We start from the raw sequence: 112926 nt of genomic DNA on the forward strand, positions 1-112926 counted from the left end.
ATCCAGACCGATGCCCCCGCAGTCTTTGGGGGCCCCTCCCCCTCCTCCTCTTCTCCCGCCTTCCTCACGTCCGCGAAGTGGTGCTAACCCTAGAGGGAGGGGAAGAGGTCAACAAAATAACCATTCAGTTGATTCCCATTCCCGATAGAAATTCAAGAAATTCAGAAGGAAAAGAGGGACTAGAGGGGGGTTTAGGGTCCAAGGCCAAGAGAAAAAGGACCTAGGGGGCGTGGGTATTTTCAACTTGAGCTCCACCACACTGTCCAAGGCAGAACAAACGGTGCTGGACAAGGGGCTCAAGTTTGTTCCTCCCAGACCCCTTAACAGGTTTACTACCTTCATTGATATTCTCAAATATACACGAAAACTCAGTGTCCAGAGACACTTTTTGGCCCAACCTTCCTTACCTCCCCCGATTAAGAACACCATCCCCACAACCACAGCTACTGTATCTGAACAGAATACCATCTTACACTCAGGATTATGCAATCCTTCTTTGTTTAATCCCCCTGGTTCTCTGGCGCCCTCGGTGCAGGTGTTTAAAAACCTTGTACTGGAGGACCTTGAGAAATTGTCTCACGCTAAGAAAAGGGTTTATATAAAACCGGATGTTAAAAAGGGACTTAAAATGTTATGTGAAAGGAAAAATCTTATAATCCGCCCCGCTGACAAAGGGGGCGGGATTGTAGTTTTAGACAAAACAGATTATTTGAAAGAAATGGGCAGAATATTGAGTGACACCGACACTTACAGTGTCATTCCCACTGACCCTACCACGGTCTACAAAAAGGATCTGTTACATCTTGTCAATGAGGGATTTTCTTTGGGGGTTATCAATAAAAAAGAAAAGAGTTTTTTGGTTCCCCAGGCTCCCTGCATCCCAGCTATTTACTATCTCCCCAAGGTTCATAAAGACCCAGTCAATCCCCCTGGCCGATCTATAGTCAGTGGGATTGACTCGGTCACAGCCCGAATTGGGAAATACGTGGATCACTACCTACAGCCTTTGGTTTGTTTCACTCCCTCTTATTTAAAAGACACCAGGGATACTATTAAGCTTTTGGAATCAGTTCCATTTCGAGAAGGGATGTTCCTTGCCACAGCTGATGTGGCAGCACTTTATACGTGCATACCCCATGACTTAGGCTTTGACGCTGTTGAGATTTTTTTATCTAGGGATGCTCAACTTCCCCTTTTGCAGCGTAATTTCATCATGCAACTTTTGAGGTTTGCCACTCGGCATAATTATTTCTGGTTCCAGTACCAGTTTTATTTGCAGAAGAGGGGCGTGGCTATGGGCGCTAAATTTGCGCCCAGCCTCGCCAACCTCTTCATGGCACAATGGGAGGAGGATGTCGTCTATGTTGACCGAAGGCCAGAGTTGGTTCTCTGGGCCAGGTACATAGACGACATCCTCCTCCTATGGGATGGAGACCGTAACTCCCTGGATGACTTCATGACCACCCTTATTTCAAACGATAGGGGAATCTCCTTGAGCTATGAGGCTAGTACCTCTAGCGTTCACTTTTTAGATCTGGAGATTTTGGCCATGGAGGACCATTTGGAATTTAAAACCTATTTCAAACCCACCGACCGGAATGGTTACATTCCGGTCGATAGTTGCCATCAAGATCAATGGCTTAAGGCAATTCCACGTGGCCAATTTTTAAGGTTGCGTTGCAACTGTAGTAGAACTTCAGATTTTCTGGCTCAGTCTCAGCTACACAAGAGTAGATTTCTTGAAAAGGGCTACAAATCAGACCTCTTAGACAGGGAGATTAATGCAATTTTGTCCGTTGAGAGAACTGCCACACTGACGGAGCGTACCAAGAATACTTCGGATTCGAAATTCAAGTGGGCTTTCACCACCACCCATTCCTTGCAGTCTAAACAAGTTAGAAATATTTTTAGGAAGCACTGGAAAGTGATAATGATAGATTGTTGGGTCCAGTTCTCCCTGAACAAGCTGCAGTGGTTTTTAGGGGTGCACGATCCATTCAGGGGCAGGTGGCCCCGAATGTGATCGACCCACCCAAAAAGGTATCTTTTTTTCAAGATTGCAAGGGTTTTTATCCGTGTCGTAGGTGCAACGTGTGTCACCACAACATTGGAGGGCGACAAAAGATGTTAACATTTACATCTACCATGACATCCCGTGTATATCATGAAACAGTTTCCCACGTGTTCTTCCCAATATATTGTTTATTTAATAACATGTCCTTGCCATAAACAGTATGTTGGTCGCACTATCAGGACCTTTTCTATTCGTGTTAATGAACACGTGGCTGGAATCAAAGGTGGAAAGAGCAAACACACGGTACCACGACACTAATTACAACATCATAACAAAGATCCTTCTGGTACACTTTTCTAAGTCATAGATAGATTCATCCCTCATTGGAGGGGAGAATCGCGACTTTGAGGCGTATTACGCCTCGAAACTTACTGGATCTACGAGCTGAGGTCCTACTTCCCGTTTGGCTTGAACGTGGAGTGGGACCTCAACTCTTTTATTAATCTATCCTAGTGGCTGTCAGTCATTAATTCATGATGCGTTGCTGTTTAGAGTCTTTTGGAGCATGTCCTCCGGGCTTATGTTGGGCTCACTCTAACTGTTTTAGTTACCCTCCCATCATTGATCCATATTTGCTTTCATATAACACATTTCACATATTTAATTTTCACCATGGAATTCACCATGGAACATTTCTTTTCATATTTGTTATAATTTGGTTTTATTTATTTACTTGCTAGACTTCCTAGGTGGTTATGTTCCATATTTGTATGTATTTCTTTTATTATGTTTGTATAGAAATATGTGATTTACTCTTATTGTTCACTATCATTTTGACATGATGTGCATTAGTTGTTTTTTCAGTGCTGACATTTAGCCGTTTGTTTTGGGTGATGACACGCATTACACTGCTGGGTCCTCCCCTTCCGCGGTCACGTGACAACATCTTATCCGATCACATGATCGGGACATGTTGGGCTGAGATCCGGCGGTGTTGCGCTGTCACCTCCCATTTAGTGTACGCAATGGTGCATCGAGATTCGGACGGGGTTAGCGTGACGTCTTCTCCTGACCACGTGACCAGGAAGTGACGCTTGGCGGGCTTTTCCCGCCAGGCGGCTTTCTTTTGTTTGACACATGTGACTGTTGGACTCCTGGGCGCGGTTAAGACTGGGAGACCGCGCCATTGGAGCACACACCCGCACGTCCCTTTTCTCTTGATTCGGATTGGTTTGTGTGTTACCATGATTCATTTCCGGTTCACCTGACACCACGGTTCCAACGTGATTGGTCCAGGAGTCTTATCCTTCAAGATACATTATTTATAAATATCAGCAGCATGGAGGGGGTAGCTCATGCCCCTGTTAAAGACCCCTGGGTCAAAACGCGTCGGGCGATCTTCCCCTCCTTACACTGCCCTTGTTTGTTTTTATAGTGATCACTTTTATTTGTATGGCTTTTTAGAAATAAAAATCCCTGTTTTATCTGCACTATGCGGAAGTTTTGATTTCTCTTTGCATAACATCCTGACTAGAGAGACCGCATTCTTCTGGCCATTTTCATTATGAGGCCCGGGAAAAGCCTGGTTTGACGATCCTTCCGGATGATTGTTTGATGCCCATTGGTCGATGTACATCGGGTCGGCTCCAGTCTTCTGGATATTCCATCACCGCTTCAGTGAAGTTGAGGGGTACCGCAGAAGTTCCAGTCTTCCGGATATCTCTTCATTGCCTCAGTGGGGCTCAATGTTTTATTGACTCCATGTCATAAGACACGGGAGTCCACTCCATCCGGTAGGAGTACCCATGCTTCTTTATTCATTGATGTTTCATTCACATTGCACATCACTGATTTAGTTGTTTCACCTACGGATTCATATCACCCACACCAGTCTGTGCAGGACTTTCCCAACACCTAGTTTGGATTGATTTCTCTTTACAGTGTGGACTCATTACACCTTTTTGCATACTAGTTGTTTGAATTTATGAACTCATGTTTCATCACTAGGTGTAATATTCATGTTTTAGTTATATTGTTACTTCACCTTTTGAGTGCTGCATTTCCCCTTTTTTTATTTGTATTTCATAGTGATTGTTTAGTAAAACATCTTATATCCCTGTGTTGTGGCCTGCAAATGCCTTATGGTAAATATGGTTCTTTGAAATCATGGAGGTTTTCAAGCTGTTAGGCTGGGTTCACACTTATGTGAATTGGATGTGGGTTTCCCTGCATCCTGTTTGCATAACAGGGGAGTGTGCCTGGCTCGCAATGGAGCCGATTCACACACCTCTGGGGTGGGAGCAGTCTGCATTTGGAAAGGTTCCTGTGCGTCTTTGGTTACAATTCAGGCAAAAATTCGGATCTGATGAGCACCTGAATTGGTGAACAGGGATGCACCGGACCCCCTGCTGTAAGCTGCGGCCGCAGCATGTGTGAATCCAGCCTTACTCTTGTATGACCGCTTAAAGGGGTTGTAAAGGTTTGTGTTTTTTCACCTTTAATGCATCCTATGCATTAAGGTGAAAAAACACCTGTCAGTGACCGGCCCCCCAGCCCCCCCATGTTACTTACCTGACCCCTCGAACTTGACCCACGGGGATGCGCTGTCTCTCTGCCCGGGGTTCTCAGCTGTTGATTGGATAGATTTATAGCAACGCAGCCATTGCCTCACGCTGCTGTCAATCAAATCCAATGACTCGAGCGCCGGGTTGTGGATCCGAGTCCTGCATTCGGCCTCTATGGACGCTGAATGCTGGACCCGGGAGCGCAAGATGGAGAGCGCTTCTCCCAGGGGGTTATCTGATGTGGGGAGGAGCCGCGAGAGCTGCCGAGGAGAGAAGACCAGGTTTGGGGCCACTCTGTGCAAAACGAGCTGCACAGTGGAGGTAAGTATATGTTTGTTATTTAAAAAAAAAAACCCTTATGCCGCGTACACACGAGCAGACTTTACGGCAGACTTTGTCCGGCGGACTTTCCGAATGAACGGACTTGCCTACACACGATCAACCAAAGTCCGACGGATTTGTACGTGATGACGTATGACCAGACTAAAACAAGGAAGTTCAAAGGCTAGTAGCCAGTAGCCAATAGCTGCCCTAGCGTCGTTTTTTTGTCCGTCGGACTAGCATACAGACGAGCGGACTTTTCGACTGGACTCGAGTCCATCGGAAAGATTTGAAACATGTTTCATTTCTAGGCCCGTCGAACTTTTGGGGAAAAAAAGTCCGCTGGAGCCCACACACGATCGAATTGTCCGACGGACTCTGGTCCGCCGGACCAAGTATGCCGTAAAGTCCTGTCGTGTGTACGCAGCATTAGTGTCACTTTAAAGAAGAATTCCAGATATGGATATTTGTACGTAGTTGCATTGGTCCAGCCTGGATCAATACAACTATGCATATACCATATGTGTGGGATCCCTCTAGAACAGGGATATGCAATTAGCGGACCTCCAGCTGTTGCAAAACTACAAGTCCCACCATGCCTCTGCCTCTGGGTGTCATGCTTGTGGCTGTCAGAGTCTTGTTATGCCTCATGGGACTTGTAATTCTGCAACAGCTGGAGGTCCGCTAATTGCATATCCCTGCTCTAGAAGCTGGGAAGCTGGGAATAGCCATTGCTACTACAGTGATCACTATCAGCTTCCACATCCAGCACCGAATGGATGCTCTGCTGCATGGTGAATGCAGAGGGTTGCCTGCTTGGCATGGGTGCTATTTAGAGAATGCTTTGCATTTTCTCAGTGAATGCAAAGTGTTCTCTAATTGCACAAGATGGAGAGGAGGGGTCGTTATGTCACGCTCTCTATCTTCTCCAATGCCTGAGAAAATTCAAGCATTCTCTGAATGGCACACGTGCAGAGCAGGTTCTCAGCACAGGACCCAGAAGCTAGTGAAAATCTCAATATTAGCGGGGTCTACTGCAGTGATTACCAGAGGGATTATACAGGTACGTTTTATTCATAGTTACATTGTTCCAAGCTGGAATATTGCAACTATGTAAAAATATCCATACCTGGAATTCTTCTTTAACAGACTCTGGTTATTTTATTATACTAAACTCTATATTTTCTGGTTAACATGTTACCCACCATAAAGGATCAGGTCCACCAAAAAGTTACATTTTATTTTTAGGTGGAGCATGGTTTACAAGTCGGCGCCCAGGTATTTATATACTGTATCTTAAATGCTACAAATGTGAGGTCCCCTGACATATGTCCTAACTGCTCCTGTTCACCAAGGAGTTTTAAATCCTGTTCCTCCTGTTGCAGTCCTTTTTTTTTTTTTTTTTTAAAGTGAATAAAAACATCCATAAGGAATAAGGCCCCATTCACATCTGAGTGACACGGAGCAATTTTTTTTTTTTTTTTTTTACATTTTGAATGGGCCTCCCTCCACTCAAAAAACGTGCGAAAGAGGCTCATGTACCAGATTTTGGCACTGAGCCAGGTAAATTTGGCATTTTTTGCCACAATTGTTTTGCTTATTGTCACAAGATAATTGCGACATTTAGGGTGCCATTAAGAAATAATAGCACGGTAACTGCATCCAATGTTTTGCTGTGATTCTGGAATCACAGGCAGAATCACGAGATACTGCCCACAATTCCAAAACACTCGGGTGCCAACGGGGCCTAAGTGAAATAACCTCATGATTGCCAGAGCACATTTGCAGGCCTACTCACCTTTTTACAGAGATATCATCAGCAGAATCCCTGAAAGACATAAGAAATACACAGGTAAATTAATAATCATCCACCAAATCCCAAAATATCACAAAACATATCTAATGTTTCTTTCAGAAATTGTGTATACTCGGTATTCACCCAAGGCATTTTTTTTTTTTTTAGTTAGGCATACATTAAACTTGTGTCCCCAAATTGTACATTACAGGACACAGGATCTTAGTCTTAGACCATGGCTTATGCATCTGCCTTTAAGCGATTGGACTGGAAAAGCTGTAAGCACAGCTCTATATAACCCCTCTCACTCCCAACAAGGCTGAGCTTTTTGGTACTTGCTTAGAACTGATATATTCTCTCTGCTCTGAGAGAAGCAAATCACTTTCCTTTTCCCTTTTGTTATTTTTCTTAAGATTCTTCTAGCAAGGTTTTCAGATGCTATATAGCTATTGCAGTTTTAGCTTTCCAGATTAGCAGACTCCTCAGCTGAGCCTTGGAGTAAATTATCTGGATCCTCTCAAGAAAAAGATGCAGGGGCTGGCCCAGGATTGTTACTTTGGGCACTGGATCCTGTGTAGGGTGCTCGTACTGCAATATGTTGAGTTAGCCACAAGGTGCTGTCCAGGGCTGTGGTTTATCTGCCAGTGGAACCCTGTCCCTAATGACCCCTTAAGGGGTATGCCCAGTGGGAGGGCAAAGATCTGGATGGGTCTTGCTCCCTAACACCCATCCTTTGCTGACTGGAAAGGCCACAAGTTCTATGATAAGTCCGGGCTTTAGCCCTGTCTGAGAGCCTAGTGTGCTGCAGCTCCAGCCCCTCTGGGTTACAAACAGAGAAACTGAATGAGTCCCAGCAGCACAAATAGTAGGTATAGTAGTATAGGTCACCAGTCTAGGTTCCCTAAAATGCAACAGCCTACCAAAACATTCCCTGTGCACTCACTCTTAGTGCCTGTGTTGTATAGTGACTGGCCTCATCTCTTCAAAGCATTTTGCTCAGCAATATCCTATAGAAGAGGGGTTCATAATAAATGGACTGTCCTTGTTGTGGACCCAGCTATTAACTGCCTTAACACAACCTTAACGGTCCCTGTTGAGGATCCTGGGGACAAAGGGTCAGATGCCCATTGAAGCGAAGCACCTTTTTTGGGACTCCTTGAACACCCATATCAAAGAAGTCATGGGGCTGGGAGAAGTAAACGTAAAAGCTCCTGCAGGTAAGCCTTTGGCTTCTGGGTCCAAGTTCAAGCCTGGAGCACAGTTCTGCTGAAAGGCCTGGATCTCCAAAACTCACCAAGCCCAGAAATAAGCCCTCCTCTCATTGAGTGGACACCCCTATTTGTCAGAGTGGGGAGCACATCTGTCGTCTTCTCAGCCATTGGATCCCAGTACATCTCAGATGCTTGGGTCCAAAATATCAACTCAAGGGGTTACAAACTGGAGTTTTGGTGTCTGCCTCCAGCTTGCTTCATGATGTCAATTTTGCCAACTTCATCTCAAAGGTGGGCATATCTCCACACTGCTTTCCCGCAGCTCCTTTTTCAAGGGATCATAGCCCTTCCTTCAAGTTCAAAAAGAATACATAGAACCTGCTTGTTCAGTCCTTGCTTCCCTTCAACTGAGACACTTCTGGTCTCTGTGGACATCAAGGATGCTTACTTACAGATCTCCATTTTCCCACCACATCATTGATAACTGTGTTTTGCTGTAAGCACCCAACCTTACCAACTTGTTGCCCTTCACTTTGACCTGTCTATGGCACCTCAAGTCTTCGCCAAGGCGCTATCACTGTTCCTAGCTCTGCTTCACTCTCAGGGTATCCTCGTTGTGGGATATCTGGACAATCTCCTGCAAAAGGAACAGTCAGTAGAGATTCTGTCAATTCATACAGTATCTCTTGGGCAGTGTAGATCCTGCAGGGATTCAGATGTATCCTAAATCTTCAGAGATACGTGCCAGATCTGATTCATCATTTGGAGTATCAGGGCCTAAGCTTGGATACAATTCTGACTAGGGTCTTCCTTTTCTAAGACATGCACCTGCCACTTCACTCCCATGTTCGGACCCAACAGCCCAGAAGCCACCCAACCCACTCTCTTTTTTTTGAGGGTTCTGGGACTAATGGTAGCCTCATCTGAGGCAGTACTTTTTGCTCAGTTTCACTCCGGGCCATTGCAACTCAATATACTGGCAGCGTGGGACAAGCAGACTCAATCCCTTGATTGCCTTATATACCTGACTATCAAAACCAGGCTTGCCCTGGCATGGTGGATTTCCAATCCTGGCACTGGAATCAAGAAATCCTTTCTACTTATGACCTGGAAGGGCTTGAAAGGTGCAGGGGACTTGGTCGGCTTTCTGAGTAATATCCTAAAACTTACAGCAATTTGGTTGCCTCTTCAATGCTGGACCTCTGGGCTGCAAGGTCACCCGACCAGGATTGAGTAACACAATGCCATACAGTAAAGGGAAGCAGAGCACATTATAGCTTGGGCAGAACTCCAGGATCTTGCGGTGATCGCTGTGCACATTCCAGGCATCAAAAATTGGCAGCCATCTAGACAGGCCATGCATTATGCAATTTTCTTTCCTTCAGCTAAGGGTTGAAGTAAAGAAAATTTCTTGATTCCCCCATCAACACTTATTGTGTTGATGGGGGAATCGGGCAATTTTCTTTCCTTTAACTCGTAACTGAAGGAAAGAAAATTGTATAATGTATGGCCTTCCTATTCCTGCCTCTTGCCACTTTGTCTGCCGCTGTAATTTTCTCTGCTGCTTCTGAGTTTGCTCCCCTCCTATTTGCTCATTGGGTAGGCCACTGATGTTATACCTGCTGCATAACGCACAGTAGTTACATCGTCCCAGCTCCAGGTTCCATTTGCAGCCTCTTAGGCCTCGTTCATATAGGCACTGATGCCTAGGTGAGCAAACTTTTATTTTGGACAGAATAAGGTCTTGTTTTGATTAGTGATTGGGGCACTAAAAATGCTGCATTTTTAGTGCCCCCACCCCCTTCCCACCTCTTAAGCTGCAATGGTTCACATGCTGCGGTCATGATGCTTCACTTCGTGTCTGCGGCAAAAATTATCCAACGTGTTGCGAGCAGCAAGCAGAAAGCCCACCAAATGTGACCCAGTCAAGCAAATGGAGTTAAAACAGGCAGTGAGGAGGCGTCACATTGCCGCCTCATTGCCTGTCAATCACTTCTGAAAAGTGATCTGAACACAGATATTTTTCAGAGAAGCGTCGGTTTTAGCCTAAGAGAGGTTTTTGCCATCTGTGTCCCATTGCAGAGATTTCCCATTAATTCCTGTCCTATAGCCAAAACAGGAAGTGAGTGGAATTTTCTCCAAACTGTGGGAATCCCTGATTGTCACCAGAACTAGTGTCCCCATTTGAAGATACCCCCTCTATTCCTGTATTTTTTCCTTCACTTTCACTTTCAGTGATAATGGTAAATTGGACAAATATAGGAAGTGAATCTCTCTTTAATGGTTGCCATATAGTTTTATTATCCAATTGATTTGCAATTTGATCAAAATGATTGAGTCAGAAACTGACTGAGGAGAAATAACTTTTCTTTCAATTGATTTAGACTTGGTTTAGATCAGATCGCTCAAACTGAGTCATTTGGCCAGGGTGGAAATATATTGATCAGTTTGCGTCAATCGGCAGCACTGACACTGTTCATGAATATGGCCATATTTCAGTAGATTAGATTATGAAATGACATGGTGGAAAGGGAGATGGAATACAGTCACAAGTTTGAAATGCATCTTAACTACCAACTGAAATCCACTTCCTCGTGTGTGGCATATCAATCAAATGGGTTGTCAACTATATATGGATTGATTCTTATAGGTAGAGATTGATCAGTAAAGAAATTGATCTTTTATTGAAATTTATATGGCCATCATTTGATCTACCAAAACGGCAGTGTGAGAACTAGTGAGGAGCTCAGGTGTGTTCAGACACAAGTGAAATCCCGTCAGAGAGCTGTCACTCCCTGCCCCTCAGCTGCACAAATATCAGGAGAATGGCCGTGGGGTTGGTTGTGTGCAGTGACAGCTTCCTGGTAGAATAGCTCAGACAGGTTCGGACTCGTATCTAAATATGCCTGGACTTATCTCTGGTGAGAACCTACCAAAACTATCCAATCAAGCTACCCTTGCACTACATACCTGTTGGTGAATTTAAGGTTTGGTTCACACCTATTGTATGTGTTTTTTGGTGCTTTTTTTTGCAGAAAAGCACTACAGCTCATTTAACTTGTTTTCTTATGGGACACGTTCACATCTATGCTTTTTTCAGCCACTGCGTTTTTGAAAAGGGTCAGTGATTTTTTTTTTTAAACGAAAGCGGTGCTTTTTTGCTTTTTTGGTTCAATAGACTTTAATGGAGAAACTGCAGAAAAGCATGTAGTGCGTTTTTACCACAAATTTGCGGTTTTTAATCTGCCCAACAACAAATTGGCCAAGAAAAAAAAAGCATAATGCAAATCACGGCAAAATCGCACTACATGCTTTTCTGCAGCTTCAGTGACTGAAAAAAGTATAGATGTTAACGTGTCCCATAGAAAAGCAAAAAGCACCAAAAAACGCATAGGTTTGAACCAGGCCTAAAACCCCGTACACACAGGCCGAATGCCGGGTGACATTGGCCGGTTTTTATTGAACATTAGGCTTGTGTGTATGGCAGCTGGATGGACAGAAGCCGGCCTTTGTTGGACGAGGATGCTGGAAAACCAGCAGCTGACCACCTCCCGATCAGAGCTCTCAGCCAATGGCCGATCGCAGTGTTCTGACGGGGGTTTGGGGCAACCCCTTGTCAGAACACAACAGCTCAGCAGGGGAGATCGCTGTACTAACATTGGATTGTTAGTACAGCGGCTCCGACTGGAGCTGACAGGTTTTTTTTTCAACCCACTGGGTTGAAGGGACAAAAAAATCATAATGTGTACTGGGCTAGAAGAATGTTCAATCAGATTAACAGGGGCCCAGACAGGTGTTCTAATTCCTCGCCACTCGATCCAAATCTATAAAAATTGTTTTGCCTTTAGTTATTCTATTAACTTTAACACCAGGAAGTCACAGCCTGCTCCCATGGCATGATCATGTGCAGTCCTTCGTATCTGATTTTTTTTTGTACGAAAACGGTACACATTAAATGAGTATCATTCGTTCTGTTCGCGTACAAGAAAAATTTTGGAGTTTGTACCTTTGGAAATTTTCATTTGAAAAGTCTGAATCGGATGTTAAAAGTTGTGCAATTGAGATCTAGTACCTGTGGAGGCCATTGGAGTACAGTGACCTAATTGTAATGTTCAGGAAAACAGTTTTAGATGATTTGATCTTTGTGACAAGGTGCATTATCCTGCTGGAAGGAGCCATCAGAAGATGGGTCCACTCCACTGTAGTCATAAAGGGATGAACATGGTCAGCAACAATACTCAGGTAGGCTGTGGGGTTTAAACGATGCCCAATTGGTACTAAGAGGCCTAAAGCGTGCCAAGAAAATATCCCCCACACCATTACACCACCATCACCAGCCTGAACCGTTGATACAAGGCAGGATGGATCCATGCTTTCATGTTGTTTACGCCAAATTCTGACCCTACCATCTGAATGTTGCAGCTGAAATCGAGACTCATCAGACCAGGCAATATTTTTCCAATCTTCTATTGTCCAATTTTGGTGAGCCTGTCCGAATTGTAGCCTCAGTTTCCTGTTCTTAGCTGACAGGAGTGTTATGCGTTCAGAGATGGTATTCTGCATACCTTGGTTGTAACGAGTGGTGATTTGAGTTACTGTTGCCTTTCTATCATCTTGAACCAGTCTGTCCATTCTCCTCTGACCTCAACAAGGCATTTTCCTCCACACAACTGCCGCTCACTGGATATTTTCTGTTTATCGGACCATTCTCTGTAAATCCTAGAGATGGTTGTGCGTGAAAATCCCAGTAGATCAGCAGTTTTTGAAATACTCAGACCAGCCCGTCTGGCACCAACAACCATGCCACGTTCAAAGTCACTTAAAGAGGAAGTAAACTTCCATCTTTGAACTTTACCTATAGGTAAGCCTTTAATAAGCAGGTATCAGCAAGGTGGCCGCACACGGACACTGGTGTCCGTGAGCGGTCCTTGCAGGGTTCACGGCCGCCGGTCAGATTGACATGGCACTGCTCCCCGTTTTTAACATTGGCATCTATAGAAAATCTTGTTCAGCTTGACATGGCACTGCTCCCGGTTTTTAACATTGACATTCCTGGGGAAATCTTGTCAGCTTGACATGGCTCTGCTCCCGAACCATAAGTGACAGGGACACCAAATTTGGGGAGCACCGAGAGGGGACCCAGGACCACAACATAACTGATTTTGGGGTTGGCCATCTTGCCTAGGTAACCTACCATGTCGTAGTCCTGTGTCCCCTTAACGTGCTTCCCACGTTTGGTGTCCCTGTCACTTAAGGTTCGGGAGCAGTGCCATGTCAATTTGACCAAGATTTCCCATAGAGCTAGTATATTTACATGCTCTGGTCCCATTGTGTACTTAAAAGTGGGGTATGCCTCTATATATTCTTTGCAGGGGGAGAGCCATGAGTGTGGTGCAGGAAAACCTGGGGAATATACAGGTGAAAAGGGAAGAGTAAGAAGGCAATAGGGCACAGATATGCAATTAGCGGACCTCCAGCTATTGCAAAACTACAAGCACCATAATGCCTCTACCTCTAGGTGTCATGCTTGTGGCTGTCAGAGTCTTGCTATGCCTCACGGGACTTGTAGTTCTGCAACAGTTGGAGTTTCGCTAATTGCATATCCCTGTTATGGGGGATCTATTCTATGGGGGACCTTGTGCTGTTCTTTTCAGGGAGAGCCTGGAATACCTGGTGGTGCAGGAAAACCAGATATCATGGGGAATATAGGTGAAATAGTAAGACTAAAGGGGGATCTATGGGGCCCTGGCCTGCTCTAAAGGGGGATCTATGGGGCCCTGGCCTGCTCTAAAGGGGGGTCTATGGGGCCCTGGCCTGCTCTAAAGGGGGATCTATGGGGACCCTGCTAGTAGACAGAGTGTTTTTTGATGGTTTGCATTTGAAATGTACCGTGGGTACCTTCACTAAGGTCTGTACTTTGGAAAATGTCTGCTGTAGCCTTGGTCTGTGCCCATCCCTGATAATAAGACTTACCTATAGGTACTGTAAATATCTCCTATACATGCAGCCAGTGACATCACTGATGCATGCGATCTGAAGTAACGGTCACCCATGCCGTTCCTTGAGAGCCCTGTGCCGTGACCGGTGGCTCCCGCGCACATTCGCGGGAGTGACGTTACTGCGGCTCCGAACAGTCACAGAGCTGGAGTCTGTTAACCTGGAACCAAGACGGGTGAAGATGGAAGTTATCTCCAACGATAACATTGAATCGCTGGAAGGCTTCGTTTTCAGTTAAGTTTCACATAATGTGCTAGTATGCGATGCATACTAGCACATTATGCCTTTGCCTTGCAGGTAAGAAAGGAAAAAAAAAAAAAATCCAGCGGTTTACAACCACTTTAAATCCCCTTTCTTCTGCATTCTGATACTAGGTTTGAACTTCAGCAAGTTGTCTTTACCACATCTAGAAACCTAAATGCAATGAGTTGCTGCTATGTGATTGGCTGATTAGCAATTTGTGTTACCAAGAAATTGAACGGGTGTACTTAATAAAGTGGCCGATGAGTGTACTCTATATGCGTAAGCATATGTTCTTAGACGCTGATGTTTGGATCTTGTGTTACAGATCTGAAAGCAGCTCATGTTTGCGCACCTGCGTGAATGCCTCCATTGAAAACAATGCAGTGTTTTTAGATCCGTAATTAAAAAACACTTGTATATGCGTTTTTTACGGCCGTGTGAATGAAGCCTAGGCCTGGGTTCACACTTGTGTGATATGGGTATCAACTGGAGTTTGCTTGGCTTTAAGTAACCTGAGAGTGTTTTAAAATATCATTTCACGGAAGTGAAGACAGTTTACTCCATAAATATGCTTTGAAATATTGACTCAACGTGCGTTTATCTATTGTCGGTTATCTAGAAAAGCCAGAATGATGGAGGAAAGGTAAGCCTTCTGGGCAAGTCACACCCTACAGGTGATACTCGAAAAATTTGAATATCGTGCAAAAGTTCATTTATTTCACTAATGCAACTTAAAAAGTGAAACTAATATATGAGATAGACTCATTACATGCAAAGCAAGATAGTTCAAGCCGTGATTTGTCATAATTGTGATGATTATGGCTTACAGCTCATGTAATCCACAATCTCAGAAAATTAGAATATTACATGCAATCAATAAAACAAAGGATTGTACATAGAACAATATCGGACCTCTGAAAAGTATAAGCATGCATATGTACTCAGTTTGGGTCCCTTTTGTAGCAATTACTGCCTCAATGCGGCATGGTATAAAAGCTATCAGCCTGGCACTGCTGAGGTGTTATGGAAGACCGGGATGCTTCAATGGCAGCCTTCAGCTCTTCTGCATTGCTCGGTCTCGTGTCTCTCATCTTTCTCTTGCCAATGCCCCATAGATTCTCTATGGGGTTTAGGTCAGGCGAGTTTGCTGGCCAATCAAGTACAGTAATCCCACGGTCATTGAACCAGGTTTTGGTACTTTTGGCAGTGTGGGCAGGTGCCAAGTCCTGCTGGAAAATTAAGTCAGCATCCCCATAGAGCTCGTCTGCGGAAGGAAGCATGAAGTGCTCCAAAATCTCCTGGTAGACGGCTGTGTTGACACTGGACTTAATGAAGCACAGTGGACCAACAACAGCAGATGCCATGGCTCCCCAAATCAACTGTGGAAACTTCACACTGGTCTTCAAGCATCTTGCAGTGTGTGCCTCTCCATTCTTCCTCCGTACTCTGGGTCCTTGGTTTCCAAATGAGATGCAAAATTTGCTCTCATCAGAAAAGAGGACCACTTAGCAACAGACCAGGTCTGTTTTTCTTTAGCCCAGGTAAGATGCTTCTGCTGTTTGTTGTTCAGGAGTGGCTTGACAAGAGGAATACGACATTTGAAGACCATGTTCAGGATGCTCTTGATGCACTGACTCCAGCCTCAGTCCATTCCTTGTGAAAGTCCCCACCACTTTTGAATGGCCTTTTCCTAACAATCCTCTCCAGGCTGCGGTCATCCCTACTGCTTGTGCACCTTTTTCTTCCACACTTTTCCCTTCCACATAACTTTCTATTAATGTGCTTTGACACAGCACTTTGGGAACATCTAACTTCTTTTGCAATTACCTTTTTGAGGCTTTCCCTCCTTATGAAGGGTGTCAATGATGGTTTTCTGCACAACTGTCAGGTCAGCAGTCTTTCCCATGATTGTGATTCCTACTAAACCAGACTGAGAGACCATTTAAAAGCTCAGGAACCCTTTTTGCAGGTGTTATGGCTTAATAAGCTGATCGAACAACAAAACAAAAATTTAAATAACCATATAATAAATTGCAAAATTCAAAGCATTGTGTGTACTACTCTTACTCTTTTATATGTACGTTTTGTAAAGGGCAAACAACGCAAACTGCACCGGTTTAAGAGGAAAATGAACAGGATGACAACCTTGTAAGGGAAGGAAGAAATTAGGTCTTACATTCTTACACCGTGAGGTGACCAGTACAATAATTTCTCAGTGACCGTGAGGTGACCAGTACAATCATTCATCAGTGACCATGAGGTGACCAGTACAATCATTTCTCAGTGACCGTAAGGTGACCAATACAATCATTCATCAGTGACCATGAGGTGACCAGTACAATCATTTCTCAGTGACCGTGAGGTGACCAGTACAATCATTTCTCAGTGACCGTGACGTGACCAGTACAATCATTCATCAGTGACCATGAGGTGACCAGTACAATCATTTCTCAGTGACCGTGAGGTGACCAGTACAATCATTCATCAGTGACCGTGAGGTGACCAGTACAATCATTCATCAGTGACCATGAGGTGACCAGTACAATCATTTCTCAGTGACCGTGACGTGACCAGTACAATCATTCATCAGTGACCATGAGGTGACCAGTACAATCATTTCTCAGTGACCGTGCCATGACCAGTACAATCATTTCTCAGTGACCATGAGGTGACCAGTACAATCATTCATCAGTGACCGTGACGTGACCAGTACAATCATTTCTCAGTCACCGTGAGGTGACCAGTACAATCATTTCTCAGTGACCGTGAGGTGACCAGTACAATCATTCATCAGTGACCATGAGGTGACCAGTACAATCATTCATCAGTGACCATGAGGTGACCAGTACAATCATTTCTCAGTGACCGTGACCAGTACAATCATTTCTCAGTGACCGTGACCAGTACAATCATTTCTCAGTGACCATGAGGTGACCAGTACAATCATTTCTCAGTGACCGTGACGTGACCAGTACAATCATTTCTCAGTGACCATGAGGTGATCAGTACAATCATTTCTCAGTGACCGTGACGTGATCAGTACAATCATTTCTCAGTGACCATGAGGTGACCAGTACAATCATTCATCAGTGACCATGAGGTGACCAGTACAATCATTTCTCAGTGACCGTGACCAGTACAATCATTTCTCAGTGACCGTGACCAGTACAATCATTTCTCAGTGACCATGAGGTGACCAGTACAATTATTTCTTAGTGACCGTGACGTGACCAGTACAATCATTTCTCAGTGACCATGAGGTGACCAGTACAATCATTTCTCAGTGACCATGAGGTGACCAGTACAATCATTCATCAGTGACCATGAGGTGACCAGTACAATAATTTCTCAGTGACCGTGACCAGTACAATCATTTCTCAGTGACCGTGACGTGACCAGTACAATCATTTCTCAGTGACCATGAGGTGACCAGTACAATCATTCATCAGTGACCATGAGGTGACCAGTACAATCATTTCTCAGTGACCATGAGGTGACCAGTACAATCATTTCTCAGTGACCATGAGGTGACCAGTACAATCATTCATCAGTGACCATGAGGTGACCAGTACAATCATTTCTCAGTGACCGTGACCAGTACAATCATTTCTCAGTGACCGTGACGTGACCAGTACAATCATTTCTCAGTGACCATGAGGTGATCAGTACAATCATTTCTCAGTGACCGTGACGTGACCAGTACAATCATTTCTCAGTGACCATGAGGTGACCAGTACAATCATTCATCAGTGACCGTGACGTGACCAGTACAATCATTCATCAGTGACCATGAGGTGACCAGTACAATCATTTCTCAGGGACCGTGACCAGTACAATCATTTCTCAGTGACCATGAGGTGACCAGTACAATCATTTCTCAGTGACCGTGACGTGACCAGTACAATCATTTCTCAGTGACCATGAGGTGATCAGTACAATCATTTCTCAGTGACCGTGACGTGACCAGTACAATCATTTCTCAGTGACCATGAGGTGACCAGTACAATCATTCATCAGTGACCGTGACGTGGCCAGTACAATTATTTCTCAGTGAGGTGACCAGTACAATCATTTCTCAGTGACCATGAGGTGACCAGTACAGTCTGCAGAACATTAATACAGCAGTTACTTGACTCCAGTGCAGGACATTTACCCCCCTCCCCCCACCATGCTGCATATTAGAGAACAAACAGTTTATATTCCTCCGGCCGTATGGCATCACTGAATGCATCAGATTAATTTAGCTGTGTGTGGATGGGTAGTGTACTGTTTGCTGCTTACTTACCTGTGAAACCTGAATGATCTCTCTGAATCTGTCTCTGGCGCTCTGCAATACAGTAGGTTACTCCTCCTCAGCGGCGCTGCCTGGCTCGGCTCTTCTTGGTTGCAGGCTCTGCAGTAGTTCTCGACGCTTCTCCCTCCTCCGGCCGAGTGACGTCACGCCGCTGGGATGGGGATGGCGTCGGGCCGGTGTTCTATCTTCTGTGGAGCAGCAGGACAGTCACAGGAGCTTGCCGATGCCACTCGGCAGCGGGCCCCGGCTGAGGGCCCCACTCGGCAGCATGCCGGGGGCCCCATAGCGACTGCGTGTGTCGCTATGGCGGTAGTTCCGCCACTGCCCATAATACTCATAATTATGACAAATCATGGCTTGAACTATCTTGCTTTGCATGTAATGAGTCTTTCTCATGTATTAGTTTCACCTTTTATGTTGCATTAGTGAAATAAATAAACTTTTGCATGATATTCTATTCTAGCGAAGTCAGTGTCCTTCTAGTGGTCATAGAGACCCTTATTTGTATATGGACATTCCTGTGTGACTGGAAGATGTCAGCTCAGGACAGCGGTGTCCAGTGAAAGTTAACTAGGGTGAGTACATTGAAGACAGCAGAGCCAGACTAGAAGGAATGGGAGGGGAGAGCTGTGCAGGGAGGAGAGTGTTTACAGGAAGTAACCAGAGAGACAAAGATATTTTCAAACTAAAACATAGGAAGCATTGTACAGAGAAAGCGCACTGAGGCAGAGCTGTGACAAGAGAGTGCAGCCACCTTCCTTCCATAACAAGGGTCTCCTCACTGAGTGCTATGGCAAGCCAGTCTACAGGTGGGTGACATCTACTGCTGCCATCTTAGTCTTTGTCTGCAAGCCTCAGGCTTCAGTCATGCTATGGCTACTAGGCTAAACGCTGGGGAACGCATCTGAGAAGGCTACTTTCCTGTGTTTCATTTATTTAAATATGGGTGAAAATATCTGGGAAGTATAAAGAAACTTTATAGATCACATATCACCTTCCCCAGGATTCATTCAGGTGGGCGATTTAAAGTTGTAGTAAACTCCGCTTTTGGACTTGTACCTACAGGTAAGCCTATAATAAGACTTGCCTGTAGGTACAGTAAATCCTAAACTTGCGGTGTTTAGGAGATATTCACAGTGGTTTCAGCCGGTGATGTAACCGGCGCATTTGCTCTGAAGGGACGGCATACCCGTGCCATCCCTTCAGAGCTCTGTGGCGTAAACTGTGACTCCTGTGTGCATGCATGGGAGGGATGGCATTGCAGCTCAGCCATTCAAGGGACCGCAGCCAGCGAACCCAGAAGGAAGACCGGATGAAGATGGAAGCTCTCTCAGTAGTGATAGCGCACCGCTGGAGGGCTTCATTCCAAGGTAAGTATTTCATAATGTTTTATATGCGATGTATACTAGCAAAATATTGCCTTGCAGGGGATTTTTTTTGTTTTTCTTTGAAAGGCCGTGGTTTACTACCGGTTTATGCCTATTCACCGTACAGAGCCGCTGACAGATGCCTGTGCATCCACCTCGGAGCTGCATGCTGGCAGTCCATAGAAGTAAATGTCCATGCACCCTCTTCTGTGGGCTGCCAGCATGCAGCTCTGACGTGGATGCACAGGCATCTACCGGGGGCTATGCACAGAGGATGGGCACCTGTCCAAATGACCCCTTAATGAACATGCATTTATACATTTTTTATATATATATATATATAATTCAGAGTGTCCAGTCAGTATTCTAGAATTCTACTTTCTTTAAACGCAGCTAAACTGACCGCACCTAAACGCAGGAATGCTCAGTGTGAATTGTACTATTTAAAGCAGTATTAAATCTAAAAGCAAACATTTATTATGCCTATGTGTCTTGCAGTGGGTTTTCAGTTTTTGCAGAAATGCACAACAGTCCATTTTAACATGATTTCCTATGGGACGTGTTCATGTCTGTACGTTTTTTAACTGGTGTGTTATTTGGAAAGGGTCAAGGACTTTTTTTTTTTTTTTTGCTTGCAGCAGGTTTTGTTTTTGGTTCCATTGACTGCAAGGAAATGCATTAAAAACACAGTACTAGCTTTTTTTTTTAATGCGTTTTTGCTGGTTTCTGCTGCATGACAGACAGCTCCCAAAAATGAAAAATGCATCCAAAACATGGAAAAATGCATCAACCACAACCTGCATAGGTGTGAACCTAGCCTAAAGGGGAAAAAAAAAAAAAAGCTTGCTGCAACAGCTTGTATAACTGCAGGGTGAGCTGGAGTTTAGCTTTAGTTTGTTTGACCCCTTTCACATTGGGAGGGGGCCACCCATGCGTTGACGTTAAAGCGCCGCTCGCTAGCGACTGAAGAAGGGGTTAAAACCGCCTGTGTTATAGTGCTTCCGAAGCGCTAACTGTTCATTGCAATGGGCAGGGGCGTTTTATATACAGCACTCCCAAACTGCCCCAAAGATGCTACTTTGAGGACTTTTTCTAACGCGCACTGCCCCAGTATGAAAGCACTCAGGCTTTCACATTTAGGAGGCATGGGAGGCGGTTTACAGGCGCTATTTCTAGTGCTAAAACGCCTGAAAACTGCCTCAGTGTGAAAGGGTGCTTAATGTATCTAAATCTGCTAGTCCATCTAATACTCCTCTCCAGACATTGCTACTATCCAAATGTTCCCCCATGTGCTCCTTTGTCCAGAGTGGGGGCACTCTAATACAGGAGGTGTGTTACTGGTCAGATCCCCAGGTGAAAACAGAGCGAGAAAAGTAAAAAAAAAAAAAAAAAAAAACAATGGAGCCACCACATCTAATGATTGGTAAGCTGCAATATATTGCATCACATGCATTTACTGTAGCTACATTTAGAAGTGTCATACAAACACTTGTATATCATTAACTGTGTAAATGAGGTATAAACATTATGCCTCCCAGATCAAGTTCTCATGTGTACACGCCTTTACCTGTGTACACTCATGATGACGTGTGTTTAGAAATATTCAGATTAACCAATCTGCCCCTGGACACACAAAATTCATTATAAACGCAGCTACACCTAACACATGTTTAATTATTACATGCATTTATATACATTTAGAAATGTCCTGTAAAAGGATATAAATGCAGGTTTGTCACTGCCAGTGTGAATGAGACCTCAGCTAAGCACTGTAATTCAAGTAATGTCAAGTCCCTTGTTATTTTCCATTGTTCTCTCTAGGACTAGAGGGACTGATATAGTGATGTGAGTAGATACAATAATTTTACTACCGCTGTAGCAGCTATATATACTTCGTAGCGAATTGTGTTTTTTTTTTTTTTTTTTTTTTTTTTTTTTGCTAGTCTCAGTAAATTTCACTTCAGACAGGAAAGTTTCAGTGATGTAAGGCTTATGCTGGCCATACACTATACGAAAAATCGGCCGAACACATTTTCGAAAAACGAACGTTCGACCATGACCGCAAACGATCGTGCCATCATGTAATGACCGATAAATTGTTCAGTGGACATGAATAAATAATTTTTTGTTCGTTTTTTTACATATACCTAGTGCAGACAGTTCGGACGGGAAACACATTAACCTTGCAATTTATCGTACGTTCGGCAGAAATTTTCCAAACTTCCCGTTCGTTTTTTTTCCACAAAAACGTCACAAACGATTATCGATTTGTGCCCATTAACTTGCCGAAAAACGAACGAAGTGTCTATACGAATGATTTTTCGGCCGATTTTTCGTATAGTGTATGGCCAGCATAAGTTTACACTTGCAGTGGACCTTGCCACCCCTCCAAATGCGATTTGATTCGCAGTGGATCTGTTTTCAGAGGCGTTTGACAAGCGGGGAGGAAGTCCTATGTCACCTCCTCCCTACCTGATTTAACCTCTTTGTCCCAACTGTGTGCAATGCACATGGTTGAAGCATGCTTTCATTTAATGCAATAGGTTCGCTACAAGAGGTATCATTTGCTTCCCAGCCACAGCTGTGTGTACAACCCTCTCTGGTTGCCTGTGCAGCATAAAGCGGAATGAAAACCTCCTTTTTTAAAGGAGTGAGCAGGCAGGCTCTTTATTGCAGAAGAGACGTGCAATGTATTTTCTGCAATAAAATAACTCTACCTCCTCGCAGTCGTCTTTAGAGCAGCTCAGTTTACATTCCAGCACAGATCCTGGAGGACTGAACTCCTGCACATGCGTAGGAGTGACATCATTCCATGGTGTACAGCCAATGAACACAGCCATAGCCCAGCATGATGTTGACGTCAGTGAGGGACATTGGACCACTGAAAGGTATTAGGGATTTCAGTTCCATTTTAAGTCGGTTGGTAAAAAATGTGTCTCAGCCACTTTGTTTTACCGCCCTCTTGAGCTGCACGATTCTGGCCAAAATGAGAATCATTATTTTTCTGCTTTGAATAAAAAGATCATGATTCTCGCGGCGTAAAATCTTTCACATTATACAAAAAAAAAATTGGGCTAACTTTACTGGTCCGTTTTCTTTTAAATTCATTAAAGTGTAATTTTTTTCCCAAAAAGTTGCATTTGAACGACTGCTGCGCAAATACAGTGTGACATAAAATATTGCAACAACCACCGTTTTATTCTCTAGGTTCTCTACTAAATATATAATGTTTTGGGGGTTCTAAGTAATTTTCTAGCAAAAAAAAAAAGATTTTAACTTGAAACCAACGAATGTCAGAAAAAGGTTTAAGTGGTTAAACTTCCCTCATTTACACACCAAAGTGTATTCCTTTGATCTAAAGGACAAATCGTTACAATATTTATACAGTACTTTTTTTTTTTTTTTTCCTTTCTTTTGATGGCTGTCGGCTTCAGAAGAGCAGAGAGAATTCTCTGCATAGAAAGAATCGGGAAATACTTTGTCAAGATCGCAACGGGGAAAAAATTGCGATAACGATTAATCATGCAGCTCTACCGTCCTCTAACCGCAAGTGTACGCGAGCCTTAATAATTAATCTTAGTTACATTCTGGGAAAGAATAGTATGAGTTTTGTGAATGGGCGAGAGAGGACGAAGTGGCTGGCAAATGACACCAATGCTTCACACTTGCAGCTGCTGATCTCAAAGGAGAAATACATCCAACGCTCGGATTGGCTGTACTTTTCCTATGGATCGCAGTTCGTTCTGCACTCCTGTGACCCATTTTCAACAGACAGCGTGCTGAAGACTGCTGACATCACAGAGTCGGTCCAGACTAGGAAAAGATTGCAACCATGTGGTTGGGATCCGCCCCAAATGTCTGGAAAGGCACCCGGCTCAGCCTCTCAGTGAGCCGCTGAGAGCCTGAGCCGGCCGCTCACACCCCCTCCACAGCTCAGCGCTCAAGTGAGCGGAGGGGAGGGCAAAGCAATGAGCTAATGACTGACAGTCAGGGAGCTGTGAAAACCGTCAGTTAGTCAGCGGTGTTTGATCACTTGGTTCAAAGTGTTGGAGACAGCGGGGGACAGATGCAGCCTCAGCTTGAGGTAAGTATGATTAAACAAAATTCCCACACATCTCTTTTAACCCTGCAGCACTGGAAAATCATTACTGTGCAGGGAAGATTTCCACACTAAGTAGCAGCCAGCATGACATAGGACACACTTTGTTATAGGTGAGTTATGTCCCTGGTGCTGCACAGCCAAAAAAGATGTAACTCCACCTAAAGAGGTTGTAAGTTACAACTTGTAACAGCTAAAGTTTTTTTTACCCTAAGGGCTCTTTCACATGGGGCGGATCAGTGATGATCTGCCCCATGAACATCCGCTTGCTCAGCGGGGATCGCTCCACCGATCCCCGCTGAGCAGGAAGATGACAGGTTTGTCTCTGCACACTGTGCAGTGACGGACCTGTCAGAGCGCCGCTCTCCCCTATGGGGTATCGGGTGACGACGGACCATAGAGTCCGTCGTCACCCGATCAGATCCGAAAACGGATGGAAAAGTAGGTTTTTCCTCCGTTACACTTTTTCAGATCGGAGCGGGTCAGATGTCAGCGGACATGTCAGCGGACATGTCACCGCTTACATCCGGCGCTCCATAGACCTCCATGGAGTGTCCGTTCAGGTCCGCCTAAAAACTGACAGGCGGACCTGAATGGGCAGTCCGTGTGAAAGAGGCCTAATGCATTTTCTGCATTAAAGTGATACTAAAGTCTCGTTTAAAAAATAAATAAATAACAAACATGTTATGTTATACTTTCCTGCTCTGTACAGTGGTTTTGCACAGAGCTGTCCGGGTCTTCCTCTTCTCCGGTCCCTCTTCGATGCTCCTGGCCAGTCCCTCCTGTTGAGTGCCCCCCCCCACGGCAAGCAGCTTGCTATGGGACACAGACACAGAGGTGAGGCCCGGCCCTGCCCCCTCTCTCCTCATTGGTTCACTGACCTTGATTGACAGCAGCGAAGTGCCATTGACTCCCGCTGCTGTGTCAGCCAGTGAGGAGGGGAGTCCCAGACATAGTTGAATCGAGATGGGCTCAGGTAAGTATTAGGGGGGCTGCTGCACACAGAAGGTTTTTTATCACATTAAGCTAAAAAAAAAAACCTTCTGCCTTTTTTTTTTTTTTTTTTTAACAATAGATTTTTATTGAAGGGATTTTCTTAACAATACAGATTGACATTGTCACGATAATAATTGTGACTAACTTCTTTGCAATAGTTCTTAAGAATATTCTTATACAAATACAGTAATTGATAGTCTGTACCAGCCTACCCCTATTGGGTTCAAACTGTAGGCATGGATAGGCCATCAACTGCGTTAATTAGTTGAATACAGAAACTTGTAAGGAAAACAAAAAAAAACAAAACAAAACACATATACATACACATATATACTTAAATTAACTGAACAAAACTTGTTGCATAGGTTAATAAAGTGGGTCCAGGATGATATACTACATCTGAGGTGTGTTTATATATGACTTCAGTGTACTTCCAACTTGTCATAAGATTATATATTAAATTGTTTTAAGTAATTGGATGCTTTGGGATGGGATATCCAAGTACTCCATTTCTTCCTAAATGTAATGGCGGAATAGTTTTTTTATAAGCCAGCATTAATTCGTATTGGGCATGTGTGTTAATTCTGGCTATAACTGTCGATAAATTGGGTGCATTACTGGATTTCCAGAGGCTGGATATAGTGAGTAAAAACCTTCTGCCTTTACAAGGGCTCTTAGAATATCTTGAATGCTAGAATGCAGATGTTTAGGAAATTGACACATAGTGATAAATATAAAAAAAATATATTTTTTTTTTTTTATTTTTTATTAAATATTTTTGCACACTTACAATATAAGAAACGACATGGTAATATTGAAACTCAAGTTTGAGCAGTTTAATTACGCAATGAACAGAGTTAAAAAAAAGAATGTTACCTGACATTTTTTTCTACATGCCTTCACACATTGAGGAAGACTACTCTTGTATGGACGTGCCCTAACCAGCAGGTCTGTGTCCCTGCCCCCTCCCACTTGAGCCTTATTTTCAAATGGAACCTGAAAATACAAATATTTTTTGCACTATGAAATATACAGTTTCGAGACCCAGGAGTGCTTCTGAATCACTTTTTAAAATTGTTTGATGAAACGCCCCTGGACAGTTGCCTTAAATATAGAATTGGGGGTGGCTACCCTTGGGGCTGTCGGGTCTACCATTTTATATAGCTTTAATGTATATACCCAAGAACAACAATATATATTATTGTAGCTTACTGGTCCTTACTGCATTAAGCCCCATACACACTATTAGATTTTCTGCAGATTTTTGTCTTCAAAATTACCAAAACCATGTAGTGCAAGGGTCTGCCTGATTGCATACAAATTTAAACTCTTAAGGTTTGACCTCATATTATATGGTTTTGGTAAATCTGAAGACAAAAATCTGCAGAAAATCTAATAGTGTGTATGGGGCCTAAGTCTTCTTTTTCACACTATTTTTCCCTTTATTTTTAACCTGGTAATCCTGCCATTAACACACGTCCTGTCCTAGTCTGACAGCCTTTCAGAGCAGCATTGTCACCCTAGGACAGGGAGTGTTTTAGAACTACATAATACCTCCCTCTCTTCTTCATAACAGGGGGAGGTGTTTTGTAGTCCACATAGATAGCAGGGAACAATGTTAACTGACCATTTCAAAGGCTGAGTACAAGAAGTTATCAGCTGGGTGAACAGTTGTTTTTTTTTTTTTTTTTGCACATGTTGAACATACAATAAAATGCTTTCAGTCATACAGTATGTTTAACAGATCAAAAGGGAGCAAATATGAAAAATGTATTGTTAGCGGATACACTTTAAGATACACAGTTGACATATTCATTGTTAGTCATTGTATCTGTATGTTGCTATTAGAAAAAAGAAAGTGATACAAATCTTGGATTAACTCATCATTGAAAATGAAAGCATTTTTAAAAAAACCTGTTGAGTTTCCTAGTTGTGTCATAATAGAAGCTTTTATTTTCAGTTCCACAATTTTCACACCACCAATGCCAGCCACCCTGTTCCCAGACAATCAACATCTACACATTCCATTATATTCTATATTAAAGTAGTAGTAAAATCATGGTTGAAAACAACAAAAATGGGCACCTTGTAGGTTTAAGTCATAATATAATATACTAGTATGCAACGCATACTAGTACAATATGACAGACTTACCTACAAACGGAGCCCTCCAGCGCGCCCAGCGCTCCCTGGCACTTCCATCTTCACCTGATCTTCCTTCTGGGTTCGCAGTCTTTGACTGTTTGAATGGCCATGCAGTGTTGATGTCACTCCCATGCATGCGCCTGGGAGTGACATCACTGCGGCATTCAGACCGGGCCATAAATCTGGCTGAGCTGCGCATGTGCAGCTCAGATCACATTACCCACTGACAGGCAGGAGGGAGATTTATGATAGAAGAGATCTCTAGCCTGTCAGCGTATTTTGTATTACTTCAGTTTGCTACCACTTTAACCAGTTCCTGCCCAAGCAATAGCCAAAGACGGCAACGCTATGGTGGGCGGTGCGCTCTGTGATCACTGAGTCTTTCGAACCTGGCTGATCACAGATCGGGGTAAGGGGCCAATCACAGTGGCCCTTTACCATGTGTTCACTGTCAGCCAATGACAGCTGATCACAGGATGTGAACAAAAGCCAGTTATTGGCTTTTCTCTCCTCACGCTGACAGCATTTAGGAGAGATGAAGAAAGCCAATAACTGGCTTCTGTAAAAGGGACATCAGTCCCAACATTGCCCACTAGTGCTACCAATCAGTGTCACCTATTAGTATCAATGCATCTATCAGTGACGCCTATCAGTACCACCTCTCAGAGCCCAACAAACTATAAAAACATTATTTTTTTTTTTTCAAAATGTTCTGTTTTTTAATTGTTTAGCAAAAAATAAAAAACCCAGCAGTGATTAAATACCACCAAAAGAAAGCTCTATTTGAGTGAAAATTATAAAAAATGTCATATGGGTAAAGTGTTGCATGACCGCGCAATTGTTATTCAAAGTGTGACAACGCTGAAAGCTGAAAATTGGCCTGGGCAGTAAGGGGGTAAAAGTGCCCAGTAGGCAAGTGGTTAAGGGGCAATGCTACCTGTGCTTGGATATCATCCTGACACACACACTGGAACTGAAAAGTGGCTTGGAGAAGCTATAAATCCTCTTCAGCATTACAGAAGTCCAGTTGAATGTGACTACTACTAACTACTGTACCATGGCTAAATGAGAACCTTCACAGAAATATTATAGAAGTTTGTTTTTAGTTAGTTTGAACAGGTAAGCGAGCCATAGATAGAGCGATTTTCTTTCCAGCCACCACAGTCTGTGTTGATGGGGGAATCTCTCCCATTGAGCCATTGCGTTCTCCCGGCGGGGGAAGCTGTCCCTGCCTAAAGAACACAGTGATTATTGCTAGCAGCTATAGCCCCTGACAATAATCCAACATGCTGGTGACTGATCGAACAACTTGGCTACATTCAGCCTGTCCATACATGATTAGAATCTCAGGCAGTCCCTTCTGAACCAGATGAGATTCGATCAATCTATGGCCAACTTTACTAAAACTATCTCCTACAAAAAAAAAAAATGCACAAAAGAATATTTAACCCCTTTATGTTGGCTGCAGCTGGTGCTTTACAAGGGTTCTGATGCCTAAGGTCGATACGGGGGCTTCCGATCCTTTTGCACTGTGATTGGCTGCACGTTGCTGATGTAATCGGGAGCCCAGCCTATTGGCTTCTGATTGTCAGTATGTAACCATGAGTTGATGGTGACAGCTTGGTCACAGTTCTGGGGGTGCTGATGGAGTACGCCCCAGAATTACACAGTGACTTATACATGCGATGGGTGGTTGTTGAGGCCTGTCCACTCTACTGTGTACAGTGGTTGTAAACCGGTTCCACTACACCCAAAATGTTCTCATTCTCAGTCAAGCAGACGATGTCCTGATCTTTGGGATCCCTTCAGGTAGATCTCCCCAGTATTGATTTAGCTGTGTCAGACCAAGCCATCAGTGTTACCAGTACATGAGAATTCTTTTTATATTTATACTCTGCTTTCAATATGTCTTGGTCTATACTGGATTCTCCATAAAAAATTCAAGGGGAATTCACTTTAACAGGTGACTTTAGGTGGCCAGCTGAAGATCTCCTTCTTGGTCATAACTGGATTGCATAGAACTTAATAAATTATGTGGAGGAGCAAACCTTTAATTATCTACTTCTAGACAGTTTTGGGTAGAGTTTGATATAGAAAGCCCAGCCCTGTTTCAGTTATAGACATATGATATGCTGGCTTCTTCCTGTTAGGACTCCAGAATACACCTGCATAGTCTCATGTCTAGGTCCATGAGTCAGAAATCACTGAAACCATTGAAACAGCATGATAACCTTGTATTTTCAGGAGATGTTTGCAATGGAAGCTTCCATACTTTGGTATAAGTGCATTTTTATTACCCATGATCCTTAGGCATCTACTGATATGGTTATCCATTTTGGAAGGACTGGCCCTTTTAAAACATGAATGTCGTTAGAGTGCAAATACCATGTTAGTCCAATACTGGAACATAAATGTAGATTTTTTCCAGTCGGTGGTATTGTGTTGCCTGGAGGGAAATATCTTTTGCAAAAGTATCTGGACAGTTGTAACTCATGAATGAATGCTGAGCTCACTGCTGAGTACTGTTGTCTGTAAAGTTACTTCTTTTTAAGTCCTGAATTTCTGGTTTGTTCTGATTTTCAGGTCCTTGTATGCTTTCCTTTGCATTATACTAATTGCCATTACATACACAACTACTCCTCTTTACATATTTCTTATTACATCTTATTCTATAAAATGTATTGCTACAGTTGTAAACTGTGCTTTGTTTGATAGTATTTCTTCATACAGTACATGGCACACAAGCTGAAAATTTCAGTTCTTTAGGAATATAGGGTTCAAAACATTTTCTACAAAATCCTGTACCCGACTCTCTTCTGCAGCTCTGGCAGTGTCACGTTTTAGGCCAGTGATGGTCAACATTGGCACCTCAGATGTTTTGGAACTACATTTTCCATGATGCTCATGCACTCTGCAGTGTAGTTGAGCATCATGGGAAATGTAGTTCCAAAACATCTGGGGTGCCAAGGTTTGCTATCACTGTTTTACGCAGTAGTGGTGATATGGCACAGAAATAGAATTTCACGTTATAAGGCAAAGAAGCCCTATAGGTGGGGTTCAGTGCCTGGATGCTAGGAATTGTTAATCATATTTTTCTCCTAAAGAGAACTGCAGTTATTTTTTTTTTACAGTACAGTTACAATACAATAAAATACAGGAGAGTTAAGAGGGCCTTGCTCATAAGAAATTACAATCTAAGAGGGTGTTGCAAGTGTCACAAAGGGTTATAATTGTTGGGGATGAGCTGAAGTCATATATTTTTTTTCTATCCTGCATTTTATTGCAATGTAGCCTCCCTGGCGGTTTTCCCGAGTGTGGCTCGGGGTTAAAATTCAGTACCATTAGCGGTAACCCCGAGCCACACTCGGGATCGCATTGCAGGATCCTGGGGCGGCGTTACTTACCTTGTCCCCGGGATCCTGCGATGTCCCCCGCAGTGTCCGAGGGCTCCGTCCTCCTCCGAAGCCTCTCCGTGCCAGGCTCCGTTCCCTGCGAGCGGCGCGACGCACGGGGGCGGAGCCTGGCGGCAAATTCAAAAAAATGTCAAAATCATAACACATACAGTACTGTAATCTTACAGATTACAGTACTGTATGAAATGATTTCACATCCCTTTTGTCCCCAGTGCTCTGGCCCATGCCCTGCATGCAGTTTTACATGATATGTTCTTTCTGCCTGAAAACTGGAGATTGTCCATAGCAACCAAAAAGTGTCCCTTTACGTCAAAAGTGGCTTTAGACCAGCTAGAAAACAGCGATAGTAAATTAGAACACTTGCAGAATTGAGCGATAGTGAATTGTGGGGAAATTTATTTTATTACTATTTTTTTAAATTTTTTTTTTAATTATTTATTTTTATTTATTATATTATAATTTATGTTTTTGTGTTTCAAACTTTATCATACCGGGGATATCTACTAGACTCTTGTTTGGACAGATTTAAGTGTGTTATTGTTAAGATTTACAGACCTACAATATAAAACGCCAAATTTCCATGCAAAATAATTGTACCGCTTTCAGCACCTAAAATCCGAAATAATCATACCGCCAGGGAGGTTAAAAGGTGGTTTGAATACAGAGGGTCACACACTAGAGAGATATGCAATTAGCGGACCTCCAGCTGTTGCAGAACTACAAGTCCCATGAGGCATAGCAAGACACTGACAACCACAAGCATGACACCCAGAGGCAGAGGCATGATGGGACTTGTAGTTTTGCAACAGCTGGAGGTCCGCTAATTGCATATCCCTGCTATAGTATCAATTCAAGTACAATGGATTGGAAGATGCATAATGTATACCCATATATTTAGCTTAAATTTTTTTTTTTATAAATGTAATAATTTTTGTATATGTTAAATGCTTTCAAATTAAAGCTGAAATCCAGACACAGTAAATCCAACCCCTCCCATGTGCCCCCTTTGATTGGATTCCTATTCCCTTTATGTCTAAATCGATGGAGGGATATGTTCTTCTTTCTGTGCTGCCGAAACCTTCACCACAATGGAGTGGTTGGGGTGAACCCTGGCGCAGAGATTGGGTGGCCCCTGCCATGAACCAGAATGAAATCTGCTAGATGGTATGTAGACTGGCATACTTTAGTTTGTTGGTGTCTGTCTTATATGCAGCAGTTTTAAACAGAATATATAGGGATTTCAGTAAAACAACTGTCGAATCTCGCTTGTACAGTAGAAGTAAAAATATTTTTTACTAAGCTACTACCAGCCCACATGCCCTTCAGCATTGAAGAGGCGCTTTGAGAAGGAGGTCCCCCTTCCAAACCATAGGTTCCAGGCATGGACAGGCACCAGGCTCTTCGGTACCCAGGAAAGAATTTACCAGCAAGATGGTGGCTTGTACTACCTACCCCCCCCCCCCCCCCTTCTTTTCCTTTCCATGGGGTGGGGTGGGGCAAGTAGGTGTGTTGTTGCCTCTTCCCTTGAGAACTGGTTTTAGGGGTACCTTGTGTGTTTGGTAAGGAAAATAAACACCCACACCATTAAAAATGTAAAAAAAAAATTTTCACTAAAATTCATTAATATTTACTGTCCAGGTTTCAAAAATGGCTAAAGGTGTCTTATCCATTGACAGGAGCTCAGAGGAGAGGAGGGAGTATCAGCCAACCTGGTCAATGCCCCTGAAAGCTGGAAATTACTGAAGTAGACAGTGCTACTCCAATGATCTTCACTAGCTTTTAGGTCCCGTGCTGAGCGGCTGCACTTCTGCATATTGAATGAACACAAGAGGTTGGCTACTTGGCATTGACGCCATTTAGAGAAATCTTTGCATTTTGTGAATGAATGCAAAGCGTTCTCTGATTGGAAAAGGTGGAGAGGTGAGGTGGTGATGTCTTGCTCCCCATCTTGTCCAATCAGAAAATGCTTTGCTGATCATCCCACTGGTGAATGAAGCTGGAAGCATCAAGCATTTCAGACTTTTGGTTTCAGCTTTGTCGTCCCCCAGCAGTGCTGACAAGGGAAGAAGCTTATGCACGATCTGTGGTTGATCAGCTTCAGTGGGGTACAGAAGTGACATTAGGGGTCTACTATATCCCTGATGTCTCTTAAATGAGACTCTCCTTATGTGCAAACACATAGGGGGCTTTCCAGCCTCCTATGTGATAGCAACAAAATTTAAGTAAAAAACAAAAAAAGCTTTAAAAATCAAAGTAACACATATAAAAAAAATGTTTTAAACCCCTGAAGACAGCGATTATATTACACATTTTAGGTATCGATGCACACGTTGGAATGTATGGAAAAATTCTAGGATGCTTATCTCTAAACCAATAAGCTGTAAAGGAATAACTGAAATCTGCATGTTCTCGGGACTCTATCATGAATGGTCTCGGAGGCGGGTTATCCAAAAGCCTCCCACGAATAGGAAGGAGCTTAGGGCCTTCTAGGGTAGAGGTCTCAAACTGACGGCCCTCCAGCTGTTGCAAAACTACAAGTCCCATGAGGCATTGCAGGGCTGACAGTTACAAGCATGACTCCCACAGGCAGAGGCATGATGGAACTTGTAGTTTCGCTAGAGCTGGTGGGCCGGCAGTTTGAGACCCCTGTTCTAGGGTGTTTATGGGGCCAAACTACAACCTTCATGCTCTTCATACAGTAAAGCAGGAGGGTTGCACAATTGGTCACAGCTGTGTGCCTTTCTATCTATTCACAAAGGGTATGCACTTGTAGGTGGTTGTTTTTAAAGGTGTCTAAAGGTATGCGGCGGGTGGAATGCAAATTCAGCCACACCTTTTGCACATGCTTTTACTTGGCATGTAACGTAGAGAAAGGATAATATAGCTTCTGGCATTGAATCAGCCAAGTATGAAGAGCTTGTAAATTTTTTTAACTGCTCTAAACTTTCTAACCAACCTCCTAAATTACTGCATTCGTTATATTGGAAAAGGAAATACAGAAGTGAAAAAGAACTTGTGGGTTTGGCCAGTCATCTTTTGTATACTACATTTTTGTGCCCTGTGTAACTAGGAAAGCATGACGTGTTCTTTGCCTGAACTACTTTGCTCTAAAGATGTTCTTTCTCAGAAACCTGGAAGGTATGACCAGATCACCTTACCTGTATAAATTACCACTGCTGGGTATAGAAATGCCTGCATCATTATCCTCTTAAGCCTGGGTTCAGAGTAGCACGATCTCAGAGATCGCATGTGATTCGCACCTGCGCCGCAGGTGCCGATCACATGCAATCTCTGAGCAATGCAAGTTCAGCCATACAGTTGTATGGCTGAACTCGCATTGGATTCGCATTGGATTTCCCCGCACTAGATTCGGAACGCATGGGTGTTCTCACCTATGCGATCCGATTCCTGTGCGAGTTCACAGTTTGCACTGCGATCTGTGAACTAAACTGGGGGTGACACCCGCAGCGGTTTGCACAAGGCAGTGTGATTTACCTGCGGGAGAGGATCGATGCGGGAACCGGTGCTGGAATCGCGCTGGTTCCCGCATCGCACTAGTGTGAACCCAGGGTAAAGGAGAAGTATGGCCAAAGCTTCTTTTTCTTCAAAATTCCCCTATGGATCACATAAGTGCAATTCGTCCTGCACTCCTGTGACCCATTTTCAGCCAACAGTGGGATAAAGCCGCTGACGGCTGACGTCACTTAGCAAGTCCAAGCTCTGAAAAGATTCTAACCATATGGTTAGTATCCACCCAGAACCCTGGACCAGCACCTGGCTCAGCCTCTCAGCAATCCTCTGAGAGCCCGAGCAAGCTCCACCTGCCCCCTCCACAGCCCAGTGCTCACTGGTGGGCTGGAGGACAGAGCAGAGAGCCGCTGACTGACAGTCATGACTCTCTGCTCATAGCTGAGGGGGAGAACTGAGCGATCAGTGGTGTTTGATTGCTCCGTTCTCACTGCAGAGCCAGCAGGGGACAGAAGCAGCATCGGATCCACCTAGGTGAGTATGAGGCCTGACTGCAGGTTGCAGTTTGCATATTGCAGGTGCATTTTGCGTTTTTCAATACTCTCTTTTGAAAGTCCCTGGCCCTTTCCATAAAATGCACAGATGTGAACTACATCCATAGGAAACCATGTTAAATAGACTGTAGTGCATTTCTGCAAAACTGAAAATGCACTAAAAAATGCATAGGTGTGAACCAGGCCTGAGTGTTTATTTTTTATAAATCCCAAACTTCTCTCTTAAGGGCATATTCCATCTTTTGTAATAAATAAATAAACGCACTCATGTTGAAAAAAGTGGGAAAAAATGCATTTATTAAGTGTTTACATTGGAGCCGGCAAAATATTGCCACCACAATCAGCTCCTGCAGACTGTTCCACCAGCCCCAGGTCCATACGAGGTACAGACCCTCAGTTATGGAGCTGGAGGGAATAATCAATGAATGACGAGTATGGTGATGTCACAACATTTGTGAGCAAATTTGATCTGGGAGTCCCTCTGCTATGGTGGTAGATGGGACTTGTCATTTTCCATTCACAGATCCATGTGAATAAGTCTGTGAATGGATGACACCGCTCTGTGGGTGTGGTCACACATAGTGGTGCTGAAAAAAAATAAAAATATAGGATGCCATGGGAAGAAGAAACCTTGATTCGGGTAAGGGAGGGCAGTTTGAGGGTGGCGGGGCTGCAGAATGTGACCACGTTTCATGTTACACCTTACATATGGGTGTATCAATATATTGAGCTAAGAAATATAAATAATGAAAATACAAAAAACATTCTACAAAGATGAAAAAATAAAAGTCCACGTGATAAAGAGTCCTCTTATTCAGTGCTCATATCGGAGTCACAACAGAATTGTTGTCCATCACCAATGTGTTGAGAAATCTGTGCATCGGCACGTTCCTGCATTCCCGTAAAGTGCAGGCGGATTGCTTCATTTGTTCCGGGGCAAGATGTTTACATTGCATAATATTTTTTAATATGCTGATGTAAGTGCAATAAATTGAATACGTCTTTTGTTAAGTTTTTCCACTATGTGGACTGTCTGCTTCTATGTTCCCATATGAGCGCTGTTGGGGTGGTGATATGGGGAGGATATCTATAAAGATTCCTGTTACCTATGGAGAGTGCCAGCAGATTGTGGTGACCCCAATACACTTTATAACATATACACTTTTTATGACTTCTCTTTAACTAGGGGGTAGTTTTATAACTGGTAAGCTTGCATTTTTACCATCGAGGTGGCAGTTTTTGATGCACAGGTTTCTCAACACATTTGTGATGGACAACTATTCTGTTGTGACTCTGATATGAGTACTGAATAAGAGGACTCTTTATCACGTGGACTTTTGTTTTTTTATATTTTCATCTTTGTAGAACGTTTTTGTATTTATGCGTAATACATGCACACTTGATCATTATTATTATTTATATTTGTTTATATTTTCTTAGCACAGCTTAATATATTGATATAGATTTACTGTGAAAATTATTTCCTAGTAGAGCTGCTGCTTCTTGTATTTCACTTTATACACTATAATTGATGCACTTTTAGTTTTGGGCTTACACACAAGCACAGTTTTTTTTTTTTTTTTTTTAAATATGGGTGTAACATGAATCCTGGTCATAAGTGGACTTATCCTTTAACAGATTGTGTACAAGTCTAAACCTGTAGACATTGTTTGCAAGTAACTGGTAAATGCATTAGGATTCTGTATGATGTGCAGATTTCTGTTTGCATCCCATGACAATTGGCCAAGATTGGACAGGATCTGTTTCCAAGTTACTTCTAGAGGATTTTTCATGATTAATACACATAGGAAAATAAAGCTTTCAGGAAAACAACAACTGCCTGTAGCTGGTATTTTTGGAACTCAGAATACAGAAAATGATTTATTATAACTGCAATTATATTATGTCAATCAGGATCAAAGTAGACCTGAACTCTGAAGATTTGCTACAGGGGCGGACTGACAACTCATGGGGCCCCCGGGCAATAGGAGATTATGGGGCCCCCGGGCAACAAGAGAAGATTATGGGGCCCCCAGGCAATAGATTATGGGGCCACACAGTATACACACACACACACACATACAGTATACACATACAGACACACAATATACACACACAGTATACACACACAGAATACACATACACACACACTGAAAAGGTACTGGAGAGGCGGGGCAGCTATAATCTTGGGATTTTTTTTAAAAAACACAGATTTTTACATACTGTCCCTGGTTTTATTGAGGCTGGCAACCCTGATGGGGCCCCTTAGTGGCATGGGGCCCTCGGGTCAGTCCGCCCCTGATTTGCTATGATATAGGGAACATTTAGAAGTGGTAATGGTGCCAAGAGTTCTGAAAAGTGTACCTTTTTTTTGTCTGAAATGTCTCCTGAAACGTAGCAATGTACTTACTGACATGTAAGGGCTGCTTCACACAAAGTACAGTGACCTGTGATTTTTTTTTTTTTTTCTGCACTGGATAAATGCAAGCCGCCGCTAGGGAACATAGAAAACAATAGTTTTCTATGTGACCCGTTTACACCACAATGCTGGTATGATGTGCAGTGCGGAAACTGCAGTGCAACACACCACATCAAGTTTTTTTTTTTTTAAAATAAAAGAATAATGCCGCGTACACACGAGCGGACTTTACGGCAGACTTTGCCCGGCAGACTTTTCGACTGACTTTATGACGGACTTTCCGAATGAACGGACTTGCCTACACACAATCCACCAAAGTCCGTCGAATTCTTACGTGATGACGTACGACCGGACTAAAACAAGGAAGTTCATAGCCAGTAGCCAATAGTTGCCCTAGCGTGGCTTTTTGTCCGTCGAACTAGCATACAGACGAGCGGACTTTTCGACCGGACTCGAGTTCGACGGATAGATTTAAAACATGTTTCAAATCTAAGTCCGTCCAACTTTTGAGCAAACAAAGTCCACTGGAGCCCACACACAATCGAATTGTCCGACGGAATCCAGTACGCCGGACCAAGTCTGCCATAAAGTCCGCTTGTGTGTACGCGGCATAAGCGGTACAATGTGCTGCAACATGCATTGAATCGCTCCCTGCCAGAGCTCACACCGACAGCTGCCCTCACAGTAAATGCTGCGTTTTACTGTGAAGGCTAGTGGGAACAAGGCCTGCACCCATTTAAAACAAAAACTGTTAGGTAAAGTTCATTAAAGGAAGACACAGTCCTAAATGACGATTAACCCATACAGGTCAAATGGAATCACATTGATACACGTTCATGCACAAAATGCATATAAATGATCCATGTACATAAATGCCTAATAAGATGCCTAAAATTTTTAGAGTAAGTTAAAGGTATTTGCCTTTGATGTGCACATCACATGTTCCAGGAAGTAAAGAGGGATGGATTCATCTGCCTCTAGCGAAAAATGGCATCATAAGAAGAATGGGGGAGAAAAAAAAAGTTATGCAAAGAATAAAAAGCCTGAAATTTTACCTATAGAAACTTGTTTGTAAGTTGCATTACTAAATATTTCTAAAGATGCCTACGATTTTTAAGATAAGTGAAGTTCCTCCTTACCCACCACTGCTATCCTGAGTGGACATCAGTTGTACAGAAGTCTAATGCCAGAGTCCATCATGAAACCAGAACATAATACAAAATAAAAAAACCCAGTGGTGATTAAATACCACCAAGAGAAAGCTCTATCTTTTTATAAAAAGTTAATTTGGGTACCATGCTGTATGACTGAGTAATTGGCAAAGTGTGACAGCGCTGAAATCTGAAAATTGACCTGGGCAGGATGGGGGTGAAAGTATATTGAAATGGCTAAAGTGGTATTAAATCCAAAAGCAAACATACATTGTATTGCAGCTTACCATTTCTTAGCGATGATGGCTGCATTCTATTTTTAGGGTTTCTTTCTTCAATTTTTACCTGGTGATCCAGCCATTTACCACTGACAGCAGTGCTTACAGTGATCAGTTTGTATTTATATATGTATTTATTTATGTAAAACCTTTATCCCAAAAGGGAAAAAAAAGCTGTTTGCTGTAACAGCCTAAAAAAATGTTAGCTGGAGTTTGGCTTCAATTTATTAGTGTATTTAAATATGCTAGTACATTTAACCCCCCCCCCCCCCCAGACTGACAATGCTGGTGTCCAAAGGTGCCCCCCCATGCTCATTCATCCAGAGTGGGGGTACTCTAATACAGTAGGTGTGTTACTGGCCAAATCATAAAGTGAAAACCAAGAGAAAAAAGCCTAAGAAAAGAAAACTAATGCAGCCACCACATCTAATGCTTAGTATGCTGCAATATATGACATTTTTGTATTGGGTTTAATCCCACTCTAAAGCAGGCTGTTTGTTATGAATGAGCTGCCAAGGCATGAAGACAGAAAGAAAATTTGATTTGCATGTGTGTTGGGATTCACTGCAGTGTGGTCCATCACCATTTATTGTACTTGTTCATTACGTTACCATTATAAATGGATCGCACCGCACAGCATGCCATTACAGCTTGGGTGTGAAGCATGCCTATATAAAAACATTGAATAAAATTACTCAAAGTCATTAGAGTTCCCCTTTTAACTGAGCTGACATCTTTTTAGTTTACAAATTGGCTTTTTGACAGAAAATAGATAAAAGGACCAAATGCCTTGATCCTATGATACTTCTTTTATAACGCAATGCTTTTATTGTCTTAGCTCATTTCTAAATAGATTCCTTGTTTCATGATCTGTATCTGTGTGGACTCTTCTAGATGCGCTTGTTTTAACGTCAATTCTTTGATGTCCCCTGAACCTAATAAAAATGTATAAACAGCTTTTAAGCATTTATAAGTGTGCAATTTTCAGTTATTTTTTTTGATAAAGAAAATGGAGCATTTTTTTTTTAAAGCTTGTACTACAAAATACAGTATATTCTTTTAGACGACCACATTTTTATCTGCTACAACAGGGTTGTAGACATGCCATGGCTGTGATGCCCAAAGACTGGCACCCTGGGAGAAGATGGCAGCGAGGGACCTCTTGTTTTCCTCGGACCATTAAAGAGGAGGTAAGTATAGTAACTTTAGTTCTGCTGTAAAAACGATCCACCCAAGATTGACAATACTACTGTCCAATGGTGTCTCTGTGTTCCTTCATCAGGCACTCTAATGCCGCGTACACACGATCAGGATTTTGTAACTCCAAGCTCTGCTGATTCCCCGCTCCGTAGTTACTCACAGCTCTGCTTATCTGGTTTTCTGATCCTCCTCTCTCTCTCTCTCTGGATCCCAATCACCTCCTGCTATATTGCTCCCATGCATCACAACACGTGTGATATCTGCTAGTTTCTCCTGCTTGGGTCCCCCCCCCCCCCCCCCCCCGCTCTGCTGATCCTTTGCCGCTCATTCCTCATTCTCCAGTCCCATTCACCTTCCGCTGTAGCATTCCTAAGTTGCACACCACATGTGCCATCTGCTAGTTCCTCCAGTCTGGACCCTGCTCACCTTAATGCTGCTCCATGCTGCACACCAGATGTAATGTCTGCACCAGACACCAATATATATATATATATATATATACACATGAACCAGAAGCTACTACTGATGACCTCTTTCCAGTTCGCTTGTTGGTTTTACAGTTCATCCTGGGATATCTCATATCTACAATACCTCCGCAACAAAGCAAAGCTAAAGTTGAATAACAATCTCTCAGAAACTTCAGGTGCTGTAAGTTAGCTTTGTAATAGACTTCTATGGAGGCTTTAAAGACACTTTGAAGCACCAAGAAAGAAACATGAAGTATAATTTTTGAAGTGAAGCAAAGCATACAGAACATGTGAACAGGCCTGTAAAGTAACCATTTTATTCAGTGACAGGTGCTTTAATTGCCATGCAGACTGCATTCACACCTGGGCATTTTAAATTGTGGGCAGAGATTTTGCCTGCAATTTCAAAACTAAAATGACAAATCACACAATGTGAATTTCAGATGCCATTCATTTTGATAGCACCTGAAAATGCAGTACGGTTCTGCTGCAATTGTTGTGCAATAAATCGCGCTGCAATCACAGCAAACCACATTGCGTGAAGCTTGTTGCCCAAAAAAGTATCCTAATTTTTCCTGATGCTTCCAAAAGCTGCCATTTTTTTACAGCCACAAAACTTCTTACAGGTAATTTACAAGGCTATATACAAGTTCTTCCTAGTCAGCACTACTAGAGAAGCTTCCGTTTTTCTTATGGGAAAGACAAATCTCTTTAAATATATTCCTTGAAATGTGTCATAATGAATTTAACTGGTTCAGATCCATGCTATAGCCGAATGATGGCTACAGCGCGGACCTGCTTTGCCAGGAGTACGTCTATGGACATCCTCCCGTGCCCGAGCAGCCTACGCGTCCCCTGCAGGGCGCGCGTGCTCTGCGAGCAGCGTGTCTGAGACTCGCTGGATCACAGATCGGAGTAAGGGGTCGGGTCAGTTTTCTCCACGTGCTGACAGCGCGTGGAGAAAAAAAAAAACGGTCACTGGCAGCTGTGAGAGGGACGTCAGTCCTGATCCCGGAGAGCTGCCGCCAGCTCATCTGTGCCACCTAGCAGTACACAAGACTGCCCCCTATCCGTGCCACCTATCAGTGCTCACAGTGTCACCTATCAGTGCCTCATGAACAGTGCTGCCCATCAGTGTCACCTACCAGGGCCCATCAGTGCCATCTTATCTGTCCCCATCAGTACCACCTTATCTGTCCCCATCAGTGCCGCCTTAACTGTGCCTATCAGTGCCCACCAGTGCCGCCTCATCAGCGCATATCAATGAAGGAGAAAAATGAGCTGTTTGCAAAATTTTATAACAAACTATGAAACATTATTTTATTTTTTTCTAAATTTTCCATCTTTTTTTGTTTGTTTAGCAAAAAATAAAAACCCCAGCTGTGATTAAATACCACCAAAAGAAAGCTCTATTTGTGTGAAAAAAATGATAAAAATGTAATTTGGGTACAGTGTTGTATGACCGCGCAATTGTCATTCAAAGTGCGATAGAGCTGAAAGCTGAAAATTGGTCTGGGCAGGAGGGGGGTTTAAGTGCCCAGTAAGCAAGTGGTTAAGGAAAAACTCCCTGTCTCTTTTCCCTCTTTAGAGGTGACAAAGACAGATGTAGACAAGCAGACTGTGCCACGATCACCCCGCAAAAGACCCTTGACCATGGTAGATGTTACTGAGGCAGGTCATCACAAGATGTCGGGTACAGTTCCTGTAGATGAAGACTATAAAAGCTCATCATTCAAGGAGGTACCAGGTGAGGCCTACACCACTCAATACTAGTTTATGTTAACCTGTCTAGTTAGGCCTCCAAAAACATGATAGTAAAAGGATAACTGACAGACCTATGTGTTGTTTCATACAAGATGAATTAGTATACATTTGTATTGTTCTGTTAAATTTCTTCATCAAGCTTGGGTTCTAATAATCAGGGAAGTACAAGCATCCAGTATCTTATTATGTCTATTGAGGATAGCAACACTGTGTTCTCCCCGCTGCAGTTCTGTGTTTTATCATTTCCATCTTTGAATATCCTGACTCCTCATTTGTGATCTTCATTAAAGTTCCCACAGGAATATTGGGACCCCTTTTAAGGGCCTTGGCAGGTATGTAGCCTTGGGGACTTTGCGGAATTAAACTCTGCATTTTTTTTTTATTGGGCCCCCAGAAGTTGTTAGCCATAATGTGCTAGTATGCACAGCATACTAAGAAATCCTGAAAATGATAAAAATCCTACCTGTCCCACTTTAAGCACAGCAATCTCACCAATACAGTTGATGGAAATAAAGGAAACATTTAAATAGTTTAAGTTTCCACCATCAGCCAAAAATTGAAAGCCTGGATGTAATATTCCAGCAATGAATTCCTGACAACTGGCCGAAGATCTAATCTAAGTATCTTTCCAGTACCATAATTACATAATGCATATCAATTACATTCCATCCTGGGGAAATATAGAAGACTAACATCCCAGTTAAGACACACATAACTCTATTATACTATTATGGGAATTTTTCAGGTACCAGAGTAACAACTCTTACAAAACGGCAAAATATAATTAAAGGTGACGCCAGTGGGATCTATACCATTAAACATCTCATTGATTACATCCTCTAAAACTGCTATGTCATATTCACTAAAATCCTTCATTACATCCTTCTTGTTACAAATAATGTAAATGCGACCTTTGACTTAAGTCTCTTCTCATGAGGAATACCATTATCATTTCTGAATAATAATGTGTCATCACAGGTTCTTCTATGAATCAATAAAAACGTATCGCTGTGCAGGACTGTGTTTCTTATATGCCATAAAATTAATTCACGTGTCATCATGCACAAACAAGTACATATGTCAAAGTCTAAAGTTGAAGACAGTCTTGAATAAATTAAATGATATCTATTGTCACAGAATACACTTGTATTTAATAGTTGCCATTGTAATAGCAATACAAACAGTTATTTTTGACCATCCAGTATAAGCTTACTTGAGAAATCTCCTTTCATGTTGTGTATGTTGCCCTTTTTTAGGATGACCAGATGTTTCCGATTTCAGGTGGCTGTTCCAAAGTGCCCCCAACTTGTAAGCTGATGCTGACAGGATGGATGTCTGATTTTTTTTAGCCCTGTCTACACTTTGGGCTCCTGTGTTAACTGCATTGTTTGAAATAATACCTCACATGTGCGGTGTGATCACCATTTATATATGCTTGCGGGACTTGCGTATGCATTTGCATTTACAGGAGCACTTTAAATGTTTTTACACTGGCCCTTTTTTATTATGAACTTCATTGCTATCACAAGGGATGAACAACATCCCTTGTGTTAGCATGGGCCTTGACAGGTCTTCTATATGGAATTTATTAGACCCTAGATCTCTCCTCTGGCCCTCAATGCAGCTGGTCAGACACAAGATTGGTCTGATCGGTTGCTTCACTGGCCAGTAACAGGCCAGGAAACAAAGAACTGAAACCGAGAGTGAAAAAATACTTGTTGCTTAATGCTTCTGATGACACAGAGAGGGAGGAACAACGTCCGGTCCTCTGCAATACACTAGATGCTGCTGGCCAAGGCACAGTACAGAGAGGTCTGGAGGGCACAGCGCAGAGGGGGGTCTGGAGGACACAGCGCAGAGGGGGGGATCTGGAGAGCGTTGGACTGGGGGATCTGGAGAGCATGGGACCTGGGGAGGGGGGGGGGGTCTGGAGGGCACATTACTAGAGGGTCAGGAGGGTTGCTGTGACACATAAGGTCACATAATGTCACCCATTTGAAAGAATTGGAGGGGAGGACTGGCAGGGATCAACGCTCTGCACTCAGGGCTGCAAGAGCCCAAACTAGCCAATGGCGAATCCCCACATGAAAGGGGGAGGCTGCTGCGGGGTGGGGAATGCCTCTGCCTAGAACTGGCTATGCTTCCCGGGTTGAGAGCTCAGGCGGCAAGGCACCTTGGCTTGTTCCTTCTCTGAACAGCTCTGCCAATCGATTGGGGGGGGACAGGAACTCGATGGTGGTCTACCAGTCACCTGCCCACGGTCAACAGGTAGATTGCGATCCCCGGGTAGCCGACCCCTGCTCTGCACCTTGTTCGACTAGAGAACGCTTTGTATTAATTGGGGAATATCAAAGTGCCTGAATGGCACCCATGCCATTGAGCGACCTCCTGTGCTTACAGTGCAGCAGGGCAACTGCACAGCATGGGACATAGCAGGTAATGGAGATCACTGTAGAAGCAATGCTTAATTTAGTGATTTTTAGCTTCCAAGGTAATCCCCCAGGTATGGCACATACATATATACATTGGTCAGAGCTGGAAATTATGATATTCTTCAACTTAAAATGTTTTGACTGGGGTTCTGGTTTAAAGATTTCTGAAAAGTACAAGCTTATGTCATATAAAAACAGCATTTTAGCTCACTTCAATCTCAGCACAAGTTGTCATTGAGTGTGTTTTAATCACTTCTTCTGACCAAGTATATAATCTGTGTGAGCCGCATAGTTGGGAAGATAAAAATACATGGATAAAAGCAGATATGTACCAATCCTACTCATTATAGGGCATTTCTTACCTCACATGACTAGCTATGGGTCAGTCTATCATCTGACTTAGCATTTTCTAATCGAAAATCAGATTATATAACAATAAAACCTGTAAACTGGCAGAATTCCAGTAAGACATTTCCATAGTTATATATTAGAAGAGTAATTTAGACTTCTGAATTAAAATATTACTTTGGGAACAAAAGTATACCTCTGTGCTACCTCGGTGTAAATAAATCTATCAAATAGTTGAACACATTGTGTATGTGAGAATACAGTATATTCTTAAAATTGAGTTGCTGCAAATATCCACTGTGTTGCCACAAGTAAAAGCAATGTATTTATGTAAATGGTCTTGTGTAAGCTATAGTGAATCAATGCATTGAATCAATCACATCAATAAGTCAAATATACATCCAACATATATCAGATAACCAGAGTGAATCACATACAGTGCCTTGCAAAAGTATTCACCCCCCTTGGCATTTTTTATTATTTTTATTTTTTTTAATGTTAAGCAAACAACAAATAGGACAAAAAAACAGAAAAAGTCAATGTGCATAACTATCCCCCCCCCCCCCCCAAGTTAATACTTTGAAGAGCCACCTTTTGCGGCTATCACAGCTCCAACACATTTACATGTTTCCCCTTAAACCACTCAAGTGATGCTTTAGCAGTGTGTTTGGGGTCATTGTCCTGCTGGAATTTGAACCTCTGTCATAGCCTCAAATCATACAGAGAGTGGTACAGGTTTTGCTCAAGAATATCCCTGTATTTAGCACCATCCATCTTTCCCTTAACTCTGACCAGTTTCCCAGTCCTGACTGCTGAAAAACATCCCCACAGCATGATGCTGCCACCACCATGTTTCATGGTGTTCTTTATGTGATGTGTTGGGTTTGCGCCAGACATAGTTTTCTTTGGCCAAAATGTTCAATTTTAGTCTCATCAGACCAGAGCACCTTCCTCCATACATTTTGGGTGTCTCCCACATGCCTTTTCGCAAACTCAAAATGTGCCATTTTGTGTTGTGCTGAAAGTAATGGCTTTCTTCTGGCCATTCTGCCATAAAGCCCAACTCCATGGAGCGTACGGCTTATTGTCGTCCTATGTACAGATACTCCAGTAACTGCTGTAGAACTCTGCAGCTCCTCCAGGGTTACCTTAGGTCTCTGTGCTGCCTCTCTGATTAATGCCCTCCTTACCCGGTCCGTGAGTTTTGGTGTGCGGCCGTCTCTTGGCAGGTTTGCTGTTGTGCCATGTTCTTTCCATTTGGTTATGATAGATTTGATGGTGCTCCTAGGGATCATCAAAGATTTGGATATTTTTTTATAACCTAACTCTGACTTGTACTTCTCAGCAACATTGTGCCTTACTTGTTTTGAGAGTTCCTTGGTCTTCATGACAGTGTTTTGGTTAGTGGTGCCTCTTGTTTAGGTGTTGCAGCCTCTGGGGCCTTTCAAAAAGGTGTGTATGTGTAATGACAGATCATGTGACACTTAGATTGCACACAGGTGGACATCATTTCACTAATTATGTGACTTCTGAAGGTAATTGGTTGCACCAAAGCTTTTTATGGGCTTCATAACAAAAGGGGTGAATACATACACACATGCCAATGATCAGTTTTTTATTTCTGAAAACTAGTGTTATGTATATATTTTTCTAATTTTACTTCACCAACTTAGACTATTGTGTTCTGATCCATCACATATAATTCAGATTAAAAAAACATTGAACTAAAGGCTGTAATGTAACAAAATGGGTAAAAAGCCAAGGGGGGGGGGTGAATATTTTTGCAAGGCACTGTATACAGTGCCTAACAATAATGCGGTCCATATCAAATTGCATAAACTATATAATATATAGTGTATGATGATTCAATCTGCAATGGTGATCTCTTTTTCTCTTTCTCACTTTCTCTCAGAGAATCAATTGGTGTGTGATAATGTGAAGACAACTGGTGTACTTCAACCTCCTTGTGACACCTATGTGCTCCCAGAACTCTCTCACCTTTTAATGAGGAATCAAATCCGCCTTTTTGATTACAATCCCATAATTTGACAATGCTCCACTGATCTCAGCCTGATCCTGGTTCTGCCAGAAATGCCTAAGCTATCTGTGGTGATGGTCCCTTTTAAGGCGCTGTCCACTGCGCTTGTCCGCATGTTAGGATAAAGCAAATTGACCTCCCATAGTGTAGTATTTTAAAATAAAGTTAATTTATTAAAAGGAGTAACTTTTACATCAAACAAACGTTAAAAAGTGTCAGCATGCAGGTCTCTGACATCACTTCCGGTCCAGGGTGTCCTGCGTGTTACCTCACATCATGTGACATTTTTGTGGTAAATATAATTTTGCTTCAGAGATTTTGTATTCTAGTCTTCCATTTGGGAAATTTAAATATAGTCAAATGTGATAAGGTAGTCTGTCCTAGGTTGCCCAAAAACAGTAATGATATTATAAGGGATCGCTGTCATGATGTACAGAAATTGCTTATCTAAAGATCACAATAAATAAGCACTGTTCTTACTATAGACCAGGGGTGTCCAAACTTTTTTCAAAAAGGGCCAGATTTGATGAAGTGAACATGCGTGAGGGCCGACCATTTTGCCTGACATTCTTTGAACTGTTAAAATTCGGTCTAAGTGTGTTCGTCCAAGTACACTGCACAACAAGAATTCTTTTACCTTCGTGGCTGTGTGTGGTGAAGAGATGAGCTTGGGCGTGTTCTTTGGATTGAAATTTGAGGTGGTATATGGTTTATTATAGTGATGCATTTTTTTTTTTTATATAATCTGATTAAAGCTTCCAAGGAAAATGTTTATACACGAAAGTATAACTGAATGAATTTAATATTTGTTTTATAAAGTTGAAAATACAAATGTGAAACCTGTTTGTATTTTATGGTCTATTGCAGATCAGGAGGAAGTTGACAGCAGAATAGTGGAGAACAAAGGTACATTGTCTCTTCTTTATACAAGAATATTAAAGTGTGTGGAAACCCTAAAGCTGCATATACACATTTTTTTCATTTTTTTTTAATTCGTTCAGCCAGCAAATGGAACAGAAGAAAATTGACAGGTCCCCGTGTCAACAGAAACAATGTTGATGCAGGGATCTCCCCTGCCACACTATTGTATTCTGACAGGAGGGAAGTGCTGGTTGAATGCTGGCTGTCCAGCATGGCCGTTCGACAGAAGCCAGTCGTTAGAACAGACAGCTATGCACACACGGACAGAAAGTCTACCCTGCTTACAAGAAACTTCTCTTATTTTCCTATTTTATTTCCTTTTTTGTTTTGTTTTATTATATCATTATTTTATTGATATTTTTGGATTGTGCTATTATTTTTTATGCACATTTATCTTTTGAAATTTTAGGTGGTATATGGTTTATGATAGTTATGCACTTTTAAATATTTTATATAATTTATTGTATAATTACAACTTTTGGAAAGAAGGTGTATGTATGTGTGTATGTATGTGTGTGTGTGTATGTATATGTACAGTGGAACCTCAGATTACGAACATAGTCCGTTCCATGAGTATGCTCGTAATCCAAAGTACTCGCATATCAAAGCGAGTTTTCCCATTGAAGTCAATGGAAACGAAAATAATTTGTTCCGCATTGACTTAAATGGGATGCAATACCACATGCGGCCAGAGGCGGGGGGCGCCAGAGAGCCTCGGAAATGACCGAAAAGGCCCGAGGACACTTCGGCTGACCTCAGCAAACTTCGGAAAGACTTCCTACCCGAGATTTGCAGAGGTCAGCCGTTCTGTCCTCGGGCCTTTCCACCCATTTCTGAACGGCGCCGATCGGCGATGTTCGGCTCTGCTTGGCTCAGGCGCCCCCCCACCTCAGGCCAAAAGCTGTGCTACGCTTTGGCCTGAACCGTGCTCGTTTTGTGAGACAACACTCGCAAACCGAGTTACGATTTTTAAAAATACAGTGCTCGCATTGTGAAACGCTCGTTAACCGCGTTACTCGCAATCCGAGGTTCCACTGTATAACTAAGTTAGTTAATTTATTATTTGTTTTATAGTGTTAAGAATACAAAGAAAACACACAAAAACTGTTTGTATTTTATGATCTGTTACAGGTCAGCAGGAAGTTGATAGCAGAAACGTGGAGAACAAAGGTAGAGTGTTAAACCTTGTTCGTTGTACAAAACTTTTGTTTAATAAGTGTGCATACAATACATGTTGAGCTTGCAACAAATTCAGAACTGTCCTGTGTCCTCTGTACACTTTCTATGTATCTTGGACTAAAGAATAATTGGCCCTAATTTGGTAGAGATGTGAGTGTTGAGGGGAGGGGTGACACCACTCAGTTGACAAAAATGCTGTGTGTTGTCAGCTGAAAACAAGGCTTGAAGCTGAACTCTACACAAAAATAAAAGGCACAAATTATAGCAGCTGTGTAATCATTAATACATAATTTAAATGTATTTTTGGAATGCAAGCAGTGTATGTACCTGAGCTTGACCTTGTAATGACATTGACTCTGAATGGCCTGAATGAACGGTTATTTATTTAAAGACCAATTCCAGAAAGCCCAGTTCCAAGCACAGTGCTTTTTTATTTATTTTTTTTTACATTTTTTTCGGAATCTTTTAGGCTGGGTTCACACCAGTGCAAATTGGATGTGGGTTTCACCGCATCCAATTCGCATGTCAGGAGATTGCGACCGGCTCTCTATGGAATCGGTTCACACATCTCCGGAGCGGATCCGATGCAAATTGCACATGAGTCCTGTGCGTTTTCTGGTCCGTTTCAGGTCCAAATTCAGCCAAAAATTCGGGCTGAAATCGGACCTGAAACAGTGAATGGAGAAGCACCGGACCCCTGCTGTGAACCACTCCGTTCCTCAGTGTAAACCGAGCCTTAATATTTGCTTTTTCACGTTTAACTGACAATTGATTTTTTTTTTTTTTTTTTTTTACTTAAATAGTTGTTTCTGAGCTACACTGAGCTGATTCCAGAAAATACAGGGATCCACACTTGCGTTCACTGCTGCATCAGAGACACCAGTTTCGGCATTGTGCTTCGGCTCCTTCCCTCTGCTTTGCCATTCACCAAGTGCAGCTACAGCATCATCACAAGGTGTGCTTTGTGGGTGGCAAAGCGGAGGGAGAGGTTGGAGGCACAACACAAAAAATTATCATACTGTAGTCACCATTCTGATGCAGTGGAGATCTAGAAGTGTGGTTGCTTATACTTTACAGCATCACTCAGTGAAGCTCAGAAACTTTAATTTAGATACAAAATATGGAACAAATGTGAGTTATAGCAGTTATAAAAACGTTTAAAAAAATGTATAAAACCCTGTTTCTGGAGCTGAGATTTAGGTGACTTGCACTCAAACAGTTTATCATGTGACACTATCTGATTGCTTTATCAGAAATTAACAAGAAATTGCTTCATGCACAGAGATGCTACAAATGTATACGTGATGGAACTTGTTTATAAGACTGGTGACAAGCGAAAAAATTGCTGATTTTTAAAACTGAAGGAAATGCAAAAATGGTTTCTATTCTATCCTGCGACTGAACAATTAAAGCTGGAATCTTACAAGTTCAGAATTATTTTATAACTAATTTGACTTTATATGATCACAAACCTGACTAAACTGAAGTCCAGTCATTTTTTTCTGGGTATGTTCATACCAGCCGCTGCTTTAGGTCCCTTTTACATGGGGCGGGAGATCGCTCCGTCAGTGCCCCGCTGCCCTCTATGGGGAGATCAGACGAAAACAGACAGAATGTCCATTTTCATCAGGTCTCATCTGATCCGATCCGCCAAGATGTATGGCAGACGTATCGCCATACGTCTGTCTTGATCGGATGGCAGACAGGGGTCAGCGGACACATCTCTGCTGACATCCGCCTGCCCATAGGAGTCAATGGATGGCCCGCTCGGATCTGCCTGAAAAATGGACAGGTAGATCCGAGCAGGCTTGTTGTGTGAAAGGGGCCTAACAATACAGTGGCTGGTGTGCAGTGCAGTGTGGCCAGATCATTGTTCACTTTTTTTTTTTTTTAAATAAACTTTATTGAAATGCAGTAGCGGCTGGTGGGAATTTTTTTCGGGGGGCAAACAGCATTCTCCCCCCCCCCCCCCCCCAGGTCGGTCGGTCAGTCGGTCGAGAGCACTTACCCCATCACCAGCAACTTTCCCCTACTTGGCGGCCTCCCGTTCATCATCACTGGTGGCTTCTTGTTCTCCTGCTCTCCACGGCGGCCGCTTCTGTTTCTTCCCTCTTCGGTGGCCAAATGGGAGTCTTCTCTTTTCGGCCAAATGAAAACTGGTCTCAAACCCGCTTCTGATTGGCCGGATTGATGATCATTGTTTCAACAGCGAATATTAATTCGCTGATGTAACACACCTGCTCTGCAACCTGAGCCTATCCGATTTTGATAAACAAACAGATAGAGAGTCATTCCTGCGCTACCATATACGGAGAAAAGAAGGAAAACTAAAGAGAGTATAAAACTGGAAAAAGCCGCCTACACCAGATGGGGTACACCCTGCCCCAATAGGTTGGATAAATCAGTAAAAGTGTGGTGCTGCGCTAATCCTTTTGAAAAAAATGGTAAATAAGTGTGTGAAAGTTAAAGTAAAATAACCGTGTAGATGTCTCAAAATCAAATTAGAAAATCTATATGGTGACTCTCTGAAACTAGCGCGTTAATTATGAAGCATGAGACACGTGGTAAAACAACATGTGATCAATACCATGTGCAAAATATTCGTAATTAAATATAATAACAGTAACTAGCTTAGGAATATATATATATACTGTGCAGCCAGACACACAGCAAGCATGCATAAAATTAAGGTGACTGGTACAAATAAACAAAATATACGTGACAACTTGACTGGAACAATGTGATAATAAGCTAAAAAAGTCCACAAATAAATGTGCATAAAAAGTGATCCACTCAGGGCTAATTAAAGTGACTGGAGTCGGTGGTGATATTTCTTTTCTTCATGCAACACAGCACGCAATGGTGGGCAGTGGCCCCTTACCTGCAGGTAATGGGGTAATCGCATTAACCAATTTTAGGCATGGCGGCCTTTAAATGGCGGAATCCCAACATCAACCAGTAGTGGGGGCGACAATATCATGGTCCTATCCTAGCTTATCTCATCCGGGGACTACGTCTCTCCAAGTAGTGTACCGGGGTCACCAAGATGAAAAAAACAGCAAAGGAAGATCCCACAATGGTGTAATATAGTTTTGCAAAAAGCTGGGTTTTATTTAAGCATATAAAAGTACTCACATTAAAACAGTAGTACAGAGTAGAGATCCAACGAGCGGCGAGCTCGTATCATTAATCCACATAGAGTGCCTGTCCTGTCCCTACGCGTGATGTCACGACCCACGTGACTTCATCATCCCCTGATGAAGTCACGTGAAGGTCTTGGGTGTGCACTAGAAGCATGCAACAGAGTGTTACCGGCTGTAGGTTTCTGGTATAAGCCTGTGTCAAGTGTGCCATCAGGATGTTTGATGACCATAAGGTTTAAAAACCAGATAATGGGTCAAGATCAAAGGTAAAGTACAGATTTAGGTCATTTAATATTGAGTTGCTGGATAAACTCAAATAGCAACTCTTTAGAGCCCATCCAGATCAAGAACAGATCATCTCTGAATCTGTACCAACAGAGAATATGGTTAAGATAAGGTGTGTAACCATCTTCTGAAAATAACATTCTTTCCCAACCACCAAGGTAAAGATTTGCGTAGGAAGGGGCACATGAGGGGCCCATGGCTACACCTTGGACTTGTAAAAAATGTTGTTCCGTGAATACAAAATAAATCCTAGTTGAAATAAATTCTAAATAGCTTCAAAATTAAGCCATTGAGAGCCCAAGTGATCTGATCTTGTGCCATAAAAAAGGATTCAGCCATCCGGACACCCCGCTCGTGAGGGATACTGGAGTACAATGCCTCAATATCAACAGCCACGATCAGGGCATCCAGAGGGACCAGAAATCCACTGTATATGTTTGAGCAAATTTGTAGTGTTCCTGTTACATAGGGCATGAGGATGACATCAACAAATTTACTGGCATTGTCAGTTATCATTGCTATTTGGATGATCATGGTACCCCCAATTTTTTACAGTATAGTTAGTTATCTGGAAGCCTCACTGGTATTCCAAACTATTAAGCAAGATGGCCAACTTGGAAGCAAGAAAAGTAGCATTTTCAGGACACAAGACCAGTAATGGCAATCTCCATGCTTCCCTTGCAGTAGATCTCCTTTAGCAAATGGCTATTTAAATCACTTTTTTTTTTTTCAAGTGAACCTTAATTTTTAGGAGGGTCCTTTGGCTTCCTGTACTAATCTTCTCAATGTCCCTTAAGCACCCCAATAAAAAAAATGAAATGGATCCCATATCTCATAAGGGCCCAGCATAGCACACCTGACAGCACCAGCATGACATGCCCATGAAGGTTTGAAAGTGTTTGAGCGCCCCACCATGTTGACATCAGTCCATGAGCTTTTCAGCATTGGGTGAATTCTTTAAAGTGGTTGTAAACCCTTACATATACCCAGTGAAATGACTAGCCTCAGGTTATACACAGAGATGAAACAAATTCTCCTATATAAGTTGTATCTGCCTTCTCCCCTCTACATCAGTTAAAAGACCAGAATTTACACAGCTTTTTGGTCCTTCTGGAAAGCAGAAGACGGTGATGTCACAAACAGCACTGGTCCTACTGAACTGGCTGAATTGTGATCCTTGTGTAGCCAGCTTTAGCGATAGCAGTAAGAAAGCTAGAAGGTGTGTACCCTTAGCAAAGACATTTGTAGCTGCTGCTGTGTGTAATGTTTTATTTAAACTTTAAAGTGGAACTAAACTCTCCTATGCTTTACAGCCAAGGGAGCTGCCATCTTAGCCATTTTTTCTGCAAATATTTATGTGAATAATGTGAGATATGGAAAATCATGGATACTTTCTAGTAAATAAGATCTCTGCTTTTAGAGAGCTAATAAGTAAATTCAGTGAATGTTGAAATATACACAGTGTGTTTTATTGGCCCGTCCATCAAAATATAAAAAATTAAGTTAGCTGGGGTAGAAAATGTGAGCAGGGCCATAGCAGTAAGGGGCTAAAGGCTGGTTTGCTTATAGTGTGATTTGCTAAGATGCAGCTTAGTGATTACCATTGTTTATACACACTTTTTATTTCATTATGACAGATGGAAATTTCACAGAGACAGATGCGCATGTGCCATGGTAAGTCAACATTTGGTAAATACTGATATTTGGTTGATGGGTGTTTATTGTTTAGTTGTTTTGTTTTTAAAGGGGTTCTGTCAATCTATTTCCCCCTTCTCTCTAAAGCCAGTCATACACTGATAGAAAATTGGCTACTTCAGCAGGGACTGGGAAAATTTTGATCAATGTGTGGCCATCCCAGCCCAACAAAAGGCAATTTATTTGAATGACTTTCGTTGAAGGGACATGCTTGAAAACTTTTGGTGATCAGTGGTTGTAGCCAATCCTCAATCAGTGTATTCTGACAGCTGACTGTTCTCTTGAACCCAAGATAAGTATCCTAGGTATATTGGAACTCTCTTTTGCTGACATGTTAAAGAGGAGCTCCAGGCTCCCCCCCAAAAAATTAAGTTGGCAGCTGTATGCTGTAGCTGTTGACTTTTAATATTCGGGCACTTACCTGTCCAGGCATCCAGCGGTGTCCTCACCCAAGCCGATTCTTCTATCGGGTGCTGGTGCCGCTATCTTGACTAAGGGAAACCAGTAGTGAAGCCTTGCAGCCTCACAGCTGGTTTCCTACTGCACTGCCCTGTGCTTTGTGAATGGGTCACAGCAGTGGCGGCTGGTGAAGTTTTAGGATGGGGGGCGCCAGACCCCGCCCTTCCTTTTTGACCCCTCCCACTTGGTGGAAATGGGCGTGGTTTCAGCGAAATAGTGGGCGTGGCTCTAAGGTGGTGTGGTTAGCGTCTGAGATGAACGAGGGATGGAGGGAGAGGGAGAAAGGGACAGCAGGCCTAGATCCTACACAACAATAGAAATGTGTATTCTACAAAGTTTAACAATCATCAGATAAAGATACTCCAAACACCTGGTGTTAGCGCTTCAATCATCCCGGCACCATGGTTGTTATGGTGTCAGGATGATTGAAGCGCATTATTACTATTATTACATTGTAATATAAAATGAAATCATTCAACTCACCATAATGCAGAATCAGTGGGAGCCCCGAGTGTGTCACTAGCCACGTCGCCTGCCACCAGATGCCATCAGGTGTCCCCAGCAGTCCGTCCTTACATGCAGCCTGTGTCACATCAAATGCAGCCTCTGTCCCCCCAAATGCAGCCTCTGTCCCCCCCAAATGCAGCCTCTGTCCCCCCAAATGCAGCCTCTGTCCCCCCCAAATGCAGCCTCTGCCCCCCCCCCAAATGCAGCCTCTGCCCCCCCCCCAAATGCAGCATGCCTGTGTCCCATTACATGCAGCATGCCTGTGTCCCATTAAATGCAGCCTTTTTTCTCCAAAATGCAGCCTCTGTCCCCCCCAAATGCAGCATGCCTGTGTCCCATTAAATGCAGCCTCTGTTCCCCCAAATGCAGCCTCTGTCCCCCCCCCCAAATGCAGCATGCCTGTGTGTCCCCCCAAATGAAGCCTCTGCCCCCCCAATGCAGCCTCTGCCCCCCCCCCCCAGATGCAGTGCCTCTCCCCCCCAAATGCAGCCTCTGTCCCCCCCAAATGTAGCATGCCTGTGTCCCATTAAATGCAGCTTCTGTCCCCCCAAATGCAGCCTCTGTCCCCCCCAAATGCAGCCTCTGTCCCCCCCAAATGCAGCCTCTGCCCCCCAAAAATGCAGCCTCTGCCCCCCCCCAAATACAGCCTCTGCCCCCCCCCAAAATGCAGCCTCTGTCCCCCCCCAAAATGCAGCCTCTGTCCCCCCCCAAATACAGCCTCTGTCCCCTTACATCAGAGTTGCCATCAGTGTCCCCCCACAGCAGGTGTCCCCCATCAGAGCCCCCAACAGAAGGTGTCCCCTTTAGAGCCCCCCACAGCAGGTGTCCCCCACAGCAGGGTGTCCCCATCAGAGTCTCCCCACAGCAGGTGTCCCCATCAGAGCCCCCAACAGAAGGTGTCCCCTTTAGAGCCCCCCACAGCAGGTGTCCCCCACAGCAGGGTGTCCCCATCAGAGTCTCCCCACAGCAGGTGTCCCCATCAGAGTCCCCCCACAGCAGGTGTCCCCATCAGAGTCCCCCCACAGCAGGGGTCCCCATCAGAGTCCCCCCACAGCAGGGGTCCCCATCAGAGTCCCCCCACAGCAGGTGTCCCCATCAGAGCCCCCCCCACAGCAGGTGTCCCCCATCAGAGCCCCCCCCACAGCAGGTGTCCCCCATCAGAGCCCCCCCACAGCAGGTGTCCCCCATCAGAGCCCCCCCACAGCAGGTGTCCCCCATCAGAGCCCCCCCACAGCAGGTGTCCCCCATCAGAGCCCCCCCCACAGCAGGTGTCCCCCATCAGAGCCCCCCCCACAGCAGGTGTCCCCCATCAGAGCCCCCCCCACAGCAGGTGTCCCCCATCAGAGCCCCCCCCACAGCAAGTGTCCCCCATCAGAGCCCCCCCACAGCAGGTGTCCCCCATCAGAGCCCCCCCCACAGCAGGTGTCCCCCATCAGAGCCCCCCCCACAGCAGGTGTCCCCCATCAGAGCCCCCCCCACAGCAGGTGTCCCCCATCAGAGCCCCCCCCACAGCAGGTGTCCCCCATCAGAGCCCCCCCCACAGCAGGTGTCCCCCATCAGAGCCCCCCCCACAGCAGGTGTCCCCCATCAGAGCCCCCCCCACAGCAGGTGTCCCCCATCAGAGCCCCCCCCACAGCAGGTGTCCCCATCAGAGTCCCCTATCAGCGCCCCCCACCAGAGCCCCCCACAGCAGGTGTCCCCCAAAGCAGGTGTCTCAATCAGAGCCCCCCACAGCAGGTGTCCCCCATCAGAATTCCAGTGGTACTTACCTTGGGTCTCCTGCGGTGTCGTCCTCCTCACACATGCAGCAGCATTCTTCCTATTTCCTCTCTCGGGCGCAATGAGAGAGAGAATCAGGAAGTGACATCTGACTCAGGGCAGATGTCAATCAAATCTGAAGTGCCATGTAGCTTCTGCCCGGCGCCTGTAGTATCTATTACTATGGCCCGGCGGAAGCTACTCGGCGCTTCAGAAAATGCCACAAGGCGGGCTAAACGCCCGCAAATGCAGCGCCACGTCTGCAATCTCGTGATTGCATAGACGTGGCGCTTCCTATAAGTGCACTGTGTCCGGCGTCGCACTGTGTCCGGTGTCCGAACACAGTGCACTTAAGGACCTTTTTTTTTTTTTTTTTTTTTTTTTTTTTTTAAAGGGCCGGTAATAAAAAAAATGTTTTTTTTTGACTTTTTTTTTTTTTTTTGCTGCCTGAAGGGGGGGGGGGGGGGGCTGTGCCCGGGCGCCCCCTATGGACGGGCCGCCACTGGGTCACAGGCTTCTGGGAGCTGTGAAGTGTCCCAGAAGGCTGCAGGGGAAGGAGAGGAGCCTAACTTCTGGCTCAGTTCGCCGTGACTAAATGAGTCGGAAGTGGGAGCAGGTACATGTCAAAACCAGGCACCCGCTCCCCCCCAAAAGGTACCAAATTTGTCAGCAGAGGGGGGGAGGAGGCTTCCCTTTTTGGGTGGAGCTCCGCTTTAAAGAAGAACTAGTGATTGTGGACACCACTCCGAGATTGTCTCCATAGTTAAAATAGATGAATTTTATTAAAGGATAAGTTCACCTGTCTAAAAATAATAATAAATGCACATCTTTTTGCAGGTAAATGTTAAGAAAAATGTTATTTATTTTTCTTTTCTTACTATGAGCCTGCAGACAGGGCTCATAGTAGGGCTACAGTACTTGTAGTTCTCCCATTCACAGAACTCTGTAAACTGAATGATGCATCTGGGTGCCTGGAAAAGATCCCATGCTCGCTGTCACAGCAGGAGATGGGGGGGGGGGGGGGGGTTGCGGGGACTGTGACAGGTGTAACATGTACCATGTTACAAAAGGTCAATTTATCCTTTAAACACAAAGTGATTCTATCAATGATCAGAGAAAAAATCATACAGCTCCCTTCCCATAAAATGCGATGTCCTCTCCTCCAGCACAGCGGCTTTCGCCGTGCAAGCCGCTGTGCATCTCCTCTCTCCTAGGCGCTAGGCGTCCAATAGGATCGCCTGACGTTTCGGCCAAGCGGATAACTGGTCTCATGACCCGTTTCCCAATTGGCGGGGAGGAGATTTAGTGTGAAAATATTCTTTCTCTATCGTCGCACAACTGGGTGGAGCCAACCCTTTTTTGAAGCCTATTCGAGCCTCTGGCTCTAATCGCGTGCTTCAAAAAAACACACACCCCTCATTGGAATCCATAATCCGGTGCCCCTGTATGTAGATCAGGGGGCCAAGCGCATGGATGGGGGGCAGCACCCATGCGCCCCTAATGGACCGGCCACCACTGCTCCAACCTATGATCACCCCAGCTATTTGCTGGCAGTGGCGTCGCTAGGGGACGGCTTTTGGGGCTATAGCCCGAATCTCTGACCCATAGCCCCGAGTCTCTGCAGGGGTCCCCAAGGGGAGGGGAGGCTCTCTGGGAACCCTGATTTAAGAGGGAGGCTCTCTGGGGATATATACACACACGTATATTATATACATGTGTATGCCCACCCAAGCGTATGACTTTCTTTACTATGTTGCTATGGGCTCTAGCCCCAGATCTTTTGTAGACCTAGCAACACCCCTGTTTGCTGGCATTGCAGAGAGCCGCGAATAGCTGCTGGCGACCTGTCATTATATTGAACACACCTAGCCTCTGAGAGCTGCAGCAGGAACTGCCACTACAATTCTAACTGGCCTTTATCGCCAGTGTGAATGCAGCTTAATGCTTGGTTGCCCATTTTCATGGACAGTTTCTGTAACATATTAATTGTAGACTGCATTTCAATTTTGCTGAATATTGTAACCCAGACAGTTTTGTTCTATCTATGTTTGTAATTGCTGTTCTCTTTTTTCTGTAACAAATGTTGAAAAAGTGTAGGATATTGTTCTAAATAAAAATGTTCTTTATGAAAAAAATAAATAAGTGTTTGACTTTTTAGAAATGCATGACTCAACAACATAACAGTTCATTTTTAATTTTGTCTGTAAGATACTTTACCTCAAACCCATGGATATAGAAAATCATCTTGATAAACACATGAAGAATTCGATATTTATTCAGTCAAATCTTCAATTTACTTTTGTTCATTTTGTAAGGTCCCAGGCACTTGATCCAGCTGCAGAATATAAAATGAAATATAGGCGCCGTGGATTGGCTTTAATCTTCAACCATGAATGGTTTAACTATCGCTTAAGAATGCCTGAAAGAAAAGGTACCACAGCTGATCGATGTAACCTTGAGAGAAGGTAAGTGCAGAAAAAAGGTGAACTAAAGTTCCAATATCCAGGGTTCAGCTGTCCTAATGTATTAATCATCAGACTTGGAATCCAAGTCTGGATTCAGCTAGCATGCACTGGATGTATAGTTGGCCCAGAGATGTAAGCTAATGACAGTTTGGTTGCTGGAGAGTGCTAATTATTGTGCAGCTCTGCATAGAAACCAATCATCTTCCCTTTTTTTTTTTTTTTTTGTCAAAGCTTAACCACTTGCCTTCCGGAAGATTTACCTCCCTTCGTGACCAGGCCATTTTTTGCGATACGGGACTGCGTTTAATCAACTGACAACTGCGTGGTCGTGCACCGCTGTACTTTAATAAAATGTATGCCCTTTTTTCCCATAAATAGAGCTTTCTTTTGGTGGTATTTGATCACCTCTGCGGGTTTTATTTTTTGCACTATAAACAAAAAAAACCCTGACAATTAAAAAAAAAAATATATATATATATATATATATATATATATATATATATATATATATATATATATATATATATATATATATATATATTATACATTTTTGACTTTTGCTACAAAACATGTCCAATAGAAAAAATCTAATTTCTTCATCAATTTAGGCCAACATGTATTCTGTTACATATTTTTGGTAAAAAAAAATCCCAATAAGCGTATATGGATTGGTTTGCACAAAAGTCATATCGTCTTCAAACTTTGGGATATTTTTATTTATTTATTTTTTGGCGGTGATCAGCGACTTATAGCGGGACTGCGATATTGCAGCAGACTGTTGGACACTTACACTTTTTGGAGACTAGTGACACTAATACAGTGATCAGTGATAAAAGTATGCACTGTCACTGTACCAATGACACTGGCTGAGAAGGGGTTAACATTAGGGACGATCAAAGGGTTAACTGTGTGTCTAGCTAGTGATTTTGTGTACTGTGGGAGGTGCTTTTACTAGGGGAAGGCACAAATTCACGTTCCTGCTTTGCAGGAACACAGAATCAACAGGAACACACCTCCTCCCCTACTGACAGAATGGCGATCTGCCTTGTTTACATAGGCAGACCGCCGTTCTCCCTCTGCACTAAAGGATTGGCAGGTGCCAGCGGACATCGAGTCCACGATACCTGCCAATCAGCTCCTGCAGTGTATAATGGCAGCAGGAGCGGACCGCCGGCGGCGCGCATGCGCGTCCCAGACCAGGAAATGTCAGATCACGTACTAGGTACTTGATCCGGCGCAGCAGTTCCACTTTGCCACCGTATATGTAAGTTATACAGTCGGCAAGTGGTTAACTGAACAAGCTTAAGTTAGAAGCTGATTGGCTACCATGCACTGCTACAAGAATATTTGCACTGTCCATTTTAAGTAAATCAACCCCACAATCACAATTCTGCACATGGTTAGGTTGAAAAAAAAAAGACGTGAGTCCATTGAGTTCAATGTATTAACTGTTTAACTTTTTTATTCAGCTTATCTCAGCTTGGCTTTGAGGTAAAGCACTACTTTAACTGCCATGCAGCCGAGGTACATCATCACATACAAGATGGTAAGTGAACCTAACTTAAAAACCTCAATGATCTAAATAAATGCCTATAACAGATTTTATAAGGTGTCCTTCCTAACAGTGGAGGTTAAAGATGGGACATTTTACTCTCAAAATTTGCTCGAACCAAGGGTTCAGCATTGATAAACTGTTTGCATTGTCCTATTTCCTATAATGACAGTATTTAATAATGACACTTGTCTAATCGTTCCACTCTAGCTGCAACAAGTGACCACAGTGACGCTGACTGCTTCCTTTGTGTCTTTCTGAGCCATGGAGAAAATGGTCAAGTATATGCCCATGACTCTGCAATTGAAGTAAAGGATCTAACGAGCCCTTTCAAGGGTGACAAGTGCCCAAGTTTAGCAGGAAAGCCTAAAATTTTCATATTTCAGGTAACTGTAAGGTGTTTTTCATTTGAAGGTATCACTGCTGTAGTGTAAAACTTATAAGAGTAGATGATGTATACTTAAACATTGGGGAATTGGCGTGGTAATGTGGCTTCCTGTATATTTGCAAACATGTTTGTTTTTTAATGCAAATTAATGAAGCTGTGTAGAATTTTATTTTATTTATTTATTTATTTTGCTGTCTAGTTAGTAAGTGTGATGGGAAACGTTTGTGTTGTGTTGTACTGTGAGCTGCCCTGTCCATGTGCACCTGGAATTGCAATTTATTCATTGCAATATATGTCCCAAAATGGGATCTATTCTAGACTAGAATTAAGAAACAAACTTCACAGAGGGACCCTGGCATGGCTGGCTAGAAGGTAAGTGTGCTGGGGAACCTGCTATTTTGTATTGTTCTGTGAATTACTCCAGGTGCACCTTGCAGTTGCCATTTTTGTTATAAAAAATCAAACCGTTGTTTATTAAAACCTAATTTTGGGTAAATGCTAAAGCGTAGGAAATACTTACAACCCCTGTCCCAAAGACCCAATAGGAAGAAAGTGGAGATCTCTTCAAAGCAGGTCCGGGACAAGGGGTGGGCAGGAGGGGAGGCTGCCCCAGGCGCAATGGTTTATTGTGATGGGGGTGCCGAGTTCCTTCTGCTACAAGGCTGGACAGGTGTAGTGACAGCAGCATCACTACTCCTGTCAGCCCAGTGTTGCGAGAAGAGGTGGTGTAGGCTATGTTCTCTCTCCCCCTCCTTCCTGACAGTGCAGCACTCCTGTATTAACAAGCCCCCCAGTGGTGTTTACAGGCATATAGAAGCTCTGCACTGGTAGGAAGTAGAAGAGGGAGAGAGAACACAGCCAGCCCAGCCAAGTGCGGAAGTGGAGGAGAGAGCCAGGAGGAGGTGGGGCAGAGTTCTCGCTCTCCCTTCAGCTCCTTCTTCCTGTCAGTGCAGCACTCCTGTATTCTTTATATACACAGCTGCCGGCTTTTGAATACAGGAGCACTTTCAAATCAGGGGTTTGCAGGCTTTGTTTACCTGCCACTCACATCTTTTTTCTGTCATCTTACACCCCCTGCCCACCTCCTCCCCACACTGGCAGCAGAAATTGCAGGTAGGGGAAGGGTAAGCAAACCCTGCAAAGTCCTGGACTGTCATTGCAACTTTACCAATAGGCCAACAGCACTATCCCCACTTCTGACCCGATCTGACAGCAACCTGTGGGCTTCAAGGGTAAAGCCTGGTACACACGGTACATTTTTTTTTCGTTCAGCCCAGCGAGGAGCTCTGGAAGAGGTCGCTGTACTAACTATGTGATTTTAGTACAACAATCTCCTGAGCTATTGTATTCTGATCCCCCACTAGAACACAACAGTCAGCACTCACAGCCATTGGCTGAGAGCACTGATTGGATGCCAGTCAGCTGTTGGTTTTCCAGCAAGCTCGTTCGACAGAAGCCGTCTGTGAGATCAGCTTCTGTCAAACAAGGACCCGTTAACATGGGTCCGGTATCTACTGTACCTGCTGATTTCGGCCGATAATCTGACCCATGTATACGGGGCTTTAGAATGGCCTTGAATATCTTTAGACTAGTGATGCACCGAATGGGTTTTTTGGTGCCGAAACCCATACCGAAAATAAATCTTCCTTGATCCTGAAAACTGAAACCGATACCGAAACAACACCAATACCGAAAGGGACTGTTTTTAAAAATATTTTTATACAGGAGATGGTCAGAGACTGGGGACATGGTACAGGAGATGGTCAGAGACTGCAGACATAGTACAGGAGATGATCAGAGACTGGGGACATGGTACAGGAGATGGTCAGAGACTGGGGACATGGTACAGGAGATGGTCAGAGACTGCAGACATAGTACAGGAGATGATCAGAGACTGGGGACATGGTACAGGAGATGGTCAGAGACTGGGGACATGGTCAGAGTCAGAGACTGCGGACATGATACAAGAGATCAATGCAGCCTCACCAGTGCCCGTCAGATGCAGCCAGCCTGTTTCCCCAGTAGTGCAGCCTGTGTCCCCAGTAGTGCAGCTAGTGTCCCCAGTAGTGCAGCCAATGTCCCTATTGCAGCCTGTGTCCCCAGTAGTGCAGCCTGTGTCCCCATTGCAGCCAGTGAAGGGAGAGGAGAGCCGCCTGTTTGATTACAGCGCCGGGAACATCAAAGCTTTCATTTCAATAGCTGTGTGTTCCCCGCTGCGCGCCGTCACATACAGCCCCTCCCCCTTGTCCGGGCACTTTGATAGACAGATCACCCATCCCATCTCTTCTACAATATAGGAAGCCCCCCTGATAGGCGGCACCAAGGGCGGGGGCGGTATCAGTATCGGCAAAAATTCTCTTTCGCTTTTTGCCGAAAGGGCCATTTTCGGCCGATATGTTTTGGTGGCCGAAATTTCGGTGCATCCCTACTTTAGACCCATTGATTATGTATGAATGGGTTTGAAGGTAAACTGTACCCACTTCAGAGGATGCTAACAAACACAAATCCATTCATAAATGTAAAAAAAAAAAGAAATTCTAAACAGAAACATAAGATAACGTTTATGACCATTAGGGCACATTCACACCAACAGCTGCGTTAGAACAGCAGTGCAGATGTGCCAAATCACTCTGTTCATTTTTTTTATAAAACAAATTTTACACACAGTGACATTTCATTCATTTCTACTGGCCATAGCGTAATGAGAGGCAGTAGATTGCAAAGCACCGCGCTGCACTGAAAAACAGTGAATGCAGTACTTTTTTCAATGCCCACAAATGCAACATTGTGGTGTGAACTGGCCAGATAGGATACAAGGCATTTTATCTTGTCTTGTGGTGGGACTATGCTGGAATAGCCTCCCAACACAGTCCTATCACACCTCGTGTGAATCTATCCTCGCAAATTGTTGCTTTTTTTATTATTTAAAAAAAAATAATGTCCAAATAGCTCATTTTAAAATTTAAAGAGACATCAACACAAGCATGTGCCTAATGTAAAATTGCAAAAGTTGCTATTTTCCACTCTTTTTAAATTAAAAAAAAAAAAAAAAAAGTGGTATTCCAGTGAAAACTCCAAACCTACTCTCAGCCACATTCTAAACCTAATCAATCTAGCCCTGCAAAGCAAAAATTGCTATCCTTATCTATTATGCAGCTGTTCCAGGTCCAGTTCCCAGCGGCTGATGCTGTGTGCAGGAGAAAACCGACAATGGCTGGGAAATGCCTGGGAAGTGATGTCACCCAACCAGTTATTCTGGGGCTTCCATTGGCTGCCTCTCCTGCACACTGAAGCCACCGCTGACAGCTGATGCTGGGACTGGACCGGAGCAGTTGCTGAACAGGCAAGTGTAGCAATTTTTGCTTTGCAGGGCTAGATAGATTAGGCTTAGGATGTGTCTTAGAGTTAGTTAGGTTTTGACTTTACTTCCACTTCAACGTATTAGCTACTACTGTATATACATAGCTAGGATATCTGCACAATGAGTTTAACGAGCAAGTGACTGCTGGGTGCAAGTTACATGAAAAGTGCTTTACTGTGGTTCCTTGCAAGTGCTGACTTTATTCGACATGGAGTTTACCAAGCGTGCTTTAAAAAAAACAAAAACACATTAATGACCCAGTTTCGGTCCCCACCTATAGTTATCCACTTGCCGACCACCCCATAGCAGAGTTACTGCTACAGGGCGGCTGCGCTGTGCAGAATCACGTGTGTATATATACCTTATTCTGCACTTCCCAGGTAGGGGGCGTGCCACTTCTGCTGTGATTTATCATAGCAGGTGCTGAACAATGGATGTCCATCAGCACCCGCTGATCATTGAGGAAAGAGGCTGGATGGAGCTCTGCATATGTAAACCATGCAGAGCTCCATCGTGACGGGAGGAAGTGAGGGATTTTCTTTCCCTACAAAGCAGGGAATAAAATCAATCACATCCACAAGTAAAAACAGCACGCATAGTGCACAAATTAAACACTTTGATCGCCCCAGATGTTTAACCCCTTCCCAGCCAGTGTCATTAGTACAGTCCGACTGCCAGATGTACTACACTAGGACGTGCTCGCTTGACTCGTTTTGCCCCTCCCACTGGGCGTCTTTAGAAGCTGAGGCATCCCTGATTGGTCTCCTATTTATATAGTGCTCTTCCCTTCCCTTGTGAACCTATTTTTAGCACTGATCACAGTATTAGTGTCACTGGTTCCCACAAAGTGTCAGTTAGTGTCTGATTGTCCGCCGCAATATTGCAGTCCCGCTATAAGCCGCTGTTTGCCGCCATTACTAGCATAAAAAATAAATACATTCTAGTTTATATCCCATAGTTTGTAGACGCTATAATTTTTGCACAAACCAATCAATATACGCTTTTTGGGATTTTTTTTTTTCCAAAAATATGTAGCAGAATACATATTGACCTAAATTTATTAAGAAATTAACATTTTTTATTGGATATGTTTTGTAGGACAAAGTAAAAAATATTACTTTTGTTTTCAAAATTGTCTATTTTTATTAATTATAGGGCAAAAAATAAAAACTGCAGTGGTGATCAAATACTGCCCAGGTTTACACTGAGCTGCAGGAATGAAGCCGTGCGAGTTCAGCTGAACTCGCACGATTTCACTCCCGCATGTCAGTCCCGATTTCGGACGCGATTTCAGAGACATCTGTGCAGGTTTCTGCTCAGATGTCGATGTAAATCGCAGCCCGAAATCGCAAAAAGTAGTACAGAAACTACTTTATGAAATCTGTGCAGTGCCATAATTGCCACCGATTTGACATGCAATTTGACATGTCAAAACGCTCCAGTGTGAACCAGGGCTAAAAGAAAACTCTATTTGTGGGAAAAAATTACATTCATTTTATTTGGGTACAGCATTGCATGACCGCACAATCGTCAGTTAAAGTCTGGTTATGAAGGGGGGTAAATCTTCCGTAGGGCAATTGGTTAAGAAACACTGCTTTCAGGTATTAATCTTTTTTTGTGTACATCCTATACATCTTTCTTTTCTTTCAGTTTTTAAACTAGAACTGTTTCTGTCTTCTATAGGCATGTCGGGGCACTCAACATGATGAGCCAGTCCTTGTTACAGATGCTGTTGACAGTGCTGGAGAGCAGCCTGAGGTTAACACAGTTGAAGTAGATGCAGCAGCTGTGTATACGCTGCCTGCTGGTGCTGATTTTATCATGTGCTATTCTGTTGCAGAAGGTATTGCTTTTTAAAAAAAAAAGCTTTTTTCCACTAAATCAATAAAATGTCATATCAGTGAATGTGGAGACCAAGAGCTCACTTCTATACTGACCTTTATCTAAGGGCAGTCATTCTAACAGCTGAACTTCAGGCAAACCGTTAAATTCACAGATGTAATATGTTTTATAGTTGTTTTAGCTGAAAAAGGATTTATCTTTCTGTCCAGCCAGTCCTGATACAGTAGTTACACAGTAAAGGCAGAATACCAGGCCTGCTGCAGTTCAGTAACACTTAGGTCTTGTCTACCACAACCTGTAACTGAGAAGTAAGGTAGATGCAAAAGACTAATCAACATATCTCTCGCTGTCACCCTGCTTTCTCCTCCTATCAGTGTGCCCCTGGTTAGCACATGAACACTGCAGCACAACTGATTGGAGCTTTGTGCTGCTTTTCCCTCCCCCAGTCTGCTGTACAGTGATTGCAAGAGGCTACAATCAAATTCAAGTAATTACACTGCTTGCTGTCTTTTTATAGCTTGCCTGAAGTTCTTTTTGATCCGGAGACTGCCTTCACATCTTTACTGTACTAAGAACCACCTACTCAAAGTATACAACACACACATCAAGTAAAATAATTGGACACGTCACCATTTTTCTAGGTATATATATTTCCAAAGGTGCTATTGACATGAAATTTTCACTACATCGGTAACAGCCCATGCAGTCCATACATACAAAGAAACCAAAACAAATAAGCTCAGAAATTAGGTTATGTGTAATAAAATGGAATGAAACAGGGAAAAAGTATTGAACACATGAAGAAAGGGAGGTGCAAAAGGGCATGGAAAGCCAAGACACCAGCTGAAATCTATCAGTAATTAGAAAGCTATGCTACCCCTTGTCAGTGCAAATTAATATCGGCTGGTTCAGTCTCCACTGATGGCCTATAAAAAGGTGTCTCTTTACCAAGGTGTCACACGAGAAACATCTCATGATGGGTAAAAGCAAAGAGCTCTCCCAAGACCTTTGCAACCTTATTGTTGCAAAACATACTAATGGCATTGGTTACAGAAGGATTTCTAAACGTCTGAATGTTCCAGTGAGCACTGTTGGGACCATAATCCAGAAGTGGAAAGAACATAATTTCACCATAAACCGGCCACAACCAGGTGCTCCTCAAAAGATTTCTGACAGAGGAGTGAAAAGAATTATCAGAAGAGTTGTCCAAGAGCCAAGGACCACTTGTGGAGAGCTTTAGAAAGACCTGGAATTAGCAGGTATAATTGTTTCAAAGAAAACAATAAGTAATGCACCCAACCTCCATGGCCTATATGCACGCTCACCGCGCAAGACCCCATTGCTGAAGAAAAAGCATGTTGAAGCTTGTTTAAAGTTTACTGCACAACATTTAGACAAGCCTGCGAAATACTGGGAGAATACAGTCTGGTCAGATGAATTTAACTCTTTGGATGCCATAATACACACCATGTTTGGAGGTCAAATGGCACTGCACATCACCCCAAAAACACCTTACCAACAGTGAAGTTTGGAGGTGGGAACATCATGGCATGGGGCTGTTTTTCAGCATATGGTACTGGTAAACTTCATATGATTGAAAGAAGGATAAATGGAAAAATGTACTAAGACATGCTTGATAAAAATCTGCTGCCATCTACCAGGATGATGAAGACGAAATGAGAGTGGACATTTCAGCAAGAAAATGATCCCAAACACAAAGCCAAGGAAACTCTCAATTGGTTTCAAAGGAAATAAAGCTGCTAGAATTACCCAGCCAATCACCTGACTTGTATCCAATAGAAAATCTATGGAAAGAATTAAAGATCAGAGTTCATAGAAGAGGCCCACAGAACCTTTAAAGATTTGAAGACTGTGTGGAAGAATGGGCCACAATCACACCTGAGCAATGCATGCGATTCGTTTCTCCATACAGGAGGCATCTTAAAGCTGTCATTACCAACAAAGGATTTTGTATGAAGTATTAAATACATTTCAGTTAGCGTGTCCAATACCTTTCCCTGAGTCATTCCATTTTATTACACATAACTTCATTTCTAAACTTATTTGTTTTGGTTTCTTTGTATGTATGAATTGCATGGGTTGTTGCAATATTTATGTCAATTTCACCTTTACCAATATATTTACCTAGTAAAAGGGTGCTCAATACTCATATAATATATATGTATGTGTGTGTGTAATATATATATATATATATATATATATATATATATATATATATATATATATATATATATATTATATTATATTATATTATAATTTTTTTTTTTTTTTTGAGAGGTAGGGTTTTACTGCTATTTAAGACTCCATCGAAAATATTTTTCCTACTTTTCTGTTCCACTGACAATAGTTCCATCAGACAGGAGGAAAAAATTTTCAACAGGGGCACAGACAGCAATACAATAAAATTAGCTGGTAGGGGTTCTGTCCTTCCTCCTACTCTACTAAAAAGTATTTATATTTCTGTCTGTGTTGCCATTAGAAATTTACCCCTACTTCCTATCTGGTGAACTGTTCTCATCAGAACTGGAGGTAAGAGGAAATCTCTCTAGTGAAGTCCCAGATAACGGTAAAACCTGACAGAGGTTTTTTTCCCCACTTTGTCCAAAAATGGAAGAAAAAAAGTTTTAGCTGTTTATAAACTTTAAATGATTTTAAGCTGCAAATGTTTTTAAGCACCTCAGGTCCTGATTCTATGTTTTCCCATGATGGATAATTATTATATTATTGTAAATAATATATATAATATAAAAGAGCACAGAGCAAAACTCCACGTTCACAAAAAAGTGATTATATGTATGCATATTTGCTACGCAAGCCATATTTTTAAATAACGTTAGGCCCTGTCTGTCTGCCGTTGGGTGTGCTGTTGAGGCCTCAGTACGCTAGACACATTTACCATCTCTCCTAGACACCTTTCCTCCTGGCAGCAGCGTTTTGGCCAAAAAAAAAAAAAATGCCGCTTATAAACACGTGAAATGTGTTTAGACGCATCAAGCGCTTAGGCGTTAATTCATTTTAATGGCCAGAATTAGTGTCGTCTTCTGGCTGTACATGGAGGATGGCACTAATATGTCTGAATGAGCCCTTATATTTACTAAATTGCACTAGAAATTTGATAGCAATTGACTTACTCTATAGACAGCAGTTCCATTCCTAACCAGCCCATACTGTAATGACAAGAATGGTGATGAAGAAGCGGAAAACATTTGTGTTTATATTATACATTAATAGACATCCTGTTTTTAACCCCTTTTTAGGCTACTACTCTCACCGTGAAACCATAAATGGGTCTTGGTACATTCAGGACCTGTGTGAAGTGATAAGGATACATGGCAAGGAGCTGGAATTCACAGAACTATTAACGCTGGTGAACAGGAAGGTGTCCCTGCGATCTGTTCAAGCCTGCACTGATGTCAATGCGATTGGGAAAAAACAAGTTCCTTGCTTTGCTTCCATGTTAACCAAAAAGCTGTATTTAAGACCCAAATAAAACGGACATAACTGTTTTAATACAAAGTGGATTAAGGGAAGATCTTACATTTTGTCATTTTATGTAAAATAAAATTTATTTTTAGAGGTTTTGAGAATATGACAACCAGTTTACGTTTTGTACTAAAGTCAGCACTATAGCTTAAAATACTTTATTATGAATTCTCAGGGAATTACTGTCCAGGGTTAAATGTTGCCATTTTTAGAAAGGGTTGTACACATGTGCCTTTTTAAGCTGACACTGTTTTGTAATAAGGTTAAAAATCACAATAAATCTTTTCCTTTATACTGTATTGATTTATATCTTTTCTATTCTCATGCTGGCTGTGAAGCATTAAACTTTATATTCTAGATTTTTTTTTTTTTAAAGAATAAATTTTACTGAATTTTTCAAGCTTAGATACACATGCAAGAAAGAAGGCAAAGGGGTGCGTAGTGGCAAGTCCTCTAGTGAAGATTATAGAAACTATCCAAAGAACAATACAGTGCAAAATACAAACACAAAAATACAAGCAAAATACAAACAATTGTTAAATGGCGAAGAGTTAGTTGAGTATATATAGGTTGGTCATATGATCACACTACTTGATTGAGCATCAACTGCCTCCACTACCATCAAAATTTTATATTCTAGTTTAGAATAGACTGATACTATTATTATTATTATTTTTTTTTTTTTTTTGCTCAAATAAAAACCTGACACGCTTTTCCCTTTGCAATTAAGTATTTAAGATACACATATAAAAACATATTTAATACATCAACACAGAATTCAAATTTCAGTTTGAATGTTAGATGAACTGTAGGGTTGTCATGGATTACAGGCAGTCCCCAAGTTATGAACAAGAGGTTCTGTACTGTAGGTTTGTTCTTAAGTTGAATTGGTATGTATGTTGGAGCAGGTACAATTTTTTTTAAGTGTAACTTCAGCCACAAAATTATTTTAAGTTTTGGATAGTATAGGAAAGGGTTAACTGACCATGCAGTGATGTGGGATTTCTGACAGGTCCGCCGGACAGTAGGTGGCAGCATACGGTGAGCAGCGAGATGGCCGCCCGGCGATTTCCAAGCCAGCGCTGCCTCCATTCTTAAAGCGGAGTTCCACCCACTTTTTAAACTAGATCTTAAAGGAAAGTCTACCCCTCCACCACTAGTTTTTGGCTATTGATTTTTTTTTTTTATTGCGCCTTCCTAACTTTTATGGAAGAACCTTGTGTACCTCCACCCCAGCATCACCGCGGGCGTCATTTCCTTCTGCTCGCCCACTGCCTTCTGGGACCTGTGTGTGTCCCAGAAGATGACGGGGCCATTCATTAAGCATCACGTGACTCGTGCATGCGCAGTAGGAAACCGGGGGTGAGGCCTGAAGGCTCCACTGCCGGTTTCTCTTAGTTAAAATGGCGGCTGCACCCAATCTGATGAACGGACCGGCCTGGGGGGGGGGGCGACATCGCAGGCTCCCTAGACAGGTAAGTGTCCTTATTAAAACACCGCTTTTAAGTACGAGTTGTAAGTCAGATGTTTGTAACTCAGGGACTGCCTATATTGCCCTTTTCACTTTAATAAGTCTACAGGTGTCAGTAATTATATCAAACAGAAAACAAGCTACTTTTATTTGGATATATTAAAAACACTCATAAAAAACCTTATAGGTAAACAGCGGACGTGTTTGGAAAGGTTTAAAGTTTTTTGTGGGCACTCTGCTTTGTTGGGTACTCTCAGACTTTTGGGCACTGAAAGCAAATATAGCTTCAGTGACAAGGTGCTGTGTGCTTTCAGTAAAGAGCCCTTTCACACTGGGACGGTTTGCAGGCGTTATTGCGCTAAAAATAGCGCCTGCAAACCGACCTAAAACTGCCTCTACTGTTTCTTCAGTGTGAAAGCCTGAGGGCTTTCACACTGAAGCATGAATCGGTGCGCTGGCCAAAAAACTCCTGCAAACTGCATCTTTGGAGCGGTGAAGGAGCAGTGTATTCACCGCTCCTAAACCGCTCCTGCCCCTTAAATCAATGGGGCAGCGTGGCATTACCGTGGCTATAGCCGCGCTATGCAAGCAGTTTTAACCCTTTTTCGGCCACCAGCGGGGGTTAAAACCGCACCGATAGCGGCCGAATACCGCCGCAAAAACGACGGTACAGCAGCACTAAAAATAGCGCTGTTTTACCGCCGACGCCCCCACCGCCCCAGTGTGAAAGCAGCCTAAGGCTGAAAGTATTCGGTTTTATGTAAGAGGAGCTATAGCCTTCAAATCAGCCAGCTAATACATTTTTAACATGTAAAATCTTTTTCTTGAAGTGTTTAACCATTTTAGCCAAACTTATAAATTGTACATATCAGCATGTAACTAAGGAAGAAATGGACAAATGCACAAAAAAATTCAAAGATGAACACCGTTTACAATTCAATTTACTAAAATGGTGATAATGCTAAATCGCACTTCCAAGCAATTATTTTTTTATATATGGTTTTGGACTGAGTGGGAAAAGGTAAAAAGCTCTGTCAGGTTTTAATTGTTGTCTGTATCCCCAGTGGGGATATTTCTCTTGACTTCCTGCACGGATGAATCTCCTGCTGTGGCTATGTATCCAGACAGCCAGTGCTGGCGGCTTTCAGAATACCCATATAGCGGCTGCATCTGATTGGATACTGGTATTGTTTGGCTAACAGTTTTCTGCCTGGCTTCTCTGGTATTTTAATTGAAGGATGTCAGGTAGGAGGGTGCTAATAGGACGACTTATGAAACCAATTTCAGTTTTTTTTTTTTTCTGTAACTGAAAAATGGTATAGTAGTTTGTCCTCGGGACCACATAAAAATATACCAAATCGAGTCAATCATGATGGTGCTAGGGATGAAACTTATTTTTCTGCTGGGGTTCAGAGACTATTAAAGTGATATTAAACTCAAAAGCAAACATTTATTATATTGCAGCTTACCAATTCTTCGATGTGATGGCTGCATTAGTTTTCTTTTTTTAGGCTCTTTCCTTTATGTTCATCTAGTGATCCAGCCAGTAAGTCTGTTGTTTTTCAACAGAACAAGCTGTCCTGCAAATGTATCAATTAAAATGTTGCGTCAAACCATTTACCACTGACAGGGTTTTGATCTACAGTGATCGGCTTTTATTTATTACCGTAATTGAAAACTTTTATTTCAAAAGAAAAAACAACTATTGCTGTAACTGCAATGGGAGCTGGAGTATGGCTTCAATTTGTTAGTGTATTTAAATCTGCTAGTGCATCTAACATTTTCCTCCTGCCAGATTAATAATGCTGCTGTCCAAAGGAAGTCCTTCAACCAGAGTGTAAGCACTCTAATGCCCCATACACACGGTCGGATTTTCCGATGGAAAATGTGTGATAGGACCTTGTTGTCGGAAATTCCGACCGTGTGTAGGCTCCATCACACATTTTCCATCGGATTTTCCGACACACAAAGTTGGAGAGCAGGATATAAAATTTTCCGACAACAAAATCCGTTGTCGGAAATTCCGATCGTGTGTACACAAATCCGACGGACAAAGTGCCACGCATGCTCAGAATAAATAAAGAGATGAAAGCTATTGGCCACTGCCCCGTTTATAGTCCCGACGTACGTGTTTTACGTCACCGCGTTCAGAATGATCGGATTTCCCGACAACTTTGTGTGACCGTGTGTATGCAAGACAAGTTTGAGCCAACATCCGTCGGAAAAAATCCTAGAATTTTGTTGTCGGAATGTCCGAACAAAGTCCGACCGTGTGTACGGGGCATATTACAGAAGGTATGTTACTGGCCAGATCAGCAGGTGAAATCAGAGATAAAAATCCTAAAAAGAAAACAAATGCATCCACTGCACCTAATAATTGGTAAGCTGCAATATATTACATTTTTGGTTTTAATACTACTTGGTCAATGAAAATAAAAGGGCACTTCTAAGAGACCCAGTAATTATTTAACATTGCTGTATAAAACACTAAAATTGTTCACTTGATGAGCTGGCCAGGAAACGCAAGATTGTAGGTAGAGCTTTTTTTGGCTAATAGATGTTAATTTCGTAATCCCTGTATCTCCCTGTCTGAGTCTGCACAGTGGTGTAGTGGTTAGCACTTCTGCCTGGCATAGGGTTGCCATCTTTTCTTCAAGCTAAACCCGAACACTTTAGCAGTTCACGGCATTTATTTTGTAGTATTCACTATAGGAGTGTAAAAGACCTGGGACACTTTTGGCAGGGACATGCGGTGAGGTGAGTGGCTGGTGAGGCACTGGCTAGTATCAGAGCCAGATACACACAGGTTACATACGCCGCGAACGTTAGAGCGAGAGCAATAATTCTAGCACTAGACCTCCTCTGAAACTCTAAAGAGGTAAAAAATTTTAAAGCATTGTCTATTGAGGTTCTTAAGTACTGAAGTTTGGTGCCATTTCCCAAGTGTGCGCAATTTTAAAGCATGATATGTTGGGCATCTATTTACTGGGCAGAACATCTTTCACATTCTACAAAAAAATCGGGTTGACTTTTAGTGTTTTTTTTTTTTTTTTTTTTTATTATTCATGAAAGTTTCTTTCCCAAAAAAACGGGTTTGAAAAATTGCTGCGCAAATACTGTGTAACATAAAAATTTGCAACGACCGCCATTTTATTCCTTAAGGTGTCTGTTAAAACAATATATATAATGTTTGGGGGTTCTGAGTAATTTTCTAGCAAAAAAAATATGATTTTTACATGTAGGAGAGAAGTGTCAGAATTGGCCTGGGTGGCAAGGGGTTATTTACCATAAGTAAGTAATATACAAATAATTATTATATATTTGTTTTTAAAGTGGAGTTCCACCCACTTTTACAACTCTTCAGCATCCCTCACTAAACTGTGCACTGTAAACGAATTGGATATTTAAAAATTTTTTTTCTCAGCACCTACTGTATATCTGCTGTATTCATTTTCACTTCCTCCTCCCTAGCCGTGGCCCATCGCATCATTTCCTGTTTGCAATGCCTTCTGGGAAGGGGCGGCAACTTTCTCTGACACTGCTGTTGCTATGGAAACCTGACCTGAAACCTATTACACTGCTTGTGCTGCACTGAGCATGTGCGAGATCTGCAAGGATGAGATCCAGGAAGAAATACAGTCTGGCTTCAGATGCCGACACTTAAGATGGCCACGGCCTGCTGTAAGTTTATAAAATAACAAACTACTGCTATAAACTAACAAAACAGACCTTAGTTTACAGACTAACTTTACTAGAATACATTAAGCTTGTGTATTATAGGGATATTGTTATTTAAAAAGTATAATTTCGGCCGGAACACCACTTTAACCACTTGCCGACCGCCTCACGCATATATACGTGAGCAGAGCGGCACGGGCAGGCAAAATCACGTACCTGGTACGTGATTGCCTTCCCGCGGGCGGGGGGTCCGATCGGACCCCCCCCCGGTGCCATCGGCGGTCGGCGTTTGGCTGGGAGAGTTGAGAGACGAGGGGGAGACCATCCGATCGTGGCCCCCCCCTCGCGATCGCTCCCAGCCAATGAGAAACATCCCCTGCCTCTGTATAGTACACAGAGGCAGAGGATGTGATGTCATCTCTCCTCGGCTGGCCAGTTTCCGTTCCAGCACCGAGGAGAGAAGACATGTAAGTGCACCAACACACACACAACACAGTAGAACATGCCAGGCACACTAAACACCCCCGATCCCCCCCCGATCGCCCCCCGATCCCCCCCCAATCACCCCCCCCCCCCGTCACAAACTGACAGCAAGCAGGTTTTTTTGTTTTGTTTTGTTTTTTTCCTGATTACTGCATGGTGTCAGTTTGTGACAGTTAGCAGTGGTAGGACAGTTAGTATTAGCCCCCTGTAGGTCTAGGGTACCCCCCTAACCCCCCCTAATAAAGTTTTAACCCCTTGATCACCCCCTGTCACCAGTGTCGCTAAGCGATCATTTTTCTGATCGCTGTATTAGTGTCGCTGGTGACGCTAGTTAGGAACGTAAATATTTAGGTTCGCTGTCAGCGTTTTATAGCGACAGGGACCCCCATATACTACCTAATAAATGTTTTAACCCCTTGATTGCCCCCTAGTTAACCCTTTCACCACTGATCACCGTATAACTGTTACGGGTGACGCTGGTTAGTTCGTTTATTTTTTTTAGTGTCAGGGCACCCGCCGTTTATTACCGAATAAAGGTTTAGCCCCCTGATCGCCCGGCGGTGATATGCGTCGCCCCAGGCAGCGTCAGATTAGCGCCAGTACCGCGAACACCTACGCACGCACCGTACACGCACCGTACACCTCCCTTAGTGGTATAGTATCTGAACACATCAATATCTGATCCGATCAGATCTATACTAGCGTCCCCAGCAGTTTAGGGTTCCCAAAAACGCAGTGTTAGCGGGATCAGCCCAGATACCTGCTAGCACCTGCGTTTTGCCCCTCCGCCCAGCCCACCCAAGTGCAGTATCGATCGATCACTGTCACTTACAAAACACTAAACGCATAACTGCAGCGTTCGCAGAGTCAGGCCTGATCCCTGCGATCGCTAACAGTTTTTTTGGTAGCATTTTGGTGAACTGGCAAGCACCAGCCCCAAGCAGCGTCAGATTAGCGCCAGTACCACTAACACCCACGCACGCACCGTACACCTCCCTTAGTGGTATAGTATCTGATCGGATCAATATCTGATCCGATCAGATCTATACTAGCGTCCCCAGCAGTTTAGGGTTCCCAAAAACGCAGTGTTAGTGGGATCAGCCCAGATACCTGCTAGCACCTGCGTTTTGCCCCTCCGCCCGGCCCAGCCCAGCCCACCCAAGTGCAGTATCGATCGATCACTGTCACTTTTTTTTGTAGCGTTTTGGTGAACTGGCAAGCGCCAGCGGCCTAGTACACCCCAGTCGTAGTCATACCAGCACTGCAGTAACACTTGGTGACGTGGCGAGTCCCATAAGTGCAGTTCAAGCTGGTGAGGTGGCAAGCACAAGTAGTGTCCCGCTGCCACCAAAAAGACAAACACAGGCCCGTCGTGCCCATAATGCCCTTCCTGCTGCATTCGCCAATCCTAATTGGGAACCCACCACTTCTGCAGCGCCCGTATTTCCCCCATTCACATCCCCAACCAAATGCAGTCGGCTGCATGAGAGGCATTTATATGTCCTCCCGAGTACCCCTACCCAACGAACCCCCCCAAAAAAGATGTGTCTGCAGCAAGCGCGTATATAGACGTGACACCCGCTATTATTGTCCCTCCTGTCCTGATAATCCTGGTCTTTGCATTGGTGAATGTTTTGAACGCTACCATTCACTAGTTGAGTATTAGCGTAGGGTACAGCATTGCACAGACTAGGACACACTTTCACAGGGTTTCCCAAGATGCCATCGCATTTTGAGAGACCCGAACCTGGAACCGGTTACAGTTATAAAAGTTACAGTTACAAAAAAAAAGTGTAAAAAAAAAAAAAAAACACAAACAAAAATAAAAAAAAATAGTTGTCGTTTTATTGTTCTCTCTCTCTCTATTCTCTCTCTGGTGTTCTGCTCTTTTTTACTGTATTCTATTCTGCAATGTTTTATTGTTATTATGTTTTATCATGTTTGCTTTTCAGGTATGCAATTTTTTATACTTTACCGTTTACTGTGCTTTATTGTTAACCATTTTTTTGTCTTCAGGTACGCCATTCACGACTTTGAGTGGTTATACCAGAATGATGCCTGCAGGTTTAGGTATCATCTTGGTATCATTCTTTTCAGCCAGCGGTCGGCTTTCATGTAAAAGCAATCCTAGTGGCTAATTAGCCTCTAGACTGCTTTTACAAGCAGTGGGAGGGAATGCCCCCCCCCCACCGTCTTCCGTGTTTTTCTCTGGCTCTCCTGTCTCAACAGGGAACCTGAGAATGCAGCCAGTGATTCAGCCAGCTGACCATAGAGCTGATCAGAGACCAGAGTGGCTCCAAACATCTCTATGGCCTAAGAAACCGGAAGCTACGAGCATTTTAGGACTTAGATTTCGCCGGATGTAAACAGCGCCATTGGGAAATTGGGAAAGCATTTTATCACACCGATCTTGGTGTGGTCAGATGCTTTGAGGGCAGAGGAGAAATCTAGGGTCTAATAGACCCCAATTTTTTCAAAAAAGAGTACCTGTCACTACCTATTGCTATCATAGGGGATATTTACATTCCCTGAGATAACAATAAAAATGATTTAAAAAAAAATATGAAAGGAACAGTTTAAAAATAAGATAAAAAAGCAAAAAAATAATAAAGAAAAAAAAAAAAAAAAAAAAGCACCCCTGTCCCCCCTGCTCTCGCGCTAAGGCGAACGCAAGCGTCGGTCTGGCGTCAAATGTAAACAGCAATTGCACCATGCATGTGAGGTATCACCGCGAAGGTCAGATCGAGGGCAGTAATTTTAGCAGTAGACCTCCTCTGTAAATCTAAAGTGGTAACCTGTAAAGGCTTTTAAAAATGTATTAATTTTGTTGCCACTGCACGTTTGTGCGCAATTGTAAAGCATGTCATGTTTGGTATCCATGTACTCGGCTTAAGATCATCTTTTTTATTTCATCAAACATTTGGGCAATATAGTGTGTTTTAGTGCATTAAAATTTAAAAAAGTGTGTTTTTTCCACAAAAAATGCGTTTGAAAAATCGCTGCGCAATTACTGTGTGAAAAAAAAAAATGAAACACCCACCATTTTAATCTGTAGGGCATTTGCTTTAAAATAATATATAATGTTTGGGGGTTCAAAGTAATTTTCTTGCAAAAAAAAATAATTTTTTCATGTAATCAAAAAGTGTCAGAAAGGGCTTTGTCTTCAAGTGGTTAGAAGAGTGGGTGATGTGTGACGTAAGCTTCTAAATGTTGTGCATAAAATGCCAGGACAGTTCAAACCCCCCCAAATGACCCCATTTTGGAAAGTAGACACCCCAAGCTATTTGCTGAGAGGCATGTCGAGTCCATGGAATATTTTATATTGTGACACAAGTTGCGGGAAAGAGACAAATTTTTTTTTTTTTTTGCACAAAGTTGTCACTAAATGTTATATTGCTCAAACACGCCATGGGGATTTGTGAAATTACACCCCAAAATAAATTCTGTTGCTTCTCCTGAGTACGGGGATACCACATGTGTGGGACTTTTTGGGAGCCTAGCCGCGTACGGGACCCCGAAAACCAAGAACCGCCTTCAGGCTTTCTAAGGCCGTAAATTTTTTATTTCACTCTTCACTGCCTATCACAGTTTCGGAGGCCATGGAAAGCCCAGGTGGCACAAAACCCCCCCAAATGACCCCATTTTGGAAAGTAGACACCCCAAGCTATTTGCTGAGAGGTATAGTGAGTATTTTGCAGACCTCACTTTTTGTCACAAGGTTTTGAAAATTGAAAAAAGAAAAAAAAAAAATTTTTTTTCTGGTCTTTCTTCATTTTCAAAAACAAATGAGAGCTGCAAAATACTCACCATGCCTCTCAGCAAATAGCTTGGGGTGTCTACTTTCCAAAATGGGGTCATTTGGGGGGGGGGTTGTGCCATCTTGGCATTTTATGGCCTTCAAAACTGTGATAGGTAGTGAGGAGTGAAATCAAAAATGTATGCCCTTAGAAATCCTGAAGGTGGTGCTGGGTTTTCGGGGCCCCGTACGCGGCTAGGCTCCCAAAAAGTGCCACACATGTGGTATCCCCGTACTCAGGAGAAGCAGCTGAATGTATTTTGGGGTGCAATTCCACATAGCCCATGGCCTATGTGAGCAATATATCATTTAGTGACAACTTTTTGTAAATTTTTTTTTTTTTTTTTTTTTTTGTCATTATTCAATCACTTGGGACAAAAAAAATAAATATTCAATGGGTTCAACATGCCTCTCAGCAATTTCCTTGGGGTGTCTACTTTCCAAAATGGGGTCATTTGGGGGGGGTTTGTACTGCCCTGCCATTTTAGCACCTCAAGAAATGACATAGGCAGTCATAAACTAAAAGCTGTGTAAATTCCAGAAAATGTACCCTAGTTTGTAGACGCTATAACTTTTGCGCAAACCAATAAATATACGCTTATTGACATTTTTTTTACCAAAGACATGTGGCCGAATACATTTTGGCCTAAATGTATGACTAAAATTTAGTTTATTGGATTTTTTTATAACAAAAAGTAGAAAATATCATTTTTTTTCAAAATTTTCAGTCTTTTTCCGTTTATAGCGCAAAAAATAAAAACGGCAGAGGTGATCAAATACCATCAAAAGAAAGCTCTATTTGTGGGAAGAAAAGGACGCAAATTTCGTTTGGGTAGAGCATTGCATGACCGCGCAATTAGCAGTTAAAGCGACGCAGTGCCGAATTGTAAAAAGTGCTCTGGTCAGGAAGGGGGTAAATCCTTCCGGGGCTGAAGTGGTTAAGGTAATTTAGTATATTTTCAAAAACTGTACTCAAGCAGGTGGACAAATTACTGAAGTTTGAAATTATAACTTCCAAACAGTAATTTCACAGTAAATAGATAAATAATAAATTATTATCTTATATAGCATAATATATTATTTTATGAATCTGTAGCAGCAGATTCTCATTCTCCCTCTTAACTGTGTGAGAAAAACATGGGATTCTGGGTAAATCTTATACACATAAACACATGTTATTTCTTTCTAGTTAAGAGGGCTGGGCTGGAAGGAAGCCTTTGTCTTTTAGACACATGCCCCCTTCTATGACACTGCTGCATTTTTATTGGACAGTTGGGCCAATGGTGCTTTACCATTGGTCCAAGGCTCCAAGCTATCTATTGAGCTCAGTGCCTCTGACAAGAAGTGAGAGGCACTGTGAGCTCATCCTCTGCTGCAATCAGAGTGTGCCAGCTTGTATTTAACCAGTTGCCGTCCACCCACCGTCAAATGACGGAGGGGCGGTGCGGCTCTCGTTCTGGGTGAACTACCATTAGTCATGGCTGTTTACCACGTGATCGGCCGTGATCGAGTCACTGCCAATCACAGATTGTACTGCCCACTTGAAGGCGGCGCATGCACATGATTGGGAGCGTGCTGCGATGGCATGCCGGTGGCGGTGTGTTCCCAGGAACACTGCTTGTCACCAAGCATGGTAAACAGCCAATGGCTGGCGGTTGTTTACCACGTCATCGGCTGTAATCCATTCACAGCCAATCCCAAAATGTAAACTCAGACCGGTAACTAGCCGTTACTGGCTCTTCTCTCCTCACACACCGTTTCCAGTGTGAGGAAAGAAAAGCCAGGAGCAGTGATTTACCGATCTGTGTGTTGTAGTGTACTGCACAAAGCACCACACAATAAGGAGAACCTGTCACATCGCCCCTACCCCCCCCCCCCCAACCTCCATTGCACCTGTCACCCAACAGTCACCACATCAGTGCTTATAAAAGTGCACCTGTCACCCATCAGTGCCCAAAAGTGCACTTGTCACCATCAGAGACTGCCATTAGTGACAGTCAGCGGTGCACCTGTCTCCCATCAGTGACCGTCATTGGTGACCCATCCGTGACCCTCACATGTCACCCATCAGTGACCGTCACCTGCCACCCGTCGCACAGCCCATCAGTGAACATCACCTGCCACCCATCGCACAGCCAATCAGCTGGAGGAACACCTCTGGTGGGAGCCATGATCTCTCAGGGCTTTCCTGGGATACACCTCTCACCTGTTAAGTCTTTTTTGCTGGGAGAGTTTTCCTCCTGTTGGACAGTCCCGTGGGCTCCCTCTTCCGTGGGCTCCCTCTTCCGTTCGGGGAGAGCCTGTACGCCTGGGAGTGCTGCTTCTAATTTTTCTCTCCAGACAGGCAGTTGTCTCTGTTCCCCGCTGGATGCCTGCATCACAGGATAAGCAGTGGAGGAGTGACCGCCATTGTTCTGCTGGCAGAGAGTGCCTCGGCCACGTCCTGTATAGGAAGAGGCAGCACTTCCGGGTCGGTGCGCGGTGTCATTTCCGGCCGCAAAGCGCAGAGGGAGAGGGCAGGGTCACCTGGTGCCTTAAGTTCTGGTTCCAGGTCAGCGCAGTGGCGTTTTTGAATCTGGAACCGGCGTTTCTCTTCACCACGCATCCACAGACAGCTATGGATAGCAATGCAGCGGATAAGGGGGGGGGGGAGCCAAGGCACCAGCAAGGTCAAGGTAAGGGACTGTGTCCTCTGTTACTCTGGGCCGTTTTCTCCTGTGGAGGGTCACTCACACTTTCCCCCCCTCCCCCCCACCCCCATCTCCCTGGGAATGTTTGTTGCAGTGGCTAGTGTTAGCATATCTGCCTAGCAACAGGGGACCTTAGGTGGTGGTGGTGGTTTGCTGGGCACATGGAAATAAGATGTTGTCTTTCCTAGTGCACCTGGGTGTCTTATCTGCGCTGTGTAGCAGCCTTTTAAGTGTGGTTCCTTGTCTCTTTTCTGTTTGTCCAGGCCAAAGGTTCTGCCCAACCAGTCAAGAGAAGGTGCCCTGTCTGCAAAGAGAAATTAAGCGATGTTTGGACCAAAACGCTTTGTGCAGATTGCATTGCAAATCTAGTCAGGGAGGAGTCTCCATCCATGTGTGGCGATTTAGTTACAACCATAATGGATGAGCTCCGGGCCACCTTTCAAGCTTTTCGGTCAAACCTAAGAGAGGAACCAGGTTCCTCAAGGGATCCCACGGTTCCGCAGCCATCTTCAGAACCCCAGGGCGGCTCTCAAATAACAATAGGGGGTCCGATATCCCAGGATACTTCCCAAGGGTTCGTTTCCCTCGCTCCAGATGAAACTGAGGAGGAGTAAAATTAAACAGATGCCGCTTCTAAGTACAAAATGTCGCTAGAAGAGGTTGGAGGACTCCTGAAAGTAATCCATGCTACTTTGGGGATAGAAGAGGAAAAGAAGGCACTCTCCCTGCATGACCGCATGTACGCTGGTTTAGCAGATTCAAAAGGCTGTTCTTTTCCAGTCCATTCAATTATCACAGATATGATTAAGAAAGAGTGGCTGAAACCTGAGAAAAAGCCATTCTTTTCCCGGGCTCACAAGAGAAGATTTACATTTGAGGAAAGTCCTGACTCTATATGGAACAAGGTTCCAAAATTGGACTCTGCCTTTTCTCAGGTCTCGAAGTCTACGGACCTTGCCTTTGAGGATATGGGCACTCTGAAGGAGCCCATGGATAAAAGGATGGACCTGCTTCTTAAAAGAACCTGGCAATCAGTGATGAACAATCTAAAACCAGCAATGGCAACAACCTGTGTTGCAAGGAATTTAGATCATTGGGTTAACCAGCTGAAGGCCCATGTTACGGCGGATTCCCCAAAACAGTATATTCTAGACTCCTTTACAACTTTGACTGCAGCAATATCATACATTGCGGATGCTTCAGCAGAATCTATTCGCATGTCAGCCAGGTCAGCAGCTTTAACTAATTCTGCTAGGAGGGCCTTATGGCTGAAAACTTGGCCAGGTAATGCTGCATCTAAAAACAGACTATGTAGTATTCCTTTTGCATGAAATTGGCTGTTCGATTCGGAGCTAGAGTCCATTCTTGGTCGTTTCCGGTCAAGAAGAAACAGGTGCAGACCCGTAAGCGTTTTTTTTCGGCCCCAAAAAGGGCAGCAGGAAAGGAAAACGCAGAGCAAGAGAATGCCATGGTCTTCCCAGAAGCCCAAAGGTAGGAGTGGAGTGCTCTTCAATCCTCCTACGACCCACAGAAAACCGCAATGACTCCCCCCTCAAGGTCGGGGGAAGACTCCAGGAGTTTCTGCCTCAGTGGAGAGCCAATACTTCAAACCAGTTTATTGTAAATATGCTCTCCCAGGGATATGTGATAGAATTCACGGAAGAACCTCCAAAAAGATTCTTGATGACAAATGTCCCAAGGGATTTGGTCAAGGCTTTCGCCACGAAGTCCCTAATTCAGGAACTGAAAATCCAGAAAGTCATTGTTCCGGTCCCGACAGGGGAGTTCTTCCAAGCTTTCTACTCACATGTATTCCTTGTTCAGAAACCTCCAGGAAAAGTTCCTCCTCATCCTGAATCTCAAAATGCTGAACAAATCAGAGTACAGAAGATTTCGGATGGATTCCATTTTCTCAGTAAGAAACCTCCTGCATCAAGGGTGCTACATGGCATCAATAGATTTACAAGATGCCTACCTCCACATTCCTATTGTCGCCAGGTCACAGAAATATCTGAGGTTAGCACTGAAAGAAGGGAAAAAGGTGGTACATCTGCAATTCAGAGCACTCCCGTTCGGTCTGTCATCATCCCCAAGGGTGTTCACGAAAATAATGGCCGAAGCATTTGCGCCTTTGCATCTAGAAGGAATCTGAGTAATTCCTTATCTGGACGACCTGCTGTTTTTTGCTCAAACCAGAGAAGGTCTTCAAGAAAACTTGGTCAGAGCCTGTGGTCACCTAGAACCATAGGGTAGATCTTAAACCTTCAAAAATCAAATCTGATTCCCTCACAGGAAGTGTTATTCCTGGGTTTCCGTATCAACTCTTTGGAGCAAAAAATGTTTCTTCCAGAAGAAAAACAGAAAAAGTTGGTACAAGTGGTGTCACTGCTACAGTCCAATCAGATTCTGTCCATCAGGAAGATCATGTCAGCGTTGGGAACCCTGACCTCTTCCATACCGGCAGTTCAGTGGGCAAAGCTCTATTTCAGACCTCTGCAAAGTTTTCTGTTAAAAACCTGGGATCACCAGCAAGATTCACTAGATTCACTAGTGAAGATCCCTACAACGGTGAAAAGGAGTCTTTGGTGGTGGAAGAACCAGACAACATATTCAGAAGGCCTGTTATGGTCCTTCCTAACCCAGGTAAGGTTAACAATGCCAGCTCCTGGGGTTGGGGGACTCACATGAATGGTTGGTGGGCCCAGGACTCGTGGTCCACAAAAGATGCACTAAGGGCCTCAAATTGGAGGGAACTAAAGGCTATAGAAATAGCTTTACTGACCTTTGCAAAAGAAGTCCAGGGACAGCATACTCAGATCCTGTCAGACAACGCCACGGCGATCTCTTTGCGACTCAGGAAAATTCTCAAGTGTTTCGCTTCTTCTCCCTGAACAGGAACGAGTCATCACTGGGAGTGGACGCTCTGGCGCACAGTTGGAAATTTCACCTCTGTTACGCATTCCCCCCATTTCAGCTTATCCCTCGGGTCATAATAAAAATCCGGAAAGAGGATACAACAGTAATCCTTATCACTCCCTTTTGGCCCAAAAGGCCTTGGTTTTCATCCCTTCTATAGATGCAACTAAAACCATATTGGCACCTTCCGTTAAGACAAGACCTCCTGTTATAAGGTCCTCTGCTTTACCAGGAAGTAGCAAAGCTAAAACTCACGGCTTGGCTTCTGAGGAGCAGCTCTTGAGGAGAAAAGGTTTCTCGGATAGATTGGTGGCTACCCTCCTTTCTAGCAGAAAGAAGGTTACAAGAGCAATATATTCCAAAGTCTGGAAAGTCTTCAACTCCTAGTGCACAGCACCTGGCAGATCATCAAAACAAATTTCCTCTGTTCTGGAATTCCTGCAAGAGGGAGCGAACAAGGGCCTAGCGGTCAGCACCCTCAAGGTTCAAGTTGCTGTGCTGGGGATATTTTTGGAAAAATCCATTTCATCAGAACCCTTAGTGATTAGATTCTTCAAGGCTCTCACCCGCTCTAGACCAGTGGTGATCAAAAGTTGTCCAGTATGGGACTTATCAGTTGTTCTACAGGCCCTGACCAAGGAACCTTCCGAACCCATCAATTTAGCCTCCCTGAAATTAGTTACTTTGAAAACATTTTTTTTAGTGGCTATTACAACAGCTCGAAGAGTCAGTGAGCTACAAGCCTTATCAATCTCAGAAGCCTAGTCCCTTACAGCTCAAGAGAGTCCAGTGAGTATCCGGGCTCATTCTACAAGAGCTTCGGCGGTGAGTTGGGCAGAAAAAGTTGGTGCCACCCCCGAACAAATCTGTAAGGCAGCTACTTGGACAAGTCTGACAACCTTTGCCTGTCATTATAGGTTACACCTCATGACGGATGGGGACCAGGCTCTCGGAAGAAAAGTCTTACAGGCTGTTGTTTCACTATCCTTTGTTGTCCCACCCTAAATGGAGTAAGTCTCGATAATCCTCTCGGGTGCTTTCAGGACAGCAGTAACCGTCCTTTTTTTATGCTGTTGCTATAATACTATGATATAATTATAGCTTATGTGTTGCAGCTGGGGCTGGAGGTTCTCTACAAACAACTGATGGAAGCAATGTGGAGGCCTCCAATTAAAGACTTAATTGATGAGGTGTTTCCTGTGGGAGGAGGAGCCATGATCTCTCGGGGGCTGTCCTGAAAGCCTATTGGAAAACAAGTTACGTCGGTAAGTCTAACTTGCTGGTAAGTCTAACTTGCATTTTTTTGCCATAATGTCCAGGTCCCGATATGAGATGATTATGCGCCTCCTTCACTTCAGCGACAACACCTAGTACCTTCTCCGCAATCATCCAAATTATGATATACTATATAAAATTTTCCCACTCATAATTTATTTCCCAAATATTTGCAGAACTCTATGTCCCACGATCAACATATACAGTATGTGTAGATAAGTCCCCGGTACCCTTTTCAGACCAGCTAGGAATAAAACAATATATTCCTAGCAAAAGTGCCAGATATGGAGTGAAATTTTATAAGCTTTGGAAGAGAGTCACGGGATGTCTGCATATATTAAGAAAGAGATTCCCAGCTCCAGCCCCCCGAGTGCCCGGCCTACATGGGCACAAATGGAAAAATTGTATGGGACCTGGCATAACCACTGCTAAACAAAGGTTACCACATATACCTGGATAACTACTACACTAGCTTGCCCCTTTTCAAATATCTATACATTGCTAAAATCCTGGCCTGCGGAACCTCCAGAAAGAACAGGAAGGGCTTCCTACAATCTCTAGTAAACAAAACACTGCGAAGGGGAGAAAGAGCAACTTTGAAATGCACAAAGTACTGGTCTTGAGGTGGAAGGATAACAGGAATCTGTACATGATGTCCACCATCCATGATGACACTACAGTTGAGATTTAAAGAAGACGACGTTCCATTGAAAAGCCAACGTGTGTGCAAGAATACAATCTCTACATGAGGGGGGGGGGATTTCAATGCTTCAGCCCTATTTGTCAATAAGGAGGTCTTGTTTCTGGTACAAGAAAGTAGTAATTTATCTCATTTATTTGGCCATTTACAAACCATATGTAATCTACACCAAATCCATGGAAATCCCCACCCACTTCCTAAAATTCAAAGAAGTTGTCACGTCCCTCATCTATCAACAAAGACCCCACCAGAAAACCTTCGCTCTGAAGCTGTTAGCCATCTTCATGAGTGCCACTTCCCGGACAACATTCCACCATCTGAAGCAGGCCGAAGACGTCAAAAAAGATGTTGCGTATGCAGCAAAAGATTTCGAAGAGATACCAGCTAGCATTGTCCCCAGTGCCCCTCCCAACCAAGCCTTTGCATTAGTAAATGCTTCCGACTTTATCACACATCCCTAAAATTTCTAGCCCATACTTTTAACCATTTCCCCATTTTCATCATCTGTGCTGACCATATTCCATGCTTACTCAAAAAACCATGCCACTGCCTTTCACGTGGCCTCTTTTTCAACTATGCCTCTGCCTAGCGTTTGGACTGCTTCCACGTGAACTGACCCTGGCCTGTTTTATCGACTATGCTTCTGCCTACCGCTTGTACTGATCTGTTGCCCTGCTACTGTAGTACACAGAGGTCTCACATATGTGAGGGGCTCCAGAATTGTCTTTCCGGACGGAGAAAACTAATTCTTTTTGTTTTCTCAGGGTTTCGTAATTTCTGGATTAGGGTCTGGATTCCGCAGGCTTCAAAGAGATTTGGGTGTGCGCAGCCTCTACCCCTGTGCACAGGTCTTACCTGATTAAGGCCCTCAGCCTGCTGCTGACTTACTGCCATCATGCCTCCGCATTAACTGACAACACCTCTGCCTGCTACCTGGACTATGGAAATAATTAGCTGTTGCAAGAGGCAGTATGTTTATGAAGGTCTGGAGAGCGGTAAAATAATGAGTGTCTGCAGGTAACAGTGTACCAGGACCAATATTATGGCTGTACTGGCTGTCTCTGCCTGGACAATTCCTATGGACAAATGCTTTGGCTGTGCTGACAATATCCTTGTGCTGACTATAGACAATATTCCTGCCTGCTCTGCTGCCTGGATAATTACCATTGTTGACACTAAGTACATCCCTGCCTGCTGCCTGGACCATTCTCTCCTCTGTGGACACTACTAAAACAACGGGTAATACTTTTTTTTACCCTTTCCTCAATAGAATTTATTTTGGCGTGTAATTCTTGGTATGTACATGCTATGTGTTAGAAATATAAAGGGCCTTCAAAAATGATAGGTTGTCAGGAAATTATATGTGTCATTTATGCTCCTAGAACGCCTGACGATGCTACGTGGATTTTGGGCCTCTGTATGTGGCCAGGCTGTGTAAAAGTCTCACACATGTGTTATCGCCATACTCAGGGTGAGTAGCAGAATGTATTTTGGGGTGTCATTTTTGCTATGTACATGCTATGTGTTGGAAATATCTTATAAATGGACAACTTTGCGTTTTCATGTTTTTTACACATTTTCCAAAAATTTCTGGAAAAAAATTGAACAGTTCAAAAGACTCATCATGCCTCATAGATTATACGTTGGGGGGTTTGCTTTCCAAAATAGGGTCATTTTGTGGGCGTTTTCATTGTCCTGGTGCTCCTGGGCCTTCAAAGGTGTGATAGGTTGTCAGGAAATAATATGTGTACAGTAATTTATGCTCCTAGAACACCTGATGGTGCTCCCTACATGTTGGACCTCTCTATGTGGCCAGGGTGTGTAAAAGTCTCACACATGTGGTATTGCCATACTCAGGAGGAATAGCAGAGTATATTTTTGAGTGTCATTTTAGCTATGTACATGCTATGTGTTGGAATATCTTATAAGTGGACAACTTTGTGTGAAAAAAAAAATGCGTTTTAATTTTTTTTCCACATTTTCCAAAAAACATCTGGGAAAAAATGAACCATTCAAAAGACTCATTATGCCTCATGGATTATACATTGGGGTGTTTGCTTTCCAAAATAGGGTCACTTTGTGGGCAATTCCATTGTCCTGGTGCTCCAGGGCCTTCAAAAGTGTGATAGGTCGTCATGACATTAGATGTGTAATTTATGTCCCTACAACACCTGATGGTGCTCCCTGCATGTTGGGCCTCTGTATGTGGCTGGGCTGAGAAAAAGTCTCACACATGTTGTATCGCCATACTCAGGAGTAGTAGAATGTGTTTTGGGGTGTAGTTGCAAGTATGCATATGTTCTGTGAGAGAAATAACCTGTTAATATGACAATTTTATAAAAAAATTAAAAAAAAAAATTTCCTTTTGCAAAGAATTGTGGGAAAAAATTACAACTTCAAAAAACTCGCCATGCCTATTACTAAATACCTTGGAATGTCTACTTTCCAAAAAGGGGTCATTTGGGGGGGTATTTGTACTTTCCTGACTTGTTGGTGTCTCAAGAAATTAGATAAGCCTTCAGTACATCAGGTGTGATCAATTTTCAATGATTGGCACCATAGCTTTTAGACCAGGGGTAGGCAACCCCCGGCACGCAAAGCCTCTTTTGCCGGCACTCGACTCCCTCCCCCATCAGCAGAGCAGTGAAGTGTCAGTGAGACACTAATGTAAACTTATAAGTGACTAGTATAACTAAAAGTCCAACATCAATGGACGGGTGAACATCTAAGGATGTGGCTGGAAGGTCTCCAAAGGATCAATGGTGTGAAGCCCTTAGATCCGGGGATGGCATCCACAGGATAAGGTATCCAACATATGTGTAAAGGGGATAGGCAAATATACCCTTACCGGCAGTGATGGACTCCTCCGCCAGCGGCTTAGGAGTCAGACAGGCTTGAGAAAGAGATGGAAGGTGATTCCACAGCAGCTGGAGATGTTGAAGGGAAACAGCGGCACTCACCAACCGAGCCTCTCTGGTCACAGCGACCCACGGTATCCAAGATATAAATGGGGAACTGCTTGCCAGGATATTGCCTCCATGGAGTGGAAGTAGGCCCTCAAGTGAAAAGGGGGGATCAAAAGGAAGACTTCCCCATAGTGTGAATCCGCTTATTGAAAAGCATTTATTTAAAAAAGAGCAATACAATACACCCTGACTTAAAAATTAAAGTCAGGTACAAAACAATAAAAAGCGCTTAGATTGAAGATAGTGGCAAGACAGGCAAAAACACCCGACGCGTTTCGTCCGATAGGACATCAACTGGGGTACCAACCGACGCGTTTCGTCCGATAGGACATCAACTGGGGTACATGTTTTATGTATTTTAAGTTTTTTATGATACTATACTTCTATGATGTTTTTGCTAGCTTTATTTTTTCACATTTATTCCTAAGGAATTGGGGATCTATAGTGTACAATTACCCCTTGTATCTTTTCTACCACCACCTCACGGTGACCTGATCCTGCTAACGTCGGCCACCAGTGTCCACATACCCTGTCTAGCTTTATACTGTCAAGTTTTTACACATTTTGTTATCCCTATTACCACTTTTACACTATGTATTTGGATTAATGTGTAGTGTTCACACGAGTAATTTCGTATTTCATTAATTATTATACACGATTTGTTTTGTGTTCCATTAAATACACTTTATTGGGCTGGTGTCCTTTCAGATATCTATTCTGTTAGGCTTTGCCCACTAACGCACATGTATTGTTTAGCGCCACACTTATTCACTTTTTACCTTTGTTACAATTAGTCGGATTGTCGTGTTGGCTGCTCCTCCTATTTGGTTCTGGCTAGCGCATTATTATTTTTTATTTTTTAGTGAGACACTAATGCATTCCAATTTCAGAGTTCCCCAAGCCACACCTGCACTGAGGGGGAGGCACTGTGCCCCCACACATTGTAAAAGATGGGAAACATTGTTTGGTTCTCTAACTTTGCTGTAGCTGCGATCATCAGCTTTTGTGATGGGGAGGAGATTGGGTGAAGTTCTGCTGGGGGGGGTCCCTGTTTCCAGGAGGAGGACTGTCATTGGTCACTGCTAAAGCCAATCACAATCCTGCTAGCCCCGCCCACCATCTGGATTAAGATGACTCACTTGGTTGCCACTACCAATCTCAGAAAGAAGGGATTTCACTGTGATTGAGAAAACCACAATCAGATGACAGTTTGTGGAATTACTGCTGAGCTTCTGCGTGCTTTGTTGAAATTATTCCTGAACCTTTGTGTCACTTACTACTGAACCCCTGTACTCTGTGTCCCTTTAACCTCTTCAGCCCCTGAAGATTTTACCCTCTTCCTGACCAGAGCACTTTTTGGGATTTGGCACTGCGTCGCTTTAACTGACAATTGCGCGGTCGTGCGACATTGCACCCAAATAAAATTGACGTCCTTTTTTCCCACAAATAGAGCTTTCTTTTGGTGGTATTCGATCACCTCGGCGGTTTTTATTTTTTACGCTATAAACAAAAAGAGAGAGAAAATTTTTGAAAAAAATGCAATATTTTTTACTTTTTGCTATAATAAATACCCCCCAAAAATATATAAAAAAAAACATTTTTTTTCCTCAGTTTCAGCCGTTATGTATTCTTCTACATATTTTTGGTAAAAAAAAAATCGCAATAAGCGTATATTGATTGGTTTGCGCAAAAGTTATAGCGTCTACAAAATAGGGAATAGTTTGTATGGCATTTTTGTTATTTTTTTTTTTACTAGTAATGGTGATTTTTATCGGGACTGCGACATTATGGCGGACATGTCAGACAATTTTGACACAATTTTGGGACCATTGGCATTTTTACAGCGATCAGTGCTATAAAAATGCATTGATTACTGTAAAAATGTCACTGGCGGGGAAGGGGTTAACACTAGGGGGCGATCACGGGGTTAATTGTGTTCCCTAGTTTGTGTTCTAACTGAAGGGGGGAGGGGACTGTGTAGGGGAAGAGAGAGATCACTGATCATACTCTGTATGAACAGATGATCTGTCACTTCTCCCCTCAGAGAACCGGAAATTGTGTGTTTACACACACAGATCCCGGTTCTCCGTGTGTCCCGAGCGATCGCGGGAGCCCGGCAGTGATCGCGACCGCTGGGCCCTCACATCAGCTCCGTGGGCAAGCAGGGGACGTGCGCGACCTTAGTGGCCACAGAGTGAAGCGACGTTACATAACGTCGTTTCGCCCAGCCGTGCCATTCTGCCGCAGTACAACTGCAGCGGCTGGTTGGCAAGTGGTTAAGCCACAGCCAGTATTCAGCGCAATGAAAATCACACCCAACCACTTTTTCTCAGCTGCGGGGGCCCAACTTATGATCCTGCACACAGGCCCACTGCTTTCAGAAAGTACCCCTGACCTGAGCTCATCATTGCACATCCATTCCAGATGCTTGTATGTGACATCACATACATCACATACAAGCACTTGGGCTGGATGCGGTAGGTGGATCAGTAGGATGAGTGTGCCAAGACAGGTAGATGTGTCTCATCTCTGCTTCCTTTCACCACTCTGCATATCATAGATGAGAAGAGGGTACAGCGGTGGGGCAAATGTTCAGGGAGGTAAAGTGGTGGAAGAGATGAGAAGGGGGTTCAGCAGTGGGACAGACGAGCAGGGGGGTACAGTGATAGGCCAGATGAGCAGGGGGGTTCAGTGTTAGGCCAGATGTGAAACGAGATGTATTGGTGGGGCAGATGAGCAGGGGGTTACAGTGGTGGGGCAGAAGAGCAGGGGGGTACAGAGATGAGACAGATGTGCAGGAGGTACATTGGTGGGGCAGATGAGCAGATGGATTCAGTGTTAGGACAGATGAGAAGGTGATTCAGTAATGAAACAGAAGAGCATGGGGGTACGGCGGTGAAGCAGATGTGCAGGGAGGTACAGTTGTGGGGCAGATGAGAAAAGGGGTACATTGATGGGGCAGATGAGCAGGGGAGTTACAGTGGTGGGACAGAAGAGCAAGGGGGTACAGTGGGGGGGGGGGGGCAGATGTGCAGGAGGTACAGTGGTGGCAGGGATGAGAAGGGGGTTCAGCGGTAGGACAGAAAAGCAGGGGGGTACAGTGATGGGGCAGATGAGCAGGGGGTAACAGTGGTGGGACAGATGAGCAGGGGGGTTCAGTATTGGGCCAGATAAGAGAGTTGCAGGGGGGTTCAGTGTTGGGGCAGAGGAGAAAGGAGGTACAGGGGTGGGGCAGTTGTGCAGAGGGGTGCAGAGGAGAAAGGAGGTACATCAGTGGAACACATGAGCAGGGGGTTACAGTGGTGGGAACAGAGATGGGATAGATGTGCAGGAGGTACAGTCGTGGGGCAGATGAGGAAGGGGGTTACAGTGGTGGGGCAGATGAGCAGATAAGTTCAGTGTTAGGACAGATGGTTCAGCGGTGGAGCAGATGTGCATGGATGTACAGTGGTGGGGCAGAGGAGGCTGATCTGAGGTGTGAGAGTGCAGGATGTTAATTTCTCACTACTAAAGTAGTTTACAGCATTTACTTTATAAAAAAATCCTTTTCGTGATTGAGAGTGTGAAGTTGACATTTTTTGTTATAAAATCGGCATGCTCCATTTCTTTGAAAACATTTTTCGGCACTGTGCTCAAAAGGTTGCCTACCCCTGTTGCAGACTTTCACAAGGACCAAATAATATACACTTTGGGTTATTTTTATCAAAGATATGTAGTATAAATTTTGGCCAACATTTAGTTAGAAAAATTACTAATTTGCAAAATTTTATGACAGAAACAATGAAAAAGGCATTTTTTCACAAAATTTTCAGTCTTTTTTTATTTATAGCACAAAAAATAAAAAACCCAGTGGTGGTTAAATACCACCATAAGAAAGCTCTATTTATGTGAAAAAAAGGACGGAAATTTCATTTGAGTATAGTGTTGCATGACTGAGTGACTGTCATTCAAGGTGTGAGAGCCCTGAAAGCTGAAAATTGGTCTGGGCAGGAAGGGGGTGAAAGTGCAAGTGGTTAAAGCAGTACTCCGGGCAAAAACATTTTTCCATGTCATTGTTGCTGATCTCCTACCTTCACCAAGTATGTCACCCATGCTCTTCTGAGCTCTCTAGTTCCTCTGCAATAGGCTGCTGAACTTGCTGAAAAAACGTTATTGCCTGGTGACTTCCTGTTTGTAAGAGTCACCAGGCAATAACGGTGACTCCAGTAAACTCACCCAGCGGTCTTACACGCCCAGTTGTAATCCTCTGAAAGCGAGCAGGGAGTTCTATTTCCTGTAGTGGGCAGAGGGGGTCTCACAGCCCCCCGGTCTGTGCCGCCCATGGAGGAGGTGTCCTTCTCTCTCCTCCTCCGCTCCGTGCCAGCAATCCACCCCTCCACTCCGGTCCCCCCCCCCCCCCGGTATCTTCGTGCAGAGTGGGGATTATTATCAGAAATGACTTGTATGACACAGCGGGGATCTCTCGCTGTGTCAGGTATAGTATATGAGAACACCGATCGCTGATTCTACCTTATTGGCACAGTGCGCTGTCAATCATAATAACGATAGGAGATCAGCGATCAGTGTTCTCATATACTATACCTGACACAGCAGACATCCCTGCTGTGTCATACATGTGATTTCTGATAATAATCCCCGCTCTGCACTGGTGGTCCCTGACAAGCCGCACTGGTGGTCCCTGACATGCGGCACTGGTGAGACTGACATGCGGCACTGGTGAGACTGACATGCGGCACTGGTGGACACTGGTTGCACTTGTTTGCATTTATAATAAAATGCTTTGCATTTATAAGGCTGTAACCTATCATACCGTGTGTTACGTATGGGCAATGCTGGCTGCAGAATGAGGGGTGTGATTTATGTTGAAGTGGGCAAGTTCACATTTACATGTACAAGCCTAGTCTACCTCCCACATTCACTCCCAGCCCAAGGATTCATGGGAAATGTAGTCTGATTACGGTTAGAGAGAGAGAGAGAAGAGGATATAATGCAATCACTGTTCTAACACCTTCTACCTGCCAGAAAAGATGATGCATTTTTTAAATCATAGAGCTGACTTCCTGAAAATTCAATCATACATCTCTCTTAAATGGTAAGAAATTTCACAAATGTAATAACTGTTTAGTGTTTTGTGTGGGGGGGTGTACTAATGGGGGATTTTTGAAAATCTGAGTTCTGCTTTAAACTGGCCGCTCTGTATGTAGCTTCTGACAGGCTGCGCAAGGAGCCCCATATCTCCGGAACCATAGATGATAGGAGCCCAATCTGACCAGTGGTGGAGTAGAACTTCCGCTACCCCCCCCCCCCCCATTTGGGGTCTCTGTGACCCCAGGTCACCGAGCTACGACTATCGAAGTTGATCCTTTTTTTATGTTCATGGCAAGTGAGCCTCTCCTCGTCTCACGGACATGTATAAAGCTCTGCACAATCATTTAAAAAAAAAATAAAACTCTTCCATTACATATGATTTTGCATGCCCTGAAAATAGTCAAAGAGCTAACATTTTATCTAAACCTACCCTAAAGAAGACCTTTATTAAAATAGTCAGGGGCTGCTTAGCAACTGTTAGGACAATGAACACTTTGGTGAGAAGTCTGTAATCTAAAATATAGTGTATATACTGTATAGCGCAAAAGTGTGTAAGGTACAATATGGTGTAAAAATAGTGCAGGAGCATGTAATTTACAATACAGTGTACATGGTGCAGTAGTATGTAATGTACATTATAGTGTATATAGCGCAGAAGTCTGTAATGTACAGCATAGTGTATATAGTGAAGGAGTCTGTAATGTACAATATTATTATACAGGATTTATATAGCAATAACAGTTTGCGCAGCACTTTACAACATGAGGGCAGACAGTACACTTACAATACAAATCAATACAGCAGGGATCAGAGGACCATGCTCGTTAGAGCTTACAATCTAGAATAGTGTATATAGTGCAGGGGTCTGTAATGTACAATATAGTGTATATAATGCAGGAGCATGTAATGTACAATATAGTGTATATAGTGCAGGAGTGTGTAATGTACAATGTAGTGTACATGGTCCAGGAGTACCTAATGTATAATATAGTGTATATAGTGCAGAAGTATGTAATGTACAATATATAGTGTATATGGTGCAGAAGTGTGTAATGTACAATATTGTGTATTTAGTGCAGGTGTGTAATGTACAATATAGTGTAGGAGTGTGTAATGTACAATATAGTGTCAGGTCAGTCTGTCCCCAGGACAATCCCCCCAGGCCTGTCTGTCTCTCAGTACAACCCTCAGGGTCAGTCTGTTCCCAATACAACCCCCCAGGTAAGTTCGTCCCCAGTACAATCCCCCAGGTCAGTCTGTCTCCAGTACAATTCCCTTCAGGTCAGTCTGCCCCCAGTACAATTCCCTTTAGGTCAATCTGTCCCCAGTACAACCCCCACAACAATTCCACCCCCTAGCAGTGCTGGCTGGTGCTCAAAATTTTTGGGGGGCGCAAACTGAAAAATTAAAAACTGTTGGTAATGCAGGCCCGGTCTGTACATCTGCTGTCCTCATTATGAGCGGTTCCCGCCATCCCTGTGCTGAGTTTCCGGGTCTGTACATCTACTGTGCCCATTATGAGAGGTTAATTTTGTTTATTGAAAAATCTTACAAACAACTTATATACAATAAACCATAATAAATAAAAGATATTTACAAAATAATTGAATATGACTATACAAAACAAGAACATAATAAATGGTGCAAACCAAATTGCGCACAACATAATCCCTATGAGAGAGCCAGACTAAGGAACATCACCGTCACCATGCATGTAGCCTTTTATCAAAAATATATCTGATCTGAAAATTTGGGGCGTGAAACAAGAATACAAAGAAAAGCCGCACACCCCAAGATCAACAGGCAGCAGCTACAGAGTCCTGAAATTCCTCCACGCCCTTATCCAGGCCTCTTGCCACCACCTGTCTTTCTCAAGACCCTGAATCTTCCCAACCTCACCCAGAATGTCCTGCATCACCACTTAGACAGGGAGGATTTTACTCCATAAAGATCCCTGACACTGTGCACTCCACATGAAATAACGGACTACTAGACTAACTAAAAAAAGTGTTTCCAAATCATAATCCCGACGAGTCTGGAATGCCCAATACCCCCACTCTGCATAACTCATATGGGGGAGGAAGGGTATACTCAGAGCCCTCCCCACCCTCTTGTACACCTCTATAATAAAAGGGCACTGAAGTAGAAAGTGATCCATGGACTCCACCACACTCCACTCTCAGGAGCCCCGATCACTCATGGAAAGAAACTTCAAGTTGCCCTTCACATATAGTTTTCCATGAAAGGCAAGCCAAGTCTGATCTCTAAACTTCATTGGGATTCTCTCCAAATTAATCAATCGCAAACCCACCCCCAAAACCAGGCTTGGGGAATCCCTCAAGGCCAGTGGCTCGCAAAAAGCAGAGCCCGTGATCCGCTTCTCAAGAAGATTCCTTGGAAGAGATCTAAACCAGGACTGAAATATACCAACCCACCCAGGCGGTCTCGCCAACATGTTACCAAGATTCTACTTCACAAACATCAGAGAGAAAAAAACACTACAGGGTTGATCATCCCTAGACCACCCTCCCGCCTAGGAAGTGAAGTCACATTCCATTTGACAAGGTTTATTTTGTTCCCCCATAACAGCTTGAAGACACAACTATAGACCCTGGTATAGAGAGAAACTGGCAAAACACAAGCAAAACTGACATACAGAAAAATCAGAATCAGGTATGTCTTGATCAGATCAACCTTTTCTCTCAAGGAAAGCTGCCAACCTTTCCAGCTTGCCACCTTGGCATTGGCAATCTCCAGCCTGTTCACCCAATTTGCATGGCCATAGTAACCTGGGCCAAATTCAATGCCTAGAACTCTAATTTTTTGTTGGAGCTCCGGGAAGTCATCTGGGAGAACAAAGCTCTCACCTTCCACACCCATCCAGAAAGCTTCACACTTGTCTTGGTTGACCTTTGAACCTGATGCCTCTGCATACTGCCTTATCACTGAGACCACCTCCTGCGCCTCCCCAGTCCCAGAGACAAAAACAGAATCATCAGCATAGGCCACAACCTTCAAAAGGAGGATCACCAACGATGCCCAAAGGTACTCCACACAATGGTCCACTCTCTAGCCTTCTAATGAAGGGGTCGATTGCAAACACATATAGCAGAGGACTCAATGGACACCCCTGCCGCACACCCGAGCCGACCATAAAGGGTTGCCCGACCCAACCATTAACCTGAGGAAAGCTTTCAGCCCCTTTAAACAATATCTTGAGCCAGTCAATAAAACCCCCCCGCAGGCCATATTTGTCAAGAAGGAGCCACAAGTACTCATGATTAACCCGATTAAAGGCCTTAGCCTGATACAATGTCAGCAAAAATGTACCCCAACCAGCAGCCCTACAACGCTACAAGGCCTCCTGGACAGCTAACACCGCTGAGAAAGTGCTTCTACCTTGGACCGAACAGTGCTGGTGGCGGGATAACTAACTGCCTGCCACTGGTGATAATCGCCAGAAGAAAAAAATCTTTGCCGGTATCTTTCTATCGACAGTAAGAAGGCTAACGGGGCGCCAATTCCCAATCATCGAAAGATCTTTACCCTTTGACAGAAGGATCACTGCAGATTGCCTCATGGAGGGAAGGATAGAACCCTCATACAAACAGCCATTAAAAACCTCCGCAAGGTAGGGAGCCAGGATCGTCTTAAAACATTTATAAAATTCGGCTGTCAAACCATCTGGCCCTGGCGTTTTCTTGATGGCTAGTTTATCAATAGCCTGGATTACATCATATGCAGTGATTTAATCTGTCAAATTCATCAAAAGAACATTACTTTCCAGTCCTGGTGTAGAGTCCAAAAAACCCAACATCCTTGTCCGATCAAGGTTCCTTCCTCCCAGGAGATCGGCATAGTATGACCTGACAACCTCCAGGATCCCTGACCTAGACTTCGTCAGAGAGCCCGTACTGTCCTTCAGGCCATTGACCGTCTTAACTGCTATGCTCTGTTTACAGTTCTGGTAAGGGTCAGGCGAATGGTATTTCCTGTAATCCCTCTCCTGAACTAAAGAAGTGTGCCGGTCATATTGATGTCCCCCAAGGAGGAGCTTCACCTCAGAGATCGCCCGAGAATCTCCATCATTCGAAACAAGGCAGTCAAGTTTCCTCGGCAAACGCTGGTAGGTAATATACTTATCTTGCTGCTTCTTTCTTCCTATGGCCTTGAAAAGCCCAACAGTCTGCTGTTTTACAAGCTCCCACCATTCTGACTTGCTGCTGCAAAAGTCTAGGATCGTTACCTGTGTTTGAAAAAAATCCTCAAAGGATTGTCTTACTCTCTCATCTTCCAGGAGGACCAAATTCAATCTCCAGATATCCCTCCCCCTAGGTGGCATGTCTGAGGCACAGATAGAATACAGCGATTGGAAAAGTCCACTGCCCGACACACAGATGCCGAAAAAGCAGAGTCTCCCTTTAAAAAACCTATCTATCCTACACTGACTATTACCTTGCTGAAAAGTGAACCCCATGTTGTCTGGGCAGCACTTAATGTGCGCATCTACCAGACCTACTTACCTAACTATCGCATTGAGAAAAAGGGTGTCATAGCCCAGCTTATCTCTGAAACCTCTCCTGTCTTTAGACCTAGTAATGGTGTTGAAATCAACTCAAAAGATAACCTACAGGGCCGTAAAAAGAAAAGGCTTAATCTTTGTAAAGAGGCATTTCCTGTCCCACTTCCTCTGGGGACCATAAATGTTAATCAGGCGCAAGTCCCGCCCCTTCACAGAGACGTCTAAGACTATGCATCTCCCTAGCTCTACCTCGATTACCCGCCGGCACGTTACAATACCACAAAAAAAGGACCACAACCCCGCTGTAAGGCTCAGCCGCAAGAGACCAAAATGAGGGACCACGTCTCCACTCCTTCGTTGCCAGATGTATATCGGCCAGACTACTCAGATGGGTCTCTTGCAAAAACAAAATGTTAATAGTTGCCACTTTTAACTGAGTGGGAACTGCCATTAGGGTAGTTGAGGCAGCCGTTTCTTAGCCTGACTACTCCCTCTCCCTGGAGAACCAGCGCGCTTCATTGCACCCTGGCACTCATTATCCAAAGAGGATACTGAACTCAATGAGTCCCACTCATCATCATCATCTGACAGGATCCCAAACTTATTTTCCCAAGGCAAAACCTTAGGATTTAAAGTAACTGAACCCTTTTTTCCTTCTTTTGCCCCTCCTCCTTCTATCCTCCAACCACTCCATATCATCCTTGGACAAACCAGAATCAACAGCCTCCCCACACCTATTCTCCCCTTCACCCCCCTCCTCCCCACTCTCCCTTCCCTTATCTACCACCAGGCCAGCCTCTTCACCATTTTCCCCGCTCCTCTGCATCCCATGATCCTCAATAGAAACCCTGCAGCGTCGGGGGAGGGGGGCTGGCGCACCAGCCTCAGCACCTCTTGCTGCCTCTGCAATTTTATAAGACACAGATGAATTGGACACATTTTCGGCAACTGATACCTTACCTACAGAAGACACGGGCACACTAGGTAAACGCACAGACTGGGGAGACACATTAGGTATTGGCAAAGACTGGGGTACCACAGACTGGGGAGACACAGACACATTGGGTGTTGGCACAGACTCAGATGGACTCACAGGCACTCCAGCTGCTGAGCTCTTAGCATCCTCCATGTTCAGGCGGAAGAACTCTCTCATGAGCTCAAGCTTGTTGTGCATTGCCTCAGGACACTGACTATAAGGATGTCCCCACCACATTGCACAGATTGCACCTGATAATATTACAGTCCTTCGCCAAATGTCCTATACCCTGACACAGAGAGCACTTCATCACTGGACAGGAGGATGCAAGATGCCCTTTTATCACCACACTTATTGCAGAGCTTTGGCTGGCATGGATAGAAGATGGTCAGCCTGTCCCTCCCCAGGAAAGCTGAGGATGGCAGATGCTGGGCGACATTGTCAATGACCTTCAAATTTTAGCTGCACAGACCATTCCCCTGTCCATATTCCTTGATTGTCCACAATCTTTTTAAGGGGGCTCAGGACGTCTCCATACCTCCTCAACCAAACAGTTAAATCCCCTTATGGTATGGATTCATTACAGACAAGAATTGTCACCATTTTAATGAGGGGCTGGCATGATATAAGCTTGGGGATGAGCCCTTTCCAGTCCGGCAGGCCCCTACACACGTGTTCATACTTCTCCCAAAATATGTCCAAAGACTCTGGATGGATAAAGGACAAATCATACTCATAGGAACCTGCCGGATTGATCAGGGTGAAGATATCTGTAGGTGTAAACCCCATCTGCAGGATTTTATCCACCACTGCCCTCCTATGTGGGGGGATTCCACCGCCCTCCCATTTTAACTGGACAACATTCCTCCTTTTAAACAGGGAGGAAGATAAACCATTTTCATGCTCCTTCCCTGCTTGCTGTCCCTTCCCAGATCCTGTGGCAGCAACACCAGCATAAGTTTTTCTTACACCAGCAGCATTTGCAGTCTTGTCCTTAGACACATTCAAACATGCTGGCAGAGAGTCTGAATCAGCTGTGATAGCAGTCTTCTGATTAGCAGAGGCAGGACCCTTCCCCTCCCCCTGCTCTGAACACTCAGCTTCAATCCTGGGATCAATCACAGTCTTAATTGCTGCAGACTCCTGGAGAGTTGTAGCACTACTGCACCCAGCATCTCCTCCACCATTCACAGGAACAGCCGCTGTGCCTGATCCAAAGTCTCTGTATTGTCCATGGACCTCTCTGCAGACTGAAGCTGACAGTTAGTAGCAGATGTTATTGCATGCGGTGTATTGTCTATGGGTCTGGGCTGACTGCCTGCAGCACTACAACCCTCAGCAAGCACATTGTCATTAAAGTTCACACCATCCTGCACACACTGTACCTGCTCTCTCCACAGGTCTTTCTTCCACAGGGCTAGGAACGGTGTCCATCTTCTCCTCATCATCCTAGGAAGCCACATTCCGGAGGTGATTCAAGCTTATTGATAAAATCCAGCATGCCAGTACCTTTAACCTCCTGCTCAGATGTTCCACATTGCTGGGGAGTGAGGAGGAAAGAGGCCTCCACCATTGAGGGCTCAGCAGATGTCTGAGGTGTTGAAAAGCTGGGCTCATCCTCCGGACCCACTTTCTCACTCTCTGCTGTCTGTACCTGCATCTCCTTACAGGTCTCCTTACCTTCCATGCAGGAAGCGGCTCCTCTTCTCATTTGGCTAAATCTTTCTTCATTCTTATACTTTTCTTTAAATGCTCCACTACTCTCCTTCAGAGAACTCACCAGTTCTTTGTTTCCACAGAGCTTGTTCCAGGTCTTTCAACTCAGGCCTCAGAGCCGGTCTTTTCTTGCTGAACACTTTGGCACACATCTGTTTTTTCTTTTTAAATTCATTTTTCAAAGCTACCAATTTCTCCTCTTCCTTCTCAATCCGCTTCAGCGTTTCAACAACACTCCTTCTACAGGCAGACAGGAACTCATCTTTCCTTGGGCCAGGCCCAGTGTCTTCCACAGGCTGAGGCCTATCCAGGGGGCCTCCACCAGGGCCCTCCCCAGGATCCAGCATCACTCCTGGGGCAGAGGAGCAACTCTAGCCCCTGGTCTCTGGAAGCACAGGAGCAAAGGAACCAGCAACCTCACACCTCCCTGTCAAGGAGCAGAATGGCAGTTTCCCACCATTCCTGTGCTGAGTTCCCAGGTCTGTACATCTGTGCCCATTATGAGGGGTTCCCACCATCCATGTGCTAACTTCATGGGTCTCCTGTACATGTCCCCTCCCTTCTTTGTACGTTACCCTCCTTCTTGCACACATTACCCCCCTCCTGTACATATTAATTCCCTTCCCTGTACATGTTACGTCCCCCCCGTACATTTGCACAGATGTTGCACTAATTACTGCTCAGCCTGACAGGGGTTAAAGCTGATACTGTCTCGCTGGCCTGGGCTGCACACTGAGAACCCTGCATAATAAAGGGCTGCAGTAAATCTGGCTTTTTTTATCGCACATCACGGGACACAGAGCCACAGTAATAGCTGTATGGGTTATATGGCACCTTCAGGTGATGGACACTGGCACTGCCTAAACAGGAAATTCAATTCCCCATATAACCCCTCCCCTTACTGGGAGTACCTCAGTTTTTTTGCCAGTGTCTTAGGTGTTGGTCACGAGTAAAGATATGCTGTGCTGAGCTCCGCTGGAATATTCCTTACTGGGGCAAGCCATGCAACCGGATCCATTCAAAGTGTCTTTTCCAGGCCGAATTGAATGGTACCCGGGCCTCGTGTCTGAAGAAACGAGGTTTTACCTGTAACGCTTCTCTTTTTGGAGAGCTGGACCCCGGGTACCATTGTTTTTTTTCAGCCATAATCCTGGCGGGGTGCTTTTTACAGGCCCAGGGCTGTGGATCCCCCGATAAAAAGGGGGCCCCAGTCCCTGAAGGTTTTCTAATGGAGCCCACTGTGAGAGGTGAAGATTGGGTCTGTTACCACAGAACCCTGCAGCTGGATAAGGTAAGGGAGATTCCTAAGGAATTTTTTCTAATTCTTGTGGGCTGTCTCCTTTAAAATAAATGTTGCTATGCCTATAGTCTCCACCGGGGGGCTGTCAAGAGCACAAACCTGTTCCATGCTTGTCAGTCTCGCCTCTGTGTTTCAAGCTGCACGCTTCCTCCGGGCCAGGCTCCAGGTAAAGTCGTGGGAAAGGGGGGGTTTTCTTCTCCCCGGAATGTCCCCCCACCTGGATAGCTTCCTCCAGGGAGCATGGCGCTAGAGGGCGGTGTACCACGCCGCTCCCACCGCCATTACGGCAGTTCCCTTCAGCTGCTCTCCTCCTCCCCCAGTCCTCCTCCATGAGGTCCGGTCTGGATCGGAGCCCGCTCGCGCGGGAAACAATCTAATTTATAATTGATGAAGGAGGGGGGCGCGGTGGGTGGTCGGAGGAAGAGGAGGCTGGGCTTAGCGGTATTGGCACAATTTGAGCGTCCACAACGCGGGCTGCATAGTTATAAAATGCACCTTTTTCAGTGGCATGTGAGTTGGTGACACAGGCATTCCCAGGCACATTTTACTTTATAGCATCAGGCTGAGCTTAATAGCAGAGGCAGTTGCTGGACTATTACTCAGCAGTGGGTGCATTTTTGGTGGTACCTCTGCGTTTGTGCTCAGCACTATGACCAGAGGAGGTAGTTCTAATACCACAAAGACCAAGGACACGAAGGGGTCGCCCTCAGGTCCTAAGGACCCTCCCTCTGCAACACCATCCCGATCTAAGGAGGCTGGTCAGAGTGAGCCATCAGGGACTGCAATTGCTTCTGACACTTCAGCCCCTGTCTATATAACTGAGCAGATCTTCTCCTCAGTTATGAATGGTTTTGAGGAAAGATTAGCGGCTTTAATCACATCTTCACGGAGTGGAAGAAAACGCATTATGTCCCCTTTTACCACCCAGGGTCCTGAAACGAAGGAACTGTGGGAGGGGGAAGATGAATCCCCCTCAGGGGACCGTGAAGAGGCCGTTGATTCCTCTTCCGTGGGATCAAGTGAGGAAGGACCTTCTTCAGCTTCACATGCTGAGAAATTGGGTCCGCTCCACATTTAAGCTACCCTTAACGAAGTCGGTTAAAGAGCCTACTTCCTGTTTGGGTTCACTAAAGCCTCCGCAAGCCTTGCGTGCCTTTCTTGTCCATTCATTACTAGAAAAGCTTATGTAGTCTGAGTGGGATCACCCAGATAAGCACTTTTTTTCCTCCCAAAAAGTTTAACACTTTATCCTATGGAGGAAAAAAAAATTTTCTAAGGTGTGGAGTATACCAGCAATTGACGCTGCGATATCCTCTGTGAATAAAAGTTTGACTGGTCTGGTTAACAATGCACAAATGCTTAGGGATCAAACTGATAAAAAATTGGAATTCCTGTTAAAAACATTTTCTCCTTGACAGGTTCAGTGGCTCAACCTGCAGGAGCGGCAATTGGGGTATGTCAATCCTTGAGAGACCATTTGAAACAGGTACTCAAGGTGTTCCCTGAACAGCAGGCCCAGGAATTAGCTGAGCTGCCAGCGGCTTTGTGTTTTACAAATGACGCAATCAGAGATTCTATTTTTCAAACCTCTCGCCTTACGCTTGGGTTGGTACATATGCATAGAATCTTATGGTTGAAAAAGTTGGTCAGCCGAAGCGCCATGCAAAAGCTCCTGGCTGGTTTACCTTCCGCTGTGAAAAGCTGTTTTGGGAGGATCCGGACAAATATATCCAAAAAATATCAAGTGGGAAAAGTACCCTTTTTTGCCAGTTAAGGAAAAGAGTAACGTCCCTCATTTAAACGGACTCTTTTTTCCAGTGCCATCAGTCCAGGCAGTGGCGGCGGCCTCCGCCGTCAGGTTTAAGAGGTAAAAACCTCAGGGTCAACCCCAGGGACAAAAGAAGTCCTGGGGGAGGAAACCCGCAATGACAGAATGCTAAAGCCACTTTATGAGGGGGCACCCCCGCTAGCTCAAGTGGGGGGGGGAAGACTTCTGCAGCTCTCTAAGGTCTGGCAGGAAGGAATTTCGGGACAGATGGGTGGTCTCCAGAAAAGCTCTAGGTTACTGACTAGAGTTCCGAGAATTCCCGTCTCCTCAGGTCAAATGTCCTCAAAGATCCAGAGAGAAAGAAGTCTCTCTTTCTAGCGTTAGAACGATTTTTGTCGCAAAAGGGATCATGATGGTCCCTGTGGATGACCGGGGGTCAGGGTTTTACTCAAACCTTTTCACGGTACCAAAACCAAATAGGGATGTCAGACCCATTTTAGAACTCAAAGATCTAAACCGGTCCCTGAAGATTTGTTCTTTTCACATGGAATCAATCCATTCAGTAGTCTCCATCCTCTAAGAGGGGCGGGGGGGGTCTGGGGGGGGGGGAGCTTCTGGCATCAATCGACATCAAGGATGCATACCTGCATCTACCTATTTTCCCTGCTCACCAGAAGTATCTGTGTTTCGTAGTAGAAAAACTTCAGTTTTAGCCTTGCCTTTTGGTCTGGCCACTGCACCTCGGGTGTTTACAAAACTTCTGGCCAGATTAAGGACTCAAGTTATAGCAATAATAGCATACCTGGACGACCTGCTCTTAATAGACCGGTCGGTAGCCCGCTTAGACCAAAGAGTGGTCACCCCAGTCAATTACATGAAATGCCTAGGTTGTGTCATCAACCTAGAGAAATCTTCTTTAGAGAGGGTTAAGGTACTTGGGTCTGGTCATAGATACAGCCCAGAAGGTGTCTTTACCCCAGGAAAAGGTTAGCGCCATAAAAGAGCTGGTCCAGGGGGTCAGGGCAAAGAAGGGTCCTTCTATTCACCTTTGTATGAGGTTGTTGGGGAAGATAGTAGCTTCAAACGAAGCAGTTCCCTATGCTCAGTTTCATTCGAGACTGCTGCAAGACAGTATCCTATCGGCCTGGAACAAGAAGATTCAGGCACTAGATTTTCTAAGGCGTTTGTCGACAAAAATGTGCCAGAGCCTCAGTTGGTGGAAGATATCCAAGAATCTGCAGAAGGGGAAATCCTTCTTACCGGGCAGTCCTGAAAGAAACGTCTGTCCAAGGGAAAGGGCCCAGAACCAAAAGGACCTTGCCCATGAACAGTCTAGAAATTCAGGCAGCGCATCTAGCCCTAAGGGCCTGGACATTCAGGTTGCAGTATTCTCCTGTCAGGATTCAATCTGACAATGCCACAGCAGTGGCTTATATCAATCACCAAGGGGGCACCAAAAGTCACGCAGCCCAGGCACATATCCTAACCTGGGCAGAAAGACATGTGCCGTGCATATCAGCAATCTTCATTCCAGGGGTAGAGAACTGGCAGGCAGTACGTCGCCAGCAGTTGTTTCCGGGGGAATGGTTCCTTCACCCTGACGTCTTTCTGGCTATATGCCAAGATGGGCGATCCCGGATGTAGGTCTGTTTGCATCCAGGATGAACAAAGTCAACAACTTTGTGTCAAGAACAAGGGATCCACTCGCATGCGGAACAGATGCGTTGGTGACCCCGTGGGATCAGTTCTCACTGATTTTTGCATTCCCTCCTATTCTGCTGCTACCTCGAATTCTTCGCAGGATCAAGTAGGAAAGGAAGTTGGTAGTTCTTGTGGCCCAGAAGATCTTGGTATGCAGAAATAGTAAAGATGGTGGTAGGGGTCCCATGGACCCTACCCCCACGTCCAGATCTGCTATAGCAGGGACCAGTGTTCCATCCTACTTTACAAACGCTAAATTTAACGGTTTGGCTATTGAAACCCACATTTTAAGGAATCATGAGCTTTCAGGCTCAGTGATACCTACCTTGATTAATGCAAGGAAATCAGCTTCCAGAGTCATTTATCATAGAGTCTGGAAAGCATATGTTTCTTGGTGTGAATCCAGGGGTTGGCATCCTAGGAAGTTTGTCATAGGTAAAAATCTTGCCTTTCTGCAAATGGGGCTAGAGATGAAGCTGGCCTTGAGTACTATCAAGGGCTAGGTTTCAGCCTTATCAGTATTGTTTCAGCATCCGCTTGCTTCGCATTTTTTGATTCAAAGCTTTATACAGGGGGTAACGCAGCTTAATCCACCGGTTAGAGCACCCCTGAACCCTTGGGGCTTGAATTTAGTTCTGTCGGCATTACAGAAACAGCCTTTTGTGCCGATACGACATATTCCTTTTTGACAAGGAAACTAGTTTTTCTGGTAACCATTTCTTCTGCAAGAAGGGTATCAGAGTTGGCAGCTCCTTCTTGTAAGAGCCATATTTAGTCGTTCACAAGGATGGAGTAGTACTGCATCCTCATCCTAGCTTTCTGCCAAAGGTGGTTTAAAGTTTTTACCTAAACCAGGATATTGTTTTACCTTCATTTTTTCCAGAAACCTGTTCTAAGGAAGAAAAGTCACTACACTCTTTGGCTGTAGTGAGAGCAGTCAAGATCTGTTTGAAGGCGACTGATCAGATTTGAAAAACAGATATCTTGTTCATGTTGCTTGAGGGTCCTCGGAAAGGACAGGCAGCATCAAAATCCACTATTGCCGAATGGATTCGGCAGGTAATTATTCAAGCTTATGGCTTGAAGGTGGTTCCACCTTTTAGGTCAAAGCGCACTCCCAGTGCATCACCAAGCCTCCATGGCTCAAATCTGCAAGACCGCAACTTGGTCTTCAGTCCATACATTCACCAGATTCTATCAGGTGGATGCAAGAAGGCATGAGGATATCGCCTTTGGGCACAGTGTGCTGCAGGCAGCAGTATAGGTCCTCAAGTCTGATTGCACCCTACTTTTGTTGTGTCCCCTCAGGTGGCATTGCTCTGGGACATCCTATACAGTTATTACTGTAGCTCTGTGTCCTGTGATGTACGATAAAGAAAATTGGATTTTTATTACAGCTTACCTGTAAAACCCTTTTCTTGGAGTACAGCACGAGACACAGAGGTCCCTCCCCTCTTTCTGGTTACACGTGTATTGCTTTGCTACAAAACTGAGGTACTCCCGGTAAGGGGAGGGGTTATATGGGGAATTGAACTTCCTGTTTAGGGAGTGCCAGTGTCCATCATAACCCGGGGGGGGGGGGGGGGGGTTGTGGATAGTATAAATGGGCTGCAAGGGGAAGGATGGGGGATGATGCACTTTTCCTCTGCATTTAATTCACACACGTTTCTAAAGCATTTTTGAGAAGTGTCTTGTGGGAGAAACCAGCAAAAATGCCTAAAAAATGCAAGCCATGCGTTTTTGATGCGTTTTCATTAATGTCTATGGAACCAAAAACGCAACCTGAAAATGAGCTGGAAAATGACCAGTTACACTTACCGGTAACAGTGTTTCTGGTAAGTCTTCCAGGACAGCACCCTGAGAGATGACTGGTACCACCTGACAGGAAACACAATCAAGATAGAGGTTAAAAACCCTGTCCCTCCCCGTGCTCCTCAGTTGTGAAAAAAGTACTGACCCACACCAGTGCACGAGAGTGAAAACATCTCCAATGCATAACTATTTAAATAAACACAAAGCGGGTGGGAAGTAGGCTTGCCGTCCTGGAAGACTTCCCAGAAACACAGTTACCGGTAAGTGTAACTGGTCATTTTCTCAAGTCGTCTTCCAGGACGGCACCCTGAGAGAAGAGCAAGTAGCTCAGGCCTACCTTAGGGTGGGACAACAGCCTGCAGGACCTTTCTGCCGAACGCCAGGTCCTGAGGTGACAGAAGTTCCTCTCTAATGTCTCTGGAATGTGCTCTGACTTGACATGTTGCTGCTCTGCAGATCTGATCTACCAATGCTCCAGCTCTTTCTGTCCAAGAGGTTGCCAGAGACCGTGTAGAATGTGCTATGAGATTAGTGGGGGCTCTTCTACCTGCCTGTTCATAATCTTTGGAAATGGCCTGTCTAATCTACCTAGCAATAGTTGTTTTTGAAGCCTGCTCACACTTCCTTGTGCCACAAAAACGGACCAACAGATGATGAGATCTTCTGAACTCCTTTACCCTAAGTAAAGAAGTAGACATCTCCTAACGTCTAGTGTATGAAAAGCCTTCTCCTTGTCGTTCTGTGGGTTGACACAGAAGAACGAGAGGATAATTTCCTGTGACCTATGGAAATGTGAAGCCACTTTAGGAAGGTACAAAGGGTCCTGCCTAATGCCGCGTACACACGAGCAGACTTTACGGCAGACTTTGCTCGGCGGACTTTGAGACGGACTTTCCGAATGAACGGACTTGCCTACACACAATCCACCAAAGTCCGTCAAATTCGTACGTGATGACGTACCGGACTAAAACAAGGAAGTTTATAGCCAGTAGCCAATAGCTGCCCTAGCGTGGCTTTTTGTCCGTCGAACTAGCATACAGACGAGCGGACTTTTCGACCGGACTCGAGTTCGACGGATAGATTTAAAACATGTTTCAAATCTAAGTCTGTCCAACTTTTGAGAAAACAAAGTCCGCTGGAGCCCACACACGATCGAATTGTCCGTCAAAATCCCGTCCGCCAGGCAAAGTCTGCCGTAAAGTCCGCTCGTGTGTACGCGGCATAAGGATGACTCTGTCCTCCGACAAATGAAAAACGGCTCCTTCATAGATAGAGCCTGCAAAACGCCCACTCTCCCGGCCGTTGTAATGGCCAGAAGGAAGGCTCTTTTGAAAGAAAGTAGATTAACTGAACTCTGAGCCAACAGCTCAGAGGGTGCCCTGGTTAGGGCCTCTAAGACTAGAGATAAGTCCCATGGCGGAAAATTACTCATTTGGACCAGTGACAACCTCTCTAGCCGTCAAAAATGTTTTGACCAATGGATCCAGAGCCAGTCTTCTGTCCAGAAAGCTGGACAGAGCTGCCACCTGGACCCTAAGGGTCTTGGTTGCCAAGCCTCGATCCACTCCCTCCTGTAGGAAGTCAAGGATTTTAGGAATATCCTGCATTCACACCAACGAGAGAAGACCCCCCAGACCCTAGCATAAATACGTCTGGTCACCGGTTTTCTACTCAGCAAAAGGGTCTCTATTACTCTCTCAGAGCATCCTTTCCTGCACAGGCTCTCCATCTCAAGAGCCATGCCATCAATTTGAAAAATCCCGGGTTCGGATGGTAAAGAGGACCCTAAAACAGAAGATCCTGCCACTCTGGAAGATGAAGCAGAGAAGTCACCGACCAGTTTCTCAGAGTGGAAAACCAGGTCCTCTTGGGCCACCAGGGAGCGATCAAGTATCAAATTGCCCCTGGACCAACTCAGCGTCTGAAGAATTCTTGGGATCAGCTAGGGGGGAAAGGCATAGGCTAGACTGAAATTGTGCTAGTGTGTCCACCCCCTCGGATCCCACCTCTCTGGAGGGAAAATAACTTCTTGACCCTCCTGTTCGCCCTGTGGGAGAAGAGGTCTGTCTCTGGGGTGCCCAGCCCTTGACACACGAGAGAGAACACCTTGGGATTTAATTCCCATTCCCCTGGTAAACTGTCTGCCGACTGAGGAAGTCCGCCTCTACATTGAAAACCCCCCCTTATATGCACCGCAGTGATTGAGGGAATTATGTTCCACCCATTCCAAGATTTCCTGCGTCAAACTCATCAGAGAGTGCGACTGCGTACCCCCCTGACGATTCAGGAAGGCCACCGTCGTAGAATTTTCAGAGAGAATCTGTACTTCTCTCCCCCTGATTTGTTATCGAATGTTCTTAGAGCCTCTTTGACCGCCAGGAGTTCCCTAAAAATTGGAGGAAGCGGTTCTTTGGAGCCTGTCCCATACACCCTGAGCCTGAAGTTGCTCTAGATGGGCTCCCAGCCCCATGAGCTTGCATCGATTGTTACCCTGGGAGTCTGAAGCTGGGTCAAAGATGACCTGCCCCCAACCTCTTGGGGTTGAGCCACCAAAGAAAAGATTCCCTCTTTCCGTTCCATGAGGAGAGCAGGAAGTTTTGCAGGGACCTGGAGTGGAGCTGGGCCCACGGTACCACGGTACTGCAGGAATACAGGAAGTCATGAGCCCCAGCATCCTCAAGATCAACCTTCGGGAGACTACCCCCTGATCTAAGATTGAGGACACCGTGCCAATCAGTGCATCCACCTTCCCCGGAGGAAGGCCCAACTTCTGCGCTACCGAGTCCACCCACAGGCCCAGGTAGAGCTTGGTCTGAGATGGAGTCAGAGAGGACTTTTTGTGACTGATCAACCATCCCAGGGACTCCAAGGTGCTTATCACCTTGTCTAGATCCAGGAGTAGGGACTCCCTGGAAAGGTTGTAGACCAAAAGGTCGTCTAGGTAGGGGATCAGTGTGATTCCCTGAAGGTGCAGGTAGGAGACGACCTCTGCTAGAATCTTTGTAAAGACTCTCGGGCTAGCTGCCAGACCAAAGGGTAGGGTCTGGAACTGCCAATGTTGGGTACCCTGATCTGTGTGAATTGCAAAACAGAGGAATACCTGATGCTCCGGAAAAATGGGAACATGCAGATAAGCATCCTTTAGGGTTATGGTGACCAGAAAGACCTCCTTTAACAGATGCTTCCTGACCATGTACACCGATTCCATGCGAAACTTCTTGTATCGCAGGAAGGTGTTTAATCCTCTTAGATTTATTTCCCAGAGGGTTTTGGAACGACGAAGACATGGGAATAAAAACCCTGCCTGCATTGATCCGTCGGTACTGGGAGGATGACCCCCTGGTCTGCCAACTGTCTCATGTTCTCTAAGAGTCCTACAGCCTTTGGTCTGTCTCTGGGTAGGAAAGTTAGGAGAAAGGATTGGGGAGGTCTGGAAACAAACTCTAGTCTGTAGCCCTCTCTTATTCATTGAAGGACCAGAGGACTCTGAGCGACCTGTTCCCACTGGGTGGCAAAGTGTGAGAGACTCTGGTGCAGGCGTCACTTGGTATCCTTTTCTGCAGGCTTTGGGCCCGAAAAAAGGAGACCTCCTTTCTGCTTAGCCTTGCCAATGCCCCATTTCTTGCTTTCCTTATGGTCCTTAAAACAGTTGTTGACATGGGCGCCTCGAAAAAATTTTCCTTTACTCTTTTTAGGCTTAACCGGAAACTTATTTCCCTTTTCGGTGGATCTATAGAGGGTCTGATGAAAGTCTGCACCAAATAGGAGGGACCTTTCGAACGGTAGACCACACAACCTTGTTCTGGACGTGTGATCTCTATCCCAAGTCTTAACCCATACGGCCCTTCTGGCTGAATTAAGAAGTGCTGCTGTCTTTGCAAATGTACGTACGGTCTCAACTGCAGCATCCACAAGATAGGCAACCACCTTTCCAATCACTTCCAAGGAGTCCAGTAGTTGTTTGGATTTGGAAGTACGCGCTATGTGGTCCATCAATTTATTAACCCACATATCCGTATTTCTGGCTACACAGGCTGACGCTAATGCTGGGCTCAAAGCCACAGCGTTGGCCTCCTAGACTCTACACAGAAGGGTCTCGGACCAACGAACCATTTGATCCTGTATGTTACCTGCGTCCTCTAAAGAGAGGTCTGATTGCTTGGACACCTGAGCTAAGGATGTGCCAAGCCTGGGTAACTTAAAGACTTCTCCTCCTCCTTGAAAGGGCACCTGCATTTCTAGGTTTTAAATTTTAGAAGTTTCTCCTCTGGCTCCTTCCACTCCCTCAGAATAATCTCTTTGAGAGACTGGTGGATAGGTAAGACCCTGGACTGAGGTTTGATCAGACCCCGATACATCCTATCCTGAGCGGAGATCTGTGCTTCGGGTTCCTGGATCTCTTCCGAAGCATAAATTGCCCCCAGGAGACCT

General features: G+C 44.1%; 1 protein-coding gene across 2 annotated transcripts; it reads left to right on the forward strand.

Annotated features, from left to right (window-relative positions):
- The first annotated feature begins 19069 nt into the window (after window positions 1-19069).
- On the forward strand, window positions 19070-69936 carry CASP6 (caspase 6). Of its 2 annotated transcripts, XM_073602510.1 has the most exons (10): window positions 19070-19248; window positions 41585-41743; window positions 47446-47484; window positions 48631-48669; window positions 53744-53780; window positions 58841-58990; window positions 60460-60536; window positions 60753-60928; window positions 65975-66134; window positions 69412-69936. In XM_073602510.1, exons 1-10 carry the CDS (start codon window positions 19230-19232, stop codon window positions 69642-69644), a joined length of 1089 nt encoding a protein of 362 aa, XP_073458611.1. In that variant the 5' UTR covers window positions 19070-19229; the 3' UTR covers window positions 69645-69936. The 2 variants fall into 2 exon arrangements, with proteins under 2 accessions (XP_073458611.1, XP_073458620.1); XM_073602519.1 differs by lacking the exon at window positions 41585-41743 and having other exon boundaries at window positions 19072-19248.
- Window positions 69937-112926: the final 42990 nt, after the last annotated feature.

The sequence above is a fragment of the Aquarana catesbeiana genome, linkage group LG01 (assembly GCF_042186555.1).
Source record: "Aquarana catesbeiana isolate 2022-GZ linkage group LG01, ASM4218655v1, whole genome shotgun sequence".
Classification (NCBI taxonomy): Eukaryota; Metazoa; Chordata; class Amphibia; order Anura; family Ranidae; genus Aquarana; species Aquarana catesbeiana.

Bases quoted from the DNA above. Each gene is read 5' to 3' on its own strand.
- CASP6 (XM_073602510.1), top strand. The intron at 48,670-53,743 runs GTAGAGTGTTAA...TCATTATGACAG, and splicing joins CAGAAACGTGGAGAACAAAG to ATGGAAATTTCACAGAGACA. The intron at 58,991-60,459 runs GTAAGTGCAGAA...TTTTTTATTCAG, and splicing joins CGATGTAACCTTGAGAGAAG to CTTATCTCAGCTTGGCTTTG.